The sequence below is a fragment of the Salmo salar genome, chromosome ssa01 (assembly GCF_905237065.1).
Source record: "Salmo salar chromosome ssa01, Ssal_v3.1, whole genome shotgun sequence".
NCBI classification, from domain to species: Eukaryota; Metazoa; Chordata; class Actinopteri; order Salmoniformes; family Salmonidae; genus Salmo; species Salmo salar.
In genome coordinates, this window is record NC_059442.1 from 111,538,725 (window position 1) to 111,674,952 (window position 136,228).

At 43.4% G+C, this 136,228-nt stretch overlaps 3 protein-coding genes across 4 annotated transcripts; 2 read left to right on the forward strand and 1 right to left on the reverse strand.

The window, feature by feature from the left end:
- The first annotated feature begins 1,667 nt into the window (after positions 1 to 1,667).
- LOC106593853 (pyroglutamylated RF-amide peptide receptor-like) lies at positions 1,668 to 12,177 on the forward strand. Its single transcript, XM_045687489.1, has 6 exons — positions 1,668 to 2,213; positions 3,228 to 3,386; positions 6,687 to 6,748; positions 7,145 to 7,380; positions 8,506 to 8,603; positions 11,326 to 12,177. The coding sequence occupies exons 1-6, from the start codon at positions 1,856 to 1,858 to the stop codon at positions 11,724 to 11,726; spliced, it is 1,314 nt and encodes a 437-aa protein (XP_045543445.1). The 5' UTR covers positions 1,668 to 1,855; the 3' UTR covers positions 11,727 to 12,177.
- Positions 12,178 to 22,618: 10,441 nt separating this feature from the next.
- LOC106577378 (polymerase (RNA) III (DNA directed) polypeptide A) lies at positions 22,619 to 92,535 on the reverse strand. 2 transcript variants are annotated; one of them, XM_045687464.1, is made up of 32 exons: positions 92,250 to 92,535; positions 91,596 to 91,731; positions 91,130 to 91,267; positions 85,415 to 85,586; positions 85,085 to 85,239; positions 84,258 to 84,497; positions 83,734 to 83,896; positions 83,284 to 83,420; positions 82,134 to 82,237; positions 80,944 to 81,085; positions 80,348 to 80,488; positions 80,001 to 80,070; positions 77,840 to 77,967; positions 75,557 to 75,695; positions 74,843 to 75,007; positions 74,159 to 74,331; positions 72,605 to 72,716; positions 50,021 to 50,139; positions 47,234 to 47,371; positions 46,568 to 46,738; positions 45,490 to 45,603; positions 38,907 to 38,942; positions 37,645 to 37,731; positions 36,468 to 36,550; positions 35,891 to 36,061; positions 34,369 to 34,462; positions 30,922 to 31,014; positions 27,815 to 27,979; positions 26,983 to 27,147; positions 26,426 to 26,557; positions 24,416 to 24,548; positions 22,619 to 23,687 (listed from the first exon to the last, which is right to left on the reverse strand). In XM_045687464.1, the coding sequence occupies exons 1-32, from the start codon at positions 92,291 to 92,293 to the stop codon at positions 23,539 to 23,541; spliced, it is 4,209 nt and encodes a 1,402-aa protein (XP_045543420.1). In that variant the 5' UTR covers positions 92,294 to 92,535; the 3' UTR covers positions 22,619 to 23,538. The 2 variants fall into 2 exon arrangements, with proteins under 2 accessions (XP_045543420.1, XP_045543424.1); XM_045687468.1 differs by lacking the exon at positions 38,907 to 38,942.
- Positions 92,536 to 108,747: 16,212 nt separating this feature from the next.
- On the forward strand, positions 108,748 to 126,774 carry LOC106594844 (myosin heavy chain, fast skeletal muscle). The gene is made up of 41 exons (XM_045687539.1): positions 108,748 to 108,773; positions 109,213 to 109,258; positions 109,388 to 109,615; positions 109,961 to 110,107; positions 110,319 to 110,475; positions 110,714 to 110,741; positions 111,002 to 111,110; positions 111,225 to 111,317; positions 111,483 to 111,543; positions 111,703 to 111,801; positions 112,090 to 112,193; positions 113,680 to 113,818; positions 114,424 to 114,542; positions 114,710 to 114,859; positions 114,957 to 115,127; positions 115,353 to 115,656; positions 116,255 to 116,319; positions 116,413 to 116,500; positions 116,616 to 116,733; positions 116,887 to 117,010; positions 117,399 to 117,535; positions 118,195 to 118,450; positions 118,697 to 118,939; positions 119,275 to 119,451; positions 119,550 to 119,695; positions 119,885 to 119,975; positions 120,342 to 120,731; positions 120,829 to 120,955; positions 121,122 to 121,240; positions 121,386 to 121,582; positions 121,733 to 121,916; positions 122,052 to 122,217; positions 122,546 to 122,670; positions 123,584 to 123,892; positions 124,432 to 124,635; positions 124,761 to 124,886; positions 125,051 to 125,221; positions 125,506 to 125,610; positions 125,699 to 125,794; positions 126,219 to 126,350; positions 126,657 to 126,774. The coding sequence occupies exons 3-41, from the start codon at positions 109,400 to 109,402 to the stop codon at positions 126,675 to 126,677; spliced, it is 5,814 nt and encodes a 1,937-aa protein (XP_045543495.1). The 5' UTR covers positions 108,748 to 108,773; positions 109,213 to 109,258; positions 109,388 to 109,399; the 3' UTR covers positions 126,678 to 126,774.
- Positions 126,775 to 136,228: the final 9,454 nt, after the last annotated feature.

Consider the following 136,228-nt stretch of genomic DNA (forward strand, 5'->3'; position numbering starts at 1 on the left):
TGCTAGGTAAAGTCCCCCCTTATCTCAGCTCACTGGTCACCATAGCAGCACCCACCTGTAGCACGCGCTCCAGCAGGTATATCTCTCTGGTCACCCCCAAAGCCAATTCCTCCTTTGGCCGTTTCTCCTTCCAGTTCTCTGCTGCCAATGACTGGAGCAAACTACAAAAATCTCTGAAACTGAAAACACTTATCTCCCTCACTAGATTTAAGCACCAGCTGTCAGAGCAGCTCACAGATCACTGCACCTGTACATAGCCCATCTATAATTTAGCCCAAACAACTACCTCTTCCCCTACTGTATTTATTTATTTTGCTCCTTTGCACCCCATTATTTCTATTTCTACTTTGCACTTTCTTCCACTACAAATCTACCATTCCAGTGTTTTACTTGCTATATTGTATTTACTTTGCCATCATGGCCTGTTTTTGCCTTTACCTCCCTTGTCTCACCTCATTTACTCACATTGTATATAGACTTATTTTCTACTGTATTATTGACTGTATGTTTGTTTTACTCCATGTGTAACTCTGTGTTGTTGTATGTGTCAAACTGCTTTGCTTTATCTTGGCCAGGTCGCAATTGTAAATGAGAACTTGTTATCAACTTGCCTACCTGGTTAAATAAAGGTAAAAAAAAAAAAAAAAAATCTATAGCCTCCCAACAATCTACAGCCTCCCCACAGTCTACAGCCTCCCCACAGTCTACAGTCTCCCCACAGTCTACAGCCTCCCCACAGTCTACAGCCTCCCCACAGTCTACAGCCTCCCCACAATTTTCAGCTTCCCCACAATCTACAGCCTCTCACTTAGGGTCCAATGTTTCCTATGTTGCTTGGGGACTCATCTCTCAACACAGCCTCTCACTTAGGGTCCAATGTTTCCCATGTTGCTAGGAGACTCATCTTTCAACACAGCCTCTCACTTAGGGTCCAATGTTTCCCATGTTACTAGGAGACTCAGCTCTCAACACAGCCTATTCACTTTGGGTCCAATGTTTCCCATGTTGGTAGGGAGACTCAACACAATATAGAAAATCATCCTTAATAAACAATGGGTAACTTGCACCCAATACATAAATTGAAAAGTACTATATATACACAAAACATTTGATTGAAAGACGGGACCCTTGTCAGAATTCCCATAACAGTTCTGAGATTGGACTGTATAATAGAATCACAGACATCTGTTTGCAAAGGAAGTGTGTTGTTGTCAAACAACACACTACTCTCTGAAGAGCACTGTGCACAAAAACAAATGACTATGTAACTAACTCGAGTAGATGCAATGATAGACAAGTTGATTGACTCCTCTGTATGAGTTCAGGAAATTGAACACACGGATCAAAACCAGGAATGACCTTTTCATGAGACCTCAATCTTGTATAGGCTATGATGAAAAGCACAAAAGCACACAAACAAAAATATTAATCTGTTTCCATAAAGCTGTGTGTGTGTGTGTGTGTGTGTGTGTGTGTGTGTGTGTGTGTGTGTGTGTGTGTGTGTGTGTGTGTGTGCGTTCGTTCGTTTTGTCTTTTGAGGACCCGAATGACAGTTAATTGGGTGTTCCACCCCTTGACTGACTGAGGTTATTAGCCCACAGCAATAACAGCAGACTAACAACGTGCGGTATAGGCTAGAAGTGTCACTCAGACACTTTCCTCTTTCCTCTTGCCACGGGAGAAATGCACTATCTAGCCGCAGCACAGTGGAAATATGTTTTTTGGAGGAGCGCACCAGTGCGCACAGCTTGGAATCGCCTAATCAGCCACACGTGAATAAAACACAATTTTCGGGCGGGAAAATACATCTGTCTGTAGTGGCTGTACTATTGGAATTTACATAAACTCCTAGAAAATGACAACGGCAACAGAAATGGGGTCCACGAAAATAACACCCGAGGTTCTGCAAGAGATGCTACAACATTACAACTTAACGCGACAAGAGTTCATCGAGTCTTACAACATACAGCCGCTTGTCTACGTACCTGAGCTCCCGTTGGGCGCTAAGACTACTTTCGTCATTATGTATGCTATCATTTTCGTCCTGGCTCTGGTTGGGAACAGTTTGGTTGTCTACATAGTGGTGCGTAAAAGAGCAATACAGACCTCCACTAATATCTTCATCTGTTCTCTGGCGGTGAGCGATCTTCTGATCACATTCTTCTGTATCCCGTTCACCTTGTTGCAGAACATCTCCTCGGAATGGCTTGGAGGTGAGTTCCTCTGTTCCATGTTTCCATCAACACCTGTCTGCTCTGCATGCCTACTGGTTGAATTAACATTGTTTACACGTAACTTCAATGAAATTACATTGAACTAAAGTGGAATTAGACATTGAATTGACTTTATGCGCCCAGTGGGGTGCCTACTGTCATTGATAGTTTGAATAAACTTTAGAAGCCTATATGGAATCGTTTTTTTTTTTGTTCTTCTTCATCCTAAAATAATATGGATGCGCATTAAATTTGGCAGCAGTTTAAGAATATTATAATCTGAGCCTTGACACTCATTGATTTATGAACGGGTTGTGTTTGCAGAGCACTTTTTATCATTTCAAGAGAATCTCAGTGTATTATTGCCTTCTGGTGCCTTCTACAGTTTAATGAAACTGATGGATGTGGGTCACTCAACCCATCAGTCATATGTTGCCGTTAAAAACCAACCAACATGGGAAGTAATAGACTACAGAGCAGTGGTTTACAGAGTATTTTATTTCCATAGTTGTAGTCTAAGTAAACAGTTTTTAATCGATGTTCTGGTTTGCCGGACGTTAGGGTTTATAGGTGGTTTGAGAGTTCTTTCACCTTTTTCAATATTTCACACAAGATTTAGAGCAAGTAATATCACATTCGTTTTGTGATAAATGTTATTCTGTGAATTGTCACAAAATAGCCAATTTTGTTTGAATGGGTGAGGAGCAGCCTTCTGGGAGTACACATCGAAGCCAGGGGATTTAGGAGTGAAGGTTACCTACACACGAATTTCCCCATGCAGTTATATAACGAGGGCCATACCGGCTGCAACACACAGGCAGCTCAATTATGATATGTTGCACAATTCTTGACAAAAGAGCTGATTTGATTGGTCAAAAGACCAATTAGTGAGAAAAAAAAAGATCGGAATAGGTCTGTGTAAACGCAGCCAATGAGAGAACGTATGGCGAAACTTCTGCTTGTTCCATGTACAGTGTGTTTTTTAGTGACACTTCTAACCCCTTCTCTTCCTAGGTGTTCTCATCTGCAAGACGATTCCTTTTGTTCAGACTATGGCCATAGTGACAGGGATTCTCACAATGACCTGCATCGCTGTGGAGAGGTACCAGGGAATTGTCTACCCTTTGAAAATGAGGAGGCAGTACACTCCGAAAAGAGCATACAAGATGCTAGGTATGCTTTTAAAAAATAAACACTTTCTGCTTTTGTGTTAATGGTGTACGGCAGTGAGAGTAGAGAAGGGAGGGTGGGGAGGAAGAGAAATGAGAGAGTGGGGAGGAAGAGAAATGAGAGAGTGGGGAGGAAGAGAAATGAGAGAGGAGAGGACTAAAGCTCACTAGGTACAGACATTGTGAGAGGATAGTAGCCTATGAGAGTTCTTCAGTTATGGTTGAATTTCTTTCATAATATAAAAAAAAGTGGAGTATGGTGTGTAGATAAGTGGGAAAAAATGCATAAAGCTCTGAGGCACTGACAACAAAAAGAGAAGGAAAATCTTTATTTAAACACATAAAGCTCTGAGGCACTGACAACAAAAATAGAAAAAAAAATGGCTTAGGTGGCTTATGGTAGTGAAATTAACATTAAATTCTCTGGCAACAGCTTTGGTGTACATTTCTGCAGTCAGCATGCCAATGGCACGCTCCTCAACTTGATACATCTGTGGCATTGTGTTGTGTGACAAAACTCCACATTTTAGTGTGACCTTTTATTGTCCTCAGCACAAGGTGCACCTGTGTAATGATCAAGCTGTTTAATCAGCTTCCTGATACGCCACACCTGTCAGGTGGATGGATTATCTTGGCAAAGGAGAAATGCTAACTAACAGGGATGTAAACAAATGTATACACAATTTGAGAGAAATTCGCTTTTTGTGTGTATGGAACATTTCTGGGATCTTTGTATATATTTTTGTTCAGTGTATATAGGAGATAGGGTGCCATTTGGTACGAGACCTAACTCTTACCAATCACTATAGCATGATGCTAGACTTATGTGTTGAATTCATTCATATGTTAAACATACAGAAAAGGAACATTCTATTCCAGCTACCCAATAGATATACAGGATAGGAACATTCTATTCCAGCTACCCAATAGATATACAGGACCCAATCGAAGGTACACATGAAGGTACCTGTGCCATTAAACCCCTACAACTCATCCAGAACGCCGCAGCCCGTCTGGTGTTCAACCTTCCCAAGTTCTCTCACGTCACCCCGCTCCTCCGCACACTCCACTGGCTTCCAGTTGAAGCTCGCATCCGCTACAAGACCATGGTGCTTGCCTACGGAGCTGTGAGGGGAACGGCACCTCCGTACCTTCAGGCTCTGATCAGTCCCTACACCCAAACGAGGGCACTGCGTTCATCCACCTCTGGCCTGCTGGCCCCCCTACCTCTGCGGAAGCACAGTTCCCGCTCAGCCCAGTCAAAACTGTTCGCTGCTCTGGCACCCCAATGGTGGAACAAGCTCCCTCACGACGCCAGGACAGCGGAGTCAATCACCACCTTCCGGAGACACCTGAAACCCCACCTCTTTAAGGATTACCTGGGATAGGATAAAGTAATCCTTCCACCCCCCCCCCAAAAAAAAAATATATATATATCTATATATATCTTTTTTTAATATTTTTTATATATATATATATACTGCTCAAAAAAATAAAGGGAACACTTAAACAACACTTCCTAGATCTGAATGAAAGAAATAATCTTATTAAATACTTTTTTCTTTACATAGTTGAATGTGCTGACAACAAAATCACATAAAAATAATCAATGGAAATCCAATTTATCAACCCATGGAGGTCTGGATTTGGAGTCACACTCAAAATTAAAGTGGAAAACCACACTACAGGCTGATCCAACTTTGATGTAATGTCCTTAAAACAAGTCAAAATGAGGCTCAGTAGTGTGTGTGGCCTCCACGTGCCTGTATGACCTCCCTACAACGCCTGGGCATGCTCCTGATGAGGTGGCGGATGGTCTCCTGAGGGATCTCCTCCCAGACCTGGACTAAAGCATCCGCCAACTCCTGGACTGTCTGTGGTGCAACGTGGCGTTGGTGGATGGAGCGAGACATGATGTCCCAGATGTGCTCAATTGGATTCAGGTCTGGGGAACGGGCGGGCCAGTCCATAGCATCAATGCCTTCCTCTTGCAGGAACTGCTGACACACTCCAGCCACATGAGGTCTAGCATGGTCTTGCATTAGGAGGAACCCAGGGCCAACCGCACCAGCATATGGTCTCACAAGGGGTCTGAGGATCTCATCTCGATACCTAATCGCAGTCAGGCTACCTCTGGCGAGCACATGGAGGGCTGTGCGGCCCCCGAAAGAAATGCCACCCCACACCATGACTGACCCACCGCCAAACCGGTCATGCTAGAGGATGTTGCAGGCAGCAGAACGTTCTCCACGGCGTCTCCAGACTCTGTCACGTCTGTCACGTGCTCAGTGTGAACCTGCTTTCATCTGTGAAGAGCACAGGGCGCCAGTGGCGAATTTGCCAATCTTGGTGTTCTCTGGCAAATGCGAAACGTCTTGCACGGTGTTGGGCTGTAAGCACAACCCCCACCTGTGGACGTCGGGTCCTCATACCACCCTCATGGAGTCTGTTTCTGACCGTTTGAGCAGACACATGCACATTTGTGGCCTGCTGGAGGTCATTTTGCAGGGCTCTGGCAGTGCTCCTCCTGCTCCTCCTTGCACAAAGCGGTCCTGCTGCTGGGTTGTTGCCCTCCTACGGCCTCCTCCACGTCTCCTGATGTACTGGCCTGTCTCCTGGTAGCGCCTCCATGCTCTGGACACTACGCTGACAGACACAGCAAACCTTCTTGCCACAGCTCGCATTGATGTGCCATCCTGGATGAGCTGCACTACCTGAGCCACTTGTGTGGGTTGTAGACTCCGTCTCATGCAACCACTAGAGTGAAAGCACCGCCAGCATTCAAAAGTGACCAAAACATCAGCCAGGAAGCATAGGAACTGAGAAGTGGTCTGTGGTCCCCACCTGCAGAACCACTCTTTTATTGGGGGTGTCTTGCTAATTGCCTATAATTTCCACCTGTTGTCTATTCCATTTGCACAACAGCATGTGAAATTTATTGTCAATCAGTGTTGCTTCCTAAGTGGATAGTTTGATTTCACAGAAGTGTGATTGACTTGGAGTTACATTGTGTTGTTTAAGTGTTCCCTTTATTTTTTTGAGCAGTGTATATATATAAAAACAAAACATATATGTACTATTGTAAAGTGGTTGTTCCACTGGATATCATAAGGTGAATGCACCAATTTGTAAGTTGCTCTGGATAAGAGCGTCTGCTAAATGACATAAATGTAAATGTACAAATGTGAAAAATTGGTGGATACAGTGTTTTGGAAAGAAACTCTTCATATGTCTACAGTATATGATGTATTACTTGTGGTATTGTGAAGAAGTCATTGTATTGAGACATGTCTTCGTTGTGTAGGACTTGTATGGAGTGCATCAGTGGTTGTGGGATCCCCAATGCTGTTCGTACAGCAACTAGAGGTATGTCAAGCCCCTCACATCACAGCTACTGTAGCTTCAGATCAAATCCAAACGCTTACAGTAAACATCCTGGCACCTAAGAATCTGACCTGATCTAACCTAACCTGACCTGACCTAACTTAACCCCTAATTTAACCTAACCTGACCTAATCTAACCAAAACTGACCTAACCTAACCTGACCTGACCTAACTTAACCCCTAACTTAACCTAACCTGACCTGACCTAACTTAACCCCTAACTTAACCTAACCAAACCTGACCTAACCTAACCAAAACTGACCTGACTTAACCAGACCTGACCTTACCTAACTTAACCTAATCGGTTGCTTTCAGAATCACTCCAGAACAAAGCTGTGATTGAATGCTTCATTGATGTGTCTCCCCCTCCATTCCCAGGTGAAGTATGACTTCCTGTACGACCACCACCACGTGTGTTGTCAGGAGCGTTGGCGTTCCCTGACCCACAGACAAGTGTACACCACTTTCATCATGGTAGCTCTGTTCCTGATGCCCATGGCAGCCATGTTGTTTCTCTACACACGGATAGGGATAGAGCTGTGGATTAGGAAGAGGGTGGGGGACTCCTCTGTCCTGAACACCATGAACCACAGAGAGGTCAACAAAATATCCAGGTACTGTATGTACTGTACATGTACACAGACATCTTTCATTGTTTTTATTGTGATAGATATAGGGAAGAATGAGAGGGGAAAGATGAGCCAGGAGAGGACTTGCCACCCCTCAGAGCCTGGTTCCTCTTTACCCAGTACAGCCAGGAGAGGACTGGCCATCCCTCAGAGCCTGGTTCCTCTCTACCCAGTACAGCCAGCGTAACTGATGTGAAATGGCTAGTTAGTTAGCGGTGGTGCGCGCTAATAGCGTTTCAATTAGTGACGTCACTCACTCTGAGACTTGAAGTAGGGTTTCCCCTTGCGTTGCAAGGGCCGCGGCTTTTGTGGCGCGATGGGTAACGATGCTTCGTGGGGTGTCAGTTGTTGATGTGTGCAAGGGTGCCTTGTTCGAGCCCGGGTTGGGGTGAAGAGAGGGACGGAACCTACACTGTTACACCAGGAGAGGACTGGCCATCCCTCAGAGCCTGGTTCCTCTCTACCCAGTACAGCCAGGAGAGGACTGGCCACCCCTCAGAGCCTGGTTCCTCTCTACCCAGTACAGCCAGGAGAGGACTGGCCATCCCTCAGAGCCTGGTTCCTCTCTACCCAGTACAGCCAGGAGAGGACTGGCCACCCCTCAGAGCCTGGTTCCTCTCTACCCAGTACAGCCAGGAGAGGACTGGCCATCCCTCAGAGCCTGGTTCCTCTCTACCCAGTACAGCCAGGAGAGGACTGGCCATCCCTCAGAGCCTGGTTTCTTCCTAGGTTCCTGCCTTCTAGGGTGTTTTTCCTAGACTCTGTGCTTTTGCCTCTGCATTGCTTGCTCTTTGGGGTTTTTGGCTTGTTATCTGTAAAGTGCTTTGTGACAACTGCTGATGTAAAAAGGGCATTATAAAATGCATGATATTGATTGATTTGAGATGAACAGGATATGAAAAGTTGAAAGCACGTGGGTATTGAACCGCAGTCTGAGTTGGCAGCACTAACGCTAGACCATTCAGGCACACAGAGCTTTTCTACAATACCTGTTTTATTGTGTTGAAATGCATTGTGCATGATGACACCTGCATGTCTCTCAGTATGGGGTGAATAACAGAAAGGGAATCAGCATGAGAAGGTTAGAACATGCTTTATTGATTTTCACAGGAAGAAGAAGCGAGCTGTAAAAATGATGATTACCATCGTTCTGCTGTTCACCATCTGTTGGGCTCCGTTTCATACCGTTCACATGCTGTTTGAGTACAGTAAGTATATGATCTATCACACTACAATAACGACAGTAGGGCTAGATCTAACAAGCTGAACTAGGGTGTAGTACATATAGCATGAACAATAACCGTCACATAGGATAACCTTTACATTCAGGTTTAACTGTAACTCAGAGGCAGGTATAAATCTGACGGTTCAGCATGTTTTTTTTACTTTCACTAATCACGTTTCCATTAAACCATTTCATGCGGATGAATTACCTGATACATGAAACAAAGTCACGACCAGTCTGACGAAAACATGAAATGTCCGTACAAGACTGTTGGCAAAAGTTTTTGTTCGTTCGTAATGGTGGGATCTTTTTTTGTCGGTAAAATTAATTATGGTGGAAATGCATTGATGCGCAAATATTGATTTAATAACTATCATATCAAAGTAAACTTGGAGTCACGTGATGATATGTTGTGTGGTCCTCGCACTACGACTCGGGAAAACATGCAGTTTATTAGGCTACAGATTAAATAAATGATCAACTTCACAGGGTGGTGAATGTGCAATGAGCTTGATGCTCCTTTCCATTAAATATCAAGGGTCTTATTCTGGTGACATGATGATCGATGCTTGGCTGCCGTTTGACAAATGCACATAATTTTGCTCTTATTCATAATAATCTGATAATGTAGGTAGCCTACCCGCTCTGTATCTGCGAGCTGTTGGCTAGCGCGCATGTACCCAGACCAGAGCGGGCACACCTGCTATATAATGCAACACTTTTTGTGATACAAGTATCAGTAGAGTTGGAAATGCGATGGAAACCCATTTAAGTTGTATTTTTCCATTCGGTACATGAAAATGTAACAGTAAAAGTGATGTTTATATGCACTACGTCACGCACAGCCACTTGTCGGGGCTCTCGAGTGGCGCAGCGGTGTAACATGCTGACCAGACCGGACACGTCGCGTGCGCCAGCGTCGCAAATAGATCGCGATGCAAGTCCTGCCTCACCCATCTCCTCATTGGTTATACCCACGTGGGTGATTGAAAGAAGAACTGTTTTGCCGGTTGTCTTGGTGATACTATGAAAGTGTAGATGGATCACCATATAAGTTACATTTACATTTAAGTCATTTAGCAGACGCTCTTATCCAGAGCGACTTACAAATTGGTGCATTCACCTTATGATATCCAGTGGAACAACCACTTTACAATAGTGCATCTAAATCTTTTAAAGGGGGGGGGGTTAGAAGGATTACTTTATCCTATCCTAGGTATTCCTTAAAGAGGTGGGGTTTCAGGTGTCTCCGGAAGGTGGTGATTGACTCCGCTGTCCTGGCGTCGTGAGGGAGCTTGTTCCACCATTGGGGTGCCAGAGCAGCGAACAGTTTTGACTGGGCTGAGCGGGAACTGTGCTTCCTCAGAGGTAGGGGGGCCAGCAGGCCAGAGGTGGATGAACGCAGGCAATCACCATGGTCTTGTAGCGGATGCGAGCTTCAACTGGAAGCCAGTGGAGAGAGCGGAGGAGCGGGGTGACGTGAGAGAACTTGGGAAGGTTGAACACCAGACGGGCTGCGGCGTTCTGGATGAGTTGTAGGGGTTTAATGGCACAGGCAGGGAGCCCAGCCAACAGCGAGTTGCAGTAATCCAGACGGGAGATGACAAGTGCCTGGATTAGGACCTGCGCCGCTTCCTGTGTGAGGCAGGGTCGTACTCTGCGAATGTTGTAGAGCATGAACCTACAGGATCGGGTCACCGCCTTGATGTTAGTGGAGAACGACAGGGTGTTGTCCAGGATCACGCCAAGGTTCTTAGCACTCTGGGAGGAGGACACAAGGGAGTTGTCAACCGTGATGGCGAGATCATGGAACGGGCAGTCCTTCCCCAGGAGGAAGAGCAGCTCCGTCTTGCCGAGGTTCAGCTTGAGGTGGTGATCCGTCATCCACACTGATATGTCTGACAGTTCAAAGATCAAAAAGCCTGGAAGAAGGAGAGATGACTAGAATCGATTCGGTTGGCCGTTTTATGTGTGGATTAATTGTCGGAGTAGAGGACCTTGTGCATTTCAGGTAAAATAACAACTCAATGTTTATATCCCAGGACAAATTAGCTAGCAACAGCAAGCTAACTAGCTAAATTGCCATACATGTTTATTGCTTTTCGACCTGTCCCCAAATTAATGTCATTGGTTCAGAGTTTGTTTTGATATTTTAACCTGCGTGTCGTGATCGCGTTTGGTGTAGGGGGACAAAATAAATATATGCACGATAGCACGCGTGCAGTCGGTTTGGGTTCCGTGTAAGGCACTGCATCTCAGTGCAAGAGGTGCCACTATTGTACCTGGTTTGAATCCAAGCTGTATCACATCTGGTTGTGCTCGAGAGTCCCATAGGGCGGCGCACAATTGGCCCAGCGTCGTCCACTGTAAATAAGAATATGTTCTTAACTGACTTGCCTAGTTAAAATTAAAAACGTTTAAATCAGCAAACAGTCTGTTTTTATTTAATGTTATTTAATGTTTCTTAAGAGAAAAATATTGTAGTGATGTCCTATATTTGTTACTGTATTGTAATTTCCAAAAAATGTATAACGAAAAAATCAGTTTGATGGAAACATCTCTGGTGGGAAAATGCAATATTGTTATATGGAGATTTTAGAATATTCAAATGAAAATCTGTCGCAAATTGGATGGAAACCTAGCTACAAATATTCTCTAAATACAGCTGAACTAATCCCTATAAACCTTCCTTTCTTCACATCTAGATGACCTGGAGAAGAACTCTGACGAGGTGACCGTGAACATGATCATCGCCATCGTCCAGGCCATCGGCTTCTCCAACTCCTTCAACAACCCGATCATCTACGCCTTCATGAACGAGAACTTCAAGAAGAGCTGTGTGGCTACCTTGTCCCGCTGCCTCAGGAAACCTTCCAACCACCGGGGCGGCGCTGTGGAGACGCCCAACAACCCCACTGTATGCTTTATTAGACCACTGACGAGGGAGGCCTTCTCAGAGACTGGTGGCGGGGCTAATGGAGGCTTGGTGCAGGGTGTGCTGGAGAACGGTCCGTCTGTCTCCTCTCAGACCTCCTCAGCTTTAGCAGGAGAGAAGATGACGGTGACCACTGAGCTACCAGTGAGCAGCGTAGATCTGTTGAAATAGTCTCGTTACAGACTTTTAAAAAAGAAGCACTCCAGTCTCCTTTTTACCTAATTTATCCAAGTGTACATTAGGGGAGAAATGAGTACAGGTTCAAAAGCGTACCTTTTGGAAAAGGTACAAATGATCCTATTTAGGCTACCACCACAGTGACAAAGCAGTCTGTTCCTTTAAGTGGCAAAAATGTACCACTAAAACGTTTTTGGGGTGTTGTTTTAAAACTGTAGGGTACAAAACCTTATTTGCACATTTCCCAGGGTGCCTTTCAAGGGAAATTTAGAGTTACAAGTACCATTAATGACTGTGTTTGCTAGTGACACAGACATGGTTGTTACATTCAATTGCTTTGTCCTGTAGCCTTCAACAAGTGAGTGCCTAAGTTAATATTTGATCATTTACCGTAATTTCCGGACTATTAAGTGCACCTGAATATAAGCACTGAATTAAAAAATATATATTATTTTGAACATAAATAAGCCGCACATGTCTATAAGCCGCAGGTGCCTACCGGTACATTGAAACAAATGAACTTTACACAGGCTTTAACGAAACACGGCTTGTAACAAAAATAAATAGGCTTTAACGAAACACGGCTTGTAACAAAAATAAATAAATTGGCAGTAAGCTTTAGTTGTCTTTTTGCACTGAGTCAATTCCTCACGCTGCTGTTTCCAACGTCTTATCATCGACTCATTAAGACCAAGCTCCCGTGCAGCAACTCTATTTTCTTTTCCAACAGCCAGATCAATCGCCTTCAACTTGAAAGCTGCATCATATGCATTTCTCCGTGTCTTTGCCATGATGAGGGTGACAAAATGACTACCATAATCAGAATGATGAAGTTTGAGAGCGCTCGATTGAATCTAAACAGTAAACAAAAAAGTTGTTTGACCTTAACCCGTTCAGCAATTTCATTGGTCTAATGAAAGCTTCATGCCGCCAAAAAACTGAGCACGTCACACAGAATGTGTTTTTTTGGAAAAAAAAAATTGAAAGCGGGAAAAATCCATATATTAGCCACGTCATTGTTTAAGCCGCGAGGTTCAAAGCCTGGGAAAAAAGTTGCGGCTTACAGTCCAGAATTTACGGTAAATTAAACTCTTTATGACAATACATTACATATATCATATTTTAACAGTGTAGTTTCACCCCAACACAGCGGTCTGAAACTAGCCCGAGTAGCAGTCTCTTTAGCTAATCCACTTCCATGTCATTGCTTCTTAGTCTAAAAAGACTGGTACTCAGTCTTAAACCGCTGGTTTGCAGGCCACATCAGGCTGGCGTTCAAAGTGATATTGAATTCTAATTGGAATACAGCCAAAGTTAGAATATCCTAACAACTTTTAAATCACACTCAACCAGAATTTTTTTATTTAACCTTTATTTAACAAGGCAAGTCAGTTAAGAACAAATTCTTATTTTCAAAGACAGCCTAGGAACAGTGGGTTAACGGCTTTGTTCAGGGCAGAACGACAGATTTTTTTTTTACCTTGTCAGCTCGGGGATTTGATCTTGCAAGTTACTAGTCCAACGCTCTAACCACAAGGCTACCTGCCAACCCCAAAAATTGACAGCCAAAGTCAGGAAGATTTGATAAATGAGACTCCCTCTAAATGGGAACCATCTAAATGGGAACAACCATCTCAGTAACGGGTGAAATAAGTCAAACTACTAACAGATTGGATGAGTTAAAAAAAAGTATGTTATTTATCTTTGTGTAGCATAAGATCAATCAGACATATTGAAACAAACAATTCTAAAAATCAACCTACGATAGTGCATGCTGGGAAATATGATAATTGAAATGGTTTTTGAGAGTATATTGGGTACAAAAATGTACCATTATACTAGATTATCTACCTTTTTTCTGAGTGTACATACAGTGCATTCGGAAAGTATTCAGACCCCTTGACTTTTTCCACATTTTGTTACGTTACGGCCTTATTCTAAAATGGATTGAATAAACATTTTCCCTCAATCTACACACAATACCCCATAATGACAAAGCAAAACCAGGTTTTTAGAAATTTTAGCAAATTTATAAAAAATAAAACAGAAATACCTTATTTACATAAGTATTCCGACCCTTTGCTATTAGACTCAAAATTGAACTCGGGTGCATCCTGTTTCCATTGATCATCCTTAAGATATTTCTACAACTTGATTGGAGTCCACCTGTGGTCAATTCAGATTTGAAAAGGCACACACAAGTCTATATAAGGTCCCACAGTTGACAGTGCAAGCCGTGTGGTCGAAGGAATTGTCCTAGAGCTCCGAGACAGGATTGTGTCGAGGCACAGATCTGGGTAAGGGTACCAAAACATTTCTGCAGCATTGAAGGTCCCCAAGTGGCTTCCATCATTCTTAAATGGAACAAGTTTGGAACCAGACTCTTCCTAGAGCTGGCAACCCTGCCAAACTGATCAATCGGGGGAGAAGGGCCTCGGTGAGGGAGGTGACTAAGAACCCGATTGTCACTCTGACAGAGCTCCAGAGTTCCTCTGTGGAGATGGGAGAACCTTCCAGAAGTACAACCATCTCTGCAGCACTCCACCAATCAGACCTTTATGGTAGAGTGGCCAGACGGAAGCCAACCTCAGTAAAAGGCACATCCACAGCCCGCTTGGAGTTTGCCAAAAGGCACCCTGGTCTGATGAAACCAAGATTGAACACTTTGAACTTTTCGGCCTGAATGCCAAGCGCCACGTCTGGAGGAAACGTGGCACCATCCCTGCGGTGAAGCATGGTGGTGCAGCATCCTGCTGTGGGGATGTTTTTCAGCGGAAAATAATAGGAGATCTGCAGAAAAGAACGGGAGAAACTCCCCAAATACATGTGTGCCAAGCTTGTAGCATCAAACCCAAGAAGACTTGAGGCTGTAATCGTTGCCAAAGGTCCATCAACAAAGTACTGAGTAAAGGGTCTAAATATTTCTAAAAACCTATTTTTGCTTTGTTGTTATGGAGTATTGTGTGTAGACTGATGAGGGAGGAAAAAACAATTTAATCCATTCCAGAATAAGGCTGTAATGTAACAAGATGTGGAAAAAGTCAAAGGGTCTGAATACTTTCGAAGGCACTGTACATATGCCAACTTCTGAATAACTATTTTGCAGGACGTACCCTACAATAATCAGACTAAAACAGCCTGGTGAAACCAGCCACTACCCAGCCCAGCAAGGGTGACAGTGCCTTCTCACGCGGCCCCCTCAGCTCTGCAACACTCTACCTGTACTCGTCAAGGAGGCAGCTTTAATGTCCTCACTTTAAAACACAACACCTATTCAAGCTTTTAATGTTTAATGGCTTAATCTGCTTAAAGTCCATCTTCAACATCATTAGGTAATGTGTTGACGTATTGTGATTGATCGTCTGGATTACTGCAACTCGCTGTTGGCGGGGCTCCCTGCCTGTGCCATTAAACCCCTACAACTCATCCAGAACGCCGCAGCCCGTCTGGTGTTCAACCTTCCCAAGTTCTCTCACGTCACCCCACTCCTCTGCACACTCCACTGGCTTCCAGTTGAAGCTCGCATCTGCTACAAGACCATGGTGCTTGCCTACGGAGCTGTGAGGGGAACGGCACCTCCGTACCTTCAGGCTCTGATCAGTCCCTACACCCAAAGAAGGGCACTGCGTTCATCCACATCTGGCCTGCTCGCCTCCCTACCTCTGCGGAAGCACAGTTCCCGCTCAGCCCAGTCAAAACTGTTTGCTGCTCTGGCACCCCCAATGGTGGAACAAGCTCCCTCACGACGCCAGGACAGCGGAGTCAATCACCACCTTCCGGAGACACCTGAAACCCCACCTCTTTAAGGATTACCTGGGATAGGATAAAGTAATCCTTCTAACCCCCCAAAAAAAAAAAGATATAGATGTACTATTGTAAAGTGGTTGTTCCACTGGATATCATAAGGTGAATGCACCAATTTCTAAGTCGCTCTGGATAAGAGCGTCTGCTAAATGACGTAAATGTAAAAAATGTAATGTAAATGTGATTTTTTGTTTTGCTTTTTAACTTTATGCACATTGAGCGTGGGAAATGTGCTATGCAAATTATATATGTATTATTATTATTGACAGGAAGAGAACACCACAGCTAGCAGGCAGCTAGCAGGCAGGCAGCTAGCAGGCAGCTAGCAGGCAGGCAGCTAGGCAGGCAGGCAGGCAGCTAGGCAGGCAGGCAGGCAGCTAGCAGGCAGGCAGGCAGCTGGCAGGCAGGCAGCTAGCAGGCAAGCAGCTTGCAGGCAGGCAGGCAGCTAGCAGGCAGGCAGGCAGCTAGCAGGCAAGCAGCTGTCGTTTAGGAGACGGTAGACCAAAATCCTGGTGGCAAAACCTCTTACTGCTCAACTGTACATCCGGTAGTGAGAGCTAGTCCATTAATTTGTACTTTCACAAAACTACTGTCTTGTAAATGAAGGTAAGCACTGCAGGCATCTCAGAGAAGTACAGATTGTGAAGACAGGTTTTGAATATGAAATAAGACAGGGTCACCTCAGAAAGATCAAAATGCTCTGAAATAGAAAGGACACAGAGGTTCATTGATTCACTATTACCTGATTCAGCATGCTGAGAAAGCCAGGTTCATTGATTCACTATTACCTGATTCGGCATGCTGAGAAAGCCAGGTTCATTGATTCACTATTACCTGATTCGGCATGCTGAGAAAGCCAGGTTCATTGATTCACTATTAACTGATTCAGCATGCTGAGAAACCAGGTTCATTGATTCACTATTAACTGATTCGGCATGCTGAGAAAGCCAGGTTCATTGATTCACTATTACCTGATTCAGCATGCTGAGAAAGCCAGGTTCATTGATTCACTACAGATCATTCCACAACAGACAATACAATAGACTCAATAGAGGTCTTGGAGGTGGAATACTCAGTACCATGGAAATCACTATGGTGGAAATATCTAATTATAAAGAGGCTAATTACCAATCAATTAATGAATCAAGACCATTTTATTTAACTGAAAGAGCTAAACATTATTAACCTGGTCCCAGATCTATTTGTGCTCTATGCAACTCCATGTTCAAGCCAAACAATGAGTGACAAGTAGGTTGACACAACAACACAAATAGACCGACACTCAGGCTAATACTTTAATCATTGAACAATTGTACAAACATGTTTCTATAAGATTTTGTTAAAGAGGTAAATACTTTTTCAGTACAAGCTTCTATATATGTGCTATCAACACTATATTTCATTACTGGACCATAAGTTCAATGTTGAACTTGAGTTGATGCTTCTACATCTGCATTGCTTTCTCTGTAGTTTTAGGCTGGATAAGCACTTTGTGACCACTGCTGATGTAAAAAGGGCTTATCGTGTGTCTATTGTTGTACGTGTCACCAAGATTATGTTGATGTTTCAAATTTGGATAAAAAAAAAAAAACGTGGTTTGGTTCTCATTTCTGTGTGTAATTACTTCCTTTAATAACCTGTTAGGGCTAGGGGGCAGTATTTGCACGGCTGGATAAAAAAATGTACCCGATTTAATCTGGTTACTAATCCTACCCAGTAACTAGAATATGCATATACTTATTATATATGGATAGAAAACACTCTAAAGTTTCTAAAACTGTTTGAATGGTGTCTGTGAGTATAACAGAACTCATTTGGCAGGCAAAACCCTGAGACATTTTCTGACAGGAAGTGGATACCTGATGTGTTGTATTACCTTTAAACCTATGCCATTGAAAAACACAGGGGCTGAGGAATATTTTGGCACTTCCTATTGCTTCCACTAGATGTCACCAGCCTTTACAAAGTGTTTTGAGTCTTTTACTGTGAGATCTGACCGAACAAGAGCCATGAAACGATGATGTCCCATTAGACACCTGGCGCGCGAGTTCATGTTGGGTACCCTCGTTCCAATACGTTATAAAAGAGAATGCATTCGTCCACCTTGAATATTATTCATGTTCTGGTTAAAAAAGGCCCTAATGATTTATGCTATACAACGTTTGACATGTTTGAACGAACGGAAATATATTTTTTCCCCTCGTTCATGAAGTGAAGTCCGGCGGGCTTAGATCATGTGCTAACAAGACGGAGATTTTTGGACATAAATGATGAGCTTTTTTGAACAAAACTACATTCGTTATGGACCTGTGATACCTGGAAGTGACATCTGATGAAGAGAATCAAAGGTAATGGATTATTTACATAGTATTTTCGATTTTAGATCTCCCCAACATGACGGCTTGTCTGTATCGCAACGCGTATTTTTCTGGGCGCAGTGCTCAGATTATTGCAAAGTGTGATTTCCCAGTAAGGTTATTTTTAAATCTGGCAAGTTGATTGCGTTCAAGAGATGTCAATCTATAATTCTTTAAATGACAATATAATATTTTACCAATGTTTTCTAATTTTAATTAGTGTTGCTGACTTGACTGCCGGTTATTGGAGGGAAACGATTTCCTCAACATCAATGCCATAGTAAAACGCTGTTTTTGGATATAAATATGAACTTGATAGAACTAAAAATGCATGCATTGTCTAACATAATGTCCTAGGAGTGTCATCTGATGGAGATTGTAAAAGGTTAGTGCATCATTTTAGCTGGTTTTATGGTTTTGGTGACCCTGTCTTTGAATTGACAAAACATTACACACAACTCTTGTAAATGTACTGTCCTAACATACTCTACATTTATGCTTTCGCCGTAAAACCTTTTTGAAATCGTAAAACGTGGTTAGATTAAGGAGATGTTTATCTTTCAAAGGGTGTAAAATAGTTGTATGTTTGAAAAATTTGAATTTTGACATTTATTTGGATTCAAATTTGCCGCTCTTGAAATGCACCTGCTGTTGATGGAGTGCACCAGCCCATAGATCCAAATCCAGCTTTACGGTTGACATCAAAATGGTGAGAAAACAGCAAACAGTGACTGCATGCCAAATGGAACCCTGCAGAGCACTACTTTAGACCAGAGGCCTGTGGGCTATTGATTTCACTAGTCCTACTAATTACTATCTTAAAAGCCTACCTGCTGTTGAAGCCATTAGGTTCTCTGTGTGAGGGTACTACCATCCCAGTGGTTTAAAAATGCTCTTATCTGCAAGAGGCACTGTCAGTTCTCCCATTTCCATATTGGTTTGGTGGAACTCCAAGCCTCAAGTCACTGTGACATTTCGGCAGTCATGTCATATTTGAAACAGATTTCTTCATATCATCTCTGTTAAAGAGATTGAACAGGATCTTAAGCATTTCCAAATTCTTCACATATACGAATTGCAGGATTTATTAATAGATGTAAAGTCCCGTTTAGGGGACTTGCGTGGCTCTGGTACCGGTTCTGACCGACATTTTAGTGTCTAAATCGGTCTGTGAACATCGTAGATGGAAATGGCTTGCATTGAGCGGTAGCCCTGATTCTCACGGACACAGGAGTATGTCTCCTCTGAAATCTGACACCACTTGATGCTGGGATGTCCCTCAGAGATCGATTTATAGCCAGTAATCTAAAATAATTGGAAACAAAAACACATATGTTGTAAAATGACAATATTAATATGATATGAAAGGCAAGTTCAGGAAGCCATGCTAGAGCTCTGTGAGACATTCACAGCGATGGGGGCAGATGTTTTGATCAAGAGAGACCTTTAAAAAATATGCACATTTTTTTCTAACACTAAATATACAAATATGTATTTTACAGTTATAAGGAAGGTTAAATATTATAGTTAGTCCTTTTATAAATTGATTATACTACATTTAGAAAACAATATAATATAAATATACTGCTCAAAAAAATAAAGGGAACACTTAAACAACACATCCTAGATCTGAATGAAAGAAATAATCTTATTAAATACTTTTTTCTTTACATAGTTGAATGTGCTGACAACAAAATCACACAAAAATAATCAATGGAAATCCAATTTATCAAGCCATGGAGGTCTGGATTTGGAGTCACACTCAAAATTAAAGTGGAAAACCACACTACAGGCTTATCCAACTTTGATGTAATGTCCTTAAAACAAGTCAAAATGAGGCTCAGTAGTTTGTGTGGCCTCCACGTGCCTGTATGACCTCCCTACAACGCCTGGGCATGCTCCTGAGGTGGCGGATGGTCTCCTGAGGGATCTTCTCCCAGACCTGGACTAAAGCATCCGCCAACTCCTGGACAGTCTGTGGTGCAACGTGGCGTTGGTGGATGGAGCGAGACATGATGTCCCAGATGTGCTCAATTGGATTCAGGTCTGGGGAACGGGCGGGCCAGTCCATAGCATCAATGCCTTCCTCTTGCACGAACTGCTGACACACTCCAGCCACACGAGGTCTAGCATTGTCTTGCATTAGGAGGAACCCAGGGCCAACCGCACCAGCATATGGTCTCACAAGGGGTCTGAGGATCTCATCTCGGTACCTAATGGCAGTCAGGCTACCTCTGGCGAGCACATAGAGGGCTGTGCAGCCCCCCAAAGAAATGCCACCCCACACCATGACTGACCCACCGCCAAACCGGTCATGCTGGAGGATGTTGCAGGCAGCAGAACGTTCTCCACGGCATCTCCAGACTCTGTCACGTCTGTCACGTGCTCAGTGTGAACCTGCTTTCATCTGTGAAGAGCACAGGGCGCCAGTGGCGAATTTGCCAATCTTGGTGTTCTCTGGAAAATGCCAAACGTCCTGCACGGTGTTGGGCTGTAAGCACAACCCCCACCTGTTGACGTCGGGCCCTCATACCACCCTCATGGAGTCTGTTTCTGACCGTTTGAGCAGACACATGCACATTTGTGGCCTGCTGGAGGTCATTTTGCAGGGCTCTGGCAGTGCTCCTCCTGCTCCTCCTCGCACAAAGACGGAGGTAGCGGTCCTGCTGCTGGGTTGTTGCTCTCCTACGGCCTCCTCCACGTCTCCTGATGTACTGGCCCGTCTCCTGGTACTGGCCTGTCTCCATGCTCTGGACACTACGCTGACAGACACAGCAAACCTTCTTGCCACAGCTCGCATCGATGTGCCATCCTGGATGAGCTGCACTACCTGAGCCACTTGTGTGGGTTGTAGACTCCGTCTCATGCTACCACTAGAGTGAAAGCACCGCCAGCATTCAAAAGTGACCAAAACATCAGCCAGGAAGCATAGGAACTGAGAAGTGGTCTGTGGTCCCCACCTGCAGAACCACTCCTTTATTGGGGGTGTCTTGCTAATTGCCTATAATTTCCACCTGTTGTCTATTCCATTTGCACAACAGCATGTGAAATGTATTGTCAATCAGTGTTGCTTCCTAAGTGGATAGTTTGATTTCACAGAAGTGTGATTGACTTGGAGTTACATTGTGTTGTTTAAGTGTTCCCTTTATTTTTTGGAGCAGTGTATATACATACAGTAGAGGGATGTTTTAAACCATCCATACGTAGTGGGATGTTTTAAACCATCCATACGTAGTGGGATGTTTTAATCCATAAAGACATCCATACATAAAGTAGAGGGATGTTTTAAACCATAAAGACATCCATACATACAGTAGAGATGTTTTAAACCATAAAGACATCCATACATACAGTAGAGGGATGTTTTAAACCATAAAGACATCCATACATACAGTAGAGGGATGTTTTAAACCATATAGACATCCATACATACAGTAGAGGGATGTTTTAAACCATAAAGACATCCATACATACAGTAGAGGGATGTTTTAAACCATAAAGACATCCATACATACAGTAGAGGGATGTTTTAAACCATAAAGACATCCATACGTACAGTAGAGGGATGTTTTAAACCATAAAGACATCCATTCGTACAGTAGAGGGATGTTTTAAACCATAAAGACATCCATTCGTACAGTAGAGGGATGTTTTAAACCATATAGACATCCATACATACAGTAGAGGGATGTTTTAAACCATAAAGACATCCATACATACAGTAGAGGGATGTTTTAAACCATATAGACATCCATACATACAGTAGAGGGATGTTTTAAACCATAAAGACATCCATACATACAGTAGAGGGATGTTTTAAACCATAAAGACATCCATTCATACAGTAGAGGGATGTTTTAAACCATAAAGACATCCATACATACAGTAGAGGGATGTTTTAAACCATAAAGACATCCATACATACAGTAGAGGGATGTTTTAAACCATAAAGACATCCATACATACAGTAGAGGGATGTTTTAAACCATAAAGACATCCATTCATACAGTAGAGGGATGTTTTAATCCATATAGACATCCATACATACAGCAGAGGGATGTTTTAATCCATATAGACATCCATACATACAGCAGAGGGATGTTTTAATCCATATAGACATCCATACATACAGCAGAGGGATGTTTTAAACCATAAAGACATCCATACATACAGTAGAGGGATGTTTTAAACCATAAAGACATCCATACATACAGTAGAGGGATGTTTTAAACCATAAAGACATCCATACATACAGTAGAGGGATGTTTTAAACCATAAAGACATCCATACATACAGTAGAGGGATGTTTTAATCCATATAGACATCCATACATACAGTAGAGGGGTGTTTTAAACACTGAAAAAAACCAAGCCAGCAGTAAACACAAAAAGCCACTTTGATTGAGGTTTTAGAGAACAGTCACCATATAGTAACCTCACCTTAAGAGACATCAGGAGTGAAGCCTGGGCATCCAAGGCCATCATATAGTATACACAGGGTTCATTGTAACCAGGCTCCAAATGGCTCTGTGTTTCAGCCAACTCCTCTCAAGGTTGTTCAATCAGTGTCAAACCAAACATGAAGGGCATAACAAAGCTGTGTGGCAATGACAGTCAGAAGAGTTGGCTCAAGCACATACTTTACAGACCTGGGAACAGGCTACTTTCAGCCAGTGAACAACATCAAACCATATTTCTAATCAAATCAGTGACTTCAACGCTTCACTCTTTCCAGCGTCAAGCACACTTTATTGTAAATTCAGAAAGGGAAAGCATGGAAAACAAACGAGGAACATGAGTCCACATGAGGCCATGACTAAACAAATAAAAACAGGTGAACATCAGTCTTCCATTGTGGAAGAGCTGGAGACGTTTTGACAGGCACTTCTCTCTGTAGTCCTGTGAATGAGAAGAAGTGGTATAAAATAACACAATAAACAGAAAGCCAAAGGAAGAGGTTATATGAAGCTTCATGGAGAGAAAACAAAAGCTTCACGTTAAGGCACTCCTTGTGTATGTGCCCCATGCTCTCTTTGCTCCATCACACACACACACACACACACACACACACACACACACACACACACACACACTCATTGATAGCAAAAGAAGCATATACAATGAGGTGAGAGTGCCTTGATCAGATCAGTACAGTAAGGGTTGTGGGTTTGATTCCCGCAATGGCCACATATACTGCAGACGTGCCACTATGTAACTGTAGCTGCCTTTGGATTAAAGCATCTACTAAATGACCATATTATTTTACATTATTAGATGTTGGGTGTGGGACAGACAGAGCCCTGGGTTCTACTGGGACAGACACGAGCCCAGGGTTCTACTGGGACAGACACGAGCCCAGGGTTCTACTGGGACAGACACGAGCCCAGGGTTCTACTGGGACAGACACGAGCCCAGGGTTCTACTGGGACAGACACGAGCCCAGGGTTCTACTGGGACAGACACGAGTCCTGGGTTCTACTGGGACAGACACGAGTCCTGGGTTCTACTGGGACAGACACGAGTCCTGGGTTCTACTGGGACAGACACGAGTCCTGGGTTCTACTGGGACAGACAGGAGTCCTGGGTTCTACTGGGACAGACAGGAGTCCTGGGTTCTACTGGGACAGACATGAGTCCAGGGTTCTACTATGTAACCAAGGGGATGTGGAAGTCGGCGCTGTCGAAGAGCAGGGGTCTCCTGGGTGGCGTGGGGTCCTTATCAGCCTTGTGTAAGAGCTTGAACAGTCCTGTACCGATGTTCATGGGGATTCCCATGATGATGCATTCAGATACACCTGGAAACAGAGGAGACAGAGAGACATTCAGATACACCTGGAAGCAGAGGAGACAGAGAGACATTCAGATACACCTGGAACCAGAGGAGACAGAGAGACATTCAGATACACCTGGAACCAGAGGAGACAGAGAGACATTCAGATACACCTGGAACCAGAGGAGACAGAGAGACATTCAGATACACCTGGAACCAGAGGAGACAGAGAGACATTCAGATACACCTGGAACCAGAGGAGACAGAGAGACATTCAGATACACCTGGAACCAGAGGAGACAGAGAGACATTCAGATACACCTGGAACCAGAGGAGACAGAGAGACATTCAGATACACCTGGAACCAGAGGAGACAGAGAGACATTCAGATACACCTGGAACCAGAGGAGACAGAGAGACATTCAGATACACCTGGAACCAGAGGAGACAGAGAGACATTCAGATACACCTGGAACCAGAGGAGACAGAGAGATAGATTGAGCTCAATCAGCCGTGTCTGGGATATCTTTCTCAATGACTGGACATCCGACCTCTCTTCTGTCTCCTCCCCATTCATCTGCTGTGAAAACACTTGACAAGTGGCTAGTTAGTTATTTCAGATCAGTGAAATGAATGAGAGAAGTTGTGGAAAGGACAGATGTTTTTTAGACAACAAAAAGCCAGTGTGTTCTTTGTTATCAAGTAGCTGTATTTCTGTAATTCTGCTATAGAAAGAGGAAGCCTGAAACTCACCACAGACTGAGTCCTTCTGACCAAAGTACGCAGCATCAAAGAGATGGTCGGCAGTTTTCTCAAAGGACGCCAGCATCAACACGCTCTCCTTCATCTTAGCCAGGCCAAACCTGGTGATACCTAGGATCTCACCCTATGGATGGCAAATACATTATCCAATTGCATAACACTATACATTATCCTATTGCATATCCATTGACATTATCATACAACATTATCTGATTGCATAACCATATCACATTACACTACCACATTATCGTATTGCATTATCATATTACATTATCCCGTTTCATATCACTATTACATTATCATATCACATTATCTCATTGCATAACCCTTTACATGATCTTATTACATTATCATATTGCATAACCCTATTACTTGCCAAGATAATACATCCACCTGACAGGTGTGACATATCAAGAAGCTGATTAAACAGCATGGTCATTACACACACAGGTGCACCTTGTGCTGGGGACAATAAAAGGCCACTCAATTGTGCGGTTTTGTTACACAACACAATGCCACAGATGTTTCAAGTTGAGGGAGCATGCGATTGGCATGCAGGCTGCAGGAATGTCCAACAGAGTTGTTGCTAGAGAATTTAAAGTTCAGTTAATTGAACTCTGTGAAGCATTTATTTGGGCTGCAATTTTTGAGGCTGGTAACTCTAATGAACTTATCCTCTGCAGCAGACGTAACTCTGGGTCTTCCTTTCCTATGGCGGTCCTCATGAGAGCCAGTTTCATCATAGCACTCGATGGTTTCCGCGACTGCACTTGAAAAAACGTTCAATGTTCTTGAAATTTTCCAGATTGACTGACCTGTCTTAAAGTAATGTGCTTATTTGATCTGTTCTTGCCATAATATGGACTTGGTCTTTTACCAAATATGGCTATATTGTCACAACACAACTGATTGGCTCAAATGAACTAAGGAAAGAAATTCAAAAAATTAACAAGGCACACCTGTTAATTGAAATGCATTCCAGGTGACTATCTCATGAAGCTGGTTGAGAGAATGCCAAGAATGTGCAAAGCTGTCAAGTCAGAGGGTGGCTACTTTGAAGAATCTCAAATATAAAATCTATTTTGATTTGTTTAACACTTTTTTGGTTAATACATGATTCCATATGTGTTATTTAATAGTTTTGATGTCTTCACTATTATTCAATAATGTAGAAAATAGTAAAAATAAAGAAAAATCCTTCAATGAGTAGGTGTCCAAACATGTTTTTTTTTTTAAAGTTTTTAAATATATATATATTTATTTTTACACCCCTTTTCTCCCCAATTTTGTGATATCCAATTGGTAGCTACAGTCTTGTCCCATCGCTGAGGCACTGCTTCTTAACACAATGCCCGCTTAACCCGGAAGCCAGCTGCACCAATGTGTCGGAGGAAACACCGTAAACCTGGCGACCGTGTCAGCGTGCACTGCACCCGGCTCGCCACAGGAGTCACTAGAGGGCGATGGGACAAGGACATCCCTGCCGGCCAAACCCTCCCCTAACCCGGACGACGCTGGGCCGATTGTGCGCCACCTCATGGGTCTCCCGGTCACGGCCGGCTGCGACACAGCCTGGAATCGAACCAGAATCTGTAATGACACAGCTAGCACTGCAATGCAGTGCCTTAGACCGCTGCACCAGTCGGGAGGCAGGTGTCCAAACTTTTGACTGGTACTGTATTTCAATGGAAAACACATGTAAAATATGACATTAGCTGAGAGTAGGCCTGCACAGGTTAGCAAAATTCTGGGAACTTTCAATAAATTCCCAGTTTTTCCAGAAATCCTGGTTGCATGATTCTGGTTGCATGATTTATTACGGGAATCCTCTAACCAGGATTTCGGGAAAACCAGGGAATTTATTGAAAGTTCCAGGAATTTTGCAACCCTGCTGCATCTAAACTGCAGAGGACTTCATCTGCATTCACAATACAAATAAAAAAAAAAACTTGCTCAATATTATTGGTCTTTGAATAAAACATGGTTCATCTTTTCACCGACCTTATAGGACATGAGGTCTGCCAGGAGCATGACGTGTCGCCTGTCGATGCTCATGCCGTGGTTCACCATGGTGTACTGGATCTCATTGATGATGGTGGACCTAGCAGCCTCGATACCAAGCGTCTTCTCAACCTGGGAAACAGAGACAATCAGTTGATTCTGTTTAGATCTGTTTTTTTTTAAAGGAGAATAGAATTCCAAACTGATATTTGTATGATTGATTAAATGGTAGGATAGGAGGAGCAGCAGCAGCAGGGAGACAGAGCAGAGGGAACAGAAATGCGTAAGGCTCATGCTGGGATCAAACTAGGATCCCCGCCGCGGGGAAAGTAGATAGTTCTGGAGGAAAGAACAGTCAGTTGGTTCTCGGCACAGAGGCATTGGGGAATTCAATCAATTCATTTAATTAACTAAGCCCCTCTTTTACAACAACAGTTGTCATAGAAAGAATTGGTTCAGGCCAATCAATGAGATGATCATTTGAAATTCGATCAATAAATGGGACGATAATATGTTGCTGTTTGTTTTTGGAGGAGGGGCTTCTACAGTCTAGTTACCTCATAGGTGTTGTTTGAGGTGGTCCTGTTGCCGTTGACACCGTGGGTTGCCATGACGCTGCGTAGGTTGTCTCCCTCAACCAGCAGCTTGTACTTGTTCTTGCCGGTCTGCTCGTCGATGTGAATGACAGCTCTGGACACCTCAGGGATACCCTGTACCACCACCTAGCAGCACCACAGAGACAGGGAGAGAAGAGAGAAGGGACAGAGAGAGAGAGGGGGGACAGAGAGAGGGAGGAGAGAGGGAAGGAACAGAGAGAGGGAGGAGAGAGGGGACAGAGAGAGGGAGGAGAGAGGACAGAGAGAGGGAGGAGAGAGGACAGAGAGAGGGAGGAAAGGAGAGAGGAGACAGAGAGGGAGGAGAGAGGGGACAGAGAGAGGGAGGAAAGGAGAGATGAGACAGAGAGGGAGGAGAGAGGGGACAGAGAGAGGGGACAGAGAGAGGGAGGAAAGGAGAGATGAGACAGAGAGGGAGGAGAGAGGGGACAGAGAGAGGGGACAGAGAGAGGGAGGAAAGGAGAGATGAGACAGAGAGGGAGGAGAGAGGGAACACACTATAATGAACTGTACAGAGGCTTGGCAGCATTACCCGCCTGGTGAATTCTATGCATTTCTAATCACAAAGCCTCTGTTGATATCATGAAAGAAACAATTCATGAAAATAATCCATCGTGAGACCTGCCTGAAGACTGACACAAGATTAACATTTTTAGTTCAATACTTTAGACCAGAGCCCCAGTCAAAAGTGGTTCACTATATATAGGGAATACGGGCCCTGGTCAAAAGTAGTGGGCTGAATAGGGTGCCTTTTGGGCCGCAGCTTTACTCTTACCTTGGGCAGGTTATCCTTTAGAGACTGGAGGACGTAGTACATGGAGCTCTTGCTGTTTTCCCTGGGAGATACACAGACCACTGCCTCCCCGTGTACAGCTATGTCTCCAGGCTTCACTCTCAGCTTAGACATGCAGATAGAGTAGCGGACTGTCTCTGCATTCACCTGGGGAGAGAGACAGACAGAGTCAGACAGAGTCAGAGAGAGACAGAGAGAGTCAGAGAGAGACAGAGAGAGACAGAGAGAGACAGAGAGAGACAGAGAGACAGACAGAGAGAGAGACAGACAGACAGACAGACAGACAGACAGACAGACAGACAGACAGACAGACAGACAGACAGACAGAGAGACAGAGAGACAGAGAGAGAGAGAGAGAGAGAGACAGAGAGACAGAGAGACAGAGAGAGACAGACAGACAGACAGACAGACAGACAGACAGACAGACAGACAGACAGACAGACAGACAGACAGACAGACAGACAGACAGACAGACAGACAGAGAGAGAGAGACACAGAGAGAGAGAGACAGAGAGAGAGACAGAGAGAGAGAGAGAGGCAGAGAGACAGAGAGAGAGAAAGAAAAAGAGAGAGAAAGACATGCACACACAGTTGAACAGTCAAACATCCCAGGCTTCTCTACAGTGAGTTGGGGTGGATGGAACTACGTCCAGACCTGCCTGATTACTGGTCAGGCCACGCTACAGTATAAAACAACCCTTTCATTTAAAACCCATCCTTTAAAGAACAATCCAATGCACAGTTAGTGTAGTGTGAAGAACAGCCCTGCTCTCTGTGGAGCTGCATCCTACTCTTGTCAAACTGACAAAGTCCCACTGTCGGTCTGACTTCTGTCTGACTTCCTGTCTGACTTCCTGTCTAAACTGGCAGACCTGGGACGATGCAGACTACAAAACCTTTTTCCTCTAAAATGCCACCTGATAAAGATCAAAGGCAGATGTCCTGAAACCAAAACAGTTTATTTCCTTTCATCCCTCCCAGTAGTTCATACCCACACAAATATAAATTATAGAATAGGCATATAGAAATATAATGAATAGAGTCACTAGAACTAATAGAATAATCACAGAATTAGAATGAATATACACTACATGACCAAAAGTATGTGGCCACCTGCTCATCCAACATCTCATTCCAAAATCATGGGCATTAATATGGAGTTGTTCCCCCCTTTGCTGCTATAACATCCTCCACTCTTCTGGAAAGGCATCCTACTCTTGTCAAACTGACAAAGTCCCACTGTCGGTCTGACTTCTGTCTGACTTCCTGTCTGACTTCCTGTCTAAACTGGCAGACCTGGGACGATGCAGACTACAAAACCTTTTTCCTCTAAAATGCCACCTGATAAAGATCAAAGGCAGATGTCCTGAAACCAAAACAGTTTATTTCCTTTCATCCCTCCCAGTAGTTCATACCCACACAAATATAAATTATAGAATAGGCATATAGAAATATAATGAATAGTCACTAGAACTAATAGAATAATCACAGAATTAGAATGAATATACACTACATGACCAAAAGTATGTGGCCACCTGCTCATCCAACATCTCATTCCAAAATCATGGGCATTAATATGGAGTTGTTCCCCCCTTTGCTGCTATAACATCCTCCACTCTTCTGGAAAGGCTTTCCACTAGATGTTTGAACATTGCTGCGGGGACTTGCTTCCATTCAGCCACAACAGCATTACTGAGGTCGGGGGCACTGATGTTGGTTGATTAGGCCTGGCTCACAATCGTCGTTCCAATTCATCCCAAAGGTGTTGAATGGGGTTGAGGTCAGGGCTCTGTGCAGACCAATCAAGTTCATCCACACCGATCTTGACAAACCATTTCTGTATGGATCTCACTTTGTGCACAGGGGCATTGTCATGCTGAAACAGGAATGGCCTTCCCCAAACTGTTGCCACAAAGTTGGAAGCACAGAATCGTCTAGAACAGTATGCTGTAATGTTAATATTTCCCTTCACTGGAACTAAGGGGCCTAGCCCAAACCATGAAAAACAGCCCCAGACCATTATTCCTCCTCCACCAAACTTTACAGTTGGGACTATGCATTGGGGCAGGTAGCATTCTCCCGGCATCTGCCAAACCTAGATTCGTCTGTCGGACTGCCAGATGGTGAAGCGTGATTCAGCACTCCAGAAAACGCGTTTACACTGCTACAAATTTCAAAGGCGGCGAGCTTGACACCACTCCAGCCAACGCTTGTCATTGTTCTTAGGCTTGTGTGCGGCTGCTCTTGCCATGGAAATCCATATCATGAAGCTCCCGACAAACAGTTCTTGTGGTGACGTTGCTTCCAGAGGCAGTTTGGAACTCGGTAGTGAGTGTTGCAAGCGAGGACAGACGATTTTTACGTGATACAAGCTTCAACACTCGGCGGTCCCATTCTGTGAGCTTGTGTGGCCTACCACTTCGCGGCTGAGCCTTTGTTGCTCCTAGACATTTCCACTTCACAATAACAGCATTTAAAGTTGACTGGGGCAGCACTAGCAGGGCATACATTTGAAAAACGGACTTGTTGGAAAGGTGGCATCCTATGACAGTGCCACGTTGAAAGTCACTGAGCTCTTCAGTAAGGCCATTCTACTGCCAATGTTTGTCTATGGAGATTGCAAGTGCTCGATTTTATACACCTGTCAGCAACGGGTGTGACTGAAATAGCCGAATCCAATAATTTGAAGGGGTGTCCACATACTTTTGTAATATAGTGTAGTCAATAGAATGAATAGAATAGTCAGAATCTAATGAACAGAATAGTCATATAGAATTACAACGAACAGAATAGTCAGAATTAGAATGAATAGTCATAGAATAAGAATGAATAGAATAGTCATAGAATAAGAATGAATAGAATAGTCATAGAATAAGAATGAATAGAATAGTCATAGAAAAATAATGAATAGAATAGTCATAGAAAAATAATGAATAGAATAGTCATAGAATTAGAGTAATAGAAAAGTCATCGAATTAGAATGAATAGAATAGTCAAATAGAAATAGAATGAATAGAAATAGTCACAAAAAATAAGGAATATATTATCATAGAATGACTAGAATTGTGGCTGTATTTCTATGTTGGTACCTCTAGTCGAAGCAGTCTGATCCTCTCCAGTGACAGCTTGACCAGAATGAAACAGTCGTCTGGCAGAAACACCTCTTCAATGTACTCTGAAATCTGTCAGGGGAAAGAGTCTGATATGTATTCAATCATTTACAAGTCAAACGACAAACATTGATTTTCTGTTGTCATGGCAGAACGGTGTTATTTTATTTTCAAGTACACAGTAAGTCTACAGTAAACAGTGTGTTTGCAGTAGCCAGTATTTCAAACCGAGTGTTATGTGTTGTGCATTGTGTATTTGAAATGACAGGGTTGTTTTTGGTAGAATCTCTGCTGGATTATTATAGTCCAAATGCCATCCTAATAGTTACATTAAACTTTGAAAAGGCAGGGGAAATAAGATTATTATTTGTAACTATAAAAAGCAATCAAAGTTTCAAAGTTTCAATACTAATCCTTGAATAATGAACAGACATCCTGTGAGGTAAGAGATAGTGCTCAGTATTCAAGCCAGCTAGCGGAGCTCAGGCTAAAGGCCAGCTAGCGGAGCTCAGGCTGCTAGCGGAGCTCAGGCTAAAGGCCAGCTAGCGGAGCTCAGGCTAAAGGCCAGCTAGCGGAGCTCAGGCTAAAGGCCAGCTAGCGGAGCTCAGGCTAAAGGCCAGCTAGCGGAGCTCAGGCTAAAGGCCAGCTAGAGGAGCTCAGGCTAAAGGCCAGCTAGCGGAGCTCAGGCTAAAGGCCAGCTAGAGGAGCTCAGGCTAAAGGCCAGCTAGAGGAGCTCAGGCTAAAGGCCAGCTAGAGGAGCTCAGGCTAAAGGCCAGCTAGAGGAGCTCAGGCTAAAGGCCAGCTAGAGGAGCTCAGGCTAAAGGAGCTCAGGCTAAAGGCCAGCTAGAGGAGCTCAGGCTAAAGGCCAGCTAGAGGAGCTCAGGCTAAAGGCCAGCTAGAGGAGCTCAGGCTAAAGGCCAGCTAGAGGAGCTCAGGCTAAAGGCCAGCTAGCGGAGCTCAGGCTAAAGGCCAGCTAGCGGAGCTCAGGCTAAAGGCCAGCTAGCGGAGCTCATGCTAAAGGCCAGCTAGCGGAGCTCAGGCTAAAGGCCAGCTAGCAGAGCTCAGGCTAAAGGCCAGCTAGCGGAGCTCAGGCTAAAGGCCAGCTAGAGGAGCTCAGGCTAAAGGCCAGCTAGAGGAGCTCAGGCTAAAGGCCAGCTAGAGGAGCTCAGGCTAAAGGCCAGCTAGAGGAGCTCAGGCTAAAGGCCAGCTAGAGGAGCTCAGGCTAAAGGCCAGCTAGAGGAGCTCAGGCTAAAGGCCAGCTAGAGGAGCTCAGGCTAAAGGCCAGCTAGAGGAGCTCAGGCTAAAGGCCAGCTAGAGGAGCTCAGGCTAAAGGCCAGCTAGAGGAGCTCAGGCTAAAGGCCAGCTAGAGGAGCTCAGGCTAAAGGAGCTCAGGCTAAAGGCCAGCTAGAGGAGCTCAGGCTAAAGGAGCTCAGGCTAAAGGCCAGCTAGAGGAGCTCAGGCTAAAGGCCAGCTAGAGGAGCTCAGGCTAAAGGCCAGCTAGAGGAGCTCAGGCTAAAGGCCAGCTAGAGGAGCTCAGGCTAAAGGCCAGCTAGAGGAGCTCAGGCTAAAGGCCAGCTAGCGGAGCTCAGGCTAAAGGCCAGCTAGCGGAGCTCATGCTAAAGGCCAGCTAGCGGAGCTCATGCTAAAGGCCAGCTAGCGGAGCTCATGCTAAAGGCCAGCTAGCGAAGCTCAGGCCAAAGGCCAGCTAGCGGAGCTCAGGCCAAAGGCCAGCTAGAGGAGCTCAGGCTAAAGGCCAGCTAGAGGAGCTCAGGCTAAAGGCCAGCTAGAGGAGCCCAGGCTAAAGGCCAGCTAGAGGAGCTCAGGCTAAAGGCCAGCTAGAGGAGCTCAGGCTAAAGGCCAGCTAGCGGAGCTCAGGCCAAAGGCCAGCTAGCGGAGCTCAGGCTAAAGGCCAGCTAGCGGAGCTCAGGCTAAAGGCCAGCTAGCAGAGCTCAGGCTAAAGGCCAGCTAGCAAAGCTCAGGCAATAGACTAGCTAGCAGAGCTCGACTGTCTGTCAGATTGTTACAACAATAACTACAGAGGGAAATTCTCATTAGAGCTCAACATCGTCCACTTCTACACTGAAGTGACAGATGAAACACTGATCAATGCACTTAGTCCATGTCAGCTAAGTTAGACTTGTTTTAGCCTTGGTTTCTCTGCTACCGCAAGGCAAGCGGTACCGGAGTGCCAAGTCTAGGTTCAAGAGGCTTCTAAACAGCTTCTACCCCCAAGCCATAGACTCCTGAACATCTAGTCAAAGGGCTACCCAGACTATTTGCATTGCCCCCCTCCCCCCCCGCCCTCTTCTATGCTGCTGCTGCTCTGTTATTGTCTATGCATAGTCACGTTAATAACTCTACCTACATGTACATATTACCTCAATTACCTCGACACCGGTGCCCCCGCACATTGACTCTGTACCGGTACCCCCTGTATATAGCCTCCACATTGACTCTGTACCAGTACCCCCTGTATATAGCCTCCACATTGACTCTGTACCAGTACCCCCTGTATAAAGCCTCCACATTGACTCTGTACCGGTACCCCCTGTATATAGCCTCCACATTGACTCTGTACCGGTACCCCCTGTATATAGCCTCCACATTGACTCTGTACCGGTACCCCCTGTATATAGCCTCCACATTGACTCTGTACTGGTACCCCCTGTATATAGCCTCCACATTGACTCTGTACCGGTACCCCCTGTATATAGCCTCCACATTGACTCTGTACCGGTACCCCCTGTATATAGCCTCCACATTGACTCTGTACCGGTACCCCCTGTATATAGCCTCCACATTGACTCTGTACCGGTACCCCCTGTATATAGCCCCGCTATTGTTATTTACTGCTGCTCTTTAATTTTTTGTTATTCTTATCTTACTTTTTTGGGGGTATTTTCTTAAAACTGTATTGTTGGTTCAGGGCTTGTTGGTAAGCATTTCACTGATAGGTCTACACCTGTTGTATTCAGCATTTCACTGTAAGGTCTACTACACCTGTTGTATTCAGCATTTCACTGTAAGGTCTACTACACCTGTTGTATTCAGCATTTCACTGTAAGGTCTACTACACCTGTTGTATTCAGCATTTCACTGTAAGGTCTACACCTGTTGTATTCGGCGCATGTGACAAATACAATTTGATTTGATTTGAATGTGAGAGCCTGTCAGCATTCTATGGAACCATGGATGGAATTACAGTGATCCATAAGCATTCTTACTTCTTTCACATCATGTACTATTGAACTGTAGTGCTGCGCATGACAGAATCACACGTATTCAAAACAACACAAAGCACAGCAACCTGCAGAGTGGGAATCATTCCACCGTGTGACTCATTATGTTGTGGAGAAAAGGGGACATTACAGTGGTGACAGATTGTACCTGTAGAGTAGCTATAAAACATGTTGAATAGCTAGCTACCTCTCCCAGAAGGGTCTTTTCAATCCTCCCTTTCACCAGTCGGCCAAAGTCTGCATCGTCGTCAACATCCAAGTGAGCGCTGATTATAGGTGTGCTGATGGGAACACAAAAGAAGCCTTTTAAAAGGTTTGTGTCATTCTGAATAGAGTGGCATTTAAAATGGATGGGTACTGCTCATTGTTTGGCCAAGCAACTGGCTTGAGATTCAGCCTCTCTGATCTCTGCATCTCTCTCCCTCCCTCTGAATGTCCAACCCTCTCTCGCTCTTCTGCTCCCTCTCTCTGAATCTCTCTCGCTCTTCTGCTCCCTCTCTCTGAATCGCTCTCGCTCTTCTGCTCCCTCTCTCTGAATCGCTCTCGCTCTTCTGCTCCCTCTCTCTGAATCGCTCTCGCTCTTCTGCTCCCTCTCTCTGAATCGCTCTCGCTCTTCTGCTCCCTCTCTCTGAATCTCTCTCGCTCTTCTGCTCCCTCTCTCTGAATCTCTCTCGCTCTTCTGCTCCCTCTCTCTGAATCTCTCTCGCTCTTCTGCTCCCTCTCTCTGAATCTCTCTCGCTCTTCTGCTCCCTCTCTCTGAATCTCTCTCGCTCTTCTGCTCCCTCTCTCTGAATTTCTCTCGCTCTTCTGCTCCCTCTCTCTGAATCTCTCTCCCTCCCTCTCTCTGAATCTCCCTCCCTCCCTCCCTCCCTCTGAATCTCCCTCCCTCCCTCTCTCTGAATCTCTCTCCCCCCCTCTCTCTCGCGTTCCTAAGGTGTATTCATTCCTTCTCCAGGATTCTCTCCGGGCCGTGTGATTAGGACACGGAGCAGAATAACTACCAGCTGACAGGGGGACATCACAGCTGGACACTGTGATTGGAAGAACCTTCTTGGCTGTCTAGTCATGTAGAAGCAGACACCAATCAGAGCTAATGGAACACGGCGCCCTGCGGTCCGCTCTGAAGGACCCCTGCTGGGTCCAAACAGAACCCTATTCCCTATACAGGGCTCTGGACAAAAGTAGTGCACTATGTAAGGAATAGGTTGCCATTTGGGATTCAGCCGTATTCCCGTTCAGTCAGGGAGACGAGGAAGAATTTGGACAAAAACTATTTATCTTTCTGTTTTTAGTTTTATGCTTCAGGGTGAAATTGATTGAATCTGAACTTCTCCTAGTAACTTGTAACAATGAGCAAGCCTTCATGATCCTTCTACTAAGCCTTCATGATCCTTCTACTATAATAGTCTGGAGAGAAAACCGAGAGGATTAAGAGAGACTTTTCCAAGTCCAGCTCTGACTCACATCTGATGTTGACTGACCATCCTAAACCAGGTCTATCTGGACCTGGAAGCCAGTTCCACTGCTGATTTTCATTCTTCCTCTCTAATCAAATACTGATTTAGACTTGGAACACCAGGTGGGTACAATTAATTATAATTTAGAACAGCAAACCAGCAGTACTCTGGACCTCCAGGCTCAGATCTGAATCATCCTGTCCTAAAGCCATTTAAAAAGGAGCTTAATAAGGGCTTTGACCCCCGACCCACCTGATGTTCTTGGAGGCGTTGATGATTTCCTTGATGCGTGGGACCCCCAGGGTGATGTTCATGGAGGCTACCCCAGCAAAGTGGAAGGTTTTCAGGGTCATCTGGGTGCCAGGCTCCCCAATGCTCTGGGCACACAGGGCTCCTACTGCTGAGCCCGGCTCCATCTGAGCTCTGGGGACACAGACATGTAGGATGAATGGGTAAAGTGTTACCTACCGGGGGTTCAAACCTGGGTTGACCCGCTGAGCTAAAGGACTAAGCATTAGTTTGGGGAGCTAACAAAAGTATTCAGACTGATCCTATGTCTCAATCCAATCTATGGGAATAGTGTGTCCTACGGAGGGGTTCAACACAAGTCTCCCAAGATTCTCCTAGGCATTAGCTTGGGGATCGAACACAAGTCTTCCAAGTCTCAAGCAAGGTTACTGATCACTCCATTAACACAACCTTCTGTGAGCAGTGACCACAACAGATACAACCATCTGTGAGCAGTAACCACCACAGACACAACCATCTGTGAGCAGTAACCACCACAGACACAACCATCTGTGAGCAGTGACCCCCACAGATACAGTACCTCATGTACTTGTCCCTGCAGGTCTCCAGAAACTTCTCTAGCTGGCTGGGAGTGATGCGGTCCAACTGATACAGAACTCTGGGCTGAAACAGAGAGAGAGAGAGAGAGAGAGAGAGAGAGAGAGCGCACGAGAGAGTGCGAGAGAGAGAGCGCACGAGAGACAGAGAGAGCGAGAGACAGAGAGAGCGACCGTGAGCAAGAGGATTTACACTGAGATTTACAGTTACAGGGCAAGTAGCGTTCTCCTGGCATCCGCCAAACCCAGATTCATCCGTCGGACTGCCAGATGGTGAAGAGTGATTCATCACTCCAGAGAACGTGTTTCCACTGCTCCAGAGTCCAATGGTGGCGAGCTTTACACCACTCCACACTTGGCATTGCGCATGGTGATCTTAGGCTCGGCCATGGACACCCATTTCATGAAGCTGCCCCATTACAATAATTTTTGAGATACGAAGACGTTATAATAAATTAAATAAAACTGTTCCACGAAAAACATGCATATGAAAACCATAACTGGTACGCAGATCGGTAGACATTGTAAGAAGTTTGCGGGAAGATGATGGTTGAGTCATGTTAAGGTTTTTTCCTTCTGGTTATCTTGATCTCTAGTTCCCTCTTGAGGCATTTGTATCTTATTTCATCAAACAGTGCGATTAAAGCATAGGACAAGCTTAATGCACATATAGTTGATTTTATGAAAACACATAGGGTGTGTCTATATATGGAAAAATACATGTTTAAAAATGTTGACTAATTGATTGGTCGAAAGAAGAGGATTTTTTTTGTCGGGGACAGCCCTAATTTACACTGAGATAGTCTAATGGACAGATACAGAGAAATAATTTACACAGTCAAGTAAGGCATTTGTGTTTTTTGGTCTAAATTGTTACAAAAAAGCTTTGACGGGGAAAAGTTGGTTGATTTAATCATTTTATGTGGTAGAATTGCGGTGATCGGTTAAAATTGCGAGCCATTATTTTGTAGTGATTAGACAGTTTTATATGGTAATATTGCACTGCTCTTACTGTTTTATGCAGTAATAGTTCAGTGATGGGTCAAATTTGCAAGTGCTCGCATGATATAAAGGAAATAGCTAAATCCTGGATGGACTGCTTGAAAAAGAGATGTCATTGTATATGTGACTGTGTTAAATGTAAAGGATGAAAAGGTCTACCTCTGTGGTGCCATTGTCGTTGATGCCATATTTATCCCTGGTCTTCTTGATTTTCTCAGATGTAGCCTTGATGAACTTCTTGATCTCCTTTGGTTGGGAGAGAAGGAAAGAGAGAGAGGGACAGGGAGAGATAAAGGTAGAGTGAGAGAGACAGTGAGATAAAGGGAGAGAGTGCGCCATGTCAATAACAGCCATTATAAGATGTCAATAATTTACTCCTGTTGAGATGTAAAAACACTTTAGAAACCCAGTGGAAAAATACAATTTATTAAATAAATAAAAAGGAGTGTTAATTCTCATCAGGAAAAGCTGGTAGAAATGACGGTTAAAAAGTGGTTCTAAAGTGATGGTTGTAATGGTTATAAAGTGGTTCTAAAGTGATGGTTGTAAAGTGGTTCTAAAGTGATGCTGTAAAATGATGGTTGTAAAGTGGTTCTAAAGTGATGCTGTAAAGTGGTTCTAAAGTGATGGTTGTAAAGTGATTCTAAAGTGATGCTGTAAAGTGGTTCTAAAGTGGTGGTTCTAAAGTGATGGTTCTAAAGTGATGCTGTAAAGTGGTTCTAAAGTGATGGTTCTAAAGTGATGCTGTAAAGTGGTTCTAAAGTGATGGTTGTAAAGTGGTTCTAAAGTGATGCTGTAAAGTGGTTCTAAAGTGATGGTTGTAAAGTGGTTCTAAAGTGATGGTTGTAAAGTGATGTCTCTTCAACCACTTTTGCCCCTGGGTTACTTATTACATAATGTAGTGTACAGACGTTGGTAAATCAAGAGAACTGTTAGGAGATCATGCTTCCACACAACACACCAGCAGAGCTGCAGTGTAAACTGGTCTTTCAACACAGCACTACGCACTAGGTCAGGCTGTGCAAGACAGACAGTAACATCACAGAACAGGAAACACTCATTCCATTTATAATGGATGTCTTCTACAATCCATTTATCAAACCTGCCAAAAATATTCTGTTGATCAAAACCCTAGAACGATGCAACTCTTACATGGTTAGTAAAATACATTCAAATCAACTGTGGATGCATCCTACAATAAATGTATTTAAAATATGGACAACATTTATTTGATCAAATTAAACCCCTACTACGATTCAACACTTGCCTGATTAGTACTTTAATCCAAACATGGGGACACACATTGAAAAAGCCAAACGTTAAAATTGACCAACTGACTGAACGCAGTGTTGAAACGGTGCTGTTGTTACGTGGTTAGTGTCACACCATTACCTAGTCATGATGCACATTAGACAGTGTACCTCCATATACTTCTCTGAGCCCGTGTCTGTCAAGGCCTTGACGAGGGAGACAAAGTAGACAGAAACCGCTGAGAGCAAACTGGATCAACCTCACCACATGCTCATTAATCAACTCTGTGTGCGCGCACGGACGATCACATTACTCATCATTAAAATATGGTAATGACTACAAACAACACATAAACTAACGAATGAAAAAAAGGTGATTATGCTGCTATCTTGAAATCAGTTAATTAACTGATAAGGGACAGGCCTATTCATTTGAAACCAGAAGTTGTCATAGAAGTCCTTGACTCCTGTACTGACCTGACTTTCAACATTCCAATTAAAAGTTTATATACAAAAGGGGGAATATTCCTACAATAACGATGACAATACTTCAGGCTTCTGTCCTCATCAACCAGTATCAGAACTTCAAGACCCTGACAGTGTATGATGGAACATTGTTAAAATGGGAGGTAACCCATCTGCCTAGGGAGACTAATCACAAACAGACATAATATACCTTCAAATAACCCTCTGGACAACAGAGCATGTACTGATGAAGAAACAGTAACACTATACACAAAACCTTTCAGAACAACATACATTATAAATGGTAATACATGTTTAGAGATGCTTTTAATGTTTAGAGAAGCTATTTTTTATGTTAAAAGATGCATTTCTAGTCACAGTATTCATGGGACACGTCTTTATTAGGAGGAATCCTAGAGCACGGAGGTCTCATGGGACCCGTCTTCATTAGGGGGAATCCTAGAGCACGGAGGTCTCATGGGACACGTTATTAAAGGAGGAATCCTAGAGCACGGCGGTCTCATGGGACACGTCTTTATTAGGGGGAATCCTAGAGCACGGAGGTCTCATGGGACACGTTATTAAAGGAGGAATCCTAGAGCACGGAGGTCTCATGGGACACGTCTTTATTAGGAGGAATCCTAGAGCACGGAGGTCTCATGGGACACGTTATTAAAGGAGGAATCCTAGAGCACGGCGGTCTCATGGGACACGTCTTCATTAGGGGGAATCCTAGAGCACGGAGGTCTCATGGGACACGTTATTAAAGGAGGAATCCTAGAGCACGGCGGTCTCATGGGACCCGTCTTCATTAGGGGGAATCCTAGAGCACGGAGGTCTCATGGGACACGTTATTAAAGGAGGAATCCTAGAGCACGGCGGTCTCATGGGACACGTCTTTATTAGGGGGAATCCTAGAGCACGGAGGTCTCATGGGACACGTTATTAAAGGAGGAATCCTAGAGCACGGAGGTCTCATGGGACACGTCTTTATTAGGAGGAATCCTAGAGCACGGAGGTCTCATGGGACACGTTATTAAAGGAGGAATCCTAGAGCACGGCGGTCTCATGGGACACGTCTTCATTAGGGGGAATCCTAGAGCACGGAGGTCTCATGGGACACGTTATTAAAGGAGGAATCCTAGAGCACGGCGGTCTCATGGGACACGTCTTCATTAGGGGGAATCCTAGAGCACGGAGGTCTCATGGGACACGTTATTAAAGGAGGAATCCTAGAGCACGGAGGTCTCGTGGGACACATTAAAGGAGGAATCCTAGAGCACGGAGGTCTCATGGGACACATCTTTAAAAGGAGGAATCCTAGAGCACGGAGGTCTCATGGGACACGTCTTTAAAAGGAGGAATCCTAGAGCACGGAGGTCTCATGGGACACGTCTTCATTAGGAGGAATCCTAGAGCACGGAGGTCTCATGGGACACGTTATTAAAGGAGGAATCCTAGAGCACGGAGGTCTCATGGGACACGTCTTCATTAGGGGGAATCCTAGAGCACGGAGGTCTCATGGGACACGTCTCATTAAAGGAGGAATCCTAGAGCACGGAGGTCTCATGGGACACGTTATTAAAGGAGGAATCCTAGAGCACGGAGGTCTCATGGGACACATCTTTAAAAGGAGGAATCCTAGAGCACAGAGGTCTCATGGGACACGTCTTCATTAGGGGGAATCCTAGAGCACGAGGTCTCATGGGACACGTTATTAAAGGAGGAATCCTAGAGCACGGAGGTCTCATGGGACACGTCTTTATTAGGAGGAATCCTAGAGCACGGAGGTCTCATGGGACACGTCTTTATTAGGAGGAATCCTAGAGCACAGAGGTCTCATGGGACACGTCTTTATTAGGAGGAATCCTAGAGCACGGAGGTCTCATGGGACACGTCTTCATGAGGAGGAATCCTAGAGCACGGAGGTCTCATGGGACACGTTATTAAAGGAGGAATCCTAGAGCACGGAGGTCTCATGGGACACGTTATTAAAGGAGGAATCCTAGAGCACGGAGGTCTCATGGGACGTCTTTATTAGGAGGAATCCTAGAGCACGGAGGTCTCATGGGACACGTCTTCATGAGGAGGAATCCTAGAGCACGGAGGTCTCATGGGACACGTTATTAAAGGAGGAATCCTAGAGCACGGAGGTCTCATGGCACAGGTTATTAAAGGAGGAATCCTAGAGCACGGAGGTCTCATGGGACACGTCTTTATTAGGAGGAATCCTAGAGCACGGAGGTCTCATGGGACACGTTATTAAAGGAGGAATCCTAGAGCACGGAGGTCTCATGGGACACGTTATTAAAGGAGGAATCCTAGAGCACGAAGGTCTCATGGGACACGTCTTTAAAGGAGGAATCCTAGAGCACGGAGGTCTCATGGGACACGTCATTAAAGGAGGAATCCTAGAGCACGGAGGTCTCATGGGACACGTTATTAAAGGAGGAATCCTTGAGCACGGAGGTCTCATGGGACACGTTATTAAAGGAGGAATCCTATATCACGGAGGTCTCATGGGACACGTCTTTATTAGGAGGAATCCTAGAGCACGGAGGTCTCATGGGACACGTTATTAAAGGAGGAATCCTAGAGCACGGAGGTCTCATGGGACACGTCTTTATTAGGAGGAATCCTAGAGTACAGAGGTCTCATGGGACACGTTATTAAAGGAGGAATCCTAGAGCACGGAGGTCTCATGGGACACGTCTTCATGAGGAGGAATCCTAGAGCACGGAGGTCTCATGGGACACGTTATTAAAGGAGGAATCCTAGAGCACGGAGGTCTCATGGGACACGTTATTAAAGGAGGAATCCTAGAGCACGGAGGTCTCATGGGACGTCTTTATTAGGAGGAATCCTAGAGCACGGAGGTCTCATGGGACACGTCTTCATGAGGAGGAATCCTAGAGCACGGAGGTCTCATGGGACACGTTATTAAAGGAGGAATCCTAGAGCACGGAGGTCTCATGGCACAGGTTATTAAAGGAGGAATCCTAGAGCACGGAGGTCTCATGGGACCCGTCTTCATTAGGAGGAATCCTAGAGCACGAAGGTCTCATGGGACACGTCTTTAAAGGAGGAATCCTAGAGCACGGAGGTCTCATGGGACACGTCATTAAAGGAGGAATCCTAGAGCACGGAGGTCTCATGGGACACGTTATTAAAGGAGGAATCCTTGAGCACGGAGGTCTCATGGGACACGTTATTAAAGGAGGAATCCTAGAGCACGGAGGTCTCATGGCAAAGTTCATTAACACTAGAACTGCCTGGCCTTTCAGCATATCAGTACCCGCTAGAGAACGTTGCTGGGCGTCCCCTTTAGATGCATATCAGATGCATATCAACCCGCAAGGAGCACAAACATGCTTGATAAATAGTGCATAAACTATTATAAAGGATTAAATTGCATAAAGAAATACTTGTGGAAATAAATCAAATCAACAACAAAAAAACTCACTAGTTGTTTAGATGGATCGTCAAGGATATGTTGTTTTGTATAATTCTATTAAGTCCTAGAGAAAACGTAGGCCTGTAGCCTATTTTCATTCCCTTTACAATAAAACACTACAGTGTTTCCATTTGATCAACTTGATTTGTAAACTCGATTAGTAATAAGAGTTCTAGAGTTCTAGTAATTAATAAAGTCCAGTTACAGCTTCTTCTGACAAAGTAGAAACCAAAAATATAATAATAATAATAATCATCATATAACCAGCCAGGTGTGCAAGTGAAATGATTTGCTGTATTCCTAAACATAAACAATTATAAAGGATTAAATAGCATAAAGAAATATTCGTGGAAATATATTAAATGACAAGATATAAAAACAGTCATCTGTTGATAGTATCAGACAGTGTATTGGGCCCTTATACCTGTTCCTTTACACATGAATCAATCAAGTTCTCTCTTTATGCTTCAGGTTCCACAGTCAGCACACAGCTTCAGGGCTTTGTGTGAGCAAGCCCCACAAACAAAATCGGTTGCACTGCACACAGTTTTCATGGGCAGCAGCCGACTTCACATTGTGTCTTGTTTTTCCCCAGTGGGAGCTGTGGTGCTTGAGGAAGAGAGAGAGCAGGACCTGCTGTCTTGGCAGCCTGCTTGGAGCTGTGGTGCTTGAGGAAGAGAGAGAGCAGGACCTGCTGCCTCGGCAGCCTGCTTGGAGCTGTGGTGCTTGAGGAAGAGAGAGAGCAGGACCTGCTGCCTCGGCAGCCTGCTTGGAGCTGTGGTGCTTGAGGAAGAGAGAGAGCAGGACCTGCTGCCCCGGCAGCCTGCTTGGAGCTGTGGTGCTTGAGGAAGAGAGAGAGCAGGACCTGCTGTCTTGGCAGCCTGCTTGGCGCCTGTAGCTTCTTTCCTGGCGTTCATGTGGTTCTCACGACGCTCACATGCCAGATCCATGATGAAATCTCTCCTGCTGACTGGCTTGTACAACACGGACGCGTTGTAGAACACCGCGTTCGGCAGATGGAAAGGCTTTCTGTACACGGTAGAGATATATACCTGTGTGTCATTGTAGTCTGTCACCGTTTCCGGTTTCTTCTTGTGGTCATTGCCGATGGCAACAGTGGGATGCACGGTGTTGAGGATGAAACACTGACATTGTACACCGTGACTGTTGCTGTACCACTCTCCATCACACCGTGAGTGTTGCTGTACCACTCTCCATCACTGACGTGTAGCTCCACTGGTGTGTTGTCCATCACTGACGTGTAGCTCCACTGGTGTGTTGTCCATCACTGACGTGTAGCTCCACTGGTGTGTTGTCCATCACTGACGTGTATCTCCACTGGTGTGTTGTCCATCACTGACGTGTAGCTCCACTGGTGTGTTGTTTTGCACGGGGGGGGGCAAGCTTTGTTTGTTCACTGTTCTGAACAGGCTAGTCTTCTTCACAATCAACTTGTCTGCCGGGGAATTTGATGTGAAGAAGTTATCCATGGTCACAAGTTCTGCCTTTGTCCGTGTAAGACTCCATGAGACTCAAACCCACAGCCTCAGACAGTCACTCACCTGCAGGCCTGGTTTCAGCTTTCCCCTGATATGGAAAGACATTGAGCAAGTACTTGGTTTGGACATCGGCGGCAAACCAGAACGTAACTGAAGTCACATGCACCATTATCAGCTTCTATCTGGTTTCTATCGCCCATTCTTCCATTGATGACAGAACAGCATATTGCAATTTGAGGTTTATTATGTTAGTAGTTTTTGCCTAGTAACCAGAGCAGTGGTGCCTCGCTAGTGGTCACGTGCTGAATGCATGGACAGCACAGATATTCTTGGAACAAGTGACATTTGGAAATAGAGCTGCAACTCTTGAATTCTGAGAATTCTATTTGACAAAGGGAAGCGTCATGGAAACAGCAGAATACACTCGTTCAGATTCTATATAGAAATCAACATGTTTTACCTTCATGTGACTGAAGGATGATTTGATAAATCTATAACTTGATAAATCTATAATATTTGAACGGTGGTTGAAGATCTGCTGTTGGCTGTGGCTGTTGATAGGCCATAATATAGGTCTGTGTCCTAAATGTCACCCCAGTCCCTATATAGAGCCCAGTGGGCCCAGGTAAACAGTAGTGCAGCCCATAGGGAATAGGGTCCCATTTGAGGATGTTACCCAGGTCTAAGTCTCGGTCTATACGCCGGGGTGTAACTGCTGGAACATTACTGTTGATGATTGATATAGGTCTATAGGCTGGAACATTACTGTTGCTGATTGATATAGGTCTATAGGCTGGAACATTACTGTTGATGACTGATATAGGTCTATACCCTGTAACATTACTGTTTATGACTGATATAGGTCTATACCCTGTAACATTACTGTTGATGACTGATATAGGTCTATACCCTGTAACATTACTGTTGATGATTGATATAGGTCTATACCCTGTAACATTACTGTTGATGATTGATATAGGTCTATACCCTGTAACATTACTGTTGATGATTGATACAGGTCTATACCTTGTAACATTACTGTTGATGACTGATATAGGTCTATACCCTGTAACATTACTGTTGATGATTGATACAGGTCTATACCCTGGAACATTACTGTTGATGATTGATATAGGTCTATACCCTGGAACATTACTGTTGATAATAGAACTAAAATCAATAATATAGTCTGGTCCCAAATGGCTCCCTATTCTCTATGGTATGCAGTGCACTACTTTAGACCAGGGCTCTGGTTAAAGTGCACTATGTAGGGAATAGGGTGCCATTTTGAACGCAGACATAGAAGCAGTCAAGTGGACAAGTGATAGTTATTTACCTCGAGGAAGCTGTCTCGGCAGCACTTGAAGTCACTCCTCTTCATGATGGACTCTGCTGTCAGGACCAACTCATTCTTACTAAGGGCTGGCTGCTCTGAACACGTATGGACCGACTGGGGGATGGAAGGATGGAGGAGGGATAGAGGGGCAGAGGAATGGAGGGAGGAGGGATAGAGGGAGGAGGGATAGAGGGAGGAGGGATAGAGGGAGGAGGGATAGAGGGAGGAGGGATAGAGGGATGGAGAGGAGGGATAGAGGGATGGAGAGGAGGGATAGAGGGATGAGAGGAGGGGTAGAGGGATGGAGGGATAGAGGGATGGAGAGGAGGGATAGAGGGATGAGAGGAGGGGTAGAGGGATGGAGAGGAGGGATAGAGGGATGGAGAGGAGGGATAGAGGGATGGAGAGGAGGGATAGAGGGATGGAGAGGAGGGATAGAGGGATGGAGAGGAGGGATAGAGGGATGAGAGGAGGGGTAGAGGGATGGAGGGATAGAGGGATGGAGAGGAGGGATAGAGGGATGAGAGGAGGGGTAGAGGGATGGAGAGGAGGGATAGAGGGATGGAGAGGAGGGATAGAGGGATGGAGAGGAGGGATAGAGGGATGGAGAGGAGGGATAGAGGGATGGAGAGGAGGGATAGAGGGGAGGGATAGAGGGATGGAGAGGAGGGATAGAGGGAGAGGGATGGAGGGAAGAGGAGTCATGGAGGGATAGAGGGAGAGGGATGGAGGTATAGAGGGAGAGGGATGGAGAGGAGGGATAGAGGGAAGAGGAGTCATGGAGGGATAGAGGGAGGAGTGCAGAGTGTGGATGTGTTATTAGTAACTGTGGGCGGGTGAACAAACAGCTGACCTGCATCACCAACACATACATAGAGATGACAACATGCACGCTGGGTAAAACCTCATTTCACCGTCTGCACATTGTGAAGTCTGGCACTTTTAAATGCAGGCTTGTTTATGTTATTGTTGCCAGACTGACGACAGGTGAGGTCTAAGAGAATAATGGGTGTGTGAGCGTCTGCGTGTGTCTCTCTCTGTGTGTGAGATTAAGTCTTGTCGTACATGTGTGACTCACCCGGATGTTGTCCAGAACTCTGTTGAACTCCAGCGGTTCATCTTTCCCCTCCATGGCGGCCGGGTCCAGGCCGTCCCCTCCATAGACAAACTGGATGATGTCACCAGTGGAGCTCCGTACCGTCAGATCATACTGGGAACACAGGTCCTCCAACGACTTCACCAGACGTCTCTGTTGACACACAACACATCCACCACAGAAGAACAGATCAGAGGATGAATCAACAACAGATAGGCCTATTTAATCCTGCTTGTTGTGTAACCGTGTGTGTGTGTGACTGACCACTCAACACCGTTCCTCTGCTATGTGCCATTAGTCAGATGGTGAGTTGTTCTGATCTGACCCTCAACTCTGGACCGCCAGGCCAGCTCCACTGCATGTTTTCATTGTTCCCCTCTAGTCAGGGCCTGACTTAGACCTGGGACACCAGGTGGGTGATATTAATGACCAGGCAGAACAGAAAACCAGCAGGCTCCAGACCTCATAGGGTCAGAGTTGAATAGTCCATGCCCTAGGAGATAACCCTGATCGCTACTCAAGAGGGAGCCTGATCAGATTTAGATTTGTAGGGAGCACACGTTGTTCCTCTTTTCTTTAATACAAGCAGAGAGCAGAGGGTGTTGGGTACGGTGCAGCAGACAGCAGCCCAGTGTGTGTGTGTGTTACCTGCATGTATCCGGTCTCTGCTGTTTTAACAGCGGTGTCCACCAAGCCCTCTCGACCAGCCATAGTGTGGAAAAAGAATTCCGTGGGCGTCAGGCCTGAATAAAAGCTGTCAGCCACAAAGCCTTTAGCCGCAGGAAGCTGTGACACCACACACAGAGAGATAGAGAGAAAGGTGTTACATCATTATAATAGGCCCCGGACAAGTCCCAAATGGCACCCTATTCACTATTACTGTAGAGTGCATTACTTCTGACCAGGGCCACACAGCGCCTTGGTCAGAAGTAGTGCACTAAGGAGGGAAAAGGGTTGACATTTCGGGATTCATCCCGTTAGAGCAAAAACAATGAAAACAGGGCTCTGACTGAGCCAGCTGGAGATGTTTCTCCTTCCTAGCAGTAAACAACATCTATGAACGTTTGAACGTTTTTCAACCCTTAGCCTACAATTTCTGCAGGTTCGCGGAAATCTAATTAACATAAATCCCCATCAAAATCCGTCTGTTTAAGCTAGAGATCGTTTTTGCATCAGGCTGTGTGTTTCTCAATCCTCCGCATCCTGACTAGTCTCCCAGTCCCTGCCGCTGAATAATATCCCCACAGCATGTTGCTGCCACCACCATGCTTCACCGTAGGGATGATGCCAGGTTTCTTCTAGATGTAACGCTTGGCATTCAGGGAAAAATAGTTCAATCTTGGTTTCGTCAGGCCAGAGAGTCTTGTTTCTCATGGTCTGAGTCCTTTAGGTGCCTTTTGGCAAACTTCAAACGGGCTGTCATGTGCCTTTTACTGAGGAGTGGCTTCTGTCTGGCCACTCTACCATAAAGGCCTGATTTGGTCGAGTGCTGCAGAGATGGTTGTCCTTCTGGAAGGTACTCCCATCTCTACAGAGGAACTCTGGCACTCTGTCAGAGTAACCATCGGGTTCTTGGTCACCTCCCTGACCAAGGCCCTACTCCCCCGATTGCTCAGTTTGCCCGGGCAGCCATCTCTAGGAAGAGTCTTGGTGGTTCCAAACTTCTTCCATTTAAGAATGATGGTGGCCACTGTGTTGTTGAGGACCTTCAAAACTGCAAACATTTTTTGGTACCCTTCCCCAGATCTGTGCCACGACACAATCCTGTCTCGGAGCTCTACGGACAATTCCTTCGACCTCATGGCTTGGTTTTTGCTCTGACATGCACTGTCAACTGTGGGACCTTATATAGACAGGTACGTGCCTTTCCAAATCATGAACAATCATTAGAATTTACCACAGGTGGACTCCAATCAAGTTGTAGAAACGTCAAGGATGATCAATGGAAACAGGATGCACCTGAGCTCAATTTCAAGTCTCATAGCAAAGGGTCTGAATACTTATGTAAATAAGGTATTTCTGTTTATTTTTATAAATTTGCAAACATTTCTAAAAACCTGTTTTCGCTTGGTCATTATGGGGTATTGTGTGTAGATTGATGAAGGGGAAAAATTATTTCATAAATGTTTAGAATAAGACTAACGTAACAAAATGTGGAAAAAGTCAAGGGGTGTGAATCCTTTCAGAATGAACTGTATATGATAGAGGCTACTGCACATTCCACATGACAGAAACACATTAAAGCCCGTAGATATAGCTAGCTATATGTTCTCATGGGTAAATAAATGAAACTAGTTCCAGTAGGCTAATCTTTTGAGTGTGAAAGGTATTAATGTAGCCTACTGTATAATATATGTACATTGTTCAAACCATGATAAAGACAGGAGAGAACATGTGATTCTGGTGCTGCACATGCAGTCTATAAAGTTACAAGTATAAGCTAGAGGTTGAAATATAATAGGACCTATGTGTATAATTAGTAGGCTGATACATGTATACCTTTCATAATACCTCCCCTGATGTTATTAGTCTACCTCCTCTTTCCTTCTCTATTGTTGCTTCATTCCTTCCTCGCGTTCAACAGTTAAATGAAATACACATTTATTTTTCCTTATCTGCACAAACTGTCAGAAACCGTCTCAGGGAAGCTCATCTGCATGCTCGTCGTCCTCACCAGGGTCTTGACCTGACTGCAGTTCGACATCATAAATCGACTTGAGTGGGCCAATGCTCACATCGACGGCCACTGGCACCCTGGAGAAGTGTGCTCATCACGGACGAACTCCGGTTTCAACTGTCCCGGTCAGATGGCAGACAGCGTGTACGGCGTTGTGTGGGCGAGCGGTTTGCTGATGTCAATGTTGTGAACAGAGTGCCCCACGGTGATGAGATGGGATTATGCAAATTGCATTTTATCGATGGCAGTTTGAATGCACAGAGATACCGTGATGAGATCCTGAGGCCCATTGTTGTGCCATTCAGCCACCGCCATCACCTCATGTTTCAGCATGATAATGCACGGCCCCATGTCGCAAGGATCTGTACACAATTCCTGGAAGTTGAAAATGTCCCAGTTCTTCCATGGCCTGCATACTCACCAGACATGTCACCACCCATTGAGCATGTTTGGGATGCTCTGGATTATATTTTTGTTCTGAGTAATTATATCTACTTCCATTGTCCTCCAGGAGCGGCTTCAGGTCCTCAGCTGTGTCCCAAATGTCCCCCTATTCCCTATATAATGCATTACTTTTGACCAGAACCCTATCAGTGCCCTGGTAAAAAGGAGTGCACTATGAAATAGGGTGTCATTTGGGAGATAGCCCGCCCTAATATGTTATGAATGAATGAACCCATGCTCTGAGACTCTGGACAGATATAATGGTGATTTCAGCTGGTTAATAAAGGCCTTAAGAGGTTCTTAGAGAATCTTACTTTAGAGTGCTTCTCAAAGTGTGGCAGCGAGCGGTTCTCAAAGCCGTCGGGCACTCGAGAGCCGCTTATAGCCTGCTGGCCCACACAGGCAATCATCTGGGAGATGTTGATGAAGGATCCTAGGAGGGGAGAATGAAAGGGATGAAGAAATACGACCATTAGCATTACTGAATCATCACCTTAAACAAACAAAACTAAAAAATCCTAAGCATTCTACCATATACAGGTAAAAGAAAGCAAGCAGCCAGAACGGCTCATAGGACTAGGATCTCCTGTTTCTGTAGCGTGATGTACCAGTACACCCCCTGGACAGGACACTGGTCTATCTCCTCAGTACACCCCCTGGACAGGACACAGGTCTATCTCCTCAGTACACCCCCTGGACAGGACACAGGTCTATCTCCTCAGTACACCCCCTGGACAGGACACTGGTCTAACTCCTCAGTACACCCCCTGGACAGGACACTGGTCTAACTCCTCAGTACACCCCCTGGACAGGACACTGGTCTAACTCCTCAGTACACCCCCTGGACAGGACACTGGTCTAACTCCTCAGTACACCCCCTGGACAGGACACTGGTTTAACTCCTCAGTACACCCCCTGGACAGGACACTAGTCTAACTCCTAGATTGGGCCTTACCCCCAATCTATCTCCTTAATGCAGAGTGACAAGCAGAGATGCACCAGGTCTCATTTTTCTATGGTATGACTCGGCTGGGGATCACACTCTCAAGACCTCTAACCACAACACACCATTGAGTTGGACCATATACATGCACTGCCCATAATCAATGAATACATGAGAAATGTAGCAGGGAGAAGAGACATAATGATGGAGAGATGATGAGAGTCTACAGCAGGGAGATGAGACATAATGATGGAGAGATGTTGATGAGAGTCTACAGCAGGGAGAAGAGACATAATGATGGAGAGATGTTGATGAGAGTCTACAGCAGGGAGAAGAGACATAATGATGGAGAGATGTTGATGAGTCTACAGCAGGGAGAAGAGACATAATGATGGAGAGATGTTGATGAGTCTACAGCAGGGAGAAGAGACAATGATGGAGAGATGTTGAGGAGTCTACAGCAGGGAGAAGAGACATAATGATGGAGAGATGTTGATGAAAGAGTCTACAGCAGGGAGATGAGACAATGATGGAGAGATGATGAGAGTCTACAGCAGGGAGAAGAGACATAATGATGGAGAGATGTTGATGAAAGAGTCTACAGCAGGGAGAAGAGACATAATGATGGAGAGATGATGATGAGTCTACAGCAGGGAGAAGAGACATAATGATGGAGAGATGTTGATGAGAGTCTACAGCAGGGAGAAGAGACATAATGATGGAGAGATGTTGATGAAAGAGTCTACAGCAGGGAGAAGAGACATAATGATGGAGAGATGTTGATGAGTCTACAGCAGGGAGAAGAGACATAATGATGGAGACATGTTGATGAGTCTACAGCAGGGAGAAGAGACATAATGATGGAGAGATGATGAGAGTCTACAGCAGGGAGAAGAGACAATGATGGAGAGATGATGAGAGTCTACAGCAGGGAGAAGAGACAATGATGGAGAGATGATGAGAGTCTACAGCAGGGAGATGAGACATAATGATGGAGAGATGTTGATGAGTCTACAGCAGGGAGAAGAGACATAATGATGGAGAGATGTTGATGAGTCTACAGCAGGGAGAAGAGACATAATGATGGAGAGATGATGAGTCTACAGCAGGGAGAAGAGACATAATGATGGAGAGATGATGAGAGTCTACAGCAGGGAGAAGAGACAATGATGGAGAGATGATGAGAGTCTACAGCAGGGAGATGAGACATAATGATGGAGAGATGTTGATGAGAGTCTACAGCAGGGAGAAGAGACATAATGATGGAGAGATGATGAGTCTACAGCAGGGAGAAGAGACATAATGATGGAGAGATGTTGATGAGTCTACAGCAGGGAGAAGAGACATAATGATGGAGAGATGATGAGAGTCTACAGCAGGGAGAAGAGAGATAATGATGGAGAGATGTTGATGAAAGAGTCTACAGCAGGGAGAAGAGACATAATGATGGAGAGATGTTGATGAGACTCTACAGCAGGGAGAAGAGACATAATGATGGAGAGATGTTGATGAGAGTCTACAGCAAGGAGAAGAGACATAATGATGGAGAGATGTTGATGAGAGTCTACAGCAGGGAGAAGAGACATAATGATGGAGAGATGTTGATGAGAGTCTACAGCAGGGAGAAGAGACAATGATGGAGAGATGATGAGTCTACAGCAGGGAGATGAGACATAATGATGGAGAGATGTTGATGAGAGTCTACAGCAGGGAGAAGAGACATAATGATGGAGAGATGTTGATGAGTCTACAGCAGGGAGAAGAGACAATGATGGAGAGATGATGAGTGTACAGAAGGGAGAAGATACATAATGATGGAGAGATGTTGATGAGTCTACAGCAGGGAGAAGAGACATAATGATGGAGAGATGTTGATGAGTCTACAGCCGGGAGAAGAGACATAATGATGGAGAGATGTTGATGAGAGTCTACAGCAGGGAGAAGAGACATAATGATGGAGAGATGTTGATGAGAGTCTACAGCAGGGAGAAGAGACATAATGATGGAGAGATGTTGATGAGTCTACAGCAGGGAGAAGAGACATAATGATGGAGAGATGTTGATGAGTCTACAGCAGGGAGAAGAGACATAATGATGGAGAGATGTTGATGAGAGTCTACAGCAGGGAGAAGAGACATAATGATGGAGAGATGTTGATGAGAGTCTACAGCAGGGAGAAGAGACATAATGATGGAGAGATGTTGATGAGAGTCTACAGCAGGGAGAAGAGACATAATGATGGAGAGATGTTGATGAGAGTCTACAGCAAGGAGAAGAGACAATGATGGAGAGATGATGAGAGTCTACAGCAGGGAGATGAGACATAATGATGGAGAGATGTTGATGAGAGTCTACAGCAGGGAGATGAGACATGGAGAGATGTTGATGAGAGTCTACAGCAGGGAGAAGAGACACAATGATGGAGAGATGTTGATGAGTCTACAGCAGGGAGAAGAGACAATGATGGAGAGATGTTGATGAGTCTACAGCAGGGAGAAGAGACATAATGATGGAGAGATGTTGATGAGTCTACAGCAGGGAGAAGAGACAATGATGGAGAGATGTTGATGAGAGTCTACAGCAGGGAGAAGAGACAATGATGGAGAGATGATGAGTCTACAGCAGGGAGAAGAGACATAATTATGGAGAGATGTTGATGAAAGAGTCTACAGCAGGGAGAAGAGACATAATGATGGAGAGATGTTGATGAGAGTCTACAGCAGGGAGAAGAGACATAATGATGGAGAGATGTTGATGAGAGTCTACAGCAGGGAGAAGAGACATAATGATGGAGAGATGTTGATGAGAGTCTACAGCAGGGAGAAGAGACATAATGATGGAGAGATGTTGATGAGAGTCTACAGCAGGGAGAAGAGACATAATGATGGAGAGATGTTGATGAGAGTCTACAGCAGGGAGAAGAGACATAATGATGGAGAGATGTTGATGAGTCTACAGCAGGGAGAAGAGACATAATGATGGAGAGATGTTGAGAGTCTACAGCAGGGAGAAGAGACAATGATGGAGAGATGTTGATGAAAGAGTCTACAGCAGGGAGAAGAGACATAATGATGGAGAGATGATGAGTCTACAGCAGGGAGAAGAGACATAATGATGGAGAGATGTTGATGAAAGAGTCTACAGCAGGGAGAAGAGACATAATGATGGAGAGATGTTGATGAAAGAGTCTACTGCAGGGAGAAGAGACATAATGATGGAGAGATGTTGATGAGAGTCTACAGCAGGGAGAAGAGACATAATGATGGAGAGATGTTGATGAAAGAGTCTACAGCAGGGAGAAGAGACATAATGATGGAGAGCTGTTGATGAGTCTACAGCAGGGAGAAGAGACATAATGATGGAGAGATGATGAGAGTCTACAGCAGGGAGAAGAGACATAATGATGGAGAGATGATGAGAGTCTACAGCAGGGAGAAGAGACATAATGATGGAGAGATGTTGATGAGTCTACAGCAGGGAGAAGAGACATAATGATGGAGAGATGATGATGAGTCTACAGCAGGGAGAAGAGACATAATGATGGAGAGATGTTGATGAGAGTCTACAGCAGGGAGAAGAGACAATGATGGAGAGATGTTGATGAGAGTCTACAGCAGGGAGAAGAGACATAATGATGGAGAGATGTTGATGAGTCTACAGCAGGGAGAAGAGACATAATGATGGAGAGATGTTGATGAAAGAGTCTACAGCAGGGAGAAGAGACATGATGGAGAGATGTTGATGAGTCTACAGCAGGGAGAAGAGACATAATGATGGAGAGATGATGAGAGTCTACAGCAGGGAGAAGAGACATAATGATGGAGAGATGTTGATGAGAGTCTACAGCAGGGAGAAGAGACATAAAGATGGAGAGATGTTGATGAGAGTCTACAGCAGGGAGAAGAGACATAATGATGGAGAGATGTTGATGAGTCTACAGCAGGGAGAAGAGACAATGATGAAGAGATGTTGATGAGAGTCTACAGCAGGGAGAAGAGACAATGATGGAGAGATGATGAGAGTCTACAGCAGGGAGATGAGACATAATGATGGAGAGATGTTGATGAGTCTACAGCAGGGAGATGAGACATAATGATGGAGAGATGTTGATGAGTCTACAGCAGGGAGAAGAGACATGATGATGGAGAGATGTTGATGAGAGTCTACAGCAGGGAGAAGAGACATAATGATGGAGAGATGTTGATGAGAGTCTACAGCAGGGAGAAGAGACAATGATGGAGAGATGTTGATGAAAGAGTCTACAGCAGGGAGAAGAGACATAATGATGGAGAGATGTTGATGAAAGAGTCTACAGCAGGGAGAAGAGACATAATGATGGAGAGATGTTGATGAGTCTACAGCAGGGAGATGAGACATAATGATGGAGAGATGTTGATGAGAGTCTACAGCAGGGAGAAGAGACAATGATGGAGAGATGTTGATGAGAGTCTACAGCAGGGAGAAGAGACAATGATGGAGAGATGTTGATGAAAGAGTCTACAGCAGGGAGAAGAGACATAATGATGGAGAGATGATGAGTCTACAGCAGGGAGAAGAGACATAATGATGGAGAGATGATGAGTCTACAGCAGGGAGAAGAGACATAATGATGGAGAGATGTTGATGAGTCTACAGCAGGGAGAAGAGACATCATGATGGAGAGATGATGAGAGTCTACAGCAGGGAGAAGAGAGATAATGATGGAGAGATGTTGATGAAAGAGTCTACAGCAGGGAGAAGAGACATAATGATGGAGAGATGTTGATGAGACTCTACAGCAGGGAGAACACACATAATGATGGAGAGATGTTGATGAGAGTCTACAGCAAGGAGAAGAGACAATGATGGAGAGATGATGAGAGTCTACAGCAGGGAGATGAGACATAATGATGGAGAGATGTTGATGAGAGTCTACAGCAGGGAGATGAGACATGGAGAGATGTTGATGAGAGTCTACAGCAGGGAGAAGAGACACAATGATGGAGAGATGTTGATGAGTCTACAGCAGGGAGAAGAGACAATGATGGAGAGATGTTGATGAGTCTACAGCAGGGAGAAGAGACAATGATGGAGAGATGTTGATGAGAGTCTACAGCAGGGAGAAGAGACAATGATGGAGAGATGATGAGTCTACAGCAGGGAGATGAGACATAATGATGGAGAGATGTTGATGAGAGTCTACAGCAGGGAGAAGAGACAATGATGGAGAGATGTTGATGAGTCTACAGCAGGGAGAAGAGACAATGATGGAGAGATGATGAGTCTACAGAAGGGAGAAGATACATAATGATGGAGAGATGTTGATGAGTCTACAGCAGGGAGAAGAGACATAATGATGGAGAGATGTTGATGAGTCTACAGCCGGGAGAAGAGACATAATGATGGAGAGATGTTGATGAGAGTCTACAGCAGGGAGAAGAGACATAATGATGGAGAGATGTTGATGAGAGTCTACAGCAGGGAGAAGAGACATAATGATGGAGACATGTTGATGAGTCTACAGCAGGGAGAAGAGACATAATGATGGAGAGATGATGAGAGTCTACAGCAGGGAGAAGAGACAATGATGGAGAGATGATGAGAGTCTACAGCAGGGAGAAGAGACAATGATGGAGAGATGATGAGAGTCTACAGCAGGGAGATGAGACATAATGATGGAGAGATGTTGATGAGTCTACAGCAGGGAGAAGAGACATAATGATGGAGAGATGTTGATGAGTCTACAGCAGGGAGAAGAGACATAATGATGGAGAGATGATGAGTCTACAGCAGGGAGAAGAGACATAATGATGGAGAGATGATGAGAGTCTACAGCAGGGAGAAGAGACAATGATGGAGAGATGATGAGAGTCTACAGCAGGGAGATGAGACATAATGATGGAGAGATGTTGATGAGAGTCTACAGCAGGGAGAAGAGACATAATGATGGAGAGATGATGAGTCTACAGCAGGGAGAAGAGACATAATGATGGAGAGATGTTGATGAGTCTACAGCAGGGAGAAGAGACATAATGATGGAGAGATGATGAGAGTCTACAGCAGGGAGAAGAGAGATAATGATGGAGAGATGTTGATGAAAGAGTCTACAGCAGGGAGAAGAGACATAATGATGGAGAGATGTTGAGAGTCTACAGCAGGGAGAAGAGACAATGATGGAGAGATGATGAGAGTCTACAGCAGGGAGATGAGACATAATGATGGAGAGATGTTGATGAGTCTACAGCAGGGAGAAGAGACATAATGATGGAGAGATGTTGATGAGAGTCTACAGCAGGGAGAAGAGACATAATGATGGAGAGATGATGAGTCTACAGCAGGGAGAAGAGACATAATGATGGAGAGATGTTGATGAGTCTACAGCAGGGAGAAGAGACATCATGATGGAGAGATGATGAGAGTCTACAGCAGGGAGAAGAGAGATAATGATGGAGAGATGTTGATGAAAGAGTCTACAGCAGGGAGAAGAGACATAATGATGGAGAGATGTTGATGAGACTCTACAGCAGGGAGAAGAGACATAATGATGGAGAGATGTTGATGAGAGTCTACAGCAAGGAGAAGAGACAATGATGGAGAGATGATGAGAGTCTACAGCAGGGAGATGAGACATAATGATGGAGAGATGTTGATGAGAGTCTACAGCAGGGAGATGAGACATAATGGAGAGATGTTGATGAGAGTCTACAGCAGGGAGAAGAGACACAATGATGGAGAGATGTTGATGAGTCTACAGCAGGGAGAAGAGACAATGATGGAGAGATGTTGATGAGAGTCTACAGCAGGGAGAAGAGACAATGATGGAGAGATGATGAGTCTACAGCAGGGAGATGAGACATAATGATGGAGAGATGTTGATGAGAGTCTACAGCAGGGAGAAGAGACAATGATGGAGAGATGTTGATGAAAGAGTCTACAGCAGGGAGATGAGACATAATGATGGAGAGATGTTGATGAAAGAGTCTACAGCAGGGAGATGAGACATAATGATGGAGAGATGTTGATGAGAGTCTACAGCAGGGAGAAGAGACATAATGATGGAGAGATGTTGATGAGTCTACAGCAGGGAGAAGAGACAATGATGGAGAGATGATGAGTGTACAGAAGGGAGAAGATACATAATGATGGAGAGATGTTGATGAGTCTACAGCAGGGAGAAGAGACATAATGATGGAGAGATGTTGATGAGTCTACAGCAGGGAGAAGAGACATAATGATGGAGAGATGTTGATGAGAGTCTACAGCAGGGAGAAGAGACATAATGATGGAGAGATGTTGATGAGAGTCTACAGCAGGGAGAAGAGACATAATGATGGAGAGATGTTGATGAGTCTACAGCAGGGAGAAGAGACATAATGATGGAGAGATGTTGATGAGTCTACAGCAGGGAGAAGAGACATAATGATGGAGAGATGTTGATGAGTCTACAGCAGGGAGAAGAGACATAATGATGGAGAGATGTTGATGAGAGTCTACAGCAGGGAGAATAGACATAATGATGGAGAGATGATGAGAGTCTACAGCAGGGAGAAGAGACATAATGATGGAGAGATGTTGATGAGAGTCTACAGCAGGGAGAAGAGACATAATGATGGAGAGATGTTGATGAGAGTCTACAGCAAGGAGAAGAGACAATGATGGAGAGATGATGAGAGTCTACAGCAGGGAGATGAGACATAATGATGGAGAGATGTTGATGAGAGTCTACAGCAGGGAGATGAGACATGGAGAGATGTTGATGAGAGTCTACAGCAGGGAGAAGAGACAATGATGGAGAGATGTTGATGAGTCTACAGCAGGGAGAAGAGACAATGATGGAGAGATGTTGATGAGTCTACAGCAGGGAGAAGAGACATAATGATGGAGAGATGTTGATGAGTCTACAGCAGGGAGAAGAGACAATGATGGAGAGATGTTGATGAGAGTCTACAGCAGGGAGAAGAGACAATGATGGAGAGATGATGAGTCTACAGCAGGGAGAAGAGACATTATTGTGGAGAGATGTTGATGAAAGAGTCTACAGCAGGGAGAAGAGACATAATGATGGAGAGATGTTGATGAGAGTCTACAGCAGGGAGAAGAGACATAATGATGGAGAGATGTTGATGAGAGTCTACAGCAGGGAGAAGAGACATAATGATGGAGAGATGTTGATGAGAGTCTACAGCAGGGAGAAGAGACATAATGATGGAGAGATGTTGATGAGAGTCTACAGCAGGGAGAAGAGACATAATGATGGAGAGATGTTGATGAGAGTCTACAGCAGGGAGAAGAGACATAATGATGGAGAGATGTTGATGAGTCTACAGCAGGGAGAAGAGACATAATGATGGAGAGATGTTGATGAGTCTACAGCAGGGAGAAGAGACATAATGATGGAGAGATGTTGATGAAAGAGTCTACAGCAGGGAGAAGAGACATAATGATGGAGAGATGTTGATGAGAGTCTACAGCAGGGAGAAGAGACATAATGATGGAGAGATGTTGATGAAGAGTCTACAGCAGGGAGAAGAGACATAATGATGGAGAGATGTTGATGAAAGTCTACAGCAGGGAGAAGAGACATAATGATGGAGAGATGTTGATGAGAGTCTACAGCAAGGAGAAGAGACATAATGATGGAGAGATGTTGATGAGAGTCTACAGCAGGGAGAAGAGACATAATGATGGAGAGATGTTGATGAGAGTCTACAGCAGGGAGAAGAGACATAATGATGGAGAGATGTTGATGAGAGTCTACAGCAGGGAGAAGAGACATAATGATGGAGAGATGTTGATGAGTCTACAGCAGGGAGAAGAGACATAATGATGGAGAGATGTTGATGAGTCTACAGCAGGGAGAAGAGACATAATGATGGAGAGATGTTGATGAGAGTCTACAGCAGGGAGAAGAGACATAATGATGGAGAGATGTTGATGAGAGTCTACAGCAGGGAGAAGAGACATAATGATGGAGAGATGTTGATGAGAGTCTACAGCAGGGAGAAGAGACATAATGATGGAGAGATGTTGATGAAAGAGTCTACAGCAGGGAGAAGAGACATAATGATGGAGAGATGTTGATGAGAGTCTACAGCAGGGAGAAGAGACATAATGATGGAGAGATGTTGATGAGAGTCTACAGCAGGGAGAAGAGACATAATGATGGAGAGATGTTGATGAGAGTCTACAGCAGGGAGAAGAGACATAATGATGGAGAGATGTTGATGAGAGTCTACAGCAGGGAGAAGAGACATAATGATGGAGAGATGTTGATGAGAGTCTACAGCAGGGAGAAGAGACATAATGATGGAGAGATGTTGATGAGTCTACAGCAGGGAGAAGAGACATAATGATGGAGAGATGTTGATGAGTCTACAGCAGGGAGAAGAGACATAATGATGGAGAGATGTTGATGAGAGTCTACAGCAGGGAGAAGAGACATAATGATGGAGAGATGTTGATGAGTCTACAGCAGGGAGAAGAGACATAATGATGGAGAGATGTTGATGAAAGAGTCTACAGCAGGGAGAAGAGACATAATGATGGAGAGATGTTGATGAAAGAGTCTACAGCAGGGAGAAGAGACATAATGATGGAGAGATGTTGATGAGAGTCTACAGCAGGGAGAAGAGACATAATGATGGAGAGATGTTGATGAAAGAGTCTACAGCAGGGAGAAGAGACATAATGATGGAGAGATGTTGATGAGTCTACAGCAGGGAGAAGAGACATAATGATGGAGAGATGATGAGAGTCTACAGCAGGGAGAAGAGACATAATGATGGAGAGATGATGAGAGTCTACAGCAGGGAGAAGAGACATAATGATGGAGAGATGTTGATGAGTCTACAGCAGGGAGAAGAGACATAATGATGGAGAGATGATGATGAGTCTACAGCAGGGAGAAGAGACATAATGATGGAGAGATGTTGATGAGAGTCTACAGCAGGGAGAAGAGACAATGATGGAGAGATGTTGATGAGAGTCTACAGCAGGGAGAAGAGACATAATGATGGAGAGATGTTGATGAGTCTACAGCAGGGAGAAGAGACATAATGATGGAGAGATGTTGATGAAAGTCTACAGCAGGGAGAAGAGACATGATGGAGAGATGTTGATGAGTCTACAGCAGGGAGAAGAGACATAATGATGGAGAGATGATGAGAGTCTACAGCAGGGAGAAGAGACATAATGATGGAGAGATGTTGATGAGAGTCTACAGCAGGGAGAAGAGACATAATGATGGAGAGATGTTGATGAGTCTACAGCAGGGAGAAGAGACAATGATGAAGAGATGTTGATGAGTCTACAGCAGGGAGAAGAGACAATGATGAAGAGATGTTGATGAGAGTCTACAGCAGGGAGAAGAGACAATGATGGAGAGATGTTGATGAGAGTCTACAGCAGGGAGAAGAGACATAATGATGGAGAGATGTTGATGAGTCTACAGCAGGGAGAAGAGACATAATGATGGAGAGATGTTGATGAGTCTACAGCAGGGAGAAGAGACATAATGATGGAGAGATGTTGATGAGAGTCTACAGCAGGGAGAAGAGACATAATGATGGAGAGATGTTGATGAGAGTCTACAGCAGGGAGAAGAGACATAATGATGGAGAGATGTTGATGAAAGAGTCTACAGCAGGGAGAAGAGACATAATGATGGAGAGATGTTGATGAAAGAGTCTACAGCAGGGAGAAGAGACATAATGATGGAGAGATGTTGATGAGTCTACAGCAGGGAGATGAGACATAATGATGGAGAGATGTTGATGAGTCTACAGCAGGGAGAAGAGACATAATGATGGAGAGATGTTGATGAGAGTCTACAGCAGGGAGAAGAGACAATGATGGAGAGATGTTGATGAGAGTCTACAGCAGGGAGAAGAGACAATGATGGAGAGATGTTGATGAAAGAGTCTACAGCAGGGAGAAGAGACATAATGATGGAGAGATGATGAGTCTACAGCAGGGAGAAGAGACATAATGATGGAGAGATGTTGATGAGTCTACAGCAGGGAGAAGAGACATAATGATGGAGAGATGAAGAGAGTCTACAGCAGGGAGAAGAGACATAATGATGGAGAGATGTTGATGAAAGAGTCTACAGCAGGGAGAAGAGACAATGATGGAGAGATGTTGATGAGAGTCTACAGCAGGGAGAAGAGACATAATGATGGAGAGATGTTGATGAGAGTCTACAGCAGGGAGATGAGACATAATGATGGAGAGATGTTGATGAGTCTACAGCAGGGAGAAGAGACATAATGATGGAGAGATGTTGATTAGAGTCTACAGCAGGGAGATGAGACATAATGATGGAGAGATGATGATAGTCTACAGCAGGGAGAAGAGACATAATGATGGAGAGATGTTGATGAGAGTCTACAGCAGGGAGAAGAGACATAATGATGGAGAGATGTTGATGAGTCTACAGCAGGGAGAAGAGACATAATGATGGAGAGATGTTGATGAGTCTACAGCAGGGAGAAGAGACATAATGATGGAGAGATGTTGATGAGTCTACAGCAGGGAGAAGAGACATGATGATGGAGAGATGTTGATGAGAGTCTACAGCAGGGAGAAGAGACATAATGATGGAGAGATGTTGATGAGAGTCTACAGCAGGGAGAAGAGACATAATGATGGAGAGATGTTGATGAGAGTCTACAGCAGGGAGAAGAGACATAATGATGGAGAGATGTTGATGAGAGTCTACAGCAGGGAGAAGAGACATAATGATGGAGAGATGTTGATGAGAGTCTACAGCAGGGAGAAGAGACATAATGATGGAGAGATGTTGATGAGAGTCTACAGCAGGGAGAAGAGACATAATGATGGAGAGATGTTGATGAGAGTCTACAGCAGGGAGAAGAGACATAATGATGGAGAGATGTTGATGAGTCTACAGCAGGGAGAAGAGACATAATGATGGAGAGATGTTGATGAGTCTACAGCAGGGAGAAGAGACATAATGATGGAGAGATGTTGATGAGAGTCTACAGCAGGGAGAAGAGACATAATGATGGAGAGATGTTGATGAGAGTCTACAGCAGGGAGAAGAGACATAATGATGGAGAGATGTTGATGAGAGTCTACAGCAGGGAGAAGAGACATAATGATGGAGAGATGTTGATGAGTCTACAGCAGGGAGAAGAGACATAATGATGGAGAGATGTTGATGAGAGTCTACAGCAGGGAGAAGAGACATAATGATGGAGAGATGTTGATGAGAGTCTACAGCAGGGAGAAGAGACATAATGATGGAGAGATGTTGATGAGAGTCTACAGCAGGGAGAAGAGACATAATGATGGAGAGATGTTGATGAGAGTCTACAGCAGGGAGAAGAGACATAATGATGGAGAGATGTTGATGAGAGTCTACAGCAGGGAGAAGAGACATAATGATGGAGAGATGTTGATGAGAGTCTACAGCAGGGAGAAGAGACATAATGATGGAGAGATGTTGATGAGAGTCTACAGCAGGGAGAAGAGACATAATGATGGAGAGATGTTGATGAGAGTCTACAGCAGGGAGAAGAGACATAATGATGGAGAGATGTTGATGAGAGTCTACAGCAGGGAGAAGAGACATAATGATGGAGAGATGTTGATGAGAGTCTACAGCAGGGAGAAGAGACATAATGATGGAGAGATGTTGATGAGGTCTACAGCAGGGAGAAGAGACATAATGATGGAGAGATGTTGATGAGAGTCTACAGCAGGGAGAAGAGACATAATGATGGAGAGATGTTGATGAGAGTCTACAGCAGGGAGAAGAGACATAATGATGGAGAGATGTTGATGAGGTCTACAGCAGGGAGAAGAGACATAATGATGGAGAGATGTTGATGAGAGTCTACAGCAGGGAGAAGAGACATAATGATGGAGAGATGTTGATGAGAGTCTACAGCAGGGAGAAGAGACATAATGATGGAGAGATGTTGATGAGTCTACAGCAGGGAGAAGAGACATAATGATGGAGAGATGTTGATGAGAGTCTACAGCAGGGAGAAGAGACATAATGATGGAGAGATGTTGATGAGAGTCTACAGCAGGGAGAAGAGACATAATGATGGAGAGATGTTGATGAGAGTCTACAGCAGGGAGAAGAGACATAATGATGGAGAGATGTTGATGAGAGTCTACAGCAGGGAGAAGAGACATAATGATGGAGAGATGTTGATGAGAGTCTACAGCAGGGAGAAGAGACATAATGATGGAGAGATGTTGATGAGAGTCTACAGCAGGGAGAAGAGACATAATGATGGAGAGATGTTGATGAGAGTCTACAGCAGGGAGAAGAGACATAATGATGGAGAGATGTTGATGAGAGTCTACAGCAGGGAGAAGAGACATAATGATGGAGAGATGTTGATGAGTCTACAGCAGGGAGAAGAGACATAATGATGGAGAGATGTGATGAGAGTCTACAGCAGGGAGAAGAGACATAATGATGGAGAGATGTTGATGAGAGTCTACAGCAGGGAGAAGAGACATAATGATGGAGAGATGTTGATGAGAGTCTACAGCAGGGAGAAGAGACATAATGATGGAGAGATGTTGATGAGAGTCTACAGCAGGGAGAAGAGACATAATGATGGAGAGATGTTGATGAGAGTCTACAGCAGGGAGAAGAGACATAATGATGGAGAGATGTTGATGAGAGTCTACAGCAGGGAGAAGAGACATAATGATGGAGAGATGTTGATGAGAGTCTACAGCAGGGAGAAGAGACATAATGATGGAGAGATGTTGATGAGAGTCTACAGCAGGGAGAAGAGACATAATGATGGAGAGATGTTGATGAGTCTACAGCAGGGAGAAGAGACATATGATGGAGAGATGTTGATGAGAGTCTACAGCTGGGAGAAGAGACATAATGATGGAGAGATGTTGATGAGTCTACAGCAGGGAGAAGAGACATAATGATGGAGAGATGTTGATGAGTCTACAGCAGGGAGAAGAGACATAATGATGGAGAGATGTTGATGAGTCTACAGCAGGGAGAAGAGACATGATGATGGAGAGATGTTGATGAGAGTCTACAGCAGGGAGAAGAGACATAATGATGGAGAGATGTTGATGAGAGTCTACAGCAGGCAGAAGAGACATAATGATGGAGAGATGTTGATGAAAGAGTCTACAGCAGGGAGAAGAGACATAATGATGGAGAGATGTTGATGAGTCTACAGCAGGGAGAAGAGACATAATGATGGAGAGATGTTGATGAGTCTACAGCAGGGAGAAGAGACATAATGATGGAGAGATGATGAGAGTCTACAGCAGGGAGAAGAGACATAATGATGGAGAGATGTTGATGAGTCTACAGCAGGGAGATGAGACATAATGATGGAGAGATGTTGATGAGTCTACAGCAGGGAGAAGAGACATGATGATGGAGAGATGTTGATGAAAGAGTCTACAGCAGGGAGATGAGACATAATGATGGAGAGATGATGAGAGTCTACAGCAGGGAGAAGAGACATAATGATGGAGAGATGTTGATGAGAGTCTACAGCAGGGAGAAGAGACATAATGATGGAGAGATGTTGATGAAAGAGTCTACAGCAGGGAGAAGAGACATAATGATGGAGAGATGTTGATGAGAGTCTACAGCAGGGAGATGAGACAATGATGGAGAGATGATGAGAGTCTACAGCAGGGAGATGAGACATAATGATGGAGAGATGTTGATGAGTCTACAGCAGGGAGATGAGACATAATGATGGAGAGATGTTGATGAGAGTCTACAGCAGGGAGAAGAGACATGGGAGAGATGTTGATGAGAGTCTACAGCAGGGAGATGAGACATGGAGAGATGTTGATGAGAGTCTACAGCAGGGAGAAGAGACATAATGATGGAGAGATGTTGATGAGTCTACAGCAGGGAGAAGAGACATAATGATGGAGAGATGTTGATTAGAGTCTACAGCAGGTAGAAGAGACAATGATGGAGAGATGTTGATGAAAGAGTCTACAGCAGGGAGAAGAGACATAATGATGGAGAGATGATGAGAGTCTACAGCAGGGAGAAGAGACATAATGATGGAGAGATGTTGATTAAAGAGTCTACAGCAGGGAGAAGAGACAATGATGGAGAGATGTTGATGAGAGTCTACAGCAGGGAGATGAGACAATGATGGAGAGATGTTGATGAGTCTACGGCAGGGAGAAGAGACATAATGATGGAGAGATGATGAGAGTCTACAGCAGGGAGAAGAGACATAATGATGGAGAGATGTTGATGAGTCTACAGCAGGGAGATGAGACATAATGATGGAGAGATGATGATGAGTCTACAGCAGGGAGATGAGACATAATGATGGAGAGATGATGATGAGTCTACAGCAGGGAGAAGAGACATAATGATGGAGAGATGTTGATGAGAGTCTACAGCAGGGAGAAGAGACATAATGATGGAGAGATGTTGATGAGAGTCTACTGCAGGGAGAAGAGACAATGATGGAGAGATGATGAGAGTATACAGCAGGGAGAAGAGACAATGATGGAGAGATGATGAGAGTCTACAGCAGGGAGAAGAGACATAATGATGGAGATATGATGAGAGTCTACAGCAGGGAGATGAGACATAATGATGGAGAGATGTTGATGAGTCTACAGCAGGGAGATGAGACATAATGATGGAGAGATGTTGATGAGAGTCTACAGCAGGGAGATGAGACATGGAGAGATGTTGATGAGAGTCTACAGCAGGGAGATGAGACATGGAGAGATGTTGATGAGAGTCTACAGCAGGGAGAAGAGACATAATGATGGAGAGATGTTGATGAAAGAGTCTACAGCAGGGAGAAGAGACATGATGGAGAGATGTTGATGAGTCTACAGCAGGGAGAAGAGACATAATGATGGAGAGATGATGAGAGTCTACAGCAGGGAGAAGAGACATAATGATGGAGAGATGTTGATGAGAGTCTACAGCAGGGAGAAGAGACATAATGATGGAGAGATGTTGATGAGTCTACAGCAGGGAGAAGAGACATAATGATGGAGAGATGTTGATGAGTCTACAGCAGGGAGAAGAGACATAATGATGGAGAGATGTTGATTAGAGTCTACAGCAGGGAGAAGAGACAATGATGGAGAGATGTTGATGAAAGAGTCTACAGCAGGGAGAAGAGACATAATGATGGAGAGATGATGAGAGTCTACAGCAGGGAGAAGAGACATAATGATGGAGAGATGTTGATTAAAGAGTCTACAGCAGGGAGAAGAGACAATGATGGAGAGACGATGAGAGTCTACAGCATGGAGAAGAGACAATGATGGAGAGATGTTGATGAGAGTCTACAGCAGGGAGAAGAGACATAATGATGGAGAGATGTTGATGAAAGAGTCTACAGCAGGGAGAAGAGACAATGATGGAGAGCTGTTGATGAGTCTACAGCAGGGAGAAGAGACATAATGATGGAGAGATGATGAGAGTCTACAGCAGGGAGAAGAGACATAATGATGGAGAGATGATGAGAGTCTACAGCAGGGAGAAGAGACATAATGATGGAGAGATGTTGATGAGTCTACAGCAGGGAGAAGAGACATAATGATGGAGAGATGTTGATGAGAGTCTACAGCAGGGAGAAGAGACATAATGATGGAGAGATGTTGATGAGAGTCTACAGCAGGGAGAAGAGACATAATGATGGAGAGATGTTGATGAGCGTCTACAGCAGGGAGAAGAGACATAATGATGGAGAGATGTTGATGAGTCTACAGCAGGGAGAAGAGACATAATGATGGAGAGATGTTGATGAGAGTCTACAGCAGGGAGAAGAGACATAATGATGGAGAGATGTTGATGAGTCTACAGCAGGGAGAAGAGACATAATGATGGAGAGATGATGAGAGTCTACAGCAGGGAGAAGAGACATAATGATGGAGAGATGTTGATGAGTCTACAGCGGGGAGATGAGACATAATGATGGAGAGATGATGATGAGTCTACAGCAGGGAGATGAGACATAATGATGGAGAGATGATGATGAGTCTACAGCAGGGAGAAGAGACATAATGATGGAGAGATGTTGATGAGAGTCTACAGCAGGGAGAAGAGACATAATGATGGAGAGATGTTGATGAGAGTCTACAGCAGGGAGAAGAGACATAATGATGGAGAGATGTTGATGAGAGTCTACAGCAGGGAGAAGAGACATAATGATGGAGAGATGTTGATGAGAGTCTACAGCAGGGAGAAGAGACATAATGATGGAGAGATGTTGATGAGTCTACAGCAGGGAGATGAGACATAATGATGGAGAGATGTTGATGAGTCTACAGCAGGGAGAAGAGACATGATGATGGAGAGATGTTGATGAGAGTCTACAGCAGGGAGAAGAGACATAATGATGGAGAGATGTTGATGAGAGTCTACAGCAGGCAGAAGAGACAATGATGGAGAGATGTTGATGAAAGAGTCTACAGCAGGGAGAAGAGACATAATGATGGAGAGATGTTGATGAGTCTACAGCAGGGAGAAGAGACATAATGATGGAGAGATGTTGATGAGTCTACAGCAGGGAGAAGAGACATAATGATGGAGAGATGATGAGAGTCTACAGCAGGGAGAAGAGACATAATGATGGAGAGATGTTGATGAGTCTACAGCAGGGAGATGAGACATAATGATGGAGAGATGTTGATGAGTCTACAGCAGGGAGAAGAGACATGATGATGGAGAGATGTTGATGAGAGTCTACAGCAGGGAGATGAGACATAATGATGGAGAGATGTTGATGAGTCTACAGCAGGGAGAAGAGACATAATGATGGAGAGATGTTGATTAGAGTCTACAGCAGGGAGATGAGACATAATGATGGAGAGATGATGAGAGTCTACAGCAGGGAGATGAGACATAATGATGGAGAGATGTTGATGAGTCTACAGCAGGGAGATGAGACATAATGATGGAGAGATGTTGATGAGAGTCTACAGCAGGGAGATGAGACATGGAGAGATGTTGATGAGAGTCTACAGCAGGGAGATGAGACATGGAGAGATGTTGATGAGAGTCTACAGCAGGGAGAAGAGACATAATGATGGAGAGATGTTGATGAGTCTACAGCAGGGAGAAGAGACAATGATGGAGAGATGTTGATTAGAGTCTACAGCAGGGAGAAGAGACAATGATGGAGAGATGTTGATGAAAGAGTCTACAGCAGGGAGAAGAGACATAATGATGGAGAGATGATGAGAGTCTACAGCAGGGAGAAGAGACATAATGATGGAGAGATGTTGATTAAAGAGTCTACAGCAGGGAGAAGAGACATAATGATGGAGAGATGATGAGAGTCTACAGCAGGGAGAAGAGACATAATGATGGAGAGATGTTGATGAGTCTACAGCAGGGAGATGAGACATAATGATGGAGAGATGTTGATGAGAGTCTACAGCAGGGAGAAGAGACATAATGATGGAGAGATGTTGATGAGAGTCTACAGCAGGGAGAAGAGACATAATGATGGAGAGATGTTGATGAGAGTCTACAGCAGGGAGAAGAGACATAATGATGGAGAGATGTTGATGAGAGTCTACAGCAGGGAGAAGAGACATAATGATGGAGAGATGTTGATGAGAGTCTACAGCAGGGAGAAGAGACATAATGATGGAGAGATGTTGATGAGTCTACAGCAGGGAGATGAGACATAATGATGGAGAGATGTTGATGAGTCTACAGCAGGGAGAAGAGACATGATGATGGAGAGATGTTGATGAGAGTCTACAGCAGGGAGAAGAGACATAATGATGGAGAGATGTTGATGAGAGTCTACAGCAGGCAGAAGAGACAATGATGGAGAGATGTTGATGAAAGAGTCTACAGCAGGGAGAAGAGACATAATGATGGAGAGATGTTGATGAGTCTACAGCAGGGAGAAGAGACATAATGATGGAGAGATGTTGATGAGTCTACAGCAGGGAGAAGAGACATAATGATGGAGAGATGTTGATGAGTCTACAGCAGGGAGATGAGACATAATGATGGAGAGATGTTGATGAGTCTACAGCAGGGAGAAGAGACATGATGATGGAGAGATGTTGATGAGAGTCTACAGCAGGGAGATGAGACATAATGATGGAGAGATGTTGATGAGTCTACAGCAGGGAGAAGAGACATAATGATGGAGAGATGTTGATTAGAGTCTACAGCAGGGAGATGAGACATAATGATGGAGAGATGATGAGAGTCTACAGCAGGGAGAAGAGACATAATGATGGAGAGATGTTGATGAGAGTCTACAGCAGGGAGAAGAGACATAATGATGGAGAGATGTTGATGAAAGAGTCTACAGCAGGGAGAAGAGACATAATGATGGAGAGATGTTGATGAGAGTCTACAGCAGGGAGATGAGACAATGATGGAGAGATGATGAGAGTCTACAGCAGGGAGATGAGACATAATGATGGAGAGATGTTGATGAGTCTACAGCAGGGAGATGAGACATAATGATGGAGAGATGTTGATGAGAGTCTACAGCAGGGAGATGAGACATGGAGAGATGTTGATGAGAGTCTACAGCAGGGAGATGAGACATGGAGAGATGTTGATGAGAGTCTACAGCAGGGAGAAGAGACATAATGATGGAGAGATGTTGATGAGTCTACAGCAGGGAGAAGAGACAATGATGGAGAGATGTTGATGAAAGAGTCTACAGCAGGGAGAAGAGACATAATGATGGAGAGATGATGAGAGTCTACAGCAGGGAGAAGAGACATAATGATGGAGAGATGTTGATTAAAGAGTCTACAGCAGGGAGAAGAGACAATGATGGAGAGACGATGAGAGTCTACAGCATGGAGAAGAGACAATGATGGAGAGATGTTGATGAGAGTCTACAGCAGGGAGAAGAGACATAATGATGGAGAGATGTTGATGAAAGAGTCTACAGCAGGGAGAAGAGACAATGATGGAGAGCTGTTGATGAGTCTACAGCAGGGAGAAGAGACATAATGATGGAGAGATGATGAGAGTCTACAGCAGGGAGAAGAGACATAATGATGGAGAGATGATGAGAGTCTACAGCAGGGAGAAGAGACATAATGATGGAGAGATGATGAGTCTACAGCAGAGAGAAGAGACATAATGATGGAGAGATGTTGATGAGAGTCTACAGCAGGGAGAAGAGACATAATGATGGAGAGATGTTGATGAGAGTCTACAGCAGGGAGAAGAGACATAATGATGGAGAGATGTTGATGAGTCTACAGCAGGGAGAAGAGACATAATGATGGAGAGATGTTGATGAGTCTACAGCAGGGAGAAGAGACATAATGATGGAGAGATGTTGATGAGAGTCTACAGCAGGGAGAAGAGACATAATGATGGAGAGATGTTGATGAGTCTACGGCAGGGAGAAGAGACATAATGATGGAGAGATGATGAGAGTCTACAGCAGGGAGAAGAGACATAATGATGGAGAGATGTTGATGAGTCTACAGCAGGGAGATGAGACATAATGATGGAGAGATGATGATGAGTCTACAGCAGGGAGATGAGACATAATGATGGAGAGATGTTGATGAGAGTCTACAGCAGGGAGAAGAGACATAATGATGGAGAGATGTTGATGAGAGTCTACAGCAGGGAGAAGAGACATAATGATGGAGAGATGTTGATGAGAGTCTACAGCAGGGAGAAGAGACATAATGATGGAGAGATGTTGATGAGAGTCTACAGCAGGGAGAAGAGACATAATGATGGAGAGATGTTGATGAGTCTACAGCAGGGAGATGAGACATAATGATGGAGAGATGTGAGTCTACAGCAGGGAGATGAGACATAATGATGGAGAGATGAGTCTACAGCAGGGAGAAGAGACATAATGATGGAGAGATGAGTCTACAGCAGGGAGAAGAGACATAATGATGGAGAGATGATGAGAGTCTACAGCAGGGAGAAGAGACATAATGATGGAGAGATGATGAGAGTCTACAGCAGGGAGAAGAGACATAATGATGGAGAGATGTTGATGAGCCTACAGCAGGGAGAAGAGACAATGATGGAGAGATGTTGATGAGAGTCTACAGCAGGGAGAAGAGACATAATGATGGAGAGATGTTGATGAGTCTACAGCAGGGAGAAGAGACATGATGAGAAAAGGATTTAAGGGCATTACCATTACACTAACTAATTTACCTTAACCAGGGGTAGGGAAACTAGATTCAGCCCTGGGGGCTGATTTTTGTCAGAGTGAATGGTCGGGGGGGCTGGAATATAATTATAATAATTTTGAACACTGCAAATTGACAACTAAGACCCCAAATAATATCATACCTTGAACACGTCTATTTTTTTCTTCATTCGTTGGAATACTTGGGAACAGATTTCCTAAATTAAAATATTTTTTTTGCTCAATTCCTGTTGATTTTACAGTCATTTAAAAAAAAAAGAATAATGTTGCAGGCCGGTTTTGGCCCGCGGGCAGCCTGTCGCCGACCCCAGTCTTAAACCCATGGGCTGGTTTCCCGGACAGACTAAGCTTTTGAAATCTGTGGAGAATCTCCATTGAGCATAGTTTTCTGTCCTGGACTATAAACTATACTGTACATCCTACCATAAACAGATAATGAAAGAGCCTAAAGCAGGGAAAAAATGAAATAAGGCAATTATAATGGCTATATTAGCATACAGGTCAGCTACAGGTCAGTACTACCCCTAATAATCAATATAACAAACGTTAAGAGTATAGCCTAGCTGTTCCCATGACAACAGCGCTCTAAAGGCCAATAAAATCAGAGCGAATCAGGAAGTCTTAGTTGAAGTGAATAAGAACCAGTTAGTCCTTATTATTAGAAGCGGGTACAAGCAGAGCTCCTGACATGTGATTAATGCATGTGTGTGTGTGACCGTGTGTGTGACCGTGTGTGTGTGGTAAAGGCAGCATTTAAACCTCCGCGGCTGGCTAGTTGACCTACGTTTGGAGCCACACAGAGCCATAATCAGAGGACTGGTTAGTTGACCTACCTTTGGAGCCACACAGAGCCATAATCAGAGGACTGTTGGTTTTGTCCAGTTCTCTGAGGCAGGCGCTGCCGGCATGGTCTCTGATAACAGATAGCTCCTTCAGGATGAGGGCCTGTTGAGAGACACATCATTATCACTCTAAACCACAGATAATAGATAAACCTCCAAAACCGACCCACCATTAAAAAAGAAAGTGCTATCTCTCCTCCTCACATCAGTCTGAAGCAGAGATGATGAGCTACCTGCTTTCAAAAGGCCACCAGACTAAAGTAGCTGGTCTAGAAGGAGCGCCAGACACCAGCCAGACAATAGATACAGTAGCTGGTCTAGAAGGAGCGCCAGACAGCCAGACAATAGATACAGTAGCTGGTCTAGAAGGAGCGCCAGACACCAGCCAGACAATAGATACAGTAGCTGGTCTAGAAGGAGCGCCAGACACCAGCCAGACAATAGATACAGTAGCTGGTCTAGAAGGAGCGCCAGACACCAGCCAGACAATAGATACAGTAGCTGGTCTAGAAGGAGCGCCAGACACCAGCCAGACAATAGACACAGTAGCTGGTCTAGAAGGAGCGCCAGACACCAGCCAGACAATAGATACAGTAGCTGGTCTAGAAGGAGCGCCAGACATCAGCCAGACAATAGATACAGTAGCTGGTCTAGAAGGAGCGCCAGACACCAGCCAGACAATAGATACAGTAGCTGGTCTAGAAGGAGCGCCAGACACCAGCCAGACAATAGACACAGTAGCTGGTCTAGAAGGAGCGCCAGACACCAGCCAGACAATAGATACAGTAGCTGGTCTAGAAGGAGCGCCAGACATCAGCCAGACAATAGACAAAGCTCATGGGGATACCAGAAATATCAGCTGGTTTAAGGGGGGTGTTTGATTTGGGGATACCAGAAATATCAGCTGGTTTAAGGGGGGTGTTTAATTTGGGGATACCAGAAATATCAGCTCGTTTAAGGGCGATGTTTGATTTGGGGATACCAGAAATATCAGCTAGTTTAAGGGCGGTGTTTGATTTGGGGATACCAGAAATATCAGCTAGTTTAAGGGCGGTGTTTGATTTGGGGATACCAGAAATATCAGCTGGTTTAAGGGGGGTGTTTGATTTGGGGATACCAGAAATATCAGCTGGTTTAAGGGGGGTTTTTGATTTGGGGATACCAGAAATATCAGGTATTTTAAGGGGGGTGTTTGATTTGGGGATACCAGAAATATCAGGTAGTTTAAGGGGGGTGTTTGATTTGTGGATACCAGAAATATCAGGTAGTTTAAGGGGGGTGGGGGATTGATTCAGTTTGGACCAAGCTTGAGGTAAAGACAGAGACAGGCCTCAGGTGAAAGGAGACGTCATCATCGTGCTTAACTATATCCTTTTGCAAAAAACACCACTGAAAGGCTCCAGTTGACTTCAGAAATGTAAAAGGCTACTAATCTGATTGGTTATCTTGTGTTTATAGTATCTCCATGGTCTCCTCATCAGTGAATCCTGCAACATCAAATTGAGAAAAGTGACTAAGCTAAGAGTTATCTAGTCTAGGGTGTACCTCCAGCGTCTCCTCAGCCGTGCAGCCTGGCTGTTGCTGCAGTTTGCCAGTCTTCAGTGCCTCGATGTACTCGTCACACTTGGCATAGCCTCCATCCAGCAGGTCCTGTTTGGCCTTCAACAGACCCTGGCCTGGGGTCACGTCACCAATACCGATGGAGAAACCCCGATTGGCTGCAAGGGTTTATAACGGTCATGTTCAGTAGGGCACACTGTAGCCAAATGCGGTGCAACGGGAAAACTAAAACGAGCAAACTAAAACAAGCATTGTAAAGTATGAGAACGCCGTTAGTATTGAGCATGTTCAAAGCATTATCATAAAGGGATGTAAACCTACAGTATATTACCACTATATAGCATTATATCACAGTACAGCATGTTCAAAGCATTATCATAAAGGGATGTAAACCTACAGTACATTACCACTATATAGCATTATATCACAGTACAGCATGTTCAAAGCATTATCATAAAGGGATGTAAACCTACAGTATATTACCACTATATAGCATTATATCACAGTACAGCATGTTCAAAGCATTATCATAAAGGGATGTAAACCTACAGTACATTACCACTATATAGCATTATATCACAGTACAGCATCAGTATACTGCAGTTCAGTAAAGCATCTTTGAAGTATTAACAGTAGAGAACATGTCAGTACGGGCGGCGGTGGACGTACAGAGGTATGTAGGCGCGATGCGGGCCAGGCGAGACATGGCGTTGGCTGCCTCCAGCTGCCCCCAGTCTCTCAGCAGGATGTAGAATATGTTCTTCTTGGAGCCAGAGCCCAACGTGCCCTTATCCATGGTACCACACATCAACTCACTGTTCTGGATCACCACGACTGACAGAGAGAGAAACAGAGAGAGAGAGAGACAGAGAGAGAGACAGAGAGACAGAGACAGAGACAGAGAGAGAGAGACAGAGACAAAGAGAGAGAGAGAGACAGAGACAAAGAGAGAGAGACAGAGACAAAGAGAGAGAGAGACAGAGACAAAGAGAGAGAGAGACAGAGAGAGAGACAAAGAGAGACAGAGAGAGAGACAGAGAGAGAGAGAGACAGAGAGAGAGAGAGAGAGAGAGAGAGACAGAGAGAGAGAGAGAGACAGAGAGACAGAGAGAGAGACAGAGAGAGAGAGACAGAGAGAGAGACAGAGAGAGAGACAGAGAGAGAGACAGAGAGAGAGACAGAGAGAGAGACAGAGAGAGAGAGAGACAAAGAGAGAGAGACAAAGAGAGAGAGACAAAGAGACAGAGTCATAGTTTTGGAATAATGAATCAGAATAGTTGAATCTGATTATAGTAATACAATTATATTTCGATCTGAATAATTGAATCAGATGATATGTATTGTATGGATGAAGACACTAGAGAGGCATGAGGAGGAACTCACAGGAGTCGTTGCTGCAGAGGTCCTCTCCTTTGCCACTGTACTGTTTCCCCTTGGTCCTCAGGTTGGCCTTGACTGGACAGGCCTTACTGGGCTTCAGGATCAGACCAAAGATCTGCTTCCCTGTCCACAGAGTCATGGGCTAACAACAGACAACAGAGTCATGGGCTAACAACAGACAACAGAGTCATGGGCTAACAACAGACAACAGAGTGATGGGCTAACAACAGACAACAGAGTGATGGGCTAACAACAGACAACAGAGTCATGGGCTAACAACAGACAACAGAGTCATGGGCTAACAACAGACAACAGAGTCATGGGCTAACAACAGACAACAGAGTCATGGGCTAACAACAGACAACAGAGTCATGGGCTAACAACAGACAACAGAGTCATTCATGGCGGACTGGCAACAGAGTCATTCATGGCGGACTGGCAACAGAGTCATTCATGGCGGACTGGCAACAGAGTCATTCATGGCGGACTGGCAACAGAGTCATTCATGGCGGACTGGCAACAGAGTCATTCATGGCAGACTGGCAACAGAGTCATTCATGGCAGACTGGCAACAGAGTCATTCATGGCGGACTGGCAACAGAGTCATTCATGGCGGACTGGCAACAGAGTCATTCATGGCGGACTGGCAACAGAGTCATTCATGGCGGACTGGCAACAGAGTCATTCATGGCGGACTGGCAACAGTGTCATGGCGGACTGGCAACAGTGTCATGGCGGACTGGCAATACAGTCATGACGGACTGGCAATACAGTCATGACGGACTGACAACAGAGTCATGGCGGACTGTCAACAGAGTCATGGCGGACTGGCAACAGAGTCATTCATGACGGACTGGCAACAGAGTCATTCATGACGGACTGGCAACAGAGTCATGATGGACTGACAACAGAGTCATGATGGACTGACAACAGAGTCATGATGGACTGACAACAGAGTCATGATGGACTGACAACAGAGTCATGATGGACTGACAACAGAGTCATGATGGATTGACAACAGAGTCATGATGGACTGACAACAGAGTCATGATGGACTGGCAACAAAAAGACCAACACCCAAATAATTGACGAGTTGCGGACCACTGATATTTAACTAGTAAAGAAGGTCACACTGTATATGACTCCCAGTGACTTTCAGACCAACTGATATTTAACTAGTAAAGAATGTCACACTGTATATGACTCCCAGTGACTTTCAGACCAACTGATATTTAACTAGTAAAGAATGTCACACTGTATATGACTCCCAGTGACTTTCAGACCAACTGATATTTAACTAGTAAAGAATGTCACACTGTATATGACTCCCAGTGACTTTCAGACCAACTGATATTTAACTAGTAAAGAATGTCACACTGTATATGACTCCCAGTGACTTTCAGACCAACTGATATTTAACTAGTAAAGAATGTCACACTGTATATGACTCCCAGTGACTTTCAGACCAACTGATATTTAACTAGTAAAGAATGTCACACTGTATATGACTCCCAGTGACTTTCAGACCAACTGATATTTAACTAGTAAAGAATGTCACACTGTATATGACTCCCAGTGACTTTCAGACCAACTGATATTTAACTAGTAAAGAATGTCACACTGTATATGACTCCCAGTGACTTTCAGACCAACTGATATTTAACTAGTAAAGAATGTCACACTGTATATGACTCCCAGTGACTTTCAGACCAACTGATATTTAACTAGTAAAGAATGTCACACTGTATATGACTCCCAGTGACTTTCAGACCAACTGATATTTAACTAGTAAAGAATGTCACACTGTATATGACTCCCAGTGACTTTCAGACCAACTGATATTTAACTAGTAAGGAATGTCACACTGTATATGACTCCCAGTGACTTTCAGACCAACTGATATTTAACTAGTAAAGAAGGTCACACTGTATATGACTCCCAGTGACTTTCAGACCAACTGATATTTAACTAGTAAAGAATGTCACACTGTATATGACTCCCAGTGACTTTCAGACCAACTGATATTTAACTAGTAAAGAATGTCACACTGTATATGACTCCCAGTGACTTTCAGACCAACTGATATTTAACTAGTAAAGAAGGTCACACTGTATATGACTCCCAGTGACTTTCAGACCAACTGATATTTAACTACTAAAGAATGTCACACTGTATATGACTCCCAGTGACTTTTCTCCTCACGACAGAGAATAACAGATGTCAGCCCAAAATCCACTAAACAGTCCCATCATTCAGTTCAACCAACCGAGGAGAGCCGTACTGTACCTTGAGTATGGCAGGGTGTGGGAGAGCTATCTTGATCCTCTCATCCACCCCCACCAGGATAGAGGCCACTATCTGGCAGGCTTTAGACCTATCGAAGAAAGTGTCCTTCAGGGTCAACAGGTAGGCTCCTGTGAAGAAAGGCGAGAGAGGAGAAGAGTAGGGTGTTGAAATGTGGAGTGTGAAACATACAGATATTGTGCTCCTAACAAATAGCCTAAGAAATATTAGGCTACACTTTCTCCAAATATGATAAATACAGAGATGTCATTTTGATATTGCTACAAAATGTGACCGGATTCAGGATCGTAGGCATTTGACGCCATTTCCTACTTCACAGTAGAGACGTAAAGAAACTAAGAAGAATATATTATTATTTTTGTTGCAGATAAGCCTTCTTGAACATGTGAACTTTCATATGACTTATTACAAACATGTCTGGAATCCGTAAATATGAAAAAAAACAAGTTAAATTAAGGGCCTAGTTTAGCCAAGGAGAAAGCACTGAGCTCTATAGGGAGAAAGACAGGCTCCATGATTGGCTGATAATGGAGGGGGATAATAGAGAGCAGTGGAGCCTCAGTGAAATTCTTTTTTAAAGTTGTCCATCTTAGATGAAACTATACTAAATATATTCACGACACCAAATAATTGTTTAAAATACACTGTTTTGCGATGATCTACAGTAACCTCAACAGCACTTTGTAAGGTAGCACCATGGTGTAGCCGGAGGACAGCTAGCTTCCGTTCTCCTCTGGATACATTGACTTCAATACAAAACCTAGGAGGATGGTAGGCCTCACCCACTTCCATAGACTTACACAGTAATTATGACAACTTCTAGAGGATGTCCTTTAACCTATCAGAACTTATGCAGCATGGACTTAACATCCACCCAATCAAAGGATCAGAGAATTAATCTAGTACTGAAAGGATAAGCTACAGCTTGCTAGCACTGCAGAGTATAAAATGTGGTGAATAGTTGACTCAGAGAGAAAGACAAAAGTTTGAACAAATTAATTTAGTTAATGAAGGAGAAGCAACAGAGAGAGAGAGAGCAATATTTAGTTGTATTTTTTTCACTTACACTTAGCTAGCGAATGCAGCTAGCTAGTTTAGCCTCCTCAAACACAGAGGGATGCCATGTTAGCTAGCTGGCTATGACAGTTCAACACTAGTCTAATTTCTCTCAACCTGTGCACCTACGTTGTAAACTTTCATTCACAGGCTAGGTTGTAGCAACCTCATGATGGGAACAGGGAACATTAGAGTATCATGTAGTAGCCTAAACCTATCGCTGTTGCATTGAGCTGGGTGAATGGAATATGAATGGCAGTCATCCAATATGCTGTAATAGAAATAAGGCCATGGTCATTAAAAATAAAAGTCGCCCTCCCTCATGTTAAACGTCACCGACTGCCACTGATAGAGAGACTACTTTCTGGAGGACAATGCCATGCTGACTCGTGAATTTACATGTGAATTGTTAAGTAAATGTGTGGGACTAAGGCTTAAGAGGGTGCGAACAATGCTGAATGGACGTAAAGAAACAAGTGTTCTCTAGAAATGGGGAAAACCATTCAAGGCCATTTTTCTCCTCATTATCTCCATATTGGGATAACAAGTTTATCAAACATCAAAGAAGCATAACTTTCCCATGTTTCATAATATACCATTTCAAAGCTCTGGGACTGTACTTTTATAAAACGTCCCAAAAAATATATATATTTGACATAAGCTCATCTTTCTGAATTCCGTTTCAAATGTCAAACCATAATGGATAATAAAGTCAGTATGAAGAATCCCATCAAGGTGTTGACTTAACAAGAGGTAAGTGTCCCAATCTGGATAAAAACAAGCAAAGCAGCTGTAAAACGAAGATGACATAGTTTTCATTTCAAGACAGATGAGACGAGCTGTGACAAAAACGATCAAATGCAATGAACAGATGGGAGCGCTCCAGGGAGACGTTTTCCATCATGTTGAACACATGATCACCAAGTCAAAACCTTTCTCTTTTCTCCCCTTAACAACCAGCAGTTTGAGACACTCACTAATACAGTGGTCAAAGCCCTCAATCATCTGACAAATTAGCCATTTGATTGGCTGTCAGGCCTTGCTGTGACAAACAATGATTGGCTATTGCTGTAACACAATGGCTGACCTGTCAGAAAGTCTTGAATAGCAGCAATCAGAGGCTCTCCGTTTCTGGGGGTCACCAGGTTGGCTTTGGTCTGGAGGGAAAGAGACCAAGAGAAATGAGAAAAGGATCGTTCAGTGTGAAATTAGACCCTCGGCTGTACAGGTTGTAGTTTAAACCTGGGCTTTGAGAGACTGAGTGACAGAGAGGAGAAGTGTAGGGGTGGACTGTGGGGCAGCCCTGTACAGCGTGTAGGGGGGCTGTACAGCGTGTAGGGGGGGCTGTACAGCGTGTAGGGGGGCTGAACAGCGTGTAGGGGTGTGAGGTGTGCTGCAGGAGTCTAAAGGTGAAGCAGGGCAGGTGACACTAACCCCCATCAGCACCAGGGCTTCAGCCTTGGCCTCCTCTGTCTGGGGAAGGTGAAGGTTCATCTCGTCCCCGTCAAAGTCAGCGTTGTACGGCGTGCACACACACTCGTTGAACCGGAACGTTCTGTGAGGCTTCACTTTGGCCTTCAGGACAGACAAAGATGAATACAATAATGATTTCATTGAGATCTGCCTGAAATAGACTTATCTTGATACATCTAAAACAGTAACAGCTACACAACAAGGCAGCTCTAAAACAGTAACAGCTACACGACAAGGCAGCTCTAAAACAGTAACAGCTACACGACAAGGCAGCTCTAAAACAGTAACAGCTACACGACAAGGCAGCTCTAAAACAGTAACAGCTACACGACAAGGCAGCTCTAAAACAGTAACAACTACACGACAAGGCAGCTCTAAAACAGTAACAACTACACGACAAGGCAGCTATAAAACAGACAACCCCAATATACATCACACAAAATCCCCAACTTGTAACAGGGAGGTTCTCTTCCTGCCTACAAGTTGACATGGAGTTTCCAGACTGAGAGCCGAAGTGAAGGACGGGTGTGTGATGTGGAGAGAGACAGAGCACTCACAATATGAGCCATGATGCTGAGTTTGTGTAGAGAGGGCTGTCGGTTGAAGAGGACGATGTCTCCATCGATCATGTGTCTCTCCACCACGTCTCCAAACCTCAGCTCCTGGGCCATCTTCTCTCGGTTCCCGTACTTCAGAAACCTGGAGACACACACACACACACACACACACACAGAATACTCTTAGAACATACACCTAAACATGTGGTTTCATACAAAGTTTCAGTTTAGTGGTAGGCCTGTAACCACAGTTTCAGTTTAGTGGTAGGCCTGTAACCACAGTTTCAGTTTAGTGGTAGGCCTGTAACCACAGTTTCAGTTTAGTGGTAGGCCTGTAACCACAGTTTCAGTTTAGTGGTAGGCCTGTAACCACAGTTTCAGTTAAGTGGTAGGCCTGTAACCACAGTTTCAGTTTAGTGGTAGGCCTGTAACCACAGTTTCGGTTTAGTGGTAGGCCTATAACCAGCAGGGGCGGCAGGTAGCCTAGTGTAGAGCATTGGGCCAGTAACCCGAAAGGTTGCTGGATCGAATCCCTGAGCTCACAAGGTACAAATCTGTCGTTCTGCCCCTGAGCAAGGCAGTTAACCCACTGTTCCCCGGGCGTCGAAGACGTGGATGTCGATTAAGGCAGCCCCCACTCACCTCTCTGATTCAGAGGGGTTGGGTTAAATAAGGATGACACATTTTAGATGAAGGCATTCAGTTGTACAACTGACTAGGTATCCCCCTTTCCCTCTTTCCCTAACCACAGTTTCAGTTTAGTGGTAGGCCTATAACCAAAAGGATGACGGACCCAACCAACAACCAAATGATTGTGATAATGTGGTTGTTTTAGCTAATTTAGTTGACACTGGATAAGAGCATCTATTAAAAAGGGGATACTTCAGGACAATGAGGCCCTTTATCTACCTACCCAGAGTCAGATGAACTGGTGTCCCAGTAAACAGACATTAAAATGGTCCCAACGAGCTCATCTGACTGAGGAAGTAGCTAAAGGGCCTCAAGACAAAGTATCCCTTTAAAACAACTAAAATGTCTTAAAAGAAAGAAAGATACTGTATATATGCTTCTAATAAGTGAATGGGTAAACCTCACCAACGTTTTGGCATGTAGTGCCTCCAACATTTTGGGGTGTGGATCAGCTCATGCTTTTTAACTGACTAAACAATGTCCAATAGAACGGTCCTGACCTCTTCATCTGCGTGTGTCGTTGCTGGATGAAGTTGGCTCCAGGATGGACCTCAGGACCGCTACGCACCAGCTTCCTCAGCATCTCCAAGTTGGCCTTGTTCACCTTGGGGCACAACAACTTAGAGGTCACAGGTCATACAACAGGACAGTGAAGAGACACTGTGCATGTTACTTCTCAATGGTAAAGACAGCTGGAAAAGGCACTCAAAACTCCCTTGTGATCCATCCTGATTTGTGAAGCATCTATGTAGTGCTTATAAACTATTGATGTATTCTTATTAAGCCAGTCTAACGATTAAAATAATTAGAGTTAATGGAATTAGTTAAATCGCGATTCATTGCAATTTTATAATTTGCTCCAATTTGGACTTCATTAAAAAGCAGAACATTGAGTTACTATTAAACCCAAAATAGTCTGGATCAAAATGTTTTAAAGGCATTTTCACCATAAACAACACAAACGTCTCTGTAACATACAAGCTGTTCATGATCCCAAAGGTTCAGGAGGCCTACTCCCTCCTATCAATAATATTGAAGCTGAACTGATCCATGGTCTTCATCATGAACTAGTCACAAGCTGCTGCTACTACAATTGGGATCATTAAGTATTTTGACCTGTGAACTACAACAGAAACAGTAGTTATATGGAATGGATGTCCTGTCCTGATTAAAATCATTGTGGGAAGTTAGATGAATCAAGAGGCATTCAGCCATGGCATTGTAAACAATATTTTGGCTAGCTAGCTAACGTTAGCATAACTAGTTCGCTACTTCTGTACAAATTCATGTTTTTTTGCTGTCATCTAAAGAAATGCCTGGGAACATGTTTATGGTAGAAGTATCTGTACGGTTTCCTTCAAAACTGTTCCTCAAAGCTGTGTGCATAGCGCACCACAATGGAGACAGACAGCGCTACTGAGACCGAGTGCACACTGACAGTACACAGCATAGAGTATGTTGCGCTTCAAAGGGTCCTCGCTGAAACACGTGCACTTAAAAAGGGTCGCGCGGGGTTAAGAAATGGAGAAGCGATTAAAAACGTCAAAGAAATTAACAGCATTAAAAAGGTTTGCGCTTTAACGTGGACAGCCCTAATTCTTATAAAGCCTTTATAAGTTGTAGTTAAAGTGTGGCCAATAAGATTCTTACCTTCTCCGGGTAGGTCAGGATTTTGGCTACGTGCACAGGGACAGCCACCTCATCGATCCGCAGGTTGGGGTCCGGAGAGATGACCGTTCTCCCAGAGAAATCCACTCTCTTCCCCGAGAGGTTTCCACGGAATCGCCCTGAGAGAGACACCACGAACCATCAATAACTGAGTGTCTCCAAATTCTTATCAATCCAAAGGCAGCAGTGGAGAATAACATTCCACTCTATAATTTGTGATTAAATGGCTCTACAATCAACTAGGATACTTCCTGTTTCTGAGTCAGCTGTGTAAATAAACTAAATTGTTTATGACAAAAGACATGACATTCACATGAATTCAGTGTCAACTATCAATAAATACGATGGTGAGAGTGACCACAGAACTAGACATCAGAATAGACAACAGGTAACTATGAAATAATTAGAAATCACTATTTATATGAGCGAGACCTTGTTTGCCCTTGAGTCTCTGAACGAAGCCTCTGGTCCACTTCTTAGGGGCCATGTTGAGGGGGATGCCAGAGAGCTCACTGTTGATGTAGAGAGCACATTGCAGCTGGAGGAAGTCCCAGTCCTCCATGATCATCTGGGTCTTGGCCCCTGACATACGGTGCTGTGGGACGGCATGGGAGGCAGGCAGAACAACTCATTCATCACTCAACATTCATTAGACAACAATAACAACAACATCAAACCACATTGTCTAATGTGAATTGGAAATTGTAACTTATTTCTGTCTTGTGTTATTGCTTTCATAAAAAGGCCCAGAGATTTTCCTCAGCTGACCAACTAGTTAGTAATAGCCTACTGGGGCCCAGAGGTTTTCCTGGTCAGTTCATGGAAAAACTCCCGGGCCGATTAATAAAACAATTAATCACAAATTCATTGACACTTCCTGCTACTGTCCCAATCCCATGATGCCCACCTTCTCTATGACATCATACATGACTAAAATGTAAATGTAATGTACCCACCTTCTTGATGACATCATTGAGGAAGATGATCTCTGTGAGCTTCATGGTGAGGTCATCCTCGTTAGTACCTGACTTGAGGTCTGAGATGACAGAGGGGCGGATGCAGAGTGGGGGTACCAGCAGACGGGTGAGGATGAGGTCTGCAGGCTTACCTGCCTCAGGGTTCATCAGGAGCAGGGGAATGTCCTCCGCTGGAATCCTCCTGAACAGGTTCAACACCACCAGAGGACTCAGGTTCTCCTGGAAACCACAGGACATGAAGGTCAGTCAGCATTTAAAACCAGAAGGGCCAGTTTCCCGGATTCAGACAGACACATTTTGAAGAGGTTCAGTACCACTAGAGGACTCAGGTTCTCCGTCAGGGTGAAAGACATAATCGGTCAGCATTTAAAACCTGTGTGATCCAGTTGGTAAGAAGAGTGTTGCTCTAGTAATACCAGGGTTGTGGGTTCAATTCCAACAAGTATCCCATATACTAACCCTGTATGAACTCTGTACTGTAAGTCACTGCTAAGTGAAAAACAAACACAATCCATTAACCTCACATGACCTCTACAAAGTAGACATGTAAACTGTTAAAAGTTGCCTTCAACGTGACTCACCTGAACCCTGTTAAGCAAGCCCTAGTTGCCTTCAACGTGACTCACCTGAGCCCTGTTAAGCAAGCCCTAGTTGCCTTCAACGTGACTCACCTGAGCCCTGTTAAGCAAGCCCTAGTTGCCTTCACCATGACTCACCTGAGCCCTGTTAAGCAAGCCCTAGTTGCCTTCAACGTGACTCACCTGAGCCCTGTTAAGCAAGCCCTAGTTGCCTTCACTGTGACTCACCTGAGCCCTGTTAAGCAAGCCCTCCACTTCTTTGTTGTGTTCTATTGCGATATCGAATGAGTTGAGAAAGTCTGATACTACAGTGTCCACCACTTTCTTGGTTGTCTTGTATTTCTCATGGAGGATCTTCAGCAAGCCACACTTCTTCACTGGTCCTGTTAAATGGGAAGAACAAAGACATCATCAGTCACACCAACCACCACTTGGGCTATGCTTTCAACTCAACTAAATCCAACTCAATTCAAATATAACTTAATAATATGTATTTTGGCCCAAATGCCAAAATTGAACCATAAACAGTCAAAGAGTAAGCTATTGTTGATACCCTACCATTTAACGTGGAGCAATTGAGACACATTGTCCTTTTGCGGCATTTGTCGGATATCTTCTTCTTCATTCCTCGTTTCTGGAGGTACGCTAGGCCTGGCCTCTTCAACACATCCATAAACTGTAGTTTCTCCTCTTTGGTCAGCATGATGTGAGAACACGTCTTACAGATCATCTGGAGGAATACCACAATCACATGATGTTATAATGGAACAACATGAACAACAATAACATGATGTTATAATGGAACAACAATCACATGATGTTATAATGGGCTAATTTGAACAACAATAACATCATGTTATAATGGGCTAATTTGAACAACAACAACATTATGTCATAATGGGCTAATTTGAACAACAACATGATGTCACAATGGGCTAATTTGAACAACAACATGATGTCATAATGGGCTAATTTGAACAACAACAACATGATGTCATAATGGGCTAATTTGAACAACATGATGTTATAATGGGCTAATTTGAACAACAATAACAGTTATAATGGGCTAATTTGAACAACAACATGATGTTATAATGGGCCAATTTGAACAACAACAACATGATGTTATAATGGGCCAATTTGAACAACAACAACATGATGTTATAATGGGCTAATTTGAACAACAACAACATGATGTTATAATGGGCCAATTTGAACAACAACAACATGATGTTATAATGGGCCAATTTGAACAACAACAACATGATGTTATAATGGGCTAATTTGAACAACAACAACATGATGTTATAATGGGCCAATTTGAACAACAACAACATGATGTTATAATGGGCTAATTTGAACAACAATAACATAGTTATAATGGAACAACATGAACAACAATCACATGATGTTATAATGGAACAACATGATGTTATAATGAGCCAATTTGAACAACAATAACATGATGTTATAATGGAACAACAATCACATTGGGTGTTTCTCAATATGCATTTACTGTGTGCCACACTCTCATGCTCCAAAGATGTTCTATTGAGCATGTTCTTGTGAGGACGAGTGTGGAGAACACATAAAAAATTACATTTGAGAAGCACTCCCCCTACTGTATTACCTCACGCTGAGCTGCACTCCCCCTACTGTATTACCTCACGCTGAGCTGCACTCCCCCTACTGTATTACCTCACGCTGAGCTGCACTCCCTCTACTGTATTACCTCACGCTGAGCTGCACTCCCTCTACTGTATTACCTCACGCTGAGCTGCACTCCCCCTACTGTATTACCTCACGCTGAGCTGCACTCCCCCTACTGTATTACCTCACGCTGAGCTGCACTCCCCCTACTGTATTACCTCACGCTGAGCTGCACTCCCCCTACTGTATTACCTCACGCTGAGCAGCACTCAACCTACTGTATTACCTCACGCTGAGCAGCACTCCCCCTACTGTATTACCTTGTTGATTTGCACACACTGTTCATAGATTTTTCTATTTTTCTTTTCTATTGTGTTATTGACTGTACATTTGTTTATGTGTAACTCTGTGTTGTTGTTTTTGTCGCACTGCTTTGCTTTATCTTGGCCAGGTCGCAGTTGTAAATGAGAACTTGTTCTCAACTGGCCTACCTGGTTAAATAAAGGTGAAATAAATAAAAAATAAATATAAATGTTCTAATGGGCCAGCTTGAATAACAATCACATGGTGTTCTAATGGGCCAGCTTGAATAACAATCACATGATGTTCTATGTTCTATATGTTCTATGATTCCTCTCTGCCTCCTTCTTTCCACTCCTCTCCTCTTTTGACCTCACCCTCTCACCTTCCCCCCTACTCACAAGGCAGGCAATACGCTTGACCTCATCTTTACTAGATGCTGTTCTTCCACTAATCTCATTGCAACTCCCCTCCAAATCTCCGACCACTACCTTATATCCTTTTCCCTCTCGCTCTCATCCAACACTTCTCACTCTGCCCCTACTCGGATGGTATTTCGCCGTCCCAACCTTCGCTCTCTCTCTCCCGCTACTCTCTCCTCTTCCATCCTATCATCTCTTCCCTCTGCTCAAACCTTCTCCAACCTATCTCCTGATTCTGCCTCCTCAACCCTCCTCTCCTCCCTCTCTGCATCCTTTGATTTTCTCTGTCCCCTATCCTCCAGGCCGGCTCGGTCCTCCCCTCCTGCTCCGTGGCTCGACGACTCACTGCGAGCTCACAGAACAGGGCTCCGGGCAGCCGAGCGGAAATGGAGGAAAACTCGCCTCCCTGCGGACCTGGCATCCTTTCACTCCCTCCTCTCTACATTCTCCTCTTCTGTCTCTGCTGCTAAAGCCACTTTCTACCACTCTAAATTCCAAGCATCTGCCTCTAACCCTAGGAAGCTCTTTGCTACCTTCTCCTCCCTCCTGAATCCTCCCTCCCCCCCCTCCTCCCTCTCTGCGGATGACTTCGTCAACCATTTTGAAAAGAAGGTTGACGATATCCGATCCTCGTTTGCTAAGTCAAACGACACCGCTGGTCCTGCTCACACTGCCCTACCCTGTGCTTTGACCTCTTTCTCCCCTCTCTCTCCAGATGAAATCTCGTGTCTTGTGACGGCCGGCTGCCCAACAACCTGCCCACTTGACCCTATCCCCTCCTCTCTTCTCCAGACCATTTCCGGAGACCTTCTCCCCTACCTCACCTCGCTCATCAACTCATCCTTGACCGCTGGCTACGTCCCTTCCGTCTTCAAGAGAGCGAGAGTTGCACCCCTTCTGAAAAAACCTACACTCGATCCCTCCGATGTCAACAACTACAGACCAGTATCCCTTCTTTCTTTTCTCTCCAAAACTCTTGAACGTGCCGTCCTTGGCCAGCTCTCCTGTCATCTCTCTCAGAATGACCTTCTTGATCCTAATCAGTCAGGTTTCAAGACTGGGCATTCAACTGAGACTGCTCTTCTCTGTGTCACGGAGGCTCTCTGCACTGCTAAAGCTAACTCTCTCTCCTCTGCTCTCATCCTTCTAGACCTATCTGCTGCCTTTGATACTGTGAACCATCAGATCCTCCTCTCCACCCTCTCCGAGTTGGGCATCTCCGGCGCGGCCCACGCTTGGATTGCGTCCTACCTGACAGGTCGCTCCTACCAGGTGGCGTGGCGAGAATCTGTCTCCGCACCACGCGCTCTCACCACTGGTGTCCCCCAGGGCTCTGTTCTAGGCCCTCTCCTATTCTCGCTATACACCAAGTCACTTGGCTCTGTCATATCCTCACATGGTCTCTCCTATCATTGCTATGCAGACGACACACAATTAATCTTCTCCTTTCCCCCTTCTGATAACCAGGCGGCGAATCGCATCTCTGCATGTCTGTCAGACATATCAGTGTGGATGACGGATCACCACCTCAAGCTGAACCTCGGCAAGACGGAGCTGCTCTTCCTCCCGGGGAAGGACTGCCCGTTCCATGATCTCGCCATCACGGTTGACAACTCCCTTGTGTCCTCCTCCCAGAGTGCTAAGAACCTTGGCGTGATCCTGGACAACACCCTGTCGTTCTCCACTAACATCAAGGCGGTGACCCGATCCTGTAGGTTCATGCTCTACAACATTCGCAGAGTGCGACCCTGCCTCACACAGGAAGCGGCGCAGGTCCTAATCCAGGCACTTGTTATCTCCCGTCTGGATTACTGCAACTCGCTGTTGGCTGGGCTCCCTGCCTGTGCCATTAAACCCCTACAACTCATCCAGAACGCCGCAGCCCGTCTGGTGTTCAACCTTCCCAAGTTCTCTCACGTCACCCCGCTCCTCCGCTCTCTCCACTGGCTTCCAGTTGAAGCTCGCATCCGCTATAAGACCATGGTGCTTGCCTACGGAGCTGTGAGGGGAACGGCACCTCCATACCTTCAGGCTCTGATCAGGCCCTACACCCAAACAAGGGCACTGCGTTCATCCACCTCTGGCCTGCTGGCCCCCCTACCTCTGAGGAAGCACAGTTCCCGCTCAGCCCAGTCAAAACTGTTCGCTGCTCTGGCACCCCAATGGTGGAACAAGCTCCCTCACGACGCCAGGACAGCGGAGTCAATCACCACCTTCCGGAGACACCTGAAACCCCACCTCTTTAAGGAATACCTGGGATAGGATAAAGTAATCCTTCTAACCCCCCCTTAAAAGATTTAGATGCACTATTGTAAAGTGGTTGTTCCACTGGATATCATAAGGTGAATGCACCAATTTGTAAGTCGCTCTGGATAAGAGCGTCTGCTAAATGACTTAAATGTAAAATGTAAATGTAAACAATCACATGATGTTCTAATGGGCCAGCTTGAACAACAATCACATGATGTTCTACTGGGCCCGCTTGAATAACAATCACATGATGTTCTAATGGGCCAGCTTGAACAACAATCACATGATGTTCTAATGGGCCAGCTTGAATAACAATCACATGATGTTCTAATGGGCCAGCTTGAACAACAATCACATGATGTTCTAATGGGCCAGCTTCAATAACAATCACATGATGTTCTAACGGGCCAGCTTGAACAACAATCACATGGTGTTCTAATGGGCCAGCTTGAATAACAATCACATGATGTTCTAACGGGCCAGCTTGAACAACAATCACATGATGTTCTAATGGGGCCAGCTTGAACAACAATCACATGATGTTCTAATGGGGCCAGCTTGAACAACAATCACATGATGTTCTAATGGGCCAGCTTGAACAACAATCACATGGTGTTCTAATGGGCCAGCTTGAATAACAATCACATGATGTTCTAACGGGCCAGCTTGAACAACAATCACATGATGTTCTAATGGGCCAGCTTGAATAACAATCACATGATGTTCTAACGGGCCAGCTTGAACAACAATCACATGATGTTCTAATGGGCCAGCTTGAACAACAATCACATGATGTTCTAACGGGCCAGCTTGAACAACAATCACATGGTGTTCTAATGGGCCAGCTTGAATAACAATCACATGATGTTCTAACGGGCCAGCTTGAACAACAATCACATGATGTTCTAATGGGCCAGCTTGAACAACAATCACATGATGTTCTAACGGGCCAGCTTGAACAACAATCACATGATGTTCTAATGGGCCAGCTTGAACAACAATCACATAGCAAAAGAGTCAAAGAAGTAACTATGATAATTTAATCAGGATGATCAAGGTTGTGATGTAGGCTACTCAGTGTGCAGTACAGTAATGTCATATTTAGTTTGCTACATTGTACAGAGAGAGAAGATAAAGATATACAAATAACTGCCAAAATAAAGGAAACATCAACATAAAGTGGGCGTTGGGTGACCACGAGCCGCCAGAACAGCCTTTTCCTTGGCATAGATTCTACAAGTGTCTGGAACTCTATTAGAGGGATGCGACACCCTTCTACAAGAAATTCCATAATTTGGTGTTTTGTTGATGGTGGAGGAAAACGCTGTCTCAGGTGCCACTCCAGAATCTTCCGTAAGTGTTCAATTGGGTTGAGATCTGGTGACTGAGACACACCCTTTAAACCCTCTATGTTCCTTTGAGACCCCTCTTTCAAAGTCACTGAGATCTCTTCTTCTAGCCATGGTAGCCAAGATAATGGGCAACTGAGCATTTTTATACATGATCCTAAGCATGATGGGATGGTAATTGCTTAATTAACTCAGGAACCACACCTGTGTTGGAAGCACCTGCTTCTATATAGCCTACTTTGTATTCCTCAAAAACTCAAGTGTTTCCTTTATTTTGTCCGTTACTGTTATAGTGAACTTGCCTGTAGGATTCCAATGATGGCTTTGAAATAGCCCACATGAAAACAGGGCATCTCCAGATCCAGATATCCATAGTGTCCCAGACAGTCAGCCAGGTTCTTCCCACACGTCTCACATGGACGATCCTTCTCACTGGTGCCCTGGAATATAACATGACAGTTGGGTCAAAACCACCAATAGAGAATGCCAAGAGTTTGCAAAGCTGTTATAAAGGCAAAGGGATTGCTATTTGAAGAATCTCAAATGTAAAATATATTTTGATTTGTTTAAGACCGTTTTGGTTACTACATGATTCCATGTGTTATTTCAAAGCTGATGTCTTCACTATTATTCTACAATTTAGATAATAGTAAAAATAAAGAAAAACCTTTGAATAAGTAGGTGTTCTAAAACTTTTGACCGGTAGTGTACCATGTGATGGGTGGTGGTGTGTGTACGTGTGTGTGTATGTACACGTGTCAGCCCTACCATGCGATGATCCAGTACTCCGTATGGTAGAGGAGTATGGCTGGTGTCCTGGCTGTACAGGTTCTTACTGACCACTTGGATATGAGCCTGCTGTCTCATCTGCTCAGCCGACTTCATCCCAAAACAGATGTGGCTTCTGTTGACATAAATGGAATAAATAGCCAACTCAGCGTAGGGGTTAAATTAGACACTGGCTAGTAGGTCAACTAGCAAATAGGTCCTACCCAAGCAACAACTGCCTATGATAACAAGCTATAGTTTAGGGGTCAATTGGGAGTCATTTGTAAAGCATGGTCAGCATTGCCTTTCTGGATGTCTACTTGAGGCTACTTCGTCATGCTTTACCATGTACTTAGCAAGAGTGTCAGTTGTCATGGCAAGATGAGTTCGATATCCTGCCACATTAGCCAGGTAGGGATGTGATTCTTTGTTTAGCTAGCTAGCTTTCTAAAACGTGTTACCAGTATTGCTGACCCTGTTCAATCAATGATGCAATTGCAAAAAGCTAGCTAGCTATGAAAAGCAAGCTCATGTGACAAATTGCAAGCTGCTTTAGGCAATTATTTACGAACAATACTCATAGCTAGAGGGCTGGGGGAAATATGAATGGCTAATGGCTAACAGCAAGCTAGCTAACTAACTGGATATACTTACATTTTTTTGGCCACATCAGTCTCTCTAAACTGCTCTTTCACCATCGTGACTTCTGTTTGCCCCCGCCAACTTCCGGCAGAAATACAGATCTAGGATAAGATCCCGCACATAAACTGTTCTTTTCTACACTGTTGTTTTACACTAAACTTGATATACAGTCATCACACTGTCACTTGTCGTCCCCAATTCCCATGTTGTAGCTAGAAATGCTGCCACGGCAATGTGATACAACGTGAACCATGAATTCATATGACAACGACATGCACACATCCGGTTGAAGAGCGCCCCATGAACGAGAGGGAGGTTATCCATCAGCAACTGCCCTCCAGTGGGCTAAATCATTATCACATAAACACTGAGGAAACGGGTGCAGAAATACATTTCCACTAGATGTCACTCCTCGTAGCTACATGGATTAACAGATAATGTTACATGTATTAATGTTAATTAATACATGTTCCTTGTAGAATAGCCTAAATCTGTCTGAAAAGTTCATAATGTTAGACGTATGGACTTTTTTTTAACCTCCTCTAGTGCGGGAGAGGGGACACATGGGAGTTGTAGTTTTAAGCGGGAAGAAAAACTTAAAACAGTATACAATAATATAAGCCATTTAGCAAACACTTTTATCCAAAGCCACTTAGTCCTGTGTGGCTCAGTCCGTAGAACATGGCGCTTGCGAATGCCAAAAGTCATGGTTTCGAGTCCCGCGGGGACCACCCATTTGTAAGTGTACAATGCAACATGTCCTTTACATGACATAACAATAAGCCCTATGTTCCAGCGTAATTACCAATAGAGTAAGTTCACTACTATGTATTAAGCCTGTTATTACATGCAGTAAATCTACCACTTTAGGTTACATTTAAAAAATTAAAAAACAGAACTAGCAATGGTATGAGCTGTAATAAATGGTATCACAATTGTCAACCTCTTTATTAATTTTGTCCCTGTAGGGGGACACTTTTTTGGGCTGCGAATAACCTTTTTATAATGGTTATTTTTATAACCATCCGCCAACCAGGTCGACCAGGAAACAGAGGGTTCTTCATTACACTGTCAAAAAAACAAGTTACTGTATTTTTAGAGCTGAATTAAGGTTGTTGTGGAAAACTCGATCCAAAGATTTAGACAGAGACTAATTTAAGGTATAATAGTGAATCTTTAATACACGCAGCTGCAAGGTAGACCTGTCTCTGATCAGAGTCAGGGAAGGAGCTCCTTGGGGAGATAGTTTCAGGTCCCTCATATAGAAGAGGGGTGATAATGCAATCATAATGTTTACACAACAGGTCTTTGTCCAAGCAACAGTTCCAGAACACAATGGCCTTGTGTTAGGATGCAGACATAACAGGAGTCTATGAAATGCATAACATCACAGTTCAACACAGAATAGGGCATAAACCTTGTGAAGTTAGAACAGCTCACCCCAATTCTGTCACCACAAGGTGTTATTGCTGTACATTTACATTTTAGTCATTTAGCAGATGCTCTTATCCAGAGCAACTTACAGTAGTGAATGCATACATTTCATACATTCTTTTCTCCATACTGGCCCCCCATGGGAATCGAACCCACAACCCTGGCGTTGCAAACACCATGCTCTACCAACTGAGCCACACAGGACTCTGTAAGGGATAGCATGCTGCTGTATTTTGATTACCTGGGAGGCAACCTTACTTAGGGATTTGAACTCCCAACCTCGTGTTTGCTAGCGACCTGCATTTGCTGTTACACCAGCAGGTCTGTGAGTAAGACAGATATTTGTTGTTACACCAGCAGGTCTGTGGGTAATACAGAGATTGCTGCTTCTCCAGCAGGTCTGTGGGTAAGACTCTGTGGGTAAGACAGAGATTGCTGCTACACCTGCAGGTCTGTGGGTATGACAGAGATCGTTAAAAGATTAGAATAAAACATTGTTTAGCAGGTAATGACGTTGAAAGTCAACTGCAAAGAACTCCGGGGATGAAACTATTCTGCTATTTAGAACTTATTCAAGAAGAACCAATAGAGGATTCTGTCATTTGTCCCTATGGGGAATATCACGTTTTAGGTATGACCCAGACGCACACAGTGTCTAAGAAACAAAAGTTTATTTCAAAAACAGGGGAAGGCAAACGACAGGTCAAAGGCAGACGGGTCAATAATCCAGAATGGTGGGGCAAGGTATAGAATGTCAGGCAGTATCAGGGTCAGGGCAGGCAGAACGGTCAAAACCAGGAAGGACTAGAAAACATGAACAAGAACAGGCAGGAGCAGAGTAAAAAAATGCTGGTAGGTTTCACAAAACAAAACGAACTGGCAACAGACAAACAGAGAACACAGGTATAAATACACAGGGGATAATGGGCAACACCTGGAGGGGGGTGAAAGACAAGCACAAAGTCAGGTGAAACAGATTAGGGTGTGACAGGGAAACCCTTTTGGGTGCCACGTCAAACCCTTTGATTTATCCCTGTAGTAGGGAAACTCTTTTGAGTTCCATTTAGAACCCTCTCATGAGTAGGGCCTTACTTTTTGGACACTTTTAGAGGCATTTCGCTTTTACCAGTATTTCCAGCATTATCCACTAGGGTTACTGCAGGTAGAAAATCCTAGGAAATGTTATTTAATCCTTTAACTGTCACTTCTTGAAAAACACCTTAAAATCCTACTACTTACAACTCTCGACAATATTACATAAATTACTTTAGATATGATTCAATGGCTTTTATTGTAGTGGTCTGGGTGTAGCTGGTGCAGAGGAGTCAGGCACAGGACAGCAGAGATGAGTAACACAAGTAACTTTACTCAAATATTCCAATAACATGTCATAATACCGAGCCCACAATAACGGACCGAACATACATACAGTGAGGGAAAAAAGTATTTGATCCCCTGCTGATTTTGTACATTTGCCCACTGACAAAGAAATTATCAGTCTATAATTTTAATGGTAGGTTTATTTGAACAGTGAGTGACAGAATAACAACAAAAAAATCCAGAAAAACGCATGTAAAAAATGTTATAAATTGATTTGCATTTTAATGAGGGAAATAAGTATTTGACCCCCCCTCAATCAGAAAGATTTCTGGCACCCAGGTGTCTTTTATACAGGTAACGAGCTGAGATTAGGAGCACACTCAAAGTGAGTGCTCCTAATCTCAATTTGTTACCTGTATAAAAGATACCTGTCCACAGAAGCAATCAATTAATCAGATTTCAAACTCTCCACCATGGCCAAGACCAAAGAGCTCTCCAAGGATGTCAGGGACAAGATTGTAGACCTCCACAAGGCTGGAATGGGCTACAAGACCATCGCCAAGCAGCTTGGTGAGAAGGTGACAACAGTTGGTGCGATCATTCGCAAATGGAAGAAACACAAAAAACTGTCAATCTCCCTCGGCCTGCGGCTCCATGCAAGATCTCACCTCGTGGAGTTGCAATGATCATGAGAACGGTGAGGAATTAGCCCAGAACTACACGGGAGGATCTTGTCAATGATCTCAAGGCAGCTGGGACCATAGTCACCAAGAAAACAATTGGTAACACACTACGCTGTGAAGGACTGAAATCCTACAGCGCCCGCAAGGTCCCCCTGCTCAAGAAAGCACATATACATGCCCGTCTTAAGTTTGCCAATGAACATCTGAATGATTCAGAGGACAACTGGGTGAAAGTGTTGTGGTCAGATGAGACCAAAATGGAGCTCTTTGACATCAACCCAACTCGCCGTGTTTGGAGGAGGAGGAATGCTGCCTATGACCCCAAGAACACCATCTCCACCGTCAAACATGGAGGTGGAAACATTATGCTTTGGGGGTGTTTTTCTGCTAAGGGGACAGGACAACTTCACCGCATCAAAGGGACGATGGACGGGGCCATGTACCGTCAAATCTTGGGTGAGAACATCCTTCCCTCAGCCAGGGCATTGAAAATGGGTCGTGGATGGGTATTCCAGCATGACAATGACCCAAAACACACGGCCAAGGAAACAAAGGAGTGGTTCAAGAAGAGGCACATTAAGGTCCTGGAGTGGCCTAGCCAGTCTCCAGACCTTAATCCCATAGAAAATCTGTGGAGGGAGCTGAAGGTCCGAGTTGCCAAACGTCAGTCTCGAAACCTTAATGACTTGGAGAAGATCTGCAAAGAGGAGTGGGACAAAATCCCTCTTGAGATGTGTGCAAACCTGGTGGCCAACTACAAGAAACATCTGACCTCTGTGATTGCCAACAAGGGTTTTGCCACCAAGTACTAAGTCATGTTTTGCAGAGGGGTCAAAGACTTATTTCCCTCATTAAAATGCAAATCAATTTATAACATTTTTGACATGCGTTTTTCTGGATTTTTGTTGTTGTTATTCTGTCTCTCACTGTTCAAATAAACCTACCATTAAAATTATAGACAGATTATTTCTTTGTCAGTGGGCAAACGTACAAAATCAGCAGGGGATCAAATACTTTTTTCCCTCACTGTAAACCAATCACGCACAAAAACCATGGGGAAAACAGAGGGTTAAATAATGAACATGTTACTGGGGAATTGAAACCAGGTGTGTAAAACAAAGACAAAACAAATGGAAAATGAAAAGTGGATCGGCGATGGCTAGAAGGCCGGTGACGTCAACCCCCAAACGCCGCCCAAACAAGGAGAGGGACCGACTTCGACGGAAGTCGTGACAGTACCCCCCCTTGAAGCGCGGCTCCTGCAGCGTGCCGACACCGGCCGACTGGCCTCTTCCAGTTTTACTGCTGCTGTTTAGTTATTTGATACTTATATTTTAAGTTTTTACTTATCTGTTATTTACTTAAAACGTATTTTTCTTAAAACTGCATTGTTGGTTAAGGGTTTGTAAGTAAGCGTTTCACTGTAAGGTCTACACCTGTTGTATTCAGCGCATGTGACAAATACAATGTGATTTGATTATGGGATATTGTGTGTAGATGGGTGACAAACAAATTATTCAGGCTGTAAAATGTGTAACAAGTCAAGGGGTATGAATCCTTTCTGAAGGCAGTTATTAACCCCCTGGTTGAGCAACGTTTTTGCAAATTTGTTTTGCCTTTTAGCCTATTTACATTTTAATTATTTATTTACATTATTCCTAATCATCAAGGTCTCTACTAACATAAATGGTGCAATATTTATTCCTGTCGTTTATCCTGTATCTTTATCCTATATCACTACCTCTGTCCAGAGACCCATCTAGCTATCCCATCACTATCTCAGTCCAGAGACCCATCTAGCTATCCCATCACCACCTCTGTCCAGAGACCCATCTAGCTATCCCATCACCACCTCTGTCAGAGACCCATCAAGCTATCCCATCACCACCTCTGTCCAGAGACCCATCTAGCTATCCCATCACCACCTCTGTCCAGAGACCCATCTAGCTATCCCATCACCACCTCTGTCAGAGACCCATCTAGCTATCCCATCACCACCTCTGTCCAGAGACCCATCTAGCTATCTCATCACCACCTCTGTCCAGAGACCCATCTAGCTATCCCATCACCACCTCTGTCAGAGACCCATCTAGCTATCCCATCACCACCTCTGTCAGAGACCCATCTAGCTATCCCATCACCACCTCTGTCCAGAGACCCATCTAGCTATCCCATCACCACCTCTGTCCAGAGACCCATCTAGCTATCCCATCACCACCTCTGTCCAGACATTCTAGCCCATCAATGTCTCTGTCCAGGCAAATAAATGAATTGCAAAATATTTTAAGATGTTTTTTGTTACATGCCTTAATGAACATGACCCAGCTCGTGGGCATTGCTATTTATTGTAAATCTCCAGATTTGTAAAGGACGTCCCACTGCTTGCTTAGCGAGTACCGCTTCCTCCCTATTCAGCCCAAACCTGGCACAAACACAGGTCCAATGCTTTGCTAGCAGACTTGACCTCCCTCCTGAAGTGTCTTACCAGTCGGTGCCACGTGAAAAGCTATCTATTCCCTGGTGCAGGTGGGGACACTTCAGGCTGAGGAGGAAGTGTTGCACATCCCCATGTGCTAAGCAAACAACATGTAGTATAACTATTCTCCAACAGAGGGCACTAAACGTAAAGGTTACTGGAGGTGCCTGAAACGCAAAGGTTACTGGAGGTGCCTGAAACGCAAAGGTTACTGGAGATGCCTGAAAGAGATCCTGGAGGGAAATTGGAGGAGCCTAAAGCTTGTCCAAAACAAACAGTTAAATAACCACAGTTAACCTCTCCACCCTGACCTCTGTGAGTCAACATGTAGGGAAGGCTTCCCCTTACAGATGGTTGGCTAGTTTATTTATAGACAACGTGTGTTAGTGTTTTAGGAGACGGGGGCAAGGGCTTCCCCTGGGCTAACTGGCAGTAAATATTTATGGACTACCATGGTGTGTGTGCTCTGTTTAGGAAACAGGCAGGTGATCACTGCAGAAGGTGTAGAAGGAAGCACAATGACAAATATTTCAAAATGTTAATACAGTGAATGTGACTCCAAAATGGGCACAAAATAATCTGAAACACAACCAAAACAAACAGCAAAATAATCTGAAACATAACCAAAACAAACAGCAAAATAATCTGAAACACAACCAAAACAAACAGCAAAATAATCTGAAACACAACCAAAACAAACAGTAAATGCAACCAACAAGTTTGTAGAGTCATTGCGTACTATGACTATGGGACCAAATACTTAACTTTTTACTACTTTAATATACATAAGTGAATTTGTCCCAATACTTCAAGTTCCCTTAAAATGGGGGGGACTACGTACAAAAAGTGCTGTAATTTCTAAATGGTTCACCCAACATGGATGACAATACCCTCAAATTAAAGCTGACAGCACTTTAACCTCATAGTCATTGTATCATATGAATTCCAAAGTGCTGGAGTACAGATCCAAAACAACAAAAAATGCGTCATTGTCCCAATACTTTTGGAACTCACTGTATCTTAAATAGCATGAGCAGTGCACCTTGTACCAGCATGCAATTAAAAGATAAACTCTATATTTCATGAAATGCATAGCAATACTTAGTGTTTAAATTCATTCATCAGTGTTAAATGAATTTGCATGATATTGATTCTTGAATACACCATTCACCACAGATGAATAGGGGAAACATAAGTATCTTTGCTAACACCCTGCAGTCAGGTTTTCACACCAGTAGACTAGCTAGCTATGTAAACAACGCCCATCATCCAAATATCATCCAATTTGATTACTTTTATTTTGACTGTTCAGGGCCTTTCAACATGATTTCAACATGATTTCAACATGATTTTGACTGTTCAGGGCCTTTCAATGTGATTTCAACATGATTTTGACTGTTCAGGGCCTTTCAACGTGATTTCAACATGATTTTGACTGTTCAGGGCCTTTCAACGTGATTTCAACATGATTTTGACTGTTCGGGGCCTTTCAACGTGATTTCAACATGATTTTGACTGTTCAGGGCTTTTTCAACATGATTTCAACAAGATTTTGACTTTTCGGGGCCTTTCAACATGATTTCAACATGATTGTGACTGTTCAGGGCCTTTCAACATGATTTCAACAAGATTTTGACTGTTCGGGGCCTTTCAACATGATTTTGACTGTTCGGGGCCTTTCGAACATGATCTCAACATGATTTTGACTGTTCGGGGCCTTTCAACATGATTTCAACATGATTTTGACTGTTCAGGGCCTTTCAACATGATTTCAACATTGTGACTGTTCAGGGCCTTTCAACATGATTTCAACATGATTTTGACTCTTCGGGGCCTTTCAACATGATTTCAACATGATTTTGACTGTTCGGGGCCTTTCAACATGATTTCAGCATGATTTTGACTGTCCAGGGACTTTCAACGTGATTTCAACATGATTTTGACTGTTCTGGGCCTTCAAGTCAGGGGCGGTTCTGGGGGGGGGCAGTGCCCCTGTGACAACAATTTTGGACCCCCTTGTGGCCCCCCCTAAATGTGGAGTATGAAGTAATTTTTAGATAACAAATTTTTGCTATTGTTCTTTTTTTACATCCGTTATTAGACAGTGTCAACGCGGAACACTAATGATTATGAACATGGTCTTTTGCCTGCTAATTCCTGCAATGCAGTGAAGAAAACGATATGACAACAATAACGTCTAATGTAACTGGCCCCTCTAACAGTACAACTGGCCCCAGCTCCCCCCCCCAGCCCCCAGTTGAAATGGTCTAGAACCGCCACTGCTTCAAGTGTATGTTTATTGCCTTTTAACTGTATCCTATGCCTGCCAGAAATGATTGCCCCTCAGGGATGCATGAAGTTCATTAAACTTTATTGTTAATGGTAATGCTAATGTTTCCATTTGGCAGCGCAAGCGGAGACACGTCAGACTGAGGAGTGAGTTTCACAGATCCCCATCTGATACACAAGCAATAACAAGTCTATACCCGTTTAGGAAAAAAGCATTTAATGTATTCAGTAACATTAGACTTATCCACGTTTACCAGAGGGTTCAAATTGCAATGAGTTAGAGGCTAGATAACTTTGTCAGCATATCAGACACATAGCGGAGCCCTCAGACTTTATGTGAGGGCTATAAATATATCCACAGTGGCGGGAAAGGTTGGAATGAAAGCCAAACAGTCAGCCGAAATCAGGGGAGAATGACTGCCCCCCTCTCATTGAAGCCACGAGGTTCAAGGTCGACCTGGGTACTGCAGGCTGTCGTTTCCAGAAATAGTCCATGGGCCAGACCCCCACATTTGAGCTGTAGGGTTCACTTGGGGTGACGATGTCTCACAGTGATTTTCTTGAAGGTCTATGTCCCTGGAGTTGTAACATGTGTGATAGCAGTGCAGCAATGGTAGCTTTCTCTGTGTTTTCACTCTTTCATTCATCCCTCCATCCTATTCATTTTCCCCATAGGATAAGGTAGGGATTTTACCCTATCACAAACAATGTCCGTATACAACAAGTTATTGCTCACATATACCCAATACTCATACAGTATATAATTGAAAACCTTAGATTCACAGCTAACCACTAGACACATTTTCAGGAATGTTCAGGTCAACAGAACTTTGACCTTTGACATCTAGGGGACATATCAGAATTACCTGTATGAATTGCTTTAAAAAAAGGAAACCCTGATACATTTTAAACTTTGTTTGACAAGTGGTTCTGACAGGTCATGACATCACCTTTCAAATGTATATAATATAACCAAATTTGACAGCACCACCTTCAACTATTGTTTAAAATTAGCCCATATTGTGCAATTGACATGAGAATGTTGGAAGTTACGTTTTTGGATGGTAACTTTGGTGATAGAAGCACCAAATTACATACACACAGCTAGAACAGGTTTTTAAAAAGATTTGTAGATACAAGGCAATCACAGAAGACTTCTTCTAATATGACCGCCAAACAACTCAATGGGGTCTTATTCGCATGACCATACCTGTATGAAATATAATTGTAGACACACACACACACACACACACACACACACACACACACACACACACACACACACACACACACACACACACACACACACACACCTTGCTCCTCCAGACGCTGATGTTCCAACAGCTGCAGCTGAAGGGGAGTGTGGGATTCCCAGTTTTATTGATGTTCTCTGTTATGGACTTTTCTTTTCTTGTCTTTGACTGTGTTTTTCTACAGTCTGTGTTGTCTTTACATTTGAAAGTCTACAAATAAAGCTGTCCAAAAAGAAGCAGATATTTGACTGGTCCGTTTAATAGCCACATCAGGTATAAGTCTCTTTCCTATTCGTTAACGTCCTCTGGTGCATGGCTCAAATAGCAGTAGATCTGCCAACAAAGCAATGAAGCAATGAAGCAATGCCAAATTACCTTGGAGATTGCTGTGGAAGCTGAATGTATTTCTGACACTGAACATGGCCATATTGGGCTCCTAACTCAAATGTTGCTTTGGTATACTTTCTGTGACTCTGCCATCACCTGTATGGGATGAAATTGGAGTTTCAAGAACAGCTCAGCAGCTGTGGTTTGATACTTTGACATCTCTATGACAGATGGTCATAAAGCAATCCCAAACAACTTTAGGCTGCATGTAATTCTGACACCCAGTTTAGGAACATGGCCATTGGCTGGAGAAGTTCACTGACAGGGGGGTAATCATTTGGACTACTTGTTTGTCCATAGATCTGTAAAGCTTCCTGGAAAACACAACCGTTCCCAATATGTTTATCCTTGAAAATGGTATCCTTCTTTACAATTCTACATTTCTGAGATGAATATTACATTCAGCCCGCCACTGACTTCACACTGCATGCTGAAAAGACCTCATAACCTGTAATGTGGACCACAGAGAGATCCGGTACAGAACAGCACATTATTTAGACCTTATTAGTCGACCACGAGGTCCTCACATTGCTGACATTGCCCCCCCCCATACTAAATTTACAGCGAGATATGTGACCTGGAAAATAAGATCTGAATGAACCCTGCTTGGTTGTTTTGTGGATCCATGCCACAGACATTTCATATCCAGATATAGAGTTTTACTGCTGTGACATTTTAATGGATTGAATCATGTAAAAAATGCTGATGTGAGCCAAGGCGCTAGGGTGTCTCAGGGTAACTCCAGAGCCGGCCCTAGCCTTTTGGGGACCCTAAGCTAAATGTTGTTGCCCCCCCCAATACAATTTGATAACACATTTTCTGCAATTCTATACATTTTTACGTGACTTATGGCATGTTAATATGATATCTGAGTGAGAGTGACTATTTTAAATCTGGCAATGCGGGTGCATTCACGAGATGTTAATCTATAATTCTTTGAATGACAATATTACATTTTAAAAATGTTTTCGAATAGTAATTTTGTAAATTGTAGCGCTAATTCACCGGATGCATTTGAGGGAAAATATTTTCTCAACGTCACGCGCCGATGTAAAATGCTGTTTTTATATATAAATATGAACTTTATCGAACAAAAGAATGCATGTATTGTGTAACATGATGTCCTAGGAGTGTCATCTGATCAAGATTGTCAAAGGTTAGTGCTGCATTTAGCTGTGTTTTGGTTATTTGTGATGCATGTGTTTGGTCGGAAAATGGCGGTGTGGCTATTTTGACGATGTACTCTGCTAACATAATGTAATGTTTTGCTTTTGCTGTAAAGCCTTTTTGAAATTGGAGAACGTGGTTCGATTCAGGAGAGGTGTATCTATAAAACGGTGTAAAATAGTCCTATGTTTGAGAAATAAAAAAATATTACATTTTGTTATGGTTCGGTTATGAATATGGCGCTATGATTTTTCACTGGATGTTGATCCCGCATACGGGACGAGCGCTTTTTATGGCATGTTAATATGATATCTGAGTGAGAGTGACTAACAAAAACAATGGGGGCCCCCTGGAGGTCAAGGCCCCTGAGCTTGTGCCCTGCGTGCCTGGTTGATAATTCAACCATGATTACAACAAGTTTATATAGCTGGCTAGACTAACTCAACAATCTACAAAATCTTAGCTGATATGGGCTAATTAGGTGACTGTCAGTGATAGAGGATTTCTTGGGTCCTGAAAATGAGAACCTCACCGAATTGGACCCACAAAAATCCCACACGACCGTGACAGGACCAGGTCATTTTTTTGGAATATCAATACCCAATCCGATTTGGATCCGACCTGAAACATGTCCGAGATGTGTCCGAAATGGTTTCACTCATCCATTTACATTTTAGTCATTTAGCAGACACTCTTATCCAGAGCAACTTACAGTAGTGAATGCATACATTTCATACATTTTTATTTTTTATTGTACAGGCCCCCCATGGGAACCGAACCCACAACCCTGGCATTGCATACACCATGCTCTACCAACTGAGCCACAGCGAAGACTATTCTATTTTCTGTTGCATCTATAATAATGGATTCGTGGTCCACAGCTTAGTATTTTCATAATGGTATCCCTATAGTTAGATTGAGAATATTATAAAGTTTTCAAAAATGTTTTCCTTATTTCTGTCAACCAAATATTTTGATGTAACGACGATCGTGTGCCAGACTGAGAGCAGCACATAATTCAGTTTTGGCTGTAATCTAATATTCGGTATTATATTACTGCGTGCAACATAAAAATCTAGCTTTTTTAACTGTTTTGATAAAGATTGATGTAGACTAAAGATAGGCGATACACTGAGTGCACAACACATTAGGAACACCTTCCTGATTTTGAGTTGCACCCACTTTTGCCTTCAGAACAGCCTCAATTCATCAGGTCATGGACTCTACAAGGTGTTGAAAGCGTTCCACAGGGATGCTGCCCCATGTTGACTCCAATGCTTCCCACATTTCTGTCATGTTGTCTGGATGTCCTTTGGGGTGGTGGACCATTCATGAAACACTAATGAAACTGTTGAGTGTGACAAAAACACAGCAGCATTGCAGTTCTTGACACATTTAAAACAGTGCAACTGGCACCTACTACCATTGCACGTTCAAAAGGCACTTGTGTTTGTTCACTCAGTTTTGACCAACATCAAGCTTCAAGAGTGTCCCATCTGCATGTCATTTCCAACAATTGAAATACTCACCTGAGTATTTCATTATGATAACACTATAGTTGGATGGAGTTTCTGAGATTGTATTTTGTTTTCAGTTGACCAAATTCTTCAGATTAGAGGATTTGTATGTGGTGATTTTAGGACACTACTGTATGTAAAGTCAGAGATGGCCAGTGATGAGTGCTGTAGACAGATATTTTAGTTATTTATTTAACTAGGCAAGTCAATTAAGAACAAATTCTTATTTACAATGACAACCTAGCTAGGAAGAGTGGGTTAACTGCCTTGTTCAGGGGCAGAACAACAGATTGTTACTTTGTCAGCTCAGGGATTTGATCTAGCAACCTTCCAGTTACTGGCCCAACACTCTAACCACTAGGCTACCTGCTGGTTACTGGCCCAACACTCTAACCACTAGGCTACCTGCTGGTTACTGGCCCAACACTCTAACCACTAGGCTACCTGCCACCCCAGATATACTCATCCAGAACGCCGCAGCCCGTCTGGTGTTCAACCTTCCCAAGTTCTCTCACGTCACCCCGCTCCTCCGCTCTCTCCACTGGCTTCCAGTTGAAGCTCGCATCCGCTACAAGACCATGGTGATTGCCTACGGAGCTGTGAAGGGAACGGCACCTCCATACCTTCAGGCTCTGATCAGGCCCTACACCCAAACAAGGGCACTGCGTTCATCCACCTCTGGCCTGCTGGCCCCCCTACCTCTGAGGAAGCACAGTTCCCGCTCAGCCCAGTCAAAACTGTTCGCTGCTCTGACACCCCAATGGTGGAACAAGCTCCCTCACGACGCCAGGACAGCGGAGTCAATCACCACCTTCCGGAGACACCTGAAACCCCACCTCTTTAAGGAATACCTAGGATAGGATAAAGTAATCCTTCTAACCCCCCCCTTAAAAGATTTAGATGCACTATTGTAAAGTGGTTGTTCCACTGGATATCATAAGGTGAATGCACCAATTTGTAAGTCGCTCTGGATAAGAGCGTCTGCTAAATGACTTAAATGTAAATGTAAATGTAAATATACATTTATTTTGTTAGGCTATTTCTGTAACTCAGGTCTTACTCATTATAATAGTCTAATTTCTGGTCTGGTCGCTATTTCACGTTTTCACATGGACCTGAGGTCCGTGGCCACCAAACAGGACCCGACCTAGATCCGAGGGTCAACTACGGAATTTCGGACCGGTTTGGGTCCCGGGTTATCGGGTGGACCCGTGAAAATCTCTATTCAGTGACTGACATAACAAGAGGAAAACTGCTAATGCACAACCACATTTTTAAATTGCACCTTTGTTATTCTACTATTCTAACTCCTAATAGTAACTTGAGAACCCGACAGATTTCCTAATTATTATAATTTTTTACTTATTTTTGGGGGGTGGGTGGGGGGGTCGAGGGCCCCCTATGCCAGTTATGCCACTTAGTGGCTAGAGCCGGCTCTGCCTGAGGAATTAAAGCACCCTTAACATGTATTGGATGAAGCGTTACTGTCTGATCCTCCGAAGGGCCTGCCACAATACATCAAATATGTACAATGACAGTTTTATAATGACAGTTTAGTCAACTGTTTAGTGACATCTGGCAGTTAAGAGGCCTGCAACTCCTGTTCTGGACAGCCCATCGACATCGTGTGCAGGCTCGTGTTCCACCCAGCGCTAACATAGCGGGTTTAGCTAAATCAATGGATCATAATCTTCAATTTAGCCCTTAATTACCTAAAATCAGGTTCAGTGTGTTAATGAAGAAATACAATTCAGTTCATTCAGGAAGTGAACTGAAATTCCAATATTTCACAAGGCTTTTAATGAGAAATGATTGCAGGTTAATTCCTAAATTTGCTCGAAATAACCCCAGCCCTGATCTCAATACAGTGCATTGTGAGAAGCCCCATGGCTGTAAAGTCAGTTGAGATCTTTGTGGCCAAATTCACATTTGTCTATTCCTCTGACATCCCCACCCCCCCGATTTGCGGAGGGTAACAAGTTTGGAGCTTAGGGAAAACATGTCCCTGAGATACAAAAACACCGGTCATATGTCATGCCAGATCTTTGCACATTAAAATAACTTGAATGTCATAAACTCTTAGTCTGCATGGTGTTGATGTTCTCTCCACCCACAAACACGCCAAGTAAATATATTCTGACTAATAACAGTGGCATCGGTGCCAGATTTAGGAAATGTTGGCAGATATACCAAACAATAAACCTTGGCTGCAGTGAAGACTAGAACACAGTCCAAGAAATTAAAAGGCCTTGATGGTCCTTACAGATGGTCAGCCCCCTGCTCAACTTGTGCATCCAGCAGAGATAGAATGGTAGAGCACACAAGGTGCAATTTGGTTGTGTATCAGCAGATTTCTGTTCTTATATCAGTCACTGACAGTCACTGAATTAGCCATGTTTTAGATTGGTAAATTAATCTAGCCAGCTATCTAAACTCGTAGTAATCATGGCCTAAACCGGCCGGGCACGCAGGGCATGTCCTTGGGGCCATGACTTCCACTAAGGCCCAAATCTCGCTTAGGGCCCCAAAAGGCTAGGGCCGGCCCTGTCTAAGGTTTCACGCTATTGAACATTAATATGGCTGCACCATATTAGACACAAAGAACATTTAAACGACTATTAAATGCAGAGGTTTGATAACAGCAAAGATGAGATAGATATTAAAGAATGTGAAATGCCTGACTTGAAAGAAGAACTTCCTGATTTGATTTATTAGGATCCCTATTGGCCGACGCCAATGGTGACAGATAGTCTTACTGGAGTCCGATACATAACCAAAAAATACATTACAGACAAAAGACTTTACAATTTACATACAATAAAATACATTAACATCTAGTGTGTGTGCATTACATTGCTGAATTACATGTATTAATAATAGTTTAAAGAAATGTCTCTGCTGATGGTGGTTCCCTCACAAGTTGCTAGAGCTGTCTGTTAGAAAGATATTAAAACTGTATTGTAAAGGATTAATTGAAATGTAATGGAAATGGAAAGGAATCTGTTACTTTATTGTAACTATCCCTTATTCATTTTAAAGCAGTTTTATAGAAGCCAGCTGCTAAACGGTTTACCTCAGAGTGTAATAAAAGTTTGAGCCAGCTACATGGCTGTCAGAAATATGAGTGGATAAGATGATTTAAATACTCTACTGATGTTATGTAAACCTTAAGAATCCTCCTGGACCGTTTTAGACAACTGAAATGTGAGACGATTAAAAGCTCCTGCAGCATCTTCAATAGATCAAACTGTAGATAAATAACTACACAGTTGATTTAACACTTTTATGAGCTGTAATTGAAAGCCTAAATGTTTCTGTTGTAGCTTTAAAATCATTTTTGCAATATAATTTTACCAGGGTGACAAAGCAAACTAAGCAAAGCACGAAGTAATGGCCAACTCCTTCACAAGCATGAGGTGACTGAGGAGACAGTTTAGATGTGTTTGAAAGCAAAATATAGTATATATTTTTGAAATATAAAGAAAGTTGTTGATAAGGATTAATGCCACAAAAATTAAACTAAATTAAGTAAGATTATATTTTTATTACAATTGTAGTGTCATTACAGTATTGGAGTGTCATAATTATTGTCATATTGATATTGTCATAATTATTATTATTTTATTCTTATCTATTTTTTTACTTCACAATTTTCTTTCTTAAAACTACATTGTTGGTTAAGGGCTTGTAAGTAAACATTTCACTGTAAGGGCTACACCTGTTGTATTCGGCGCATGTGACAAATAACATTTGATTTGATCTAATTTACGTAAATTCAGTGAAATTCAATTCAGAAAAAAAATATTTCATTAAAAAGGAATTTAATGGGAGTGTGGTTCTCCTGCAATTTGGTGGCGCTAGTAAGACACAGAAATACGTAGGTCTCTCATCCAATCCATTTCCTTTGCCAGAGTGGTCCATAATTAACTTTTGCTTGGTTGGCAGTTTCAACCAGATATAAGCAGGCAGAGACCCCAGCATCCATAAGTCAGACACCTTCTTCCTCTGTGGTAAGACTCTCTCCACCTCTTCACATGTTTACATTTGCCAATATTTTGTGTGCTCTGAATCTTACATGTGTTTTGTTAGATTTTAAACGTGCAATCAAGTGGCATTGATTTAAAATGTTTTATTTATTTATTGTGTTTAACTTTAAATGTGTTTTCTATTCAAATCTGTTACTTTCATTTACGGTCAAAAGTGGTGCTCCTGTTGTTTGTAAATTATGGGGTTGGTTTATAATATAACTGGGTTTGCAGGGGTATTTATTTGAATTCTTGTCAGAATGTGTAATACAGTCAATTGCAACGAGGAAAATGAAAGTTACCAGTTGCACCTGTAGTTTAATTGGACAAGGCTGTCATGATTGAGTTGAATGATGTTTTCTGGCCCTCCGAGGGCTAAATGATAATGCTTTAGACTTATTCCCAAGACCCTAATGTTTCCCAGGGTTCTCCAAGAAGTACAAATTCATCTGTAGAAGGGGAAAAATAAGGTGAGACATAGTTTGAGCATTCATAAGAAAAGTGACAAATGTTCTGTGAGAGAAACCACTCACAACTCTGTTGACTGTGGAGGAAGCTCCACAGAGTCAATCAAGTTTCTTGTTTCATCTCTTTCCTAGTGATCCGTCACCATGAGTACGGACGCTGAGATGCAAATCTACGGCAAGGCTGCCATATACCTCCGTAAGCCTGAGAAGGAGAGGATGGAGGCACAAACTGCACCCTTTGATTCAAAGAACGCCTGCTATGTCGCAGACACCAAGGAGCTTTACCTTAAGGGTTTGGTCACTGCAAGGGCCAATGGAAAGTGTACTGTGACAGTCACGAATCCTAACGGCACTAAGGAGGTAAGCCTGATTTGAAAATAATTTAAGATTGTGCACACTGTTTTCATTTTTATCATGCCAATTGTCAAAATTAATTAAGTAAAAAAAGATAGATTAATAAGCATTTCTTAGTTTTTTTTGTAAGCAGAATATAACCTTCAAACACATCCTTTTTATCGCTGCTATTTAAAATTGGCATTGAATTTTCTATACTGACTAGTTAAGAATCACCATGTGTGTCAATGGTTGATAACAAAGTAGTTGGATTAGATGGGGGTATACAGTTTTATTTTAATATTTGTTTTTAAAAGCATTCAGTCCTGTCCAGTTTGATCTGTGTATAATCTAGATTTCTGACTGTTTCAGGAAGGAAAAGAGTTCAAAGAAGCAGATGTCTATGAGATGAACCCCCCTAAGTACGATAAGATTGAGGACATGGCCATGATGACCTACCTGAATGAAGCCTCTGTGTTGTATAACCTCAAAGAGCGTTATGCAGCATGGATGATCTATGTAAGATACCTGTATAAACATACACACACGTACTTGAACATGAGATACACACATACAGTACTACACATAAAGTAATGGTAGAAACCAAAACATACCAATACAGTAGACCTACATTACTATACCATAGTACACCCACATCCTCACATAAATCCAGGTAAATGTCAATCTGATTTTTCTAATCCCCTAATTGAATTTATTGTCTTTCATCCAGACCTACTCTGGGCTGTTCTGTGCCACGGTGAACCCCTACAAGTGGCTTCCTGTGTACGACATGGAGGTTGTTAACGCCTACAGAGGGAAGAAGAGGATGGAGGCTCCACCCCATATCTTCTCCGTCTCTGACAACGCCTTTCAGTTCATGCAGATTGGTATGAGCTCTAATGGATGGATGGATGGATGGATGGATGGATGGATGGAAGTTAAAATATGTTTTAGAGAGGTATCTACTGTTTTCTAGTCTATGTTAGAACAGTTTGCTGGTAAAACTGATTACACTGGCCTTGAATGGAAAATGTTCCAAAATTAAATCCATGATGATGCTATGAATTCAATAATGTCCCCATAATGTTGCTTGAGTATGATAATCAATATGTTGTTTTGTTACAGACCAGGAGAACCAGTCCGTCCTGATTACGTAAGTTGTTTACTAAAATCTCACTTGAGAAAGGGTTTCTACTGTAATATGTTGTGTCACTTGGGTGTGATGAAAATACATGACATTATGAATGGATTAGGCTATGCATAAGAATGAGTCGATGGATGGGGATATTTGTTAATGATTTACTTATGAAAGAAAACAGGTCAACAGTGTATTTTTCAATGTTATTTCTTAGTGAAAGCCAATCTGACACTCAAACATGTTACTAAAACCCCTGTTTCTCTGTCATTAACCAGTGGAGAATCCGGTGCAGGAAAGACTGTCAACACCAAGCGTGTCATCCAGTACTTTGCCACCATTGCAGTGTCTGGTGCCAAGAAGGAAGTAGACCCTAACAAAATGCAGGTAGGTTGTTCCTTTCTAACACATTTCAGTTTGATGGGCTGTGATCAAGCAATCGAGAATAACTAACTTTAGTACTTTACCAGTTTCTGAGCAACTTGTGTTTGTCTCAATCAGGGGTCTCTTGAGGATCAGATCATTGCTGCTAACCCTCTGCTGGAGGCTTACGGTAATGCCAAGACAGTGAGGAACGACAACTCGTCTCGCTTTGTAAGTATGAAGGGCATACTGGGAAAGTGACCTTATGTACTTCAGTATTTCCCTTTTGTTGTATCAATAGATGTCCAACAAACGGTAACATTTAAAGGGGTATATCAAAGTAAAATGTTAGATGTATTTAGTGAACCTCTTTCTAACCCCCATGCTTTATTTTAGGGTAAATTCATCAGGATTCACTTCCAAGGTAGCAAACTGGCTAAAGCTGACATTGAGACCTGTGAGTTGATTTTCATTGTTTCTCAATTCTTTACTAAATTCACACAGATTCTTTTTCGGAGAGCATATCATCATATTATTAATTTTATCTCATGTTCTCTCTCTCTCTCTCTGTTTCTCTTTCTCTCTTTGTGTCAATCTCTCTCTCTTTCTCTCTCAGACCTGCTAGAGAAGTCCAGAGTGTCCTTCCAGCTTCCCGATGAGAGAGGCTACCACATCTTCTTCCAGATGATGACCAATCACAAACCTGAGATTATTGGTAAGGCAAAGTAAAGGTTCAGGGGGAATGTTTCCTCCCTCCATTAGAAATACTATTACAGTGAGTAAATCCATGGTAACAAGGCATCTAGATATGGGTCAGGTCTTTGGGAAAAATGTATCAAGAAATGGACTGTGATGCACTAGTCCACGAGTCTCAGTTGATGCTATTTATTGTATACTACATCCTTGAGTCCATCTATTGGGTAAAGGAGAGCAAGATACTGTAAAGGTAGGACAGCAGAAATCTAAGAGATTTAACTGACAAGACATTCTCTGTTGTCCATAGAAATGTCACTCATCACCACCAACCCCTACGACTTCCCCATGTGCAGCCAGGGTCAGATCACAGTGGCCAGCATCAACGACAAGGAAGAGCTGGATGCCACAGACGTGAGTCAAACAAAGGGTTAATCATATTTTATATATGTAATGGGTAGGACCACCATACACACTTAATGCACTGTTCAATTCCAACTTGGTGGCAGCAGGGAATTATCATGTATTTTGTTTTGTTTGATTCTAAATGCCTTGTGTTAGTTAGGCATGTGCCTCAAGGAACTCTTCATGCCTTCACACTTCACCTTGAGGCACGTACTGTACATGTAAGACATCCACAAGAGATTGTCACTAAGTCCCTGTGGAACTGGGTAAAATAGAGGTTGATACGGGAGTGAAAATTCATTCCTTTCCCATCTTGTCCTGTCAATGTTTTTCCTGTACTGTCCTGATCCAACAACAGTTCTACAACCCTTGAACTTTCCTGTCCCTTCCGGATAAAAAAAATCAGTGTTGACCCGTCCAGTGCTCATTTTTGTGCGCACAGAAATACAGTATGTAGGCTATTGTGTTTGTTTAGGAAGTATGCTAAATGATTTCAGTAATGCAATACGCGACTGTGATATGTGGTTGTAGATGAATTAAAGCTGGAGGATGAGGACAGACCACAGTAACCTACAGCTGAGCACTGCCGCACATCAACATTTACAACACAATAACATTTACAACATGAACATAAACCTGAGCGGGCATTACTGCATAAGTCAATACATTTTTATTTCACTCTTCAGCTCATACGGCATGGGTTTAGTTAAATACACGAACAATCCGGCTTGACGATAAAGTTGTTGGTAGGAGAGCAGCTTTGCGGCATCAGGCCGCATGTCCCGCTCTCTTGTTGGTAGCATATTTGAATTCACCGCAGCATTTTTTTTTTACAAGCCATGTACTAGGTTCCGTCATTGTCAGAGACAAGCCCATGAAATGTAACTAAAACATCTCTCTTTCCTTGGCTCTAATGTTAGTGTTAGTGATGGGTCCTTGGCTGCAACAAGATGTTGCAATTCCTCTACTGAAGGCTTCGTCATTTAGCCTACTAACGTAGGTTGGCATCTGAGGTAGCGTTGTGACTGGCTACAACTGGAGTGAGGCGCGAGGGTGAACCGACAGAAGGGGAGGGGGAAATTACAACGTATTTCGTTTTTTAAAAGTTTTTTTAATGAAATACTCCACACATTACATATTTCCACCCAAAAAACGATGTTTATAACTATTCATGTACTGCCAGCTCCTGTGGACTGTTGATCCTGTCCCATCCTGTCAGAACTTGATTCTAGAACTTCACTCCCATTCCTGCCAGAATCCCGCAGGACCCGCAAAAACCCGCGGGAGTCCTGTTCCCGTGTCAATCTCTAATCTAAAATTTAAGTCTTTTGTGCTGTCATCTACCAGTGTTGGTCAAGTGTAATCATCTGGATCTGAGAAGCCAGTCAAATGAATCCATCCCATTTGTTCTGCTGAGAGCACAGAACTGTAGTGTACTGTATGTGAGAAAACTACCGTTCAGTTCATCACTGTTGTGCTTCCTGTCTAATGCCAGGATGCCATTACAATCTTGGGCTTCACTAATGATGAGAAAAATAGCATCTACAAGCTGACAGGAGCTGTACTGCACCATGGCAACATGAAATTCAAGCAGAAGCAGCGTGAGGAGCAGGCTGAGCCAGACAGCACAGAGGGTGAGTCCCAAACATAGATATACAATATGTAGAGCATTATAACCATTCCCAGTCCCACACATAGATATACAATATGTAGAGCATTATAACCATTCCCAGTCCCACTCATAGATATACAATATGTAGAGCATTATAACCATTCCCAGTCCCAAACATAGATATACAATATGTAGAGCATTATAACCATTCCCAGTCCCACACATAGATATACAATATGTAGAGCATTATAACCATTCCCAGTCCCACTCATAGATATACAATATGTAGAGCATTATAACCATTCCCAGTCCCACTCATAGATATACAATATGTAGAGCATTATAACTATTCCCAGTCCCAAACATAGATATACAATATGTAGAGCATTAGTCCCACTCCCAAACATAGAAATACAAAATGTAAGACAGACAGTGCCTCATCAAAGTCCGGCAGGAGATAATTTATGGAGACCAAATTCCAACCTCCAGAAATTATTTAAAATTATGGATGTGGGTTCAAATCAAAACCTAGCCCCCCAAAAACTTGGCCGAACCCTTTTGTCAGTGTGAAATCAGAATCAAGTGATATTGTGTTTCTGAGTCTGTTGTTGTTGGTTCTCTCTCCAGTGGCTGATAAAATCGGCTACCTGCTGGGCCTGAACTCAGCTGAGATGCTGAAGGCTCTGTGCTACCCCAGAGTGAAGGTCGGCAACGAGTATGTGACCAAGGGACAAACTGTACCTCAGGTACGATGGCCAAACACGGCATCTACCATTTTCTGAGCACCAGAAATATTTTGGGGCGAGTGCATTGCTTGTTTTGAATAGTGATGTTGTTTTCCCCAAGCTCTTTTCACCTTATCACTAGACATGGTCAATATCTCATGTATTCATTTGAGGTATTATCATTGCAGGTTAATAACTCAGTCTCGGCTCTGGCCAAGTCCATCTATGAGAGGATGTTCTTGTGGATGGTCATCCGTATCAACGAGATGTTGGACACCAAGAATCCAAGGCAGTTCTATATCGGTGTGCTCGACATTGCCGGGTTTGAGATCTTTGATGTGAGTCTGAGACCAGAACAAGACAATTAGTTGTGATTGAGAGGGATTACAGCCTTGTATGATGATAAAATGATCCCTTCTGAAATTCCATCAACAGTACAACAGCATGGAGCAGCTGTGCATCAACTTCACCAATGAGAAACTGCAACAGTTTTTCAACCACACCATGTTCGTCCTGGAACAAGAGGAGTACAAGAAGGAGGGAATTGTCTGGGCCTTCATTGACTTCGGCATGGACTTGGCTGCCTGCATTGAGCTTATTGAGAAGGTAAAGTGTCTGTCAGGATTATAATGGACCTCAACAGCAAAGCTCAAATGGAGTGGTGTGAGATATTATCACATGGTACAACGTATCTGACTGTTGAGAACTCAAAATGTTTCCTATTATGGGCCCCTAAATGAAGATACTCTGATAATAGCTTGTTTGCTAAAAGAATAAATGTGATCCTAAATGTAAATATCACTAATTTGATGTGCATCTCTTTTCGTAAAGCCATTGGGCATCTTCTCCATCCTTGAAGAGGAGTGCATGTTCCCCAAGTCTTCAGACACAACTTTCAAGGATAAGCTGTACGCCCAGCATCTTGGCAAAACCAAAGCGTTTGAGAAGCCCAAGCCTGCCAAAGGCAAGGCAGAGGCCCACTTCTCCCTGGTTCACTACGCCGGCACTGTGGACTACAACATCACTGGCTGGCTGGAGAAGAACAAGGATCCTCTGAACGACTCAGTTCTTCAGCTGTACGGGAAGTCCTCAGTCAAACTGATGGCTACCCTGTATGTCGCTGCCCCACCTGAGGGTAAGACTAGCAGCACATCAAAAGATTTCATGAAGAACTAGTTACAACTCAGTCCCATTTTCTTTAAAGGGTCAGTCTGCAGTTGCTACATCGATTTGTGGACTTATAAAGATATGTACCCATTCATTCTAGAAGGAAATAACTTTCTTCAAGAACATCAGCCGTTGTACCCCATTAGAAGCCGAAATAGAAGCTTTTACTCTTATTTTTGTAAGCAAAGTAAAGGGGAACATGCACTTTACAGCCTCAAAACATGGTTTTAAACAATCATTTTGATATCATGAATAGTCAGTCCTTGAATACATAGCTCTGTCTATAAATTGGAGTGGTTATGTTTCTCCAGCCCCATCTCTCCGTTTTTTATCGAAACAGGGGCAGAGAGAATGCTTTGTTATTGTTTCAAATGCTGATTGCTGCTTTAAATGTATCACAATTTCTAAGGGTGATTTACTAGGTTAAATTAAGGTGAAAAAAATAATATTTCCTCATACAATAGGTGTTATTTTACACAATCTCATTGGCAGCATTTGCATTAAGATAAGTGTGAAGTTAACCTGAGATTCTCTCATTTATATTGAACTTTTCTCCATTACAACAGATACAACCAAGAAAGGAGGCAAGAAGAAGGGTGGTTCCATGCAGACTGTGTCCTCCCAGTTCAGGGTGAGCTTTTAAAATGTGGATATTCAGTCCTTCAAAAGGTGTACTGATAATCAGAAATGATTTCTGAGAACATGGTTTGTAACCCTCTTACAGGAGAACTTACATAAGCTGATGACCAACTTGAGGAGCACTCATCCTCACTTTGTACGCTGCCTGATCCCCAACGAGTCAAAGACTCCAGGTACAATAGATGTTGAGTTAAATATGACATCTTGTCAGTACCGTATCAGTAACATTAACAAACCAATCTTGAACCTGTTTATGAGTATTTAAAGAAACTTGGTTTGTGTTACCAGGTCTGATGGAGAACTTCCTGGTTATCCACCAGCTCAGGTGTAATGGTGTTCTGGAGGGTATCAGGATCTGCAGAAAGGGCTTCCCCAGCAGAATCATCTATGCTGACTTCAAGCAGAGGTACACACACACACACACACACACACACACACACACACACACACACACACACAGAGAAATATCTTCTCTAAGGGTTATCCCAACATCAGAATAGCCTTTTTATTTTACGTAATATAACCAACCTATTACAACTTGACATTTCTCCTGATTCAGGTACAAAGTACTGAATGCCAGTGTCATCCCTGAGGGCCAGTTCATGGACAACAAGAAGGCTTCTGAGAAGCTGCTTGGGTCCATTGATGTGAATCACGAGGACTACAAGTTTGGACACACCAAGGTCAGTCAAATACCACCCAGCAAAAGCTAACAATAAAACACAACTTCAATGATGATGTAAACTCTAACCATTCAATGTCTCTCCATTTGATCTATCCATCTTTTTATTATTTCTTAAAAACGTGAAGAAACATTGTACTCAATTAATTATCTTGTGCTTTATGTCAGAATGGTATGTCTGCAGTTATCTATGTCAGTGTACATTATTAATCTACAACTATACAATAACCTACAACTCATAAACAACCTATCCCATGGTTTGTTTGTAAGGATTACAATGTTTATGTTGTTCAAATCAATCTAGTGGTTTGGTTCCTCTCTTTTGATTCACCCTTTCTATCTGTTACCACCTGACTGGTTCCATAATTGACCATGTCAACCTGTGTCAGGTGTTCTTCAAAGCCGGTCTGCTGGGTGTCCTGGAGGAGATGAGAGATGAGAAGCTGGCCTCTCTGGTCGGCATGGTCCAGGCTCTCAGCCGTGGATTCCTCATGAGGAGAGAGTTCACCAAGATGATGGAGAGGAGGTGAGGAAGAGTAGACATCTTGGGAAACAATTCTGTCAACCACCTGTATTTAATGTATAATGATTACATAGTGAATATGCTGTGAGTTGTTCAGGATGAGAAAGTGCATGTTATAATATTCTATTAAAGCAGCAGTTTGGGATTTAGCAAGCTGTTCAATTGTTATTTAAATAAGTAATATTTACCCATTCATTCTGGAATAATATGAAATGCCTCATGATCTTAACATTACCTGTCAGTCCTTTCATCTAGAGCGCTGTATATAAGTTTAAGAGGGATTACATTTCCCTAGCCCCATTCCTCAGCTGTATTCAAAAAGTGGTGGAGTCCCCGTTTTGTTATTCTTCGAATCGCAGAATGTAGCTTTAAAGAAGTCATCCAGTGATTTTATTTTTTACTTTTACTGTTAAGGAATAATGGGAATGCCCTACTCCTTGAAGTTTGCAGTTGTATAAACAAAAATAACTATTTTCTTCAAAACATATATTTTTACCCTTTAGTGTGTGTACTTTACTGTATTTATACTTGGATATCGTTTTCCACTGGAAAAGTAAAAAGAAAACACTGGAGGAGATCTTTAAGCATGTCACTCACCATGTCACTCACCATGTCACTCACCATGTCACTCACCATGTCACTCTATCCTTTCTGTGGACCAGAGATTCCATCTTCACCATCCAGTACAACATCCGTTCATTCATGAATGTGAAAACCTGGCCATGGATGAAGTTGTACTTCAAGATCAAGCCTCTGCTGCAGAGCGCTGAGACTGAGAAGGAGCTGGCCAACATGAAGGAGAACTATGAGAAGATGACGTCGGACCTGGCCAAGGCTCTGGCCAAGAAGAAGGAGTTGGAGGAGAAGATGGTGGCCATGGTGCAGGAGAAGAATGACCTGGCGCTTCAAGTCGCATCTGTGAGTGAGCAACAGCCCCCATCAAAGCACATTTAGACACACAAGTACACAGACACGAACACAATCGCACACACATCTGTACATACGAACACACGCACACTGTGGCTAACTCAAGAAATTGCCCATGGTATATATTTATATTTCATACATTTAAATTGAGTCGCTCTGACCTGTTGGACTAAATGAAGTCTATATTTTGATACACAAAGTGAGGCTACGGATTTTTTTCTCCTGTTCTGAAACCAGGATTCAGAGAATCTGAACGATGCTGAGGAAAGGTGTGAGGGGCTCATCAAGAGCAAGATCCAGCTGGAGGCCAAACTCAAAGAGACGACTGAGAGGCTGGAGGATGAGGAGGAGATGAATGCTGAGTTGACTGCCAAGAAGAGGAAGCTGGAGGATGAGTGCTCTGAGCTGAAGAAGGACATTGATGACCTGGAGCTCACCTTGGCCAAAGTGGAGAAGGAGAAGCACGCCACTGAAAACAAGGTCTGGTAGACAGTCTAACCAAACAATAATCCAAAGAACAATCAACTCAAAACATGGCTCAACAGAATTGGAATTAAAGGCTTTTTGTGGGTGCAGGAAAAAAAGAAAGAAAAAAAATAGTGGATTTTCAGTTGTGGTGTACTCCCCACAATCATTTCATGTTCTGCTCCCCCCTCGTTTATGATTTCCATTCAGTACACTGGCATGGAGTACAGTGCCATCTAGTGTTGAATCTATAGTACAGAACTTGTTGACACATTTCTATTATACATTTAACTAATTCTCCCATTTATGTTGAAGTGACCAAAGACTACATTTGTTGTGGCCGTTTTCAGGTTAAAAACCTGACAGAGGAGATGGCGTCTATGGATGAGAGTGTTGCCAAGCTGACCAAGGAGAAGAAAGCCCTCCAAGAGGCCCACCAGCAGACACTGGATGACCTGCAGGCAGAGGAGGACAAAGTCAACACTCTGACCAAGGCCAAGACCAAGCTGGAACAGCAAGTGGACGACGTGAGTGGAGTTTGACATTTTGGACATGATAGAATGTAAGATGATATTATCTACAGTTGTTTAGATTTGACCAATATATGTGTGTTTTTATCTTGTAGCTTGAGGGTTCTCTGGAGCAAGAGAAGAAGCTCCGTATGGACCTTGAGAGAGCCAAGAGAAAGCTGGAAGGAGATCTGAAACTGGCCCAGGAGTCCATAATGGACCTGGAGAATGACAAGCAGCAGTCTGATGAGAAAATCAAGAAGTAAACACAAATAAATTACTACAGTGTTCCCTGCCATCTTGATCAACATAATGGTTCTTCTTGGCTCATTCTTGTAATTATGAATTAGACTGTATGTGATTCTTACAAGCAAAGTGAATGGTAATATAGGCTCCCTTTACACTGTCTAACCTAAACAAACTTTGTAATCAACGTGTTTGTATTTGTTAGGAAGGAGTTTGAGACCACCCAGCTCCTCAGCAAGATAGAGGATGAGCAGTCTCTGGGAGCTCAGCTGCAGAAGAAGATCAAGGAACTGCAGGTACAGTACAGGATCTAAAGTCCAGTACAGGAAAATAACTGACACATTCTTCTGGTAGCACATATTCTTTCTGGTGGATTCCGATGGCTCAGTAAGATGGAAGATGGTGCTTCTTGCTGGTGCTTCTTTCTATGTAAAGATGTTGCTTCTTACCGTTGTTAGTTTGGTTCCTGCATGGGACACTGTCTAATGGGACACTGTCTAATGGGACACTGTCAAATGAATATAGTAAATATGTTAGTGTAACTGGCTATGTAATAACACATTTATACTAAATATACAGTACATACTATTATTATGTAGTGAGGTTCAAATGTTTCAACTGTATTGTAGTGTTCATTCCCCCTGCTCCTACCCCTGTTCTAGGCCCGTATTGAGGAGCTGGAGGAGGAAATTGAGGCTGAGCGTGCTGCCAGGGCTAAGGTTGAGAAGCAGAGGGCCGATCTCTCCAGGGAACTTGAGGAGATCAGCGAGAGACTGGAGGAGGCCGGAGGCGCCACTGCTGCTCAGATTGAGATGAACAAGAAGCGCGAGGCTGAGTTCCAGAAGCTGCGTCGTGATCTTGAAGAGTCCACCCTGCAGCATGAGGCCACAGCCGCTGCTCTGCGCAAGAAGCAGGCCGACAGTGTGGCTGAGCTCGGGGAGCAGATCGACAACCTGCAGCGCGTCAAACAGAAGCTGGAGAAGGAGAAGAGTGAATACAAGATGGAGATTGATGACCTCTCCAGCAACATGGAGGCTGTCGCCAAGGCTAAGGTGAGTAGTGAAGTTTTGGTCAAGCAGTGTTGAGGAGGGTCAACTACATTACCATTCAATAAACTGAAGTTGACAGTCCCATATGTTTCACTAACAGGGCAATCTGGAGAAGATGTGCCGTACTCTTGAGGACCAGCTGAGTGAGATCAAGACTAAGAATGATGAGAATGCTCGCCAGGTCAACGACATCAGCGGACAGAGGGCCAGACTCCTGACAGAAAATGGTACCATCAACAATGAACAACAAACCAATATAGTTCACCTCAGTAGTACACAATAACATGTTGAGGGCTGTAAATTCAGTCTACATAGTTTCTGCCCTATGATACCTCAAAATACAATTTCAATCTTGGAGAGTCCCCATAAGAAGATGTCCCTCTCTTCCTGCAGGTGAGTTTGGCCGCCAGCTGGAGGAGAAGGAAGCCCTGGTGTCTCAACTGACCAGAGGCAAACAAGCCTTCACCCAGCAGGTGGAGGAGCTGAAGAGACAGATTGAGGAGGAGGTCAAGGTAAGGGACCCAAAATGGATACCACCTGCCACAGTTTAGAGCTTTCTCTACATATAGACTTTCTACGCCACCCTCAGAGACTTCTACTGTCATTTGTTTTACTCTCCCTCTCTAATCTCTCTTTGTCTTTGTTTTTCTCTCACAGGCTAAAAATGCACTGGCCCATGGTGTCCAGTCTGCCCGCCATGACTGTGACCTCCTGAGAGAGCAGTTTGAAGAGGAGCAGGAGGCCAAGGCAGAGCTGCAACGCGGCATGTCCAAGGCCAACAGTGAGGTGGCTCAGTGGAGGACTAAGTATGAAACTGATGCCATCCAACGCACAGAGGAGCTGGAGGAGGCCAAGTGAGTTGCACACAATAATAAAAACTGTAATAAACGGTGTGGATGGTGAGGGTGGTAGTGGGATCTGAGAAAATGTTACTTCAATATGTAGTGCAACATTTGTTTCTCAACAAATGATGCACCATAACACCACCCTCTGATTTTCAACAGGAAGAAGCTGGCCCAGCGTCTGCAGGAGGCTGAGGAGACCATTGAGGCGACCAACTCAAAGTGCGCCTCCCTGGAGAAGACCAAGCAGAGACTGCAGGGAGAGGTGGAGGACCTCATGATTGACGTTGAGAGAGCCAACGCCATGGCCGCCAACCTTGACAAGAAGCAGAGGAACTTTGACAAGGTGAACATTTATAAACCTCACTCTAGTTTTGATATTTCCTGTCTGCTATTTGATCAGATGTAGTATTATTGTAGCATATTTCTGATTCAAAACTCTTTCAATGAGTTGTAATGAAAATCCCATGGATTTCCCCAGGTTCTGGCAGAGTGGAAGCAGAAGTATGAGGAGGGCCAGGCTGAGCTGGAAGGAGCTCAGAAGGAGGCTCGCTCAATGAGCACTGAACTCTTCAAGATGAAGAACTCCTACGAGGAGGCTCTGGATCATCTGGAGACTCTGAAGAGAGAGAACAAGAACCTGCAACGTGAGCATTTGACAGCAGTTATTTTTGCCTGATGTTTGACCAGTGTTTGAAAATGGAATCAACTGTAATCATCAACATTATAAAAAAATTACTATTAAACCATCTCAGAATTTTTATATACATTTTAAAATATATATATTTTTGGAACTTGTAATTGGTATTCCTTTGAACAACCCAATGATGTGGAGGGCAATTAGATTAGCAAGACAGAATGAAGTGCTGTTCATGAATGAACTGTTATTATGATTCATTATAAACTTCAGTGCATTGGTGATATCCACTGTGGAAATCTCGCAAGACTAAACAGCTCCTGTGTTTGTGTGTGCAGAGGAGATATCTGACCTGACTGAGCAGATCGGAGAGACTGGCAAGAGCATCCATGAGCTGGAGAAGGCCAAGAAGACAGTGGAGACAGAGAAGTCTGAGATCCAGACCGCTCTGGAGGAGGCTGAGGTACAAACTACAGCTGTTTGATAGGAAAAGCAGTGTTACACTAGCCAATACAACTACAATCTTATGCTCCCTAGTTCAGTGTTTATTGTAGTCATATATATGCAATTCCTTGTGTTTTGCACATCCAAATGTACAGACCCTTCGCTAAGCTCCACTCTAACATTTGTGGACAACCAATCGCAGTTCTCCAATGAATAGCAACTGTCATCGAGTCGGACACATCGGACAAGTTCTTGTTTCAAACACATGAAAACCAGTAGAAAAAGAAAACAGAAACAGAGTTTTCTTAAAATAAAATAAAAGTTTAATAATTGAACAGTTCAGCAGGAGTACTTTCTAATGTGATTCCTGAAAGGCAGAGCCTGTTGATGGAGTATTTTTTGATTCCGATATTATACTGTTGTTACATTGTTTTCTAACTCAGCTGGTTAGCTAGCTCTGTCTCATAGACCACCAAACGTTGATAGCTAGCCATATAACTTGTTTTCTCAACATATATGATCATGTACATTGGTTAGCTCAGTTAGTCATGTTATGAATACATCTTCCATCTACGTTAAACTTCAGGATACAATTTGAGACCACTAGTTAGTTCCAAAAGTAGTTATAGCTTTGACTGCATGCTGGCACTGAATTCAGAGCCATTCAGTGGCTAGCCACACTACAAAAATAATTTTACCAGGATTCCCTTTGAAGCAGCTGTAATGACAGTCCAACACAACATACCTGAGGGGTAGTGTTTAATTTCATTGTATATATAAAAACACAGTTTGCGATTATTGTAATTCCCCATCCAGTGGTCTGAATGGGGAATTGGGCTTCCCAGGAAAATGTTGTCTGAGGTTGCAACAGTAACCAAGGGGGGCGGAGCTTAGTGAAGGGTTGATTCGTCTGACTGCTTCTCTTTGTCCAGGGCACACTGGAGCACGAGGAATCCAAGATTCTGCGTGTGCAGCTGGAGCTGAACCAGATCAAGGGTGAGGTGGACAGGAAGATCGCTGAGAAGGATGAGGAGATGGAGCAGATCAAGAGGAACAGCCAGAGGGTGGTTGACTCCATGCAGAGCACCCTGGACTCTGAGGTCAGGAGCAGGAATGACGCCCTGAGGGTGAAGAAGAAGATGGAGGGAGACCTGAATGAGATGGAGATCCAGCTGAGCCACGCCAACAGGCAGGCCGCTGAGGCCCAGAAACAGCTGAGGAACGTCCAGGGACAGCTCAAGGTAAAAGGACTGGGACATCAGGCTCAAAAACCTGAACATGGAGAGGGATTTGTTCGTGAATCAGTAGAAAATAATAGATCAGAGGAATGTACTCGAGTGGACTAATATACTGTAGGAAGGTAGGGATATTTGAGTGGACTAATATACTGTAGGAAGGTAGCGATATTAGAGTGGACTAATATACAGTAGGGATATTGGGGACATGTTTACCAATGAACATGCCTATTACCCACTGGGGTGGCAGGTAGCCTAGTGGTTAGAGCGTTGGGCCAGTAACCAACTGGTTGCTGGATCTGTTGTTCTGCCCCTGAGCAAGGCAGTTAACCCACTGTTCCCTGAGCGCCGATGACGTGGATGGCGATTAAGGCAGACCCCCGCACCTCTCTGATTCCGAGGGGTTGGGTTAAATAAAGAAAACACATTTCAGTTGAAGGCATTCAGTTGTACAACTGACTAGTTATCCCCCGTTCCACCTTATTACCAATCCTATCGCCCCTACTTCCACAAGTCTAATGATACTATGTAATTGTGTACCCCAGGATGCCCAATTGCACCTTGATGATGCCGTCCGCGCCGCAGAGGATATGAAGGAGCAGGCAGCCATGGTGGAGCGCAGAAACGGTCTGATGGTGGCTGAAATTGAGGAGCTGAGAGTTGCTCTGGAGCAGACAGAGAGAGGCCGCAAAGTTGCTGAGACTGAGCTGGTGGACGCCAGCGAGCGCGTCGGACTGCTGCACTCCCAGGTACGGGTCAAAAGCCATTTCTATTGAAACTCAACCAAGCATACCGTTTACATTTTCATAATTTCAGCCTTGTGACTTGTAAGTTCTCTTGAGAGTCAAACAAATAGCCTTGTTTCCTCCTTCAGAACACCAGCCTTGCGAACACCAAGAAGAAGCTGGAGACTGACCTGGTTCAGGTGCAGGGAGAGGTGGACGACATCGTCCAGGAGGCTAGGAACGCAGAGGAGAAGGCCAAGAAAGCCATCACTGATGTGAGTCCTTATGATCTACTCAATTACATCAACTAGATTTGTCCCCAAAGGCCAATGGTAGCTGGGCTGGTTAAACAGAGATCTCAAAAGGAGGTCAGATGATCTCAGAGGGACATTATGATTGGTGCCAGTTGGTGCATAAATTAAACTAACTACCATTCCAGGCGGCCATGATGGCCGAGGAGCTGAAGAAGGAGCAGGACACCAGCTCTCACCTGGAGAGGATGAAGAAGAACCTGGAGGTCACAGTCAAGGACCTGCAGCACCGCCTGGATGAGGCTGAGAATCTGGCCATGAAGGGAGGCAAGAAGCAGCTCCAGAAACTGGAGTCCAGGGTGAGTTAACAGCAGGGTGGATTGAAAAACAGATTATTGGAAATGTATTTGATCATATAAAAATACACAGGGGCATTGTGTAATGGATTTTTCTCTTAATAACCCACCTACATCATGAAAAGTTGTTGTTTTCATTATAGACCCCTTTAATTAAAATCGTAAAAGTTCATAGGAGCAGACAACACTTCTTGACCAGTAGAAGAACATTCCTCTGTTTTTCAAAGATTTGTTACGCCTGACTTCACCACCTCACATAAATGCCTACGTTTATTTCTTCCACAAAGGTGCGTGAGCTCGAGACTGAGGTGGAGGCCGAGCAGAGAAGAGGTGTAGACGCGGTCAAGGGAGTCCGCAAGTATGAGCGCAGAGTCAAGGAGCTCACTTACCAGGTAAGAAAAAGTGCATTCTTCACACACTAAAGCACACTGCTTTGTGTGTTAAACTACGGACTGTTGATTCTTCTAACTTCTCCCACAGACTGAGGAGGATAAGAAGAACGTTGGCAGACTTCAGGACCTGGTAGATAAGCTGCAGATGAAAGTGAAGGCCTACAAGAGGCAGGCTGAGGAAGCGGTGAGTCACAGACTTAGTCAAAACCTCTGAAAGCTTACATTACCTAGTAGACATTACAAAACTTATACTCAGTTTACTTAAGTGTTGCTACTGCATGTCAGTCAACATTGACTCAGTTGATAGTGCAAGTAATTTCTGAAGAAATGTATGCACAGTGACTACTCTTTCTATATGTAACAATTTAAAGTAGAGAGTGTTGAATGTTATTTAGCCTTGTGCCGTGGGCTCGTCTGGTGGTAGTGCTGACTCTCCTTGATCACATGGTCCTGGAAGCAGCAGTTTATCCCCTGTTCCACCACTCACTTTCTCTAATGGAGCATCCTTCTCTCTCATAATTCCTTAAAAAAATATATGTTAGATTGCTACCTGAAGCTTCAAACTTTCAATACTGATGTTAGGCTCTCCCTCTCTTTTCCTCACCCAGGAGGAAGCATCCAACCAGCACATGTCTAAGTTCAGGAAGGTTCAGAATGAGCTGGAGGAGGCCGAGGAGCGTGCTGACATCGCTGAGACTCAGGTCAACAAGCTCAGAGCCAAGAGCCGCGACAGCGGAAAGGTACAGAACTGCTGCTAAACCTACACCTGACTCATGTTCAAACATGACCACATCAACACCACCTATGATTCATTCTTCACAGAGGTCAATACTGACCTTTTACAATCACTCAAATGTTGAGGATCTCTGAGAAACACATTTCAGGACAGGTTAAATAATCCAAATGTAGTTGGTACTTCAAAATCGAAAATCAAGCTGAGCACTGAGTCTTAAATACTTGATCCATTCTGTTATTTCCAAGTGTTGATATATTTATCATGTTCATTATTAATACTGATCCATTCTGTTATGTCTTTCTTCTTACAGGGAAAAGAAGCTGCTGAGTAAACAAGACCAAAGTCTTATCAATTTCCTGTGTGTCATAAAATATGATTTTCACTGTGAAATGTTGATCATTGATTAAAAACATGTAGGCCTACATACACTTCCTTTGTGACTGTGGACTTATTACTCAGAAAACAGCTTTTCAAACCATAAAAATACTGTACTTTAATTAAATGAGCAATCTGGGATTCAAGCAACATCAAAGCGGACACCCCAACAAAGCGGTCACTTTTTTTGGTAACCAGCTGAGGGATGATGATAGAGAAATTTAACTATAGAATTCATAGACTAAGCTATTATAGTCATGCATAACATCAACATGATAGTTTTAACCCTTTACACTCAGGGGAAGTGGCCTATATGAACACGCCCAAATTGAAATGTTTCCATAAGAAACAAATAGGAGAAGCAAGATGGTAGCATAACCATGGTTGCAATTGAGAGAGAACATTTTGGTGATTGGGCGTAAATTCTCAGAACAAAGTTCTCAGGATACAACAAACCAGATTTTTGCATTTGAATTTTGTCCCAGATAATGTGCACAATAATCTAATGTGGGCAGATGATGTAAAAATAAATGGTAATCGATCATATGACCAAATTACACAAGATTTTAGTTCTGGGTTATCTGAGATTATGCGCATATATACATATACAAATGAAATGCAGATATACACTTTCATAATGATTAGCGTTCCCTCGTCCCCTCTAGTGGTGAAATTACGATAATTCACATGACAAACACGATAATAGACATTATAAACACGGTAACAGACATTATAAGCACGGTAATTCACATTATAAACACGGTAATTGACATTATAAACAGGGTCTCAGACATTATAAACACGGTAATTCACATTATAAACACGGTACCAGACATTATAAACACAGTAACAGACATTATAAACACGGTAATTCACATTATAAACACGATACCAGACATTATAAACATGGTAACAGACATTATAAACACAGTACCAGACATTATAAACATGGTAACAGACATTATAAACACGGTAATTGATATTATAAACACAGTACCAGACATTATAAACACGGTAATTGACATTATAAACACAGTACCAGACATTATAAGCACGGTAATTCACATTATAAACACGGTAATTGACATTATAAACAGGGTAATTGATATTATAAACACAGTACCAGACATTATAAGCACGGTAATTCACATTATAAACACGGTAATTGACATTATAAACAGGGTCTCAGACATTATAAACACGGTAATTCACATTATAAACACGGTACCAGACATTATAAACACAGTAACAGACATTATAAACACGGTAATTCACATTATAAACACGGTACCAGACATTATAAACACAGTAACAGACATTATAAACACGGTAATTCACATTATAAACACGATACCAGACATTATAAACATGGTAACAGACATTATAAACACAGTACCAGACATTATAAACATGGTAACAGACATTATAAACACGGTAATTGATATTATAAACAAAGTACCAGACATTATAAACACGGTAATTGACATTATAAACACAGTACCAGACATTATAAACATGGTAATTCACATTATAAACACAGTACCAGACATTATAAAAATATTCCAGTCACCCAAGTAGACTGTTTTCTCTGCTACCACCCAGCAAGCGGTACCGGAGTACCAAGTCTAGGTCTAAAGAGGCTCCTTAACAGCTTCTACCCCCAAGTCATAAGACTGCTGAAAAATCCTATCTTTGTTTTTACACTGCTGCTACTCTCTGTTTATTATCTATGCATAGTCACTTTACAAATGACCTCGACTAACTTTTACCCCCACACATTGACTCGGTACCGGTACCCCCTGTATACAGCCTCATTATTGTTATTTTATTGTGTTACTTTTATTGTTTTTATTTGTAATTAATTAATTTAGTAAGTATTTTCTTAACTATTTCTTGAACTGCATTGTTGGTTAGGAGCTTGTAAGTAAGCATTTCACGGTAAGGTCTAGGACCTGTTGTGTTCGGTGCATGTGACAAATACAATTTGATTTGATTTTGATTACTAACAGGCAACAGTCTTTTGGAAGATTCAGATGAATAAATGTACCTTTCATGAAGAAAATAGAATAGTTGGATTAGTGCTCACAAAATTACGATAACAAAACAATTAGCTGGCTCATTAATCCCAATTTATTAGATTTTTGAAGAACACTGTACAGTCTGAAAGACACTTGATGATAACTGAACTATTCATCGCAAGGACAATAATTTCACCAAAAAGTTTGTTCAATATATGGATTGAATACGTGCTGCATATAGTAGACCTTCTCTCAGCAGCTCTGAGGAGTAGCAGTAAATTGTCTTTAACCTGTTGGGGCTAGGGGGCAGTATTTGCACGGCCGGATAAAAAATGTACCTGATTTAAACTGGTTACTACTCTTGCCCAGAAATGAGAATATGCATATAATTAGTATATTTGGATAGAAAACACTCTAATGTTCCTAAAACTGTTTGAATGGTGTCTGTGAGTATAACAGAACACATATGGCAGGCCAAAACCTGAGAAGATTCCATACAGGAAGTGCCCTGTCTGACAATTTGTTATCCTTCTGTTGCATCTCTATCGAAAATACAGCATCTCTGCTGTAACATGACATTTTGTAAGGCTTCCATTGGCTCTCAGAAGGCGCCAGAAAGTGGAATGAGATGTCTGCAGTCTCTGGGCGAAGTACAGCAGCTCTGTTTGTTACTGGTCAGGCTGGGGACAGTGACACTGGAGATGCGCTGTCACGAGAAGTCGCCATGTTTTTCTTTCAGCCTTTGAATGAATACAACGTCGCCCGATTGGAATATTATTGCTATTTTACGAGAACAATCGCATAAAAATGGATTTTAAACAGCGTTTGACATGCTTCGAGTACGGTAATGGAATAATTTTAGTTTTTTGTCACCAAATGCGCTCGCGGCCACCGTTTGGGTAGTTACCTGAATGCATGAACAAAACGGCGGTATTTGGATATAACTATGGATTATTTGGAACCAAAACAACATTTGTTGTTGAAGTAGAAGTCCTGGGAGTGCATTCTGATGAAGAACAGCAAAGGTAATCCAATTTTTCTTATAGTAAATCTGAGTTTGGTGAGGGCCAAAGTTGGTGAGTGTCAAGTTAGCTAGCCGTGATGGCCGAGCTATGTACTCAGAATATTGCAAAATGTGCTTTCGCCAAAAAGCTATTTTAAAATTTGACACCGCGATTGCATAAAGGAGTTCTGCATCTATAATTCTTAAAATAATTGTTATGTTTTTTGTGAACGTTAATCGTGAGTAATTTAGTAAATTCACCGGAGGTTTGCGGTGGGTATGCTAGTTCTGAACATCACATGCTAATGTAAAAGCTGGTTTTTGATATAAATATGAACTTGATTGAACAAAACATGCATGTATTGTAGAACATAATGTCCTAGGAGTGTCATCTGATGATGATCATCAAAGGTTAGTGCTGCATTTAGCTGTGGTTTTGGTATTTGTGACATATGTGCTTGCTTTGAAAATGGCTGTGTGATTATTTTTGGCAGGGTACTCTCCTGACATAATCTAATGTTTTGCTTTCGCTGTAAAGCCTTTTTGAAATTGGACAATGTGGTTAGATTAATAGGGTAGGTGGGACAAAATCGTCCCACCTATGCAACAGCCAGTGTAATCCCGTGGCGCGTTATTCAAATACCTTAGAAATGCTATTACTTCAATTTCTCAAACATATGACTATTTTACACCATTTTAAAGACAAGACTCTCGTTAATCTAACCACACTGTCCGATTTCAAAAAGGCTTTACAACGAAAGCAAAACATTAGATTATGTCAGCAGAGTACCTAGCCAGAAATAATCAGACACCCATTTTTCAAGCTAGCATATAATGTCACATAAACCCAAACCACAGCTAAATGCAGCACTAACCTTTGATGATCTTCATCAGATGACAATCCTAGGACATTATGTTATACAATACATGCATGTTTTGTTCAATCAAGTTCATATTTATATCCCATTGAAAATTTACTAAATTACTCACGATAAACGTTCACAAAAACATAACAATTATTTTAAGAATTATAGATACAGAACTCCTGTATGCACTCGCTATGTCCGATTTTAAAATAGCTTTTCAGTGAAAGCACATTTTGCAATATTCTGAGTAGATAGCCCGGCATCACAGGGCTAGCTATTTAGACACCCAACAAGTTTAGCCCTCACCAAAGTCAGATTTACTATAAGAAAAATGTTATTACCTTTGCTGTTCTTTGTCACAATGCACTCGCAGGACTTCTACTTCAATAACAAATGTTGGTTTGGTTCAAAATAATCCATAGTTATGTTCAAATATCCTCTGTTTTGTTCGTGTGTTCAAGACACTATCCGAAGTGCAAAGAAGGGTGACGCGCCCGACACGTTTCGTGACAAAAAATGTCTAAATATTCCATTACCGTACTTCGAAGCATGTCAACCGCTGTTTAAAATCCATTTTTATGCAATTTTTCTCGTAAAAAAGCGTTAATATTCCGACCGGGAAACCGTGTTTGCGTTCAAAGAGAGAGAAAATAAAAACATGGGGTCACCCCGTGCACGCGCCTCAGTCTCATTGTCCTCTGATAGACCACTTACCAAAGGCGCTAATGTTTTTCAGCCAGGGGCTGCCTCGACATCATTCAGCTTTTTCCCGGGTTCTGAGAGCCTATGGGAGCCGTAGGAAGTGTCACGTTACAGCAAAGATCCTAAGTTTTCAATAAAAAGAGTCAAGAAGCCCAAGGAATGGTCAGAGAGGGCACTTCCTGTACAGAATCTTCTCAGGTTTTTGCCTGCCATATGAGTTCTGTTATACTCACAGACACCATTCAAACAGTTTTAGAAACTTTAGGGTGTTTTCTATCCAAAGCCAATAATTATATGCATATTCTAGTTTCTGGGCAGTAGTAATAACCAGATTAAATCGGGTACGTTTTTTATCCGGCCGTGCAAATACTGCCCCCTACCCGCAACAGGTTAAGGAGAGTCTTTTCTTTAAAATGGTGTAAAATAGTCACATGTTTGAGAAATTGAAGTTATACCATTTATGAGGTATTTGTATTTCGCGCCACGCGATTCCACTGGCTGTTGACTAGGTGGGACGCAAGCGTCCCGCCTTACCCAGGGAGGTTAAAATGGCTGACAAAATGAAGCCAATCTTTAGCTGTGTAGTGAAGTCAGCCTGTATCCAGGGTTGGGGTAGTTTCTGTCTCTCCTTGACCTCGAAGAAGTTGTATGAGGGGGGTGATGGTGTCGACGCGGGTCCTACTCAAGTCCTCATCAAACTCGAGGTCGATGTAGAAGAGTTCTACCTGCAACTTAGAGGTTATTGAAAGGGTTCTCCTATGGGGGCAGACAAAGAACCCTTTAAGGTTCTAGATAGCACGCTTTTTTTCCTAATGTACAGTTGTGGCCAAAAGTTTTGAGAATGCCACAAATATACATTTTCACAAAGTCTGCTGCCTCAGTTTGTGTGATGGCAATTTGCATATACTCCAGAATGTTATGAAGAGTGATCAGATGAATTGCAATTAATTGCAAAGTCCCTCTTTGCCATGCAAATTAACTGAATCCCCCAAAAAAACATTTCCACTGCATTTCAGCCCCGCCACAAAAGGACCAGCTGACATCATGTCAGTGATTCTCTCGTTAACACAGGTGTGAGTGTTGACGAGGACAAGGCTGGAGATCACTCTGTAATGCTGATTGAGTTTGAATAACAGATTGGAAGCTTCAAAAGGAGGGTGGTGCTTGGAATCATTGTTCTTCCTCTCTCGACCATGGTTACCTGCAAGGAAACACGTGCCGTCATCATTGCTTTGCACAAAAAGGGCTTCACAGGCAAGGATATTGCTGCCAGTAAGATTGCACCTAAATGAACCATTGATCGGATCATCAAGAACTTCAAGGAGAGCGGTTCAATTGTTGTGAAGAAGGCTTCAGGGCGCCATGAAAGTCCAGCAAGGGCCAGGACCGTCTCCTAAAGTTGATTCAGCTGTGGGATCGGGGCACCACCAGTACAAAGCTTGCTCAGGAATGGCAGCAGGCAGGTGTGAGTGCATCTGCACGCACAGTGAGGCAAAGACTTTTGGAGGATGGCCTGGTGTCAAGAAGGGCAGCAAATAAGCCACATCAGGGACAGACTGATATTCTGCAAAAGGTACAGGGATTGGACTGCTGAGGACTGGGGTAAAGTCAATTTCTCTGATGAATCCCCTTTCCGATTGTTTGGGGCATCCGGAAAAAATCTTGTCCGGAGAAGACAAGGTGAGCGCTACCATCAGTCCTGTGTCATGCCAACAGTAAAGCATCCTGAGACCATTCATGTGTGGGTTTTTTATTTTATTTATTTTTTATTTTATTTATTCTTTTAACTTTTATTTAACCAGGAAAGGCTCATTGAGATTTAAAATCTCTTTTTTCAAGAGCGTCCTGGCCAAGATAGGCAGCACCAAGTCATTACAAAAATTACAGACAAACAACATGAAAAACTACAAATAATCTGGTAAAAACCATAGAATTCACAAGAGTATAACAAAATCAAAACAGCAAATTAAAAACACTGACATGTCAGGGAATCAGTCTCAAGATAATTCATCAGTGATTTAAAAATACCAATCGGGACAAGTTCTTCCAGTTTAAAAGTATTTTGTAAGGCGTTCCAAGACGATGGTGCAGAGTACATAAAAGCCCTTTTACCAAATTCAGTTCGGACATTTGGAACAGTTAGCAGGATAAAGTCCAGCGAACGAAGAGAGTACCCACCACATTTCTGAACAATAAAAATGCCCAAATAAAAAGGTAGTAAACCCAAAATGGCTTTGTAAATAAAAGTATACCAGTGACTGAGCCTACGAGTGACTAGAGAAGGCCAGCCAACCCTGGTATACAAAGTGCAGTGGTACGTAAAGGTTTTGCAGTTTAAAATAAATGTCAAAGTGCCAGGGTAAAGGGTGTCAATTGATCTCAAACACTGACCGGAAGCATTCATATATAAAATATCCCCATAGTATAGTAAAGGCATAAATGTAGCTGATACTAGCCTCCTTCTGGCTTCAAAAGAAAAACAGGCCTTATTCCTAAAATAAAATCCCAATTTCAGCTTCAATTTTTTTTGTAAGTTGTTGAATATGCATTTTAAAAGAGAGGCCATCATCAATCAAAATTCCAAGATATTTATATGAGGTTACAACCTCAATCTCCTTGCCCTGACAGGTAGTAATAGGTGAAAGGTTCACAGGTCTATTTCTTGCTTTAGAAAACACCATTCATTTAGTTTGGGTTGCTTCTCAGCCAAGGGAGTGGGCTCACTCACAATTTTGCCTAAGAACACAGATGGTACCAACACATCCTCTGAGAGCAACTTCTCCCAACCATCCAGGAACAGTTTGGTGACGAACTAAGCCTTTTCCAGCATGATGGAGCACCTTTCCATAAGGCAAAAGTCATAACAAAAGTCATAACTAAGTTGCTCGGGGAACAAAACATTGATATTTTGGGTCCATGGCCAGGAAACTCCCCAGACCTTAATCCCATTGAGAACTTGTGGTCAATCCTCAAGTGGCGCGTGGACAAACAAAACCCACAAATTCTGACAAACTCCAAGCATTGATTATGCAAGAATGGGCTGCCATCAGTCAGGATATGGCCCAGAAGTTAATTGACAGCATGTCAGGGCGGATTGCAGAGGTCTTGAAAAAGAAGGGTCAACACTGCAAATATTGACTCTTTGCATCAACTTCATGTAATTGTCAATAAAGGCCTTTGACACTTATGAAATGCTTGTAATTACACTTCAGTATTCCATAGTAACATCTGCCAAAAATATATAAAGATACTGAAGCAGCAAACTGTTGTGGAACTCAACGTTCTTGACCGCAGATCTGCAGTTCCAAAAGCTGCCAGAGACTAGGAATTCCACGTAGGTTGTGCATGATGGGTACAAAAACGCCATCCATTTACCTTTTATGGTGGCAATAATGCCCTTTATTTAATGTATAATTTGGCACTATAGGAGTGTACATCACTCCTCAGTGTATTATATAGTTTATTTTTTCATTCTTCACCCAAGTGACCCTCTCAGTTTTCTAATGGCAAAGGCAGTGGTTTAACAGAACCTGGTATGGGCCTTCCCAACGGGGCTGCTTCCCGTCTTTCCTCCTCAGGGACTGAATCCACACCCAGTCTCCTGGTTGTACTGAGTGAATCACCTTCTACTGTAATTCACCTGTTGGACACAAAATCTTGAAAATACGGGTTTGGTTAACAAACAGTCTTCTCATGTGACTCTGGCATTCTATTTGTTCAACCCGATTAGCTAAAATGTCATCCATCATTTAAAGAGATAGATCCTAGTAAACCAACTCTAGGGATAATATCTTGACCTCATATTTTAGCTACCATAATCAGGTCCACCAAGTAAGTTGGTAACGCTTCTACCCATTTGCTATACTTATCTATTATTGTTAAACACCCCTTCTTCCCCTCAATTCGGAATAGTTCAATAAGTCAATTTCCAAATGTTGGAATGGATATTCTACAAAAACATGTTTTTTGTTTAACCTGTTAGGGCTAGGGGGCAGTATTTGCACGGCTGGATAAAAAAATGTACCCGATTTAATCTGGTTACTAATCCTACCCAGTAACTAGAATATGCATATACTTATTATATATGGATAGAAAACACCCTAAAGTTTCTAAAACTGTTTGAATGGTGTCTGTGAGTATAACAGAACTCATTTGGCAGGCAAAACCCTGAGACATTTTCTGACAGGAAGTGGATACCTGATGTGTTGTATTACCTTTAAACCTATGCCATTGAAAAACACAGGGGCTGAGGAATATTTTGGCACTTCCTATTGCTTCCACTAGATGTCACCAGCCTTTACAAAGTGTTTTGAGTCTTCTGGAGGGAGATCTGACCGAACAAGAGCCATGGAACGATGATGGCCCATTAAATCTGGCAAGTTGATTGCGTTCAAGAGATGTAAATCTATAATTCTTTAAATGACAATATAATATTTTACCAATGTTTTCTAATTTTAATTATTTAATTTGTGGTGCTGACTTGACTGCCGGTTATTGGAGGGAAACGATTTCCTCAACATCAATGCCATAGTAAAACGCTGTTTTTGGATATAAATATGAACTTGATAGAACTAAAAATGCATGCATTGTCTAACATAATGTCCTAGGAGTGTCATCTGATGGAGATTGTAAAAGGTTAGTGCATCATTTTAGCTGGTTTTATGGTTTTGGTGACCCTGTCTTTGAATTGACAAAACATTACACACAACTCTTGTAAATGTACTGTCCTAACATACTCTAAATTTATGCTTTCGCCGAAAACCTTTTTGAAATCGTAAAACGTGGTTAGATTAAGGAGATGTTTATCTTTCAAAGGGTGTAAAATAGTTGTATGTTTGAAAAATTAGAATTTTGACATTTATTTGGATTCAAATTTGCCGCTCTTGAAATGCACCTGCTGTTGATGGAGTGCACCACG

Excerpts from the sequence above, each read along its gene's own strand:
- LOC106593853 (XM_045687489.1), top strand. The coding sequence starts at position 1,856 with ATGACAACGGCAACAGAAATGGGGTCCACGAAAATAACACCCGAGGTT. Across the intron at positions 2,214-3,227 it reads CTCCTCGGAATGGCTTGGAG|GTGTTCTCATCTGCAAGACG; the intron begins GTGAGTTCCTCT and ends TTCTCTTCCTAG. Across the intron at positions 8,604-11,325 it reads TCACATGCTGTTTGAGTACA|ATGACCTGGAGAAGAACTCT; the intron begins GTAAGTATATGA and ends CTTCACATCTAG.
- LOC106577378 (XM_045687464.1), bottom strand. The coding sequence starts at position 92,293 with ATGGTGAAAGAGCAGTTTAGAGAGACTGATGTGGCCAAAAAAAT. Across the intron at positions 75,696-77,839 it reads CACACCCTGCCATACTCAAG|CCCATGACTCTGTGGACAGG; the intron begins GTACAGTACGGC and ends GTCTGTTGTTAG. Across the intron at positions 45,604-46,567 it reads GAGTTCTGGACAACATCCGG|TCGGTCCATACGTGTTCAGA; the intron begins GTGAGTCACACA and ends TCCATCCCCCAG.
- LOC106594844 (XM_045687539.1), top strand. The coding sequence starts at position 109,400 with ATGAGTACGGACGCTGAGATGCAAATCTACGGCAAGGCTGCCATATAC. Across the intron at positions 114,543-114,709 it reads AGGGACAAACTGTACCTCAG|GTTAATAACTCAGTCTCGGC; the intron begins GTACGATGGCCA and ends TTATCATTGCAG. Across the intron at positions 118,451-118,696 it reads TGGCGCTTCAAGTCGCATCT|GATTCAGAGAATCTGAACGA; the intron begins GTGAGTGAGCAA and ends TTCTGAAACCAG.